At 42.9% G+C, this 106,829-nt stretch overlaps 2 protein-coding genes and 1 non-coding gene across 5 annotated transcripts; 1 reads left to right on the top strand and 2 right to left on the bottom strand.

The window, feature by feature from the left end:
• Positions 1-20,094: 20,094 nt before the first annotated feature.
• Positions 20,095-85,420, bottom strand: LOC139415073 (cyclin-dependent kinase 19-like). Of its 3 annotated transcripts, XM_071162843.1 has the most exons (14): positions 85,148-85,393; positions 69,177-69,252; positions 49,918-50,028; positions 49,571-49,711; positions 43,293-43,350; positions 38,849-38,980; positions 38,432-38,560; positions 37,048-37,191; positions 36,758-36,827; positions 36,506-36,578; positions 35,931-36,028; positions 27,560-27,638; positions 25,229-25,462; positions 20,095-23,044 (listed from the first exon to the last, which is right to left on the bottom strand). In XM_071162843.1, exons 1-14 carry the CDS (start codon positions 85,273-85,275, stop codon positions 22,928-22,930), a joined length of 1,590 nt encoding a protein of 529 aa, XP_071018944.1. In that variant the 5' UTR covers positions 85,276-85,393; the 3' UTR covers positions 20,095-22,927. The 3 variants fall into 3 exon arrangements, with proteins under 3 accessions (XP_071018944.1, XP_071018946.1, XP_071018945.1); XM_071162845.1 differs by lacking the exon at positions 38,432-38,560 and having other exon boundaries at positions 85,148-85,420; XM_071162844.1 differs by lacking the exon at positions 20,095-23,044 and having other exon boundaries at positions 24,190-25,462.
• trnaa-ugc (transfer RNA alanine (anticodon UGC)) lies at positions 60,582-60,657 on the bottom strand. Its single transcript has one exon. It is a non-coding gene; the product is annotated as a tRNA-Ala (tRNA).
• Positions 85,421-86,638: 1,218 nt separating the features above from the next.
• On the top strand, positions 86,639-106,433 carry LOC139415072 (S-adenosylmethionine decarboxylase proenzyme-like). Its single transcript, XM_071162842.1, has 9 exons — positions 86,639-86,986; positions 92,128-92,214; positions 95,296-95,422; positions 98,142-98,244; positions 98,441-98,483; positions 99,874-100,018; positions 102,659-102,751; positions 102,977-103,132; positions 103,275-106,433. The coding sequence occupies exons 1-9, from the start codon at positions 86,877-86,879 to the stop codon at positions 103,407-103,409; spliced, it is 999 nt and encodes a 332-aa protein (XP_071018943.1). The 5' UTR covers positions 86,639-86,876; the 3' UTR covers positions 103,410-106,433.
• The last annotated feature ends 396 nt before the right edge of the window (positions 106,434-106,829 follow it).

Raw genomic sequence — 106,829 nt, 5'->3', positions numbered from 1 at the left:
TCTGCGAAGGGTTCACTTCAGTGGTTATTGATCTAGTACTAAATAACTCTTATGGACATAAACATCTTGCTTTACTGTAAGTCTGTAGGTATTTCTATACTTTTTGATCCCCACCCTATTTATATAAAAACATATATTTTAGAAATTTAGCAGATGTTCTTATCCAGAGCGACTTACAAAGGCAATTAGGGTTATGTGCCTTGCTCAAGTGAACATCGGCAAATACTCAGGGATTCAAACAGGCGACCTTTCGGTTACTGGCCCAATCACCAAGCCACCAGCCGCCATTCCTCATCAGGCTTACCCTCGTGACATGATTTTATGTAGTGAGAGCATTCACACATCAAAGATGGAACAAAACTATTCAGTGTTAACATAAATTTAATGACATGCCAAACTCTCCCATAATTGAACTGGGAAGTGGTAGTGGGGATTTAACATTCCTGGTACCTGTCATGGTTAATGAGGACATATGGGAGTGAGGAGGAGGTCAATAGGGCTGTGTGGCTTATTAGGGTTCACTTTGGGCAATCAAGTGTTTAGGGGGCATCATTCACACATTGGGCTGACTGCATTGCAATCAGCGACTGCCAACTAACTGATCTACAAATCACATTGCATCATAAATAACTACTCATTATTATTTGTAGATCAGTCTGTCAGTCATAATTTACTCACGATTCATCACCGATTTCATGCTCTGGAACACAGCCCCTCACTCCTTCAGAGAAGAACATGGATGGCAGCTACAGATCGTTATTTGATCAATCTTTTGTTCCTGATCATTTTCTGCACAGCAGGAAATTCAAATCTGTAGTGTACTCAAGGTTTAAAAAGGCTTCTAAAGTTTGCAATTTCCACTTTTTTAACGTCCAACTTGATTTGCATCAACCCCTACTGTCACGGATCTCTCCGGAACTTTCATTATGCACAACTGGCCTCTATTCCCACTGATTGTATTTGTATATATGTGCCCTTTGTTCACCATGGTCTTTTCGATTATTGTTTCAATGTCCGTTGGTGCGTGAGTACCTGTGCTGTGTGTTTTGGCTTTCGTGCCATTGTGGATTGCGCAGATGATTACTTGTCTCGTCCCATGTGTTAATCATTGTGCGCTTGTGTTATTTATTCAAGGTACTCCTCGTTCTTTTGTTTGGGTTTCGACCCTGTGTTTTGTATAGTGTATGTTTGGTCTTCGTCCCCGTGCCTTTACATGGCACGCCATAATTTGGGTGTAATGAAAAACCCTATTACACATTCCTGTGCCTGTCTCCCGAATCATTCATACCAGCGTGACAGAATAATCAACCATTAAGGGAGACAGCGGGAATGGCCCGACCGACGACGCTTGACTGCTCCGTCTGGCGTCACCGCAACTTCAGCAGCTGCAACTGGCACGTCCGACGACGACGCAACTTCAGCAGCTGCAACTGGCCCGTCCGACGACGACGCAACTTCGGCAGCTGCAACTGGCCCGTCCGACGACGACGCAACTTCGGCAGCTGCAACTGGCCCGTCCGACGACGACGCAACTTCAGCAGCTGCAACTGGCCCGTCCGACGACGACGCAACTTCAGCTGCTGCAACTGGCCCGTCCTACAACGACGCAACTTCGGCAGCTGCAACTGGCCCGTCCGACGACGACACAACTTCGGCAGCTGCATCTGGCCCGTCCGACGACGACGCAACTTCAGCAGCTGCAACTGGCCCGTCCGATGACGACGCAACTTCAGCAGCTGCATCTGGCCCGTCCGACGACGACGCAACTTCGGCAGCTGCATCGGGTCCTGATTGACCCTGATTGATTCCTGTACTCGTCCGCCAGCGCAGGTGTTGTCCCCCTGCTGGTCGAGGGGGGGGGGGGGGGGGGGGGTACTGTCACGGATCTCTCCGGACGTGTGTCATTACGCACACCTGGTCCCCATTTCCCTGATTGTAATTGTATAAATGTGCCCTTTGGTTCACCATTGGGCTGTCGATTATTGTTACAATGTCCATTGGTCGTGTGAGTACCTGTGCTGTGTTGTTTTGACTTTCGTGCCACTTGTATTGTGCAGATGATTACGGGTCTCGCCCCAATGTATTTATTCAAGGTACTCCTGTCTCTTTTGTTTTGTATTACATGTTTGTTTGGTCTTCGTCCTTATGCCTTTACATGGCATGTTGTAATTTGGGTAAATAAAAAGTCCTATTACGCATTCCTGCACTTGTCTCCCGATCCCTACATGACACCTACAAAAAATGTCCATTAAATATAATCCACATAATAATTCACATTTCCTGTTAAGATCCTACATCTGTATGACAGGACTGGGGGTCACATCTATAAATCATCATAGACTGTGTCACCCTCCTCTCCTCCCAGTAGATTGTAAACACATCTATACAGGACAGGTCCTCCTGGGTGAAACTACTGTTTCCACTTTCTGGGTGCTCTATGTGCTGTTCTGTGTAAATTTAGTCTGCCCTCAGTGTTAAATTGTATGGTTGAATGTGTCTGTGAGGACGTCATAAACAGGTGTCCCATTTAATTTTTTTTACAACTGAATTGATGTGGACCGAGTCTATTGCTCTGTTGCATTAACCCACACATGGGGTAAGTGGGAAAACAGACGCTTGGTGAATCCTCTCGTGAAAAAGGACGGCACATTTGTTCTTCAGTGGACTGGGTGGAAACATATGGCGTCTCGTGTGTCTGCGTAATGCAGTGACTCACACACACTCACTCAGTCTTACACGGCACAGGCACATACACACACACACACACACACACACACACACACACACACACACACACACACACACACACACACACACACACACACACACACTGTGGCCCCTGTTATCTGCACAGACCATGACCTCCTGACTCTGGGGTCTGAGCGAGTGGAGCCAACTGAGCTGAAAGCCCTGAAGCACAGACAAAATCCTCCCTCTCAGCCCTTTCACAGAGTATTCATTTCTGTTAACAATGGCTGATACACACATCTCTAAGTCCTCACCCCCCATGTGTATGTCAAAGGGGAGGAGCAGTCCGTGAGTCAGCAAAAGATTATAAAAAATACTTTAAAAAATGTGGGAACGTTTTAAAATGTCTTTACCAGTTTAAGCAGTGACTTTGTCTCATTCTGTAAGTGCCATGCGTGGGATGCAGGTGGACACTGTACACTGCATTGGCAACTCCCAGTCAAAGACCCAGAGGGAAGGGAGTGGCCCTGGCTGTCTTCCCTGGCTGTCGCCCTGCCTCGCGTCACAGTGAAGAATGTGTCACAGAATGTTATAAGAAGCTTTACACTGTTACCAATCACTCCCTTCTCATGCACATGCTGTACTGGTTTGAAGCACACAGATTATCACAGTGACAACTTGATAGGGGGGCAGGAGGGGAAAAGTGCAACTCATGCCGAAAAATACTGTTTCTGTCCCAAAAAAATACTTTCTGTCCCAAAAAAAAGCCACACCACTACATGTGGTGGTGCTATGTGCCGTGTCGTGCTTCTTGGGAAATTAAGCTGGCCACCCACATTCCTGGCATGGAAAGAGGTCCTTTTCTCACGGTCTGAGGACAGCCTGTCATGGGTCAACAGTGGAGATTTAGATTGCAGCGGCAGCGGGTCTCCACTCATTGTTCCGCTCCAAGCAAACTTTAGGCATCCAATGTGCCAATCCAGTGTCCACTGACCTTGCAGCAGGTATAGTTGCTCTCCTACTAACAAGTGTGAAACAAGGCTTGAGGAAGAGTGTGCTTAGGGGACGGAGGGCATGTGGGTTGTGTGTGTGTGTGTGTGTGTGTCTTAAGGGGAGGCGAAGGGGGAGGTGGGGACAGGAATGTTACCCGGTCCTCTTCAGTGATCATCAACACGAGGGGGTGTAGGACGGAACATTCTAAGCACAGAGAAACTGACACCCTTGTAGCTTGCTCAGAATTATCCCTTAAGAGTTTTACAGAGCACAAACAGTACTTATAGGTATAGTGAGAATTTGCACTCCATATCAGTTTTCAGTATCTAACCAAGCAATAATACAGTATGCTTAGTAAGTGCCTGATGTTGTTATAACAATGTAATAAGATATCACCAAATATCACCAGACCACCAAAAATTCCATCCCTAACTACAACATTTTCAGACAAGATAGAACGGCCAAAGGGGGCGGTGTTGCAATCTACTGCAAAGATAGCCTGCAGAGTTCTGTCCTACCTTCCAGGTCTGTACCCAAACAATTTGAACTTCTACTTTTAAAAATCCACCACTCTAAAAACAAATCTCTCACCATTGCCGCCTGCTATAGACCACCCTCTGCCCCCAGCTGTACTCTGGACACCATATGTGAACTGATTGCCCCTCATCTATCTTCAGAGCTCGTGCTGCTAGGCGACCTAAACTGGAACATGCTTAACACCCCAGCCATCCTACAATCTAAGCTTGATGCCCTCAATCTCACACAAATGATCAATGAATCTACCAGGTACCACCCCAAAGCCGTAAACACGGGCACCCTCATAGATATCATCCTAGCCAACTTCCCCTCTAAATACACATCTGCTGTTTTCAACCAAGATCTCAGCGATCACTGCCTCATTGCCTGCATCCGTAATGGGTCAGAGGTCAAACGACCTCCACTCATCACTGTCAAACGCTCCCTGAAACACTTCAGCGAGCAGGCCTTTCTAATCGACCTGGCCGGGGTATCCAGGAAGGATATGGATCTCATCCCATCAGTAGAGGATGCCTGGTTTTTTTATTTTTATTCCTTCCTCACCATCTTAAATAAGCATGCCCCATTCAAGAAATTTAGAACCAGGAACAGATATAGCCCTTGGTTCTCTCCAGACCTGACTGCCCTTAACCAACACAAAAACATCCTATGGCGTTCTGCATTAGCATCGAACAGCCCCCGTGATATGCAACTTTTCAGGGAAGCTAGAAACCAATATACACAGGCAGTTAGAAAAGCCAAGGCTCGCTTTTTCAAGCAGAAATTTTGCTTCCTGCAACACAAACTCAAAAAAGTTCTGGGACATTGTAAAGTCCATGGAGAATAGGAACACCTCCTCCCAGCTGCTCACTGCACTGAAGATAAATCGACTATAATTGATCATTTAAATTATTATTTCAAGCATTGTTCTACGGCTGGCCATGCTTTCCACCTGACTACCCCTACCCCGGTCAACAGCACTGCACCCCCCACAGCAACTCGCCCAAGCATTCCCCATTTCTCCTTCTCCCAAATCCAGTCAGTTGATGTTCTGAAAGATCTGCAAAATCTGGACCCCTACAAATCAGCCGGGCTAGACAATCTGGACCCTTTCTTTCTCTTTGCCACCCCTATTACTAGCCTGTTCAACCTCTCTTTCGTGTCATCTGAGATTCCCAAAGATTGGAAAGCAGCTGCGGTCATCCCCCTCTTCAAAGGGGGGACACTCTTGACCCAAACTGCTTCAGACCTATATCTATCCTACCCTGCCTTTCTAAGGTCTTCGAAAGCCAAGTCAACAAACAGATTACCGACCATTTCGAATCCCACCATACCTTCTCCGCTATGCAATCTGGTTTCAGAGCTGGTCATGGGTGCACCTCAGCCACGCTCAAGGTCCTAAACGATACCTTAACCGCCATCGATAAGAAACAATACTGTGCAGCCGTATTCATTGACCTGGCCAAGGCTTTCAACTCTGTCAATCACCACATCCTCATCGGCAGACTCAATAGCCTTGGTTTCTCAAACGATTGCCTCGCCTGGTTCACCAACTACTTCTCTGATAGAGTTCAGTGTGTCAAATCGGAGGGCCTGTTGTCCGGGCCTCTGGCAGTCTCTATGGGGGTGCCACAGGGTTCAATTCTTGGACCAACTCTCTTCTCTGTATACATCAATGATGTCGCTCTTGCTGCTGGTGAGTCTCTGATCCACCTCTACGCAGACGACACCATTCTGTATACTTCTGGCCCTTCTTTGAACACTGTTAACAACCCTCCAGGTGAGCTTCAATGCCATACAACTCTCCTTCCATGGCCTCCAATTGCTCTTAAATACAAGTAAAACTAAATGCATGCTCTTCAACTGATCGCTGCTTGCACCTGCCCACCTGTCCAACATCACTACTCTGGACGGTTCTGACTTAGAATATGTGGACAACTACAAATACCTAGTTGTCTGGTTAGACTGTAAACTCTCCTTCCAGACTCACATCAAACATCTCCAATCCAAAGTTAAATCTAGAATTGGCTTCCTATTTTGCAACAAAACATCCTTCACTCATGCTGCCAAACATACGCTTGTAAAACTGACCATCCTACCGATCCTCGACTTCGGCGATGTCATTTACAAAATAGCCCCCAATACCCTACTCAATAAATTGGATGCAGTCTATCACAGTGCCATCCGTTTTGTCACCAAAGCCCCATATACTACCCACCACTGCGACCTGTACGCTCTCGTTGGCTGGCCCTCGCTTCATACTCGTCGGCAAACCCACTGGATCCAGGTCATCTACAAGAGTCTCCCCTTATCTCAGCTCGCTGGTCACCATAACAGCACCCACCTGTAGCATGCGCTCCAGCAAGTATATCTCTCAGGTCACCCCCAAAACCAATTCTTCCTTTGGCCGCCTCTCCTTCCAGTTCTCTGCTGCCAATGACTGGAACAAACTACAAAAATCTCTGAAACTGGAAACACTTATCTCCCTCACTAGCTTTAAGCACCAGCTGTCAGAGCAGCTCACAGATTACTGCACCTGTACATATTCCATCTATAATTTAGCCCAAACAACTACCTCTCCCCCTACTGTATTTATCTATTTATTTTGACCCCTTGAACCCCATTATTTCTATCTCTACTTTGCACATTCTTCCACTGCAAATCTACCATTCCAGTGTTTTACTTGCTATACTGTATTTACTTCGCCACCTTTGCCCTTATCTCACCTCATTTGCTCACATTGTATATAGACTTATTTTTCTACTATATTTTTGACTATATGTTTGTTTTACTCCATGTGTAACTCTGTGTTGTTGTATGTGTCAAACTGCTTTGCTTTATCTTGGCCAGGTCGCAATTGTAAATGAGAACTTGTTCTCAACTCGCCTACCTGGTTAAATAAAGGTGATTAAAAAAAGAAAAACGTTTTTTTTTTAAATCTATTAGAGTTTATTAATGATAATGAATTTGGGTTTTAATTCAACAGCTTTGAACTGGTTTCTAAAATCTTTGTTCTTATGTCAGCTTCAACCAACAAAACCAATAAATTGGCAGACTTTGCATGAGTTTAAATGGGTGTGAGAACATTTCTGTTGTCAAACATACCCACCAAGCAGTACAGTGCCTCTGCAAACAGCGGAGTGGAGTGGCTGAGATCCAGACTTAGATCTGCTGCGCCCCCCAACGAAGTCAGCCTGACCCTCTGTAAATCAGCCCAGCATTCCTCCCTCCCAACCTGAGGAGACTGAGGAAACACACTCACAACTACCACAGACTGTTTCTTAAGAGGGCACACACAACCAGGAACCATTATCTCTCCCCTGGGATGTTCCCCGAGGTAAGGCCCCTAGCCAAGCCCCACTTGGCTAGTATGATCTTCCCCCAAACACGGAGGGAAATGTATTCTCTCTAGGTGACCTCTCCCTTCAGATTATTCCTCAGTGGCACTTCAAGCCGTGGACTCCACATCCATAACTGATGCCCATGTGGCTCCCTTATAATACATTCTTAGAAAAAAGGTGCTATCACAGAGGGTTCTACATGGAATCCATAAAGGTTCTACCTGAAACCAAAAAGGGTTTTACATGGAACACAAAAATGGTTCTAACTGGAACCAAAAATGGTTATCTTATGGGTACAGCTGAAAAAACGTTTTGGAGGCAGTAGCCTCTCCCCTGGTGCTGACACCACAGGTGTTTACTGCCTGTCTATCTTTTGGTCTATGCCTCATATGGGCCACTGAGCCTCTATAAAAGGGGCATCAGACAGTGGATGGGAGGAATGTGACCCATGTGTCCAGGGAGTCAGTGTTAGGCTGCTGTATGGCGAGTTGACCACTGCTGTGCTACTCAGACATTTTCAGTCTCACTGGATTGAGAATCTGGGGGAAATACGCTCAGCAAGCGGGGCTGTCCCCATAAGGGTTCTTTGGCTGTTCCCAGAGGAGAACCCTTTGAAGAACCCTTTTTGGTTCCAGGTAAAACCCTTATGGGTTCCACGTAGAATCCTTTCCACAGAGGGTTCTAGCTGAAACCAAAAAGGGTTATAGTAAAGATTAAAGATTAGTAAAGATGAGTAAAAGTAAAGATACCTGGCACACTCCAAAACTCAGACATAATTTACAAACTAAGCATGCGTGTTTGTTTAGTGAGTCCGCCAGATCAGAGGTAATAGGGATGACCAGGGATGTTCTTTTGATACATGCCTGAATTGGTCCATTTTTATGTCCTGCTAAGTATTCAAAATGTAGCAAATACTTTTGAGTGTCAGGGAAAATTTATGGAGTAAAAAGTACATTATTTTCTTTAGGAATGTAGTGAAGTAAAAATGTGTCAAAAATATAAATAGTAAAGTACAGATACCCCCAAAAAACTATTTAAGTAGTACTTTAAAGTATTTTTACTTAATTACTTTACACCACTGGTTCTACCGGGAACCAAAAAGGGTCACATTATAGGCGAACTATGGAGACAGCCGAAGAACCCATTTGTGTGGGAGGGGCACCTTAAGACAGAGTGGAAATGGGATCACATCTGTGTTAATACATTCTGCGGAGAACCCTCCAGCTCATACATTTCTCTAAGTGGTAGGACAAGTAATAAGTCAGGGGCCGGGGAGTTCACTCGGGTGTACTATAAATGCAATAGGGTGCTATCTAGGACTCAGCCTCTGTCTGTTCACCATCACTGCCTGATTGATATCAGTTCTCAGCTTGCCTGCCCTGCCTGCACTGGTCCCACTGTCGAGTCTCCAGCGGCTTCCAGCCTATAAAATTATCTTAAATGTGGCACCCATTTGACACATCTCATGGAATCCCATGCAGATAAATAACACAGTGTTGATAGTGAATGTGACAGGGCTTGATTTTTAAACACAGAACTATATAAAAAGTCTCAGGAAGTTTCATGAACAAAATGTATTTTAAACCATTCACAATTACCATATCTTCCCCTTTATCTTTCCAGGTGCTTGAAAAGGTACTGTGGGCAGACTCCAGAAAGTGGAATTAAAGCTGGTGAAATTTAGAGAAAAACATATTATTGCATTTGCCCTTGCTTTGATCATAGTTAGTTTATGCACGGCTTAAGATAAGGTGTCTCAAAACACCGTCCAGTCAGAGTATTAAAAATGACCCCATAATGACAGTTTTCATCGACACCGGGCTGGATTGCAGCTGGAAAATCACGCCATACAAATATACCCACTAATGACACCATGTGGGCAAACAAGAGAACACAACTTACGTATGTTTTCTCTTCATCTGAGGTGTACTGTATCTGTATGTGAGCATGACCATAGTTGAGTATTTCAATATCCAGAAATCAAGATACTAAAAATCCAGGGAAATCTAAACCATGGGTCTTCACATTTGAGCCATGCATTCCAATTGACACAAGCATCCAAATTAACATTATTTGGCTCAAAACAATAGGCTACGCTAGATTTAAATAGCTATGCCACAGATCCTGTGGATAGGGTCCAATGACACAGAGTTATCAGACAGTGTGACACTGACACATCTCTCATACTCTAGTTGCAAAAACTCAAACTCAGGACATTGGAATAAACCAGAGACTTGCTATCTGAAGCAAAAGAGATTTTATTACAATAGAGGATATAAAATAAATATACACAACTTGTATCTAATTTAACAGTCAATTTGTACAGTGAAATTAGGACAAAGTAGCTAAAAGCCGCTTAAGAAATGTATTATTTTTATTTCTTGCTCTGTGCCATTACCTTACTTATGAAAGCTATGGAACCACAATACATTTAGGCCATGTGTCTATTTTGAACGTCTTCTGTGTGCACACACACATTTATACACACACAAAATACACCGAAAATTCTTTAGAGTTGACAGACACCCACACCTGCAAAGTACTGTTGTTTCATGCCACGGAGCCTGGGGGATGTAGTGTAGAGAACAGAACAACAGAGTGGAACACTTCATGTCTTACTAAAACTGAGAGATGAGGAGAGCTCCGTGACATAAATATGTACAAACAATTGTGTTGCCTTTTGTCTTTCTGTGAGACTTAAACGGCATGGTGAGAGTATAGCCAAACAGATATTTTCTTTCAAAACAGGAAACGCATACCATAAATGCTCTGGTTAAATGGGTAAATTGGTTTCATCTTGGAGATCAGTGAGCACTAGCCTGAATACCAGTCTGTTTGTGCTATATTTCCAACTCCTTGTCGCTCATTGTCATGCTAAACAATAAAGTTGGAATGGCACAAACAGATCTGGTACCAGGCTAAGTGAGTGTCTCTCTCCATGTACAAGAGTCCTAAAACAAACATCTCGGAAGGCATTTTGATACATCACAGGAGCACTTTGCAAATGGAGTGTCTGTCTTTCTGTACATACTGTTGAGAAGGTGACAATAAGTGCTTAAGTTCTGGATTGGAAAAGACAGAAAGACATGCAACATTGGGTATTAGTTATACTGCGTGTAAGAACTCCTAAAAATAGCTTTATCTGGCTTATAACTTTCATTACCTGCCATATCTTTAGTGTCTAAAAAAGAACAAATATACTTTTCATTTACCACAAAATATTTCCGCAATAACAGTGCATTAAAAGACAATTAACTTATCAATATGATTCAATGACAAATTATTAACATGTTCGTATGTACAGTGTTTTAGTTTCAACAATGTGTTTGGACAATATTGATTAGAGGAGAAAATGCTAAATCATTCTACGCTGTACTTTTTGCATTCATTAAATTCGAGATCGGATACATTGAACTCAAAGCTGATATTTAACTGCTTGTTGCCAAATTTTGGAAATAACACATTTAGTAAATAACACACTACATGAATTTGAAAAAATATATATATATAGAACCAAACTCAAAGAACTCAAAGAAGGCGTAGGACAAAGAGAAATAAACATAGTTCTGAAGATTCCATCATGTGATGGCAACTTCAAACATAAATACTCAGACTAAAAAAGGCACTGTCCACACATAAAAAATGCATTGTTTCAGTCCTGTAAAACTTACGAGGTGGTACAGATGTGAGAGAAAGTGCACTGGACTTAATAGACTGAGTGTAAAAAACACAAACAATCCAAGCAGCAGCGGAGGCAGATCTGATCACACTGAGCAAAAACACAGCAAAGGAAACAAGCAAAAGAGACAATTGTAGCTCTAATTCCTCCAAATGTGTCAATGCCATAGTACATCAGCAACAAGATAACATGGCAATGCACTACTTGTATCACACAGTCAGTATCTAACTAGATATGATTATTTCATATGTTTATAGAGAAGAATTCCCTTTTAAAAAACTAGGAGCTATCAAGTTGACAAGCAAGTTTGTGGTAGAATGAAAATCTTAGTGATTCAGGTTCTGTTGAACAGAGGTGCCCATCTATATCTAGACATGGATATATATATATATATATTTTTTTTTATATATATATATATATATTTATTTATATATGTATAGTTGAAGTCGTAAGTTTACATACACTTAGGTTGGAGTCATTAAAACTTGTTTTTCAACCACTCCACAAATTTCATGTTAACAAACTATAGATTTGGCAAGTCGGTTAGGACATCTACTTAGTACATGACACATGTAATTTTCCCAACAATTGTTTACAGTCAGATTATTTCACTAATAGTTCACTGCATCACAATTCCAGTGGGTCAGAAGTTTACATAAATTAAGTTGACTGTGCCTTTAAACAGCTTGGAAAATTCCAGAAAATGATGTCATGGCTTTAGAAGCTTCTGATAGGCTAATTGACATCATTTGAGTCAATTGGAGGTGTACCTGTGGATGTATTTCAAGGCCTACTTTCTAATTCAGCGCCTCTTTTCTTGGCATCATGGGAAAAATCAAAACAAATCAGCCAAGACCTCAGAAACAAAATTGTAGACCTCCACAAGTCTGATTCATCCTTGGGAGCAATTTCCAAATGCCTGAAGGTACCACGTTCATCTGTACAAACAATACTACGCAAGTATAAACACCATGGGACCACGGAGCCATCATACCGCTCAGGAAGGAGACGCATTCTGTCTCCTAGAGATGAACGTACTTTGGTGCGAGCAGTGAAAATCAATCACAGAACAACAGCAAAGGACCTTGTGAAGATGCTAGAGGTAACAGGTACAAAAGTATCTATATCCACAGTAAAAAAAGTCCTATATCGACAAAACCTGAAAGGCCGCTCAGCAAGGAAGAAGCCACGGCTCCAAAACCGCCATAAAAAATCCAGACTACGGTTTGCAACTGCACATGGGGACAATGATTGTACTTTTTGTAGAAATGTCCTCTGGTCTGATGAAACAAAAATAGAACTGTTTGGCCATAATGACCATCGTTACAAGCCGGCTTACAAGCCGAAGAACACCATACCAACCGTGAAGCATGGGGTGGCAGCATCATGTTGTGGGAGTGCTTTTCTGCAGGATGGACTGGTGCACTTCACAAAATAGATGCCATCATGAGGATGGAAAATTATGTGGATATATTGAAGTAACATCTCAAGACATCAGTCAGGAAGTTAAAGCTTGGTCACAAATGGGTCTTCCAAATGGACAATGACCCCAAGCATACTTCCAAAGTTGTGGCAAAATGGCTTAAGGACAACAAAGTCAAGGTATTGGAGTGCCCATCACAAAGCCCTGACCTCAATCCCATAGAAAGTTTGTGGGCAGAACTGAAAAAGTGTGTGCGAGCCAGGAGGCCTACAAACCTGACTCAGTTACACCAGCTCTGTCAGGAGGAATGGGCCAACATTCACCCAACTTATTGTGGGAATTTTGTGGAAGGCTACCCGAAACGTTTGACCCAAGTTAAACAATTTAAAGGCAATGCTACCAAATACTAATTGAGTGTATGTACACTTCTGACCCACTGGGAATGTGATGAAAGAAATAAAAACTGAAATAAAACATTCTCTCTACTACTATTCTGACATTTCACATTCTTAAAATAAAGTGGTGATCCTAAAACAGGGAATGTTTACTACTATTAAATGTCAGGAATTGTGAAAAACTGAGTTTAAATGTATTTGGCTAAGGTGTATGTAAACTTCCGACTTCAACTGTATACATACCCATGTCTAGATAGATAGATAGAGATATATATATATCTATCTATGTATGTATGTATGTATGTATGTATGTATGTATGTATGTATGTATGTATGTATGTATGTATGTATGTATGTATGTATGTATGTATGTATGTATGTATGTATGTATGTATGTATGTATGTATGTATGTATGTATGTATGTATGTATGTATGTATATATATATATATATATATATATATATATATATATATATATATATATATATATATATATATATATATATATATATATATATATACATACACACACACAGTGCCTTGCGAAAGTATTCGGCCCCCTTGAACTTTGCGACCTTTTGCCACATTTCAGGCTTCAAACATAAAGATATAAAACTGTATTTTTTTGTGAAGAATCAACAACAAGTGGGACACAATCATGAAGTGGAACGACATTTATTGGATATTTCAAACTTTTTTAACAAATCAAAAACTGAAAAATTGGGCGTGCAAAATTATTCAGCTCCCTTAAGTTAATACTTTGTAGCGCCACCTTTTGCTGCGATTACAGCTGTAAGTCGCTTGGGGTATGTCTATCAGTTTTGCACATCGAGAGACTGACATTTTTTCCCATTCCTCCTTGCAAAACAGCTCGAGCTAAGTGAGGTTGGATGGAGAGCATTTGTGAACAGCAGTTTTCAGTTCTTTCCACAGATTCTCGATTGGATTCAGGTCTGGACTTTGACTTGGCCATTCTAACACCTGGATATGTTTATTTTTGAACCATTCCATTGTAGATTTTGCTTTATGTTTTGGATCATTGTCTTGTTGGAAGACAAATCTCCGTCCCAGTCTCAGGTCTTTTACAGACTCCATCAGGTTTTCTTCCAGAATGGTCCTGTATTTGGCTCCATCCATCTTCCCATCAATTTTAACCATCTTCCCTGTCCCTGCTGAAGAAAAGCAGGCCCAAACCATGATGCTGCCACCACCATGTTTGACAGTGGGGATGGTGTGTTCAGCTGTGTTGCTTTTACGCCAAACATAACGTTTTGCATTGTTGCCAAAAAGTTCAATTTTGGTTTCATCTGACCAGAGCACCTTCTTCCACATGTTTGGTGTGTCTCCCAGGTGGCTTGTGGCAAACTTTAAACAACACTTTTTATGGATATCTTGAAGAAATGGCTTTCTTGCCACTCTTCCATAAAGGCCAGATTTGTGCAATATACGACTGATTGTTGTCCTATGGACAGCGTCTCCCACCTCAGCTGTAGATCTCTGCAGTTCATCCAGAGTGATCATGGGCCTCTTGGCTGCATCTCTGATCAGTCTTCTCCTTGTATGAGCTGAAAGTTTACATTTGCAGTGGTCTGATACTCCTTCCATTTCAATATTATCGCTTGCACAGTGCTCCTTGGGATGTTTAAAGCTTGGGAAATCTTTTTGTATCCAAATCCGGCTTTAAACTTATTCACAACAGTATCTCGTACCTGCCTGGTGTGTTCCTTGTTCTTCATGATGCTCTCTGCGCTTTTAACGGACCTCTGAGACTATCACAGTGCAGGTGCATTTATACGGAGACTTGATTACACACAGGTTGATTGTATTTATCATCATTAGTCATTTAGGTCAACATTGGATCATTCAGAGATCCTCACTGAACTTCTGGAGAGAGTTTGCTGCACTGAAAGTAAAGGGGCTGAATAATTTTGCACGCCCAATTTTTCAGTTTTTGATTTGTTAAAAAAGTTTGAAATATCCAATAAATGTCGTTCCACTTCATGATTGTGTCCCACTTGTTGTTGATTCTTCACAAAAAAATACAGTTTTATATCTTTATGTTTGAAGCCTGAAATGTGGCAAAAGGTCACAAAGTTCAAGGGGGCCGAATACTTTCGCAAGGCACTGTATATATATATATATACACACACACACACAGAGAATTATGTGGACACCCCTTTAAATGAGTGGATTTGGCAAATTCAGCAACACCCGCTGCTGACAGGTGTATAAAATCAAGCACACAGCCATGCAATATCCATAGACAAACATCGGCAGTAGAATGGCCTTACTGAAGAGCTCAGTGACTTTCAACATGGCACCGCCATAGGATGCCACCTACCAACAAGTCAGTTCGTCAAATTTCTGCCCGGATCAACTATAACTGCAGTTATTGAGAAGTGGAAACGTCTAGGAGAAACAACGGCTCAGCCGTGAAGTTGAGAGCTTTAAGTTCCTTGGTGTCCACATCACCAACAAACTAGAATGGTCCAAACACACCAAGACAGTCATGAAGAGGGCACGACACAAGCCTATTCCCCCTCAGGAAACTAAAAAGATTTGGCATGGGTCCTCAGATCCTCAAAAAGTTCTACAGCTGCAACATGGAGAGTATCCTCACTGGTTGCATCATTACCTGGTATGGCAACTGCTCGGACTTCCAAACACAAGGCACACCAGAGGGTAGTGCGTACGGCCCTGTACATCACTGGGGCAAAGCTGCCTGCCATCCAGGACCTCTACACCAGGCGCTGTCAGAGGCAGGCCCTAAAAATGGTCAAAGACCCCAGCAACCCCAGTCATAGAATGTTATTTCTACTACTGCATGGCAAGCGGTACCGGAGTTCCAAGTCTAGGACCAAAAAGCTTCGCAAAAGTTTTTACCCCCAAGCCATAACACTCCTGAACAAGTAATCAAATGGCTACCCAGACTATTTGCATTGTCCCGCTCCCCCCCCCCCAACCCCTCTTTTACGCTGCTGCTACTCTTTGTTTATCATATATGCATAGTCACTTTAACTATACATTCATGTACATACTACCTCAATTAGCCCGACAAACCGGTGCCCCTGCACATTGGCTACCCGGACAATCTGCATTGTGTCCCGCCACCCACCACCCGCCAACCCCTCTTTTACGCTACTGCTACTCTCTGTTTATCATATATGTATAGTCACTTTAACCATACCTACGTGAACATACTACCTCAATTAACCCGACTAACCGGTGCCTGTATATAGCCTCTCCACTGTTATTTTTCACTGTCTTTTTACTGTTGTTTTTATTTCTTTACTTAACTATTGTTCACCTAATACCTATTTTTTACTTTAAAATCGCACTGTTGGTTAGGGCCTGTAAGTAAGCATTTCACTGTTGTATTCGGCACACGTGACAAATAAACTTTGATTTGATTTGTAGTGGTAGGCCACACAAGCTCACAGAAAAGGACCGCTGAGTGCTGAAGCACATAGCACGTAAAGATAGCCTGTCCTCGGTTGCAACACTCACTACCGAGTTCCAAACTGCCTCTGGAAACAACGTCACCACAATAACTGTTCATCGGGAGCATCATGAAATGGGTTTTCATGGCCGAGCAGCCGCACACAAGCCTAAGATCACCATGTGCAATGCCAAGCATCAGCTGGAGTGGTGTAAAGCTCACTGCCATTGGACTTTGGAGCAGTGGAAACCTGTTATCTGGAGTGATGAATCACGCTTCACCAACTGGGAGTCAGACGGACAAAACTGGGTTTGGCTGATGCCAGGAGAACGCTACCTGCCCCAATGCATAGGGCCAACTGTAAAGTTTGGTGGAGGAGGAATAATGGTCTGGGGATGTTTTTCATGGTTTGGGCTAGGCCCCTTAGTTCCAGTGAAGGGAAATCTTAACGTTACAGCATACAATGACATTCTAGACGATTCTGTGCTTCCAACCTCAACCACATCAAAGACCTTAGGGATGAATTGGAACACCGACTGCGAGCCAGGCCTAATCGCCCAACATCAGTGCCCGACCTCACTAATGGTCTTGTGGCTGAATGGAAGAAGGTCCCCGCAGCAATGTTCCAACATCGAAAGGAAAGCCTTCCCAGAAGAGTGGAGGCTGTTATAGCAGCAAAGGAGGGACCAACTCCATATTAATACCCATGATTTTGGAATGAGATGATCGACAAGCATGTGTCCACATACTTTTGTTCATGTCGTGTATATACTGTATATATATATATATATATATATATATATATATATATATATATATATATATATATATATATATATATATATATATATATATATACACACACACACAGTACCATTCAGAAGTTTGGACACACCAACTCATTCAATGGGTTTTCTTTATTTTTACTGTTTTCTACATTGTAGAATAATAGTGAAGACCTCAAAACTATGAAATAACACATATGGAATCATGTAATAACCAAAAAAGTTTTTAACAAATCAAAATATATTTTAGATTCTTCAAAGTAGCCACCCTTTGCCTTGATGACAGCTTTGCACACTCTTGGCATTCTCTCAACCAGCTTCACCCTGAATGCCAACAAGTGCTCAGCATATGTAGGAACTCCTTAAAGATTGTGGGAAAAGCATTCAACATGAAGCTGGTTGAGAGAATGCCAAGAGTGTGCAAAGCTGTCATCAAGGCAAAGGTTGGCTACTTTGAAGAATCTAAAATCGAAATTATATTTTGATTTGTTTAACACTTTTTTGGTTACTATATGATTCCATGTGTTCTTTTCATAGTTTATGTCTCACTATTATTCTACAATGTAGAAAATAGTACAAATAAAGAAAACCCTTGAATTTGTAGGTGTGTCCAAATTTTTGACTGGTACTGTCTACAGTTGAAGTCGGAAGTTTACATACACTTACACTTAGGTTGGAGTCATTAAAACTCGTTTTTCAACCACTCCACACATTTCTTGTTAACAAACTGTAGTTTTGGCAAGTCGGTTAGGACATCTACTTCATGCATGACAAAAGTAATTTTTCCAAAAATTGATTGCAGACAGAATATTTCACTGTATCACAATTCCCGTGGGTCAGAGGTTTACATACACTAAGTTGACTGTGCCTTGAAACAGCTTGGAAAATTCCAGAAAATTATGTCATGGCTTTAGAAGCTTCTGATAGGCTAATTGACATCATTTGAGTCAATTGGAGGTGTACCTGTGGATGTATTTCAAGGCCTACATTCAAACTCAGTGCCTCTTTGCTTGACATCATGGAAAAATCCACATAATTTTCCTTCCTCATAATGTCATCTATTTTGGGAAGTGCACCAGTCCATCCTGCTGCAAAGCACCCCCACAACATGATGCTGCCACCCCCGTGCTTCACCGTTGGGATGGTGTTCTTCGGCTTGCAAGCCTCCCCTTTTTCCTCCAAACATAACGATGGTCATTATGGCCAAACAGTTCTATTTTTGTTTCATCAGACCAGAGGACATTTCTCCAAAAAGTACGATCTTTGTCCCCATGTGCAGTTACAAACCGTAGTCTGGCTTTTTTTATGGCGGTTTTGGAGCAGTGGCTTCTTCCTTGCTGAACAGCCTTTCAGGTTATGTCGATATAGGACTCGTTTTACTGTGGATATAGATTTTTTTGTACCTGTTTCCTGCAGCATCTTCACAAGGTCCTTTGCTGTTGTTCTGGGATTGATTTGCACTTTCGCACCAAAGTACGTTCATCTCTAGGAGACAGAATGCGTCTCCTTCCTGAGCGGTATGACGGCTGGTGGTCCCATGGTGTTTATACTTGCATACTATTGTTTGTACAGATGAACGTGGTACCTTCAGGCATTTGGAAATTGCTCCCAAGGATGGACCAGACTTGTGGAGGTCTACATTTCTGTTTCTGAGGATTTCTTTTGATTTTCCCATGATGCCAAGCAAAGAGGCACTGAATTTGAAGGTTGGCCTTGAAGCACATCCACAGGTACACCTCCAATTGACTCAAATGATGTCAATTAGCCTATCAGAAGCTTCTAAAGCCATGACATCATTTTCTGGAATTTTCCAAGCTGTTTCAAGGCACAGTCAACTTAGTGTATGTAAACTTCTGACCCACTGGAATTGTAATACAGTGAACTATAAGTGAAATAATCTGTCTGTAAACAATTGTTGGAAAAATTACTATTGTCATTCACAAAGTAGATGTCCTAACCGACTTGCCAAAACTACAGTTTGTTAACAAGAAATTTGTGGAGTGGTTGAAAAATGAGTTTTAATGACTCCAACCTAAGTGTATGTAAACTTCCAACTTCAACTGTATGATTGTATAATGTATGGGTTGTTCCACCATCTCGGTGCCATTTGAGAAGTGTAACTTGGTCCAAATTTTGGGGGGATTTCGCCTAATTTTAACATTCTGTCATAGAGAGCACATGTTCAACTTTATAAAAAATCTGTTTTCCCAACTCAAGAGGTTAAATTTAAAAACAAATTTACTATAGCAAGTGCCTATTAAGTGCCAAATAAAGTGACACGGTTGACCGTAACATGGTTGACAATTTCATCTGAAATCAGCCATGAATCCCATCGTGACAGGCGGAATGGAATCATGTTGTGAGCATGTGGAGTGGCAATTAAATGCAAGCTTCACAAAAAAATAAGAAATTGCTAAAACATTTCTAGTCTGTATATCTACGGCTAACAGGGTTGACTTTTATGCTCGACAGCTCAGTTTCCCACCACAAAACAACAGAAAATGGCCAAAAAGAGTAGAACCAGCTCACCTGATTTTACACTATGATTTGACTATTAGATGTTCAATGTTTGTTTTGAGAAGGTAATAGTTTCACCACATTAAAAATAGAATTGAGTTCACATAACAGGGTTGACCTTAAAATGAGGGATAGACGTAAATGAATAACTAATCACATGAAATAAATAATAATCTTCAGAAATGACTTTGTCAAAGCAACAAAATAACTAGGGCTTTACAATGATGGTGAAATTTGGAGAAATGTTGCGATTAAGTGGTTTGAAATCTTCCTATAAGTGACACAGGGTTAACTGAGGGACCTGTCAAAATACAGGATTTTCGCACATTAGCAAGCCTTTATTCATATAATAATCAGATTGGATTGAATTCTACATGTGGTCTATATTAAAGGGCACTTCATTTAATATAGCAGGCTTTTAAAATTCAAAATTGGTGCACAATTTCTACTTAAAATATCCCAGGGACGCAAAAGGCACTCGTGGAACAACCATATACCATCCATATAGTTTATATTTCTTTACAATCTTTCATTTAGAGTACAATTAACAATGCTGTAAGAAACAAGTGAATGCCTTCTTCAATTACGATGTTCAACATTAGATTTACGATGTGGAAATGGATATCCCAATCGTTTTTAAAAACCCTAAGAAAACTCTCACTCTCTCATAGTAAAATTTAAGCATTGCACCATTCTCTTTGATTTTGCATAGGAACTGTTTAACAGTTATTTGCCCCACGATCACTTGTTGGAGCTGCACAATGAATAATACTTTTGATACCTCGCTTGTATAGAGAGCGATAAATTGAGAAACAGTATCTAATGTATTCTCAATGCTCTTCAACTATACTTCAGATATGCGCCAATAGAATAAAAGAGAGAAAAAAGGTTCAATAGCTGCTGGTTTTGTTCCCGAGTAAACACCACTGATCTGGGAAGGCTGTTGTTAATCCACTGGGCCTGTGTGCCTGCCAGATCATACGGAACATAGAAAAGAGAAACTCAAACCCAAACCAATACAGTTACAATGTATCAGCATCAAATAGAGAGCCAGTCCGATATGGAAAACATTCTGGGCGACTGTTAGGGACTCATCTTGAACAAGGAGGGAGCAGTCCCTTTTGTTCATCTAGTGTTTTGGCATTCACCACAACACACATAAGACATACTGTACTTCAGTAACCTGGGAGTGGTGAGAAAGAAATATGGTCTGTGAGGAGAGAGAAGGAGACAGACAGACAGACAGACAGATAGACAGACAGATGATGATCAACAGCAGATCTCTCAATCCACCTGTTTGACTGAGCCAGAGATGACAGACAAATCAAACACAGAAGAACTGTGCAGTATTACTGTCAGAAGCAAACAGCATCACAGAGAGCAGTATATCAGTTGTTCAATACATGTTAGTACCTTGTATTGTTGCTGTGAATATTTTCTTACTATAGAAAACAAAATAAGAGTCTCTCTCCTTTGGCTACAAAAGGACAGTTTTGATGACCATCATTATCATCATCGTCAACATATGCCAGTTGAACACAACTTGTGTTTCTGAACATCACAAAAGGCAGTTTAAAGAATCGTAATGCAAAGTCTTGATAAAGATTGCCTTGATCCTTGTGACAAACTGAACACAATACATGTTCACCATCACTAAACAAGAGGTCCCGTTCTGTCAATAGCCACTAGATGTCAATGTTTCCACATCCCTTCCCTAGTCACAGAAGAAGCTGAAGTGGCTGTCTTATCCCATATCCATCTACAGTCTCTCTGTTTTTGGGCACACACACACACACACACAGTGCAGATCCAGTCAACTAGTTCACAGGATAAGTACTATAAGAAAACCTTTTTCTACCTGGGTTAATACCAGGGGTGTGGAGTTGAAGAGGCTGGGGTGCAAGACTTCCCATATTTGTTCCAGGTCTTTGCAGATCCGTTCAGCAGTGCAGTCCTTTGACTGAATAAGAGGAAATACAAACATGTAAAGGGCAATAATGAAACATTAAAAGCTAGAAAAATACATGGAAAATAAAAAACTATCAGGCAGTAACCGTCTCAGGAACATACACACTGTTAGCTGCACTATATGATGTCACCTTCAGTGATGTCTGTGTCCATGGATAGACCTGTCAACCCAAGGTGTCCACAACAAGCATCTCACACACACTCAAACACCTCTGGCCAGAAAGGAGAACATTCAGATTCACCGACAAATGTTTCCTTGATGGACATGACTCATAGTAAAACAGTAGCTTGGTAGTTGTTATCGGTCAGGCGACATGGGGTACCTAGAGATGCTTACATAACTTGCTGCAGACTGAAGAAAGGCTGATAAACGGTTCCTTCCAATGCAGACTTTCAGACTACAAATCTAGAAAAACAAAAGGCTTAAAATGAGAAAACAACGTTTTTTATAACAAGATTAAGATAAAATGGTGTATTTCGTAATTCCCTGCAATCACATCAGCTAAAGAGCTAACTTTCTTCTGTACAAATGTATTTCCAAGCCAAGGGGAAGATCTCAAGGGCTATTTTCCTGTTTCATCCCATCTTCTTCTATATCGAACAATATTTACAAAAACATCCACAATCAAAGTAAACAAACTCTACATAGCAAACGAGCAAAAACAAGTCTCTTGTTAAACAAATAAAAAAAGGTATTATATAGTATATATTTATATATGAACAGAGCTGCAATTCTTCCTCTTGAAGAACATGTTTTTGTAAGTGTCATGGTTCATAGTCTTTGTGTTGTGTAGTCAGTTGCACCTGACGTGTTTCCTTCTTATCTAGTATCAATCGATTTTGCCACTTGATGATAATAGAAAATCTTGTCCTACCCCTCAAGGAGGCAGGGTTTGTTTTTGGTTCCTATGTTGAGTTGACCTTCATATTGCAGTGCCCTCGGGTGAGTAAGTGTGAGGACATTGGCTGGAAGTGAGGCCAGGGTCAGTCAGTGTAGTAGGGCTGACATGAAGGCGGATAATGAGTGACTGTTGTGTTGTTGGAATTATCTGACACATAATGAGGTTTGATCAGGATGAGGAGTCAGTAATACCTTGGCCAGAGGGAGGTGAGAAGTTATGCTAAGGTTTGTTTTTGGTCGAGGGTTGGTTTGGGAGAGGCCCCTGGCCTGTTCTAAGAGCCTCAGTAGCGGTGTGGCTGGTGTGAGTACTGTGAGCTCTGCTGGGATGACGATGAGTATCCCTGGGACTGAGTGGAACCTTGGATGTTGCTTTGGTAACCAAGGCGGGAGCTGGAGTGCTGGAGAAGAGAAGAATGGAGAGGAAATAGTAAACCGTTGGCAGCTAGAGACCACATTTGTCATTCATTCTTTTTCGGTCAACACCACTGGAAAAATACCATTGTTTATTTTGACCTTGCATGGGGTTTGGAAATAAAACCTGTACAACATAAATTATTCCATAACTTTACCTTAGGACACCTTGTTGGAGGGAAATTACTTTTGTTGGCAATGTTTGCAATTGTAAATCTGGCTGAATAAGTTATAGGTCAAGAACGAGTCAAATAGAAAAGCATGATGTACACAGCCATAGATCTGTAGTACTTATCAACATACCGCCACAGCTTTCCACTCTTGTTTACTTGGCATCTAAAGATGTGGACTACTTCTCATGGATTTCTCAATGTAACAGTATAGCTTCCGTCCGTCCCCTCGCCCCTACCCGGGCTCGAATCAGGGACCCTCTGCACACATCAACAACTGACACCCACGAAGCATCGTTACCCATCGCTCCACAAAAGCCGTGGCCCTTGCAGAGCAAGGGGAACCACTACTTCAAGGTCTCAGAGCAAGTGACGTCACCGATTGAAACGCTATTAGCGCGCACCACCGCTAACAAGCTAGCCATTTCACATCGGTTACATCAACATATTAGGCAGAGACTACCGACCCAATTCCAAGCTATTTACAGTACCATGACCTACAATTCTATATCCTAAAAAGTATACTGTATATCACACAACGGAGTAAAATAAAATCAAAAGTGGCTGATGCCAAAGACCTGGGGGTCTGAATGAATTACTGATCTGGGTTAAAGGGGACTGAGCCACACATCAATAGACGTCAACAGAAGGGCTAACTAAACACCTGGCCGAGACTCACGCTAACCAACTCAGACTGGGCCCAAGGCCAAATGTCCTCTTAGAAAGGCAAGAAAAGGCAGAAGTCCCTGGTCTTTAGATGATAAACATTTATTAGGCCCCGAGGAGCTACAGCTGGACTGGGACCCAAAGGGCTTGGATGGAGGGTTGGGGGAATAGGAGAAGAACATGGCTGAAACCCCTGAAGTACGGAGACATCGGCCAAACTAATTCTAGTCGCCGCCTGTCTAGGAGTCTATCTATCTACACTCACAGGCAGAAAGGAGGAGCGAGTTGTGCACATTAGGGTACTATAGCCTTGGGGAAAGTGATCAATGAGGGGGAAAGGGCGTTGAATGTGACGCCACAGACACAGCAAGCTAGCTCTGTCTGCCCATCCAGAAAGCAAGGGGATATTAATACATCTGTTCTGCTAAGGCTTGACTTTGAAGAGTCAAGCAGCTGTCCACATGCAGCCTCAGCCCCCTGCTAAATATAGCCTAGCACCTCGTCAGTCAGTCAGTCCAGAACCCCACAGGGTCCGGGCCTAGCCAGGAGGAGACACCTCTGAACAGAACACCATTGAGATCTGGACAACAGGGAGATCACCTTCATCTTACCTTTCTCATATGTAAAACACTCTCCTTTCCTCTGTACCATGATCTCCACTCTGTCACTCTTGCTCATAGTCCCTCTCTTTCTCACTTACTCACTCTTGCTCTAACTACAGCCTTTCTCACTCTCTCTCTCTCATTTACTCACTCACTCACTCTTGCTCCAACTCTGTCTTTCTCTCTCACCCAGTGATAGGGTCTCAGTCAAAGATAGAGCAGGCGCCAAGAGGGGGAACAACAATGAGGGCAGCTTTTTTTGCTGTCACCTTTATCAACAGGCTAGTGTGAACTGGAGGAATGACATTATCATTCTGATATAACATGACCTGCAATCCTACTAGCTAGCACAATACTCCACTCTGGTCTGAGTTGAGGGGGTTGTGTCTGTTCACTAACCGAGCACAACACGTGTTTTGCATGTCCCTGACATACTCTGCTGTACGCGTCTGTACGTGTTTTAAACCTTGAGGGCTCTTTGGGGAAAAGTTCACAGCCATTAATTTTTACTCCATAGTCAAATGAATCATTAATAAAGGAACACTGTTGATGGCACACGTTCTGGGTCCTCCAAGGGCCTATTTGGATTAAGCAAATTTGAATAAGTCAACCCTAGATAGCAAACATGCCATAGGTTATAAACTGTTGGTGACTGTCATCGCCTTCCATCTCCTTTCAATTAAAAAATGGACAGTAATACTATGGATGTATGTAAGGCTGTAAAAACTCAAACCTGGTGGATCCCAGTGCCTGAGGAGGCTCCTGAGGGCCCGGTGCGAGATTTCTTGTTGGGGGGCCCCTGGTCCTGGCCGTGCTGTAGGCCTCCCCCGGAGTTGGCTCCAGTGGCCCCTGCATTGCCGTTGGTCTGGGTGGAGCTCTGCTGGTTAGAAGCCTGCTGGGTGCCACTCTGCTGCTGGGCCTGGGCCTGGGCCTGGGCTGTCGTCTGCTGGTGCTGTTGGACCTGGTTCTGATGGAGGACAAACACATTCATGTTCAGTTGAACAGATACAGAGTAACAGATGGAGACTGCAATAATATTCATTGTGCACCAACATACTAACAGTTTCCTTGGTGTACAACTTTATTGTAATCTCCGATTTTGCACCAACACACTCACAGTTTCCTATCCATACAAAACATATTCCATACATGCACATTGTAAATAAGGTCTGCTAACTCGATAAATGGTATCAAGACAACATTACTGTTCAACAACAGCCAAATGTACAAATCGCTCACTGATCAATCATGGTCACTGTTTACAGTATTTAGGAACTGGGAAGTAGGTTCCCAGTATTGCAGTGTTTGTTTGGGCCTGGTAAACAGTGGGCTGAAATTATTGAACAAGAATTACGCTCCGAGCCTTCAGGCCAGCTTATCACTTCTCAACAGCTCCACGGCCACGAGGCTGAGACACGTGAAAGTTTGGGTCAGCTAAAACAATGAGTCCCTCTCATACCCTCTGGGCCCTGGTTGGCACAGAGGCCCTGCAGCCTTCTTGACGGCTGCTCTGAGGCAACACTTGTATCAGGTGTTGCCTACTTGACAACAGCTGCCAATGTGATGCAGGGCGGGGATTCGCAGAAACCGCTCAGTGGGAAGGGGACTGGTATTTCTCTGGCTGAAGCACATGCATACACTCCCCTTCACCTCAAACACACTGATTTGGCTTGGCATAATACAAGCACCTGCTTTCTATAGGGTCTGGTATATTCACAACATGGTGTTTGATACCAGCCAGCCGACAGTACATTATCAGTAACACTATGGTCCAAGTAAAGCCTCCTGCTATCAGGGGAACAACTCCACGTTAGTGACCTTTACCTCAAGTAAGATATGAAGTTTAGTGAGAGTTTAGTGAGATAAGTCTTGAGATAAGTCTCGAGAGCTTAGTGAGATACAATTTCGAGAGCTTAGTGAGATACGCGTGGAGAGCTTAGTGAGATACGCGTGGAGAGCTTAGTGAGATACGCGTGGAGAGCTTAGTGAGATACGCGTGGAGAGCTTAGTGAGATACGCGTGGAGAGCTTAGTGAGATACGCGTGGAGAGCTTAGTGAGATACGCGTGGAGAGCTTAGTGAGATACGCGTGGAGAGCTTAGTGAGATACGCGTGGAGAGCTTAGTGAGATACGCGTGGAGAGCTTAGTGAGATACGCGTGGAGAGCTTAGTGAGATACGCATGGAGAGCTTAGTGAGCTACGCTTTCGAGAACTTAGTGAGACAGGCTTTCGAGAGCTTAGTGAAATACGCGTCAAGAGCTTAGTGAGATACGCATAGAAAAAGTGTATGACAGAGAAGGGCTGGGGTTCCCTCTCAATTCATATCTCACTCATCCACCTGTATCCCATGAACTAAAGGCAACCACCTGACACACTTCTGAGTTTTACCTTCTGATTACTCATCTTTGTTTAGCTGATGTGCTATCAGGGGACGGGCTAACTGGAGTGACGTTATCCTCCAGAGGTGATTGGACCAACCCTTCTCCTGTGTTGCTGGCTGAAGCTGCTGCTGTTGTGCAGCTTGTCCTTAATCCTTATTATCCCATGGTATGTCTTTCTCTCTTCCCTTATTTTAAAGGATTGGGGCAGTCCCACTCCTCACATATTTTCTGTTTATTGGATAGGACAGAGGTATACAGTAAAGATGGGGCAGGAATCAAATCCATGCTGCTGCAGTGGTATATGTGGTCCGGAGGCAGTGGCTCAGAACACTTCATCACCCTAGGCCACAGACTGCTCATTTTCAATGGACCCTTACCCTGCACTTTCAATAACCTTATGAAACCCCTACTGCTGGGCTGACATTCCATTACTGTTTCTATTAAGGTATTTTGGGTCTATTTATTAAGCTGTTTTGCGTCTTTTTATTAAAGTGTTTTGGGTCTAAAAATTAAGGTATTTTGGGTCTATTTTGTAAGGTGTTTTGGGTCTATTCAGACAGCACGATGACAGTTGTTAATAAAAGCATAAGGACAAAGAAGGCTCAGAATTGTGGGGGATTCTTGATGCATATCCCAGGATTACACTTTTAGTCTATAGCCCAAAGCATTTCACCTCTGTTTACCTTCTCTGTTTTCTCATCTGGCTCATCTTCGTTTAGAAACTCTCGTTTTGGGTAAGGTATCTGACATCCGGCAAATACACTACAGGAGAGAATGAGACGAGGGATACACACAATCAGAAACAGACTAGCTGGGTGCTATGCGTACAAAGACCAATTATTCTTGATATACAGTGGCTTGCGAAAGTATTCACCCCCCTGGGCATTTCCTATTTTGTTGCCGTACAACCTGGAATTAAAATAGATTTTTTGAGGGTTTGTATAACTTGATTTACACAACATGCTTTGAAGATGCAAAATAATTTTTATTGTGAAACAAACAAGAAATAAGACAAAAAACTTGAGCGTGCATAACTATTCACCCCCTCTAAGTCAATACTTTGTAGAGCCACCTTTTGCAGCAATTACAGCTGCAAGTGTCACGGCTGATTTCCTCCTCTTCGTCCGAAGAGAGGTGTAGCAGGGATCGGACCAAAATGCAGCGTGGTTCGTGTTCAACATATTTTAATGAAAAACGAAAATGTGAACACTCCACTCCACAAAATAAAAATAACAAACGTGGCAAAACCGAAACCGTCCTATCTGGTGCAGAGAACACAGAGACAGGAAACAATCACCCACAAAGTACCCACAGAATATGGCTGCCTAAATATGGTTCCCAATCAGAGACAACGATAGACAGCTGCCTCTAATTGAGAATCAATCTAGGCAACCATAGACATACAAACTACCTAGAAAGGAAACAGACCCATAAACATACAAAAAACCCTAGACCAGACAAAACACATAAATCCCCCATGTCACACCCTGACCTAACCAAAATAATAAAGAAAACAAAGATAACTAAGGACAGGGCGTGACAGCAAGTCTCTTGGGTATATCTCTATAAGCTTGGCATATCTAGCCACTGGGATTTTTGCCCATTCTTCAAGGCAAAACTACTCCAGCTCCTTCAAGTTGGATGGGTTCCGCTGGTATACAGCAATCTTTAAGTCATACCACAGAATCTCAATTTGATTGAGGTCTGGGCTTTGATTAGGCCATTCCAAGACATTTAAATGTTTCCCCTTAAACCACTCGAGTGTTGCTTTAGCAGTATGCTTAGGGTCATTGTCCTGCTGGAAGGTGAACCTCTGTCCCAGTCTCAAATCTCTGGTAGACTGAAACAGGTTTCCCTCAAGAATATCATTGTATTTAGTGCCATCCATCATTCCTTCAATTCTGACCAGTGTCCCAGTCCATGCCGATGAAAAACATCCCCACAGCACGATGCTGCCACCACCATGCTTCACTGTGAGGATGGTATTCTCAGGGTGATGAGAGGTATTGGGTTTGCGCCAGACATAGCATTTTCCTTAATGGCCAAAAAGGTCAATTTTAGTCTCATCTGACCAGAGTATCTTCTTCCATATGTTTGGGGAGTCTCCCACATGCTTTTTGGCGAACACCAAACGTGTTTGCAAATTTTTTTCTTTAAGCAATGGCTTTCTTCTGGACACTCTTCTGTAAAGCCCAGCTCCTTGGAGTGTAAGGCTTAAAGTGGTCCTATGGACAGATACTCCAATCTCTGCTGTGGAGCTTTGCAGCTCCTTCAGGGTTTGGTCTCTTTGTTGCCTCTCTGATTAATGCCCTCCTTGCCTGGTCCGTGAGTTTTGGTGGGTGGAACTCTCTTGGCAGGTTTGTTGTAGTGCCAAATTCTTTTTTTCAATTTAAAGTTTTATTAAGTTTTCTTGTTTTTCAAATCAACCAACAGAACACATTCCACATTCACAGATGTGACAGGCTTTAAAAAAATAAAAAATAAAAAAATAATAATACTTTTGAAAAAATAAAAATACAATTAAAATGAATGATAAAGTCAAATAAAAGCATTTATTTTTCTTAATCTATATATTTTCCTTGGTACATATATATACATACATACATACATACATACCCACATACGTACGTACATACATACGCACATATACATACACACACACCTACGCACACGTACTCAAAAACTAAATTAAAATAAAAACACACAAAAAAAAAAAAAACATAACCCTTGCAGCAGCACTATCAAGGTTCTTATCAGCTATTTCAAGCATTCGCTGAGACGACGGGCCAATAATTCGTTTTTAGGTTTTACAGTACCTTACACAACATGTATCTGCGCATTTCCCTAGTCACCCCGTTCACTCTGTCCAGTTTGAAATATAGTTGAATAGTGAAGACCAGAGTCTATCAAACTTGGGCTGTCTCTTGTGGAGGTCATAAGTGAGCTTTTCAAGAGGAAGAAAGTCAACAATCTGGTCAATCCACATTTTAAATGTAGGAGGGGTATTTGAGGCCCACAATAGAAGAATACATTTCTTAGCAAAGTATGTAATAGTCATAAGCAAATTTTCTCTGTCAGGATCAAGAACAAAGTCCTGCTGGGCATTAAGAAGATAGATACACGGGGTCATATCAAACTGTACCTCTAGTATTTTCTGTGCAGCAGTATGTACAGATTGCCAGAATCTAGCAATCTCCCTACAGCTCCAAAATACATGCATATAGGTTCCACTTTCAGAGGTACATCTTTTACAGTTAGGAGACATATCTGTTTTCATTCTATGGAGTCTCAAAGGAGTATAATAAAATTTGTACAAAAATTTGTAATTAGATTCTTTCATTTTTACACTGGTAGAGGAGCAGTATACCCTGTCGCAAACCTCTGCCCATAATTCATCACTGATAGTCAGACCAAGGTCCTTTTCCCAGATTATTTTCAAAGGAGTAAAGGAGGAGCTTCCTTTCTCAGAAAGGAGTCTATAGATGTAAGATATTTTGCCTTTAATGGATTGTGCTGTGACAAGAAGGGTTTCAACTTCATTCAACTGAGTTCTAAACCTCCTCTTGGAGGTAAATGAAATGACATGTCTAATTTGAAGATATTTGAAAAAATGGGATCTTGGCACATCAAATTCACTGCAGAGCTCTTGAAAGGATTTCAGTGTAGTGGTTTTCTGATGAAATAGGTCTGAAAAGGTCCTGATTCCTAGAGTATGCCAAAGATTAAAGTTGGCATCCCTCAGGGCTTTTGGCAAGTCTGGGTTGCCTACTATAGGCGAGTGAGAACATATTTGGGAGGAAATGCCCAGGTATTTCTTACAGTCCCTCCACGCTAGTAGGGTGCTGTAAATCGCAAAGGTTTTGGCTATGTTGCCCACTTCACTAAAGTTATTAATGAATATAATTGAGCTTAAGGGCAATGAACCACAGGATTGGGCTTCTATCTGAATCCACGTTGACTCTTGTCTGTTTGTGATCCATGTTAGCATGTTGCGGATTTGGGCAGACCAGTAGTACAGTTGAAGGGAGGGAAGGGCAAGACCCCCTTTAGATTCAGGTTTTGATAAAGTGGAAAACTTGATCCTAGGTTTTTTATTGCCCCATATAAATTTGGTGATGCTTTGGTTAGTTGTTTTGAAGAAGGAAACTGGGAGATAGCATGGGAGCATCTGAAATAAGTAGTTTAGTCTAGGGAGGACGTTCATACGGATTACATTAATTCTTCCTACTAAGCTAATTGGGAGGGAGATCCAGGTTTGGAGATCGTTCTTGATTCGATCCAGGAGTGGAAGATAATTTTCCTTAAAAAGGCTATTCAGATCTGGTGTTATGAAGATCCCGAGGTATTGAAACCCCTGTGTTTTCCATTGGAAAGGACAAAGTGTCTTCATAGAGCTGGTGAGTGTAATATTGAGAGGGCAGACAGTGGATTTGTTGAAATTGATCTTATAACCTGAAAACTTGCCATACTGAGCAATTGTGTCTAAAATGAGAGGGAGGGATTTCTCAGGGTTGGATATGTAGAGCAAGACATCATCCGCGTAAAGCGAAATCTTGTGCTGCAGGCCGCCTGCAGAAACACCCATAATACTTGGATTGCTCCTTATCAGCTCTGCCAGAGGCTCCGCCCCCAACAAGTAGAGCAGCGGGGACAGCGAGCACCCTTGTCTTGTGCCCCGTTCCAGAGGGAATCTGTCAGAGTTCAGTCCATTAGTAGTCACCATGGCATTTGGATGAGAGTATAGTGATTTGATCCATTTAATACAATTTGGGCCCATATTGAACTTTTCTAAGACTGAAAACAGAAAGCTCCACTCCATCCTGTCAAACGCCTTCTCAGCATCCAGTGAAGCCAGCAGGACAGGGGTCTTTTGCGCGTTTACTTGATCAATAATATCAAAAAGACGGCGAATGTTATTAGAAGAGTATCTGTCTCTAATAAATCCAGTTTGGTCCGCTTTTATTATTTTGGGAAGAAGAGTGTTTAGTCTTTTGGCGAGCAATTTGGTAATTATTTTATAGTCGAAATCCAACAAGCTTATGGGCCGGAAGGACGAGCAGGATAGGGGGTCCTTGTCCTTTTTTAGCAACACTGTAATGCGAGCTGTGTGCATTGAGTCTGGGAGAACTCCGTTTTTGCAAAAATCCTCCAGCATTGGCATGAAGATAGGGCTGAGCTGGGGCCAAAAAGCTTTGTAGAACTCTCTGGGGAATCCATCTGGGCCTGGGGACTTATTAGGTGGCATGGAGGTAATTGCCTCCAGGATCTCCTCAGGAGTGAAGGGGGAGTTGAGATCTTCCTGGTCGGTCTCTGATAGTTTAGGTAGCGAGATTCCCTCTAGGAAAGAGTGGAGCTCTGCCTCCGTGTGTTTTCTCTCAGAGGTATATAGTTTGCAGTAAAAATCATGAAAAGTTAAATTGATCTTTTTTGGGTCATATGTGACCTCGTCCTCTGCTGTTCGGATAGCCATGATTGTACGCTCTGACTGCTCCTTTTTTAATTGGTAAGCAAGCAATCTACTGGGCCTATTGCTATACTCATGGTATTTCTGTTTAGTAAAGAAAACTTTTTTTTTTTATCTCCCGAGTGTAGTCCAAATTCAGTTTGGCTTTGGCTGCTTTAAGATGACTCCAGGAAGTGCTGTCTAGGGATTGTTTATGTATTTTTTCACAGCATTCCAGCTCCCTCTCAAGATCTAGCCTGTGTGCTTCCATTGCTTTTTTCTTAGAGGAAGCATATGCAATTAGATGACCTCAGTGTGGCTTTAGCAGCGTCCCACATTGTGGCCGGAGAAACAGGAGAATCTTTATTGTCTTGTGTGTAGTTGTCTATCCATGTAGTTACCAATGTATGGAACTCGTCATTTAATAGCATGGAGGTGTTGAATTTCCAGCTCTTTGACCTAGGGATGTTTTTGCAGAGGTCAAAGCGGAGGTGGACAAAGGCGTGATCTGAAAGTGCTATGGGTCCGATTGTACATGTGGCTGAATTTATGAAACTCTTTGGGATAAAAATGTAATCTATACGGGAGTAGGTGTTATGGACATTAAAGTAGTATGTATAGTCCATAGATGAGCTATTATTCTCTCTCCAGATATCTATCAGTCCCATCTCTTTAGTAAGAGAGTTCAACATCTTTGCAGATCTAGGATTTGTGGTGGGGACTTGAGATGATTTGTCTAGGGTTGGGTTAAGGGTACAATTAAAATCTCCAGCCACCACGCCAAAGGAGACACAATGCTCATTGAACAGGGTTATGATTTTTGACATGAAGGCAGGAGTATCTGTGTTAGGGGCGTATATGTTTAATATAGTAATTGGTTGACCATATAGTGACCCAGTTATCAAAATAAATCTCCCCTCCGGATCAGATATGTTTTTGTCAATTATGAATGGAACATTTTTATGGATAAGTATGGCTGTGCCTCTATTGTTTGATTTGAAAGATGAGAAATACACCTGTCCCACCCAAGCTCTGCGAGTTTGGCATGTTCAGCATCACAGAGGTGTGTCTCTTGTAATAGCGCAATGTCTGCTTTTTCCTTTTTTAGAGCACATAGTATCTTTTTTCGTTTTATTGCATGTCCTAGACCATGGCAGTTCCATGTCAATAGATTTAAGGTACTAGTCATCGTCATCGAGCAGCAATCGAACTTTAGTGCAAGTCATCGCTGGGTAAAAGTGGATAGTAATTACAGCTGCGTTCACATAAAAGGAAAATAAATGGTGTACATAAAATAAGAATCTCTGAACACCCCAGCCGAGTTCCCAAACAACTCGACACATCCCGTTGGATCTATTACCCCCCCCCCCGCTCAGTCTCAATTCTGTGTTCCGAATAAAACAAAAACCGGGAACAGTTAGCAACGCACAACGTCCCCCTCTCCCCACCAAATAAATGCCTCATCCTCTCCACCCCGCATTGAGTAAATAACACAGTTGCCCTCGTCCAGACCACAGTAAAAGAGGGGAGAAAAATAAAAATCAATAGCCCAGCCTACATATACCTCCCCAAGGGACATAGGGAACCCCAGGTAATAATAGCAACAACAACAAAAAACAGGGAAATAAAAGTAGGCTGAAACATTAGTAGGCCTAGGTTAGGCTATACAGCCCACCCCTCTCAGTTAAAGGACAATAAATATAAATTGGACGGCTATAATGACATTTAGGCGGTGGATCTCTGGATATCGGCTATATGTCGTCTTACCTCCTTTAGTAATGGCATTAATCGCATTTAGTCATTGGTCTGTTTCTCATTGGCCAGGATTGTCTTTCAAAAAACGTTTTGCCTCTTCGGGAGTTTTGAAGTGTCGCAAGGCTCCTTGGTGAAGAATCCTGAGCTTGTTTGGGTATTTGAATCCCCTGAAGATGCCTCTGTCAATGGAGTATTTCTTCACTTCGTCAAATTCTCGGCGCTTTCGGCGTATTCCAGCTGACAGGTCCTGGTGTAAAGCGAGTTTGGTGTTTCCCACTGTGATGGTGTTGTTTTTCGCCGCCTGTAGGACTCGTTCCTTGTCGGTGAATCTCAGGAAACGTATGGTGATTGGGCGCGGTGGTTGTCCGGCTGCTGGTGGGGGCCTCAGTGCTCGGTGAGCTCTCTCGAGTTCTATGGGCCTGTCGGTGGGCAGGTGGAGCCACTCGGGAAGTTTGTCTTGCAGGTAGCGGATCAGTGGCATGTTTCCCTCTTCTTTTTCGCCCAGATTGAATAGAACACAATTATTCCTTCGCCCCCTGTTTTCCAGGTCCTCTGTTTTCTCTTCCAGATGCTCGATTTTCTTTTTAGCATATGCTATTGTTTCCATAGCATCTGTCAATAAGTTTTCCATGGATAGGATTCGCCCCTCTGCCTCAACCATAAACGCGGGGCGCCTGGACATCTTGTTGTTGATGTCAGGCAAAGCGTTTTCCAGGATTGTCACCTTGCCCCCTATCGCACTGAGCTGAGAATTAATGGCATCTAATTTAGTGTTTAGTTCTGTACGTTGGGATCTCATCTCAGAAAGGATGTCTTCGACAGAGTGCGAGGTTGGCATTCGTTGTGCCTCGTGGCGGAGCGGGTTCTCTTGCTCTTGGCGCTAGTTTTTTCTGAAGCTAGCTTCTTCTTGGAGGCTTTTTCCCTCGCTAATACTCGAGTCCGGGTAAAAATGTCACCTGTAGTGTCGCCTTTTGTAGCCGCCATGACTTTTTCTTGCTAAAGCTAAATGAGTGTGAACTTGGGGTGGAGGTAAGATTAGGAATTGGAAACTACTTGTGCGGAGCTCTTAGTTCATGCGGCCATCTCGTTCAAGGGTCACGTGATCTCCCCAGTGCCAAATTCTTTAAAAAAAAAAATATAGAATGTTTTTTTATAACCCAACCCCTCCACAACTTTGTCCCTGACCTGTTTGGAGAGCTACTTGGTCTTCATGGTGCGACTTGCTTGGTGGTGCCCCTCGCTTTGTGTTGTTGCAGACTCTGGGGCCTTTCAGAACAGGTGTAATATATACTAAGATCATGTGACAGATCATGTGACACTTAAATAAAGTCCACCTGTGTGCAATCTAACTAATTATGTGACTTCTGAAGGTAATTGGTTGCACCAGATCTTATTTAGGAGCTTCATAGCAAAGGGGATGAATACATATGCACGCACCACTTTTCCATTTTTTTGAATGTTTTGAAACAAGTTCACTTCACCAATTTGGACTATTTTGTGTATGTCCATTACATGAAATCCAAATAAAAATGAATTTATATTACAGGTTGTAATGCAACCAAATAGGAAAAATGCCAAGGGGGTGAATACTTTTGCAAGGCACTGTATCTATGTTTTTTTAAAACACACACAACCAAGCCACTCAAGATAAAAACAGGAAACTATCAAATTCAAATACCAGACTATGACTATGAAATCAAATTGGAAGTGGGCTGTTTTTAGTTCACTGAATCAACAATCTCCATTGTTAGTTTATCAGACAGATGTATCATGGTGAAGATGTAACTGTGTTAATGTGTGGAGAGGATGACTATGATCTAGACTGTGTTTGGAAAATGAAGTTTAGTTGCTCTCACTCTGAGGTTGGTAAGGGATCCTCCAGGAAATATGGGTCCTGTAGTGCCTGTTCAGACGTAATCCTTTTAGTGGGGTCCATTGTAAGGAGTTTCTGGAGCTGAAAGGTGGTTAATGAACACTGGGTTAGTGGTGCCAAGCAAACCCGATCAGCCAGCCCAGGCTTATTGGTTTTACAGCACTAATATCTAGATTGGGCCTTGTTATCTTATATTCTCCATTATAAATTTGGTGGTTCGAGCCCTGAATGCTGATTGGCTGACAGCCATGGTATTTCAGACAGTATACCACAGGTATGACAACATTTTTTACTGCTCTGTTTACATTGGTAACCAGTTTATAATATCAATAAGGCTCCTCGGGGGTTTGTGGTATATGGCCAATATACCTTCGCATTGCGTCATGAATAAGAACAACCCTGAGCCGTGGTATATTTGCCATATACCACCCCCTCGTGACTTACATTTAGCTTAAGTATAAATCACCCTATGGTGTGGTTGAGTAGATACGTTAGCATGCCCTCCATAAACTGGCACCTATGTTCAAGCATCTAATGGTTACTACAAGGTGTGCTTACCAACAGGAAAACCTTGCTGTCAGGTTTGACTTTATGCTTCTCCATGTATTTGATTAGACTGCTATTTGCATACCTGAGAATGGGTGAAACACAGCAAAGACAAAAACCGACATCTTAAAGCAGGGGAATAGTCTCAACATGCTGCCTCCTTGAGAGAACGGTTGAAACGTGATGTAAGATGTGTGTAAAAGGTTCAGGTATCTTTTGACAGCCGAGAAAGCCCAGGTATGGTCAGAATGTCAAGCCACTCACGTCGTTCTCCTGAAGTCTTTCTGAAGGGTGGGGAACTCTGGCATCTTCCTGATGTCTTCCCAATCTTTATCTGGCCAATTCAAACAGAAAAACTTCAGTCACTTTAACCCAATTCTTATACTTGGACGAAGCACATGCTGTCTTCAGAGGATAATGTAATCTACTGTACATATTGTAGCTATGACAACAAGCACATGAGAAGGTCAAGGTTGATGATGACATAGTATACGTCATGACTTTCATGACCGTGTGTGTGTGTGTGCGCGAGCATGTGTGTGTGCTGGTCAGACCTGCTGGGAAGCCCATGACACTGAATATCCTGTCCAGCTGGTCGTGGTGGAAGGGGTTGCTGGTCTTAATGTCCTCCTGGCGACAGTGGAATATGGGCTCCGATGTCAGCAGCTCCGCAAAGATGCAGCCAATCGCCCAAATGTCTGCATCGGACAGACAAGCAGTTAGCAATTACACTCAAGTGGTCTTGGTCTATACCTTTGACCTTAGCAGGGGCGAACACAAAGACATCAGCCATCAAGGGCTATCTGTCTGTGACAATGTCTTCATCCTTCACTCTGTTTGGAAACTAGCCTTTTGTACCCATTATATTATATGTCCCATTGTGGAGAAACAGAGTGAAGGATTCAAATATCTGTTAGTGAGAATGTCTTTATCCTTCCCTATGTTTCTCCACTACAGGACACAGAAAACGATGGGTACACTGTGTATTGTGAGACACAAACTAAACTCCTCTAAACTCCTTTCAACAGTCACAGGCTGTAATGGATGCCTTGGGACTTAACGTGTTCAGATCTGCTACACTGTATGTATCTGTGATGACACCTCGAAGGGCTTGTTGGGTTTGGCCTGGAGGGCTCGATTGAGTAATATATGTCATTTATACTTGACATTCCCAGGCAAGGGTTCCAGGGATTTATTTTATTTAACCTTTATTTAACCAGGCAATTCAATTAAGAACAAATGTAATTTAAGACAAAACGGGCAACACAGACAGAAGATACTGGCAAAAGTACAAATACAACAGCAAACAAACAGTAAGTGTGTGTGTGTGTGTGTGTGTGTGTGTGTGTGTGTGTGTGTGTGTGTGGGTGTGTGGGTGTGTGTGTGTGTGTGCAGGCACGCAGGCATGTGTGTGGTGTGTGTGAAATAATACAATGAATCAGTAAAACAACATGCTTCCTTACATAAGGCAAAGCAAAGAGGTAACATCGGGTGATAACTACGTCTCAACAACCTGTACTTTTAGGTTTGGAGGGAATTCCAAGACCAGGGGGCTGAGTAATCAAATGACCTTTTTCTATGCTCGGTTCAAATTTTCGTAACTCTTAGCATAAAACAAGACTGAGATCTGAGCTTGTATGCATTTTCATTTCAAGCTAGAACAGAGGATAATTAAATGGCAGTATTCCTAAAATGGCCTTATAAATAGGAATGTAAGAGTGTTGGAGCCTGCGTGTTGCTAGGGATGTCATCTAGCTAATTATACACAAGACATACCCTTCATACAGATAAAGACCACGTATCACAATGCTTGTCAGGCCCTTGCTGTCAATGACACCCACATAGTATCTGTGAATGTCCACATATACTGAGTCTGACCAGAGCTGTATATTTGAGATTTTATTCATTTAGCAGACGCTCTTATCCAGAGTGACTTACAATAGTGAGTGCATACATTTTTCGTCCTTTTTCGTACTGGTCCCCCGTGGGAATCGAAACCACAACTCCGGCGTTGCAAGCGCCATGCTGTATCAACTGAGCCACACAGGACCAAACATGGCTCTGAGGCTGGCATAGAGTAACGAGAGTAAATGCAAAAAACTGTTTAAGTAAACAATCAAGGAGCAAAGTTCTACTGGCCTGTCTGTGCTGGTCGGTTTCAATTCATTTTCCATCTAATCTCCACGCTTTGGTTACAAAATAGGAAGCATGTGTTAGGTATGAAAATCACAATAACTTCTCTGAAACGTCTTTCAACGTATGTACCTTTAGTATGAAAATAATTCAGGCTACATAATAACTTCTATGGAAGGTCTTTTGATGTATGTACCTCTTGCCTTAAGGCTAACAACTCACCGATTGCTTTGGTGTAATGTCTGGCCCCTAGCAGAAGCTCAGGGGCCCTGTACCAAAATGTCACCACAACGGGGTCAAGGTCTGCCAGGGGTTTGAGAGGAGAGTTGAAGAGTCTGGCGAAGCCCATGTCAGCTAAAACGTGGGTAAAATAGTGTGGGAAACACAACATAGTATCAACGTATATAAGATAGTGGGGGAAACACCACATAGTATCAATGTATATAAGATAGTGGGGGAAACACCACATAGTATCAACGTATATAAGATAGTGGGGGAAACACCACATAGTATCAACGTATATAAGATAGTGGGGGAAACACCACATAGTATCAACGTATATAAGATAGTGGGGGAAACACCACATAGTATCAACGTATATAAGATAGTGGGGGAAACACAACATAGTCTCAACGTATATAAGATAGTGGGGGAAACACCACATAGTATCAACGTATATAAGATAGTGGGGGAAACACAACATAGTATCAACGTATATAAGATAGTGGGGGAAACACAACATAGTATCAACGTGAATGAATGACAATGAAACACAAGGCGGCCTGAACCCAAGGCTACTATTGATATGGATTATTATTGATAGTTGTACTGCACTGTTGAGGGAGCTGGCATGTAAGCCTTTCTCTGCACCGTTCATACCTGCTGTAAACTGTGTACATGATGAATAAACTTTGACTTGATTTCAGTGAGGGAGGTAGTGCTTGGTTGTAGGAAGGATCTCAGGCTCTGTTGAGCAAACCATACAGATGTGGGATCTTAAATTGAGCCAGTTTGTCACAGCAGGAAAATAATCCTGCAGCAACAGGAAATGTGAATTATTATGTGGATGACTTTTCCTTCAGCGAGACTGAAGATTGGTCTGAAGAATTGCATGACAAGATAAGCCTCAAGACGGTCCTGCCACCCCCAAAATCTTTTAAGAGCTCAATGCTGCTGTTCCTGTCTCTCTGCGGGTCTGGACTCACACGACTTGTTCCATTTGCTTGGGCCCAAAGCACGCCAGAGACGACATCCAGGACCCCCGGAATGCATCAGCTGCATCCTGTTATCCTCCAAGATGCGGCGGGAACAATTGGTGTTATCTCTGCACTCTCAGGGCTCTTCTGGAGATGATGAAACTGACGACATTGGGGATATGGAGGACGCCATTTTCAAAGAGCCGACTCCACTGACCCAAGCTCACGGCCTCCCCTCCCCCCGGGGAGGCTAAGTGTAGCAGTGACACCGAGGAGAGGGAAGAGTTCTCCGACCTCTCCTTCGGGAAAATCGTCTCGGTCAAGTCAGAGATACTGACATGATGGTGGGCGGGCCTCTGGCTCAGCGATGCAAAGTGGCGGAACCTATAGCTCCCGCCATGCCCTCGCTGAATAGGTATGAAGGAGGCTCCTGAGATGAAGAACTAATGGCAAGGGAAGCGGCAAACTCATATTTACCCTTTACCAGAGTGGTGGGGAAGGCAAGAACCCTTCACCATGGGAGAAGACGCTGGCTGCCCACTTTATTCCAGGCTACAGCCAATGGAACGCAAAAAAGCTTTAAAACAAAGTAAAGTCTTACATTTCTAAGTGGATATTACAAACTTCCGAAGCCTTTTTAAACCTCAAATACACTACAATTTGTACAATTTGAAATGGTATGTTCTCTTGAAACAGGTTGATCAAACTAAGATCCTACATCTGTACCATGATTAATGTATAGCTTGTCAAAGCAACCATGCTTGAATTCTACTGCCTTTTCTCTCTCACAAGAGCGGGGAAATCAAAATATACAATGCTTTATGGCTGGTGTTTATGTCAATGCTGTCAGTAAGTCATCTTATGGGCCAAGTCTGCATAGCACTGGAGTCAAATCAAACCTTATTTGTCACATCCCCCGAATACAACAAGTGTAGACCTTACTGTGAAATGCTTACTTACAAGCCCTTAACCAACAGTGCCCTCTTCATGACTGTCTTGGTGTGTTTGGACCATGATAGATTGTTGGTGATGTGGACACCAGGGAACTTGAAACTCTCGACCCGCTCCACTACAGCCCGTTGTTGTTAATGGGGCCAGTTCGGCACACCTTTTCCTGTAATCCACGATCAGCTCCTTTGTCTTGCTCACATTGAGGGAGAGGTTGTTGTCCTGGCACCACACTGCCAGTGTGTTTTGTAGTCTTATGGGAAGGTCTTCTGTTTTAAGTCTTATGGGAAGGTCTTCTGTCTGTAGTCTTATGGGAAGGTCTTCTGTGTATATGCAGCACCTGAAGTGAAGTTTGGTGGTCTGGTCTGGTATGTTGGGTGTCACACTGCCATTGACACCCATGCATCCCTGAGCAGCAGTTATCATGGGGGTTCAGTGACTCTAAAACAATAACTTAGCACTAATGCTAGACTCTCAGGATTAGGGTATAAATAGAGTCCGGCCGGTACTGCTGACCTGTGACATCATCCCAGAACAGTGCCATGCTGGGGAGTGGGTTATGCAATAGCGTGATCTGTGATGTGGCCATTTTAAGGCTCTCTGCCTGGTCCTGTGTCCCTGTGTTCAGAGACCCTCTCAGAGGCTGGTTGAAGGTTAAAGCTGCAACCATTGTCAAGTAAACAACCTCATCGATCTACAGTTGAAGTCAGAAGTTTACATACACTTAGGTTGCAGTCATTACAACTTGTTTTTCAACCACTCCACAAATTTCTTGTTAACAAACTATATTTTTGGCAAGTCGGTTAGGACATCTACAAGTCATTTTTCCAACAATTGTTTACAGGCAGATTATTTCACTTATAATTTACTGTATCACAATTCCAGTGGGTCAGAAGTTTACATACACTAAGTTGACTGTGTCTTTAAACAGCTTGGAAAATTCCAGAAAATTATGTCATGGCTTTAGAAGCTTCTGATAGGCAAATTGACACAATTTGAGTCAATTGGAGGTGTACCTGTGGATGTATTTCAAGGCCTACCTTCAAACTCAGTGTCTCTTTGCTTGACATCATGGGGAAATCAAAAGAAAATCAGCCAAGACCTCAGAAACAAAATTGTAGACCTCCACATGTCTGGTTCATCCTTGGGAGCAATTTCCAAACGCCTGAAGGTACCACGTTCATCCCACATTCATCTGTACAAACAATAGTGCGCAAGTATAAACACCATGGGACCACGCAGCCGTCATACCGCTCAGGAAGGAGACGCGTTCTGTCTCCTAGAGATGAATGTACTTTGGTGCGAAAAGTGCAAATCAATCCCAGAACAACAGCAAAGGACCTTGTGAAGATGCTGGAGGAAACATATACAAAAGTATCTATATCCACAGTAAAACGAGTCACATATCGACATAACTTGAAAGGCCGCTCAGCAAGGAAGAAGCCACTGCTCCAAAACCACCATAAAAAAAGCCAGACGGTTTGTAACTCCACATGGGGACAAAGATCATACCTTTTGTAGAAATGTCCTCTGGTCTGATGAAAGAAAAATAGAACTGTTTGGCCATAATGACCATTGTTATGTTTGGAGGAAAAAAGGGGAGGCTTGCAAGCCGAAGAACACCATCCCATCCGTGAAGCACGGGGGTGGCAGCATCATGTTGTGGGGGTGCTTTGCTGCAGGAGGGACTGGTGCACTTCACAAAATAAATCAATAGATCATGAGGAAGGAAAATTATGTGGATATACTGAAGCAACATCTCAAAACATCAGTCAGGAAGTTAAAGCTTGGTCACAAATGGGTCTTCCAAATGGACAATGACACCAAGCATACTTCCAAAGTTGTGGCACAATGGCTTAAGAACAATAAAGTCAAGGTATTGGAGTAACCATCACAAAGCCCTGACCCATAGAACATTTGTGGGCAGAGCTGAAAAAGCATGTGAGAGCCAGGAGGCCTACAAACCTGACTCAGTTACACCAGCTCTGTCAGGAGGAATGGGCCAACATTCACCCAACTTATTGTGGGAAGCTTGTGGAAGGCTACCCAAAATGTTTGACCCAAGTTAAACAATTTAAAGGCAATGCTACCAAATACTAATTGAGTGTATGTAAACTTCTGACCCACTGGGAATGTGTTGAAAGAAATAAAAGCTGAAATAAATCATTCTCTCTACTATTATTCTGACATTTCACATTCTTAAAATAAAGTGGTGATCCTAACTGACCTAAGACAGGGAATTTTTGCTAGGATGAAATATCAGGAATTGTGAAAAACTGAGTTTAAATGTATTTGGCTAAGGTGTATGTAAACTTCCGACTTAAACTGTATCTGCTATAGAAATAATGGTCACATTATTAAGCTGTTTTGCTCACATTCAAGTTTCAAATGGGAATACAAATAGTATGATGTATAATCAACCTACTGACAGAGTTTTAAGCTTTAAATAACTGAATCAGCAGCCCGCTCCATCAATCATCTACAGTGTATTGACTTCAGAGTGTACATTTAGCCCATCTTACCGATTTTCACTCGCCCTCGTTCTGAGCCCTCCCCCATAACCAGAATGTTGGCTGGTTTCTAGAGGAGAGAGAGACAAACAGACAAACATTTAATCATCTTGTTCTGTGTGTGTTTCAGCCATTAGGGAAGCCTCAGAGGCTCCAATACCAAGTAAGACAACACAACATAGAAATGAGGTTACACTCACTTCACAGGTGTATCACATATTATAAACTGGGTAGTTTTGCTCCTGGATGCTGATTGGCTGAAAGCTGTGGTATTTCAGACATTCTAAATTGTGTGGTTCAAGCCTTGAATGCTGATTAGCTGAAAGCCAATACCACGGGTATGACAAAACATGTATTTTTACTACTCTAATTATGTTGGTAACCAGTTTATAATAGCAATAAGGCACCTTAGGGGTTTGCGGTATATGGCCAATATACCACCAGTATCCAAGCACTCCGTGTTGTGTCGTGCTTAAGAACATCTCTTAGTCGTTGTATATTGGCCATATACCACACCTCCTTAGGCCTTATTGCTTAAATAGACAAAAATGCCATGCATGTCCAATGTCTTTTGGAGGGAAGTTTTGGTAATATCAGTGTAACATACAAATAACAGAGGCAGAGCATGCCAAATGGAAAGTGAATTGCGCTATTGACCTACATACTGCCAAAGACAAAAAAAGAGGTCAAACTACTATAAAACTTTTGTGAAAGATTGCTCTGTCAATGATTGTACTGATCATTGATATTAAGGTCTGCCATGGTTGTGAATCATGCCTGCTCCTTTGGGACACTGATTCCAACCACGCAATAACCTCTAACTTAGTCTGTGTTTTAGGGCTTTGGGGAGGAATTATATTATGATGCCCAGTATAGTTCTGTGGTTTCCTGCATGATACCAGAACCACCTAGCCAATTCAAATCCGGACATATGGAGAAACACAGTCTGTGTTCCAAGAACTCATCTTGCAGAAAACAAATGTACATTATACAGTGCCTTGCGAAAGTATTCGGCCCCCTTGAACTTTGCGACCTTTTGCCACATTTCAGGCTTCAAACATAAAGATATAAAACTGTATTTTTTTGTGAAGAATCAACAACAAGTGGGACACAATCATGAAGTGGAACGACATTTATTGGATATTTCAAACTTTTTTAACAAATCAAAAACTGAAAAATTGGGTCGAATCCTGAATGCTGATTGGTTAAAACCGCATTCCAGCCGGTGTCTATTCCACAAGTTACCACCGGCTAAATCTATGATGTTAAAATGCCTATTTACTGTGTTCCATCTGACTGCGCAATCCACTGTCTCATCAGCCCAGCCAAGCAATTTATAATCTCGATCTCCACTCCAAATCCTTCCATTGTCTGTTAGTCCCCTGAATCTGTGTGAACCAATTCAATTTGTTCAACAAACAGGTTCCTATAGCAAACAGGGTTTGCTCTAGGGATGCCACTTATAATGATCTCTATTATTCAAACACACAACAAAACACTGCTATCGGCAAACACTATGACGACTCACATGAGCAGGGTTTCTTTTCAAGCCCAAATGACTGGCACCGGCTCCTCTTTGAAATTCTAAACTGGGCTAATGGATTAAATCCAAAGACATTCATTTTCATTGGCCCAATGTTCAAAGAGATCATATTTTCATACAGGTAAACAATAACTATGAAAATACTCTCATAAAACACAGACTGGATGAACGGGCAATTAAAAAGTAAAATGACCATGTTAATGAGGTTGTAATGTTGCTGTGTGATATATTTTTTCTGCAAAAGTTTGGATTTGATTGACTCTAACATGTGTTTAGCTTCCCAGAAAAGTTAGGAGACTTTGTGCAGTGGGTCAGGAGTGGTAAACAGATATCCCTAAGTTAGCGTTTACCAAACTCGGTCCCCGGGACCCCAAGGGTGTAGTTTTGTTTTTTGCCCTAACACTACACAGCTGATTCAAAGCTTGATAATTAGTTGGGGGTCCAGAGGACCGAGTTTGGGAAACACTGCCGTAAATCCTCCATGGACAGAAAACGCAATCCCTAAGGAGGTGCCTCTCTTTTACAAAAAAACATAACAACACTGTCTTTACATGTACTGGGAAACATACAACAGTGCCATTATTAATTCAGCAGCTTTCTCCTTGCATTTCTCTGTAGTCGTCTTTTTTCAGATTAAGTAATGACCCTGTTTTTCTCGGCGCACAGGCGTTAACCACTTTACTGTCATAACCATGTTATAGCAGTGCAGGCCTGCCACAGCCCACTGCACACAGGATATAGAGGGCACCGGGCACATATATATTCAGACAAAGGACAGTTGGTGTGGATGCTATTTTCCTAGACATTTTCTTGTTGCGGACGTGGCATGTGACTGCGGGTAGCCAGGGATTACTCCAGCTTTGAACAATATTCCATTACGTCAGAGATAAGGGCATGTCCTTAGTAATCAATCATGACAACAACCCACCATTGGCCGGCAGGTGAGAGAGTGCAACCTAGCTATATGCTGCAGCTGAAATCTGACAGCCTGGACATATTGACTTTCAGGGGGGGGAGTGGGACCTGCAATCTGGGATCTAACTCTGCTGGCTAGTGGCTGGTGTGGGTTATATAACTTAGGCAGGAGATGGGGGTGGGACTGCCTGGTTAGCTGGAGACTGAGAATGGGGAGGAGCTGCCTGGTTCACTGGAGACTGAGGATGGGAAGGTGCTGCCTGGTTCGCTGGAGACTAAGGATGGGGAGATGCTGCCTGGTTCGCTGGAGACTGAGGATGGGAAGGTGCTGCCTGGTTCGCTGGAGACTGAGGATGGGAAGGTGCTGCCTGTCTCGCTGGAGACTGAGGATGGGGAGGTGCTGCCCGACTTGCTCGAGACAGAGGATGGGTACAGTGGTGAGGGGAGGCTGGTCTCTCTGCAGCGGTGCAGTGCCCAGCTGCAGCACAAGGTAGAGTGTTGCATAATAAGACAGTAGTGTAGGGAGCCGTGTGTAGGGAGCCATGAAAGAGTGGTGGTGGGAGCCATGAAAGACGTGCTACCCATGTGGCTGTTGATAAAGCACTGAGTCGCAGGAGTAACTAGCCCCCGAGGAGATTAGGAATGCTGTTTGCATTACTCACCCTTTAGCCTAAATCTAACACACCTCCCCCAACATGACTCGGGAGAAAAATGTCCAGATGGGGTGGAATGTGGCATTTTCCATTGAGTAGCAACATCTGAGGTACACGGCTATAAAGTGGTAGACAAAGGAAGTTGACTCTTTCATATTCAGGACAATTTCACAATGGAATGGCCAACAAACTCCCTGTGCAAAACAGACTACACATACCCACGTATCCCGATTCCGAACACCACCAGCTTGAGAGTGGAATTTCCACAATAGCAGGAAGTGCTTGCTTTGAGAAAACTGCAAAACATCAACCTTTATCTGGAATCAGACACAGAGAAAGCGACAACAGAGAAATTCACCCTGGGGCAAAGAAAATAGTTATTAAGAGCCGGAAGAATTGGTGTCCAGATAAGAGAGAAAAACAACGCTAGCTACTGTGCCAGTGTGTTTTAATTCCAGCAGTTGCTAGGTATGTACTGACCATGTACAGTAGTACTGACAGAGGCCTCTGCTTAGATACAGGCATTATTGTACAACAGGAAGGCAGCGACGGCAGCATATACACTTAGTGTTGAGGTCAGACATATGACATAGGTCAGACATATGAAATCAAAAACACAAGACCATTGTCCCTTCTGTTGTATCCTGGGTGATTCATTAACCACATCTATTGACCAGGCATTAAAGACCTGCTTAATCCTATAGAATCTCTAATCAGAATTAAAGAAATACGCTATTGATGACACACTCTCAACAAGTAATACCATGTCATAAACTGCTCAGCAATCACCATCATCAACGACAATATGATCCACTATCCTCGCAAAGTTATCAATCAACTCGGATTTCACCTCCAAAATAACCCCTACAAGGGACACATATTGAACAAGGGGCCATCAATGGCATGGCAGTGCAGTAGTATGTCTTCATCCCTGCATTACTCCACCTTGGCTGTTGGGGTATAGGCCGAGTTAGTGAGGCTGAGGCCCTGACTGATAGATCCCTGTGTATTTATATAACGGGAGTTAGCGTTGGTCCTCGTCGCACCATGCTGCCATCTGGGAGAGCTGAGAGAGATTACATGAGAGGGGATGGCCCGATGAAGGCCTGATAAGAATGCTGGAGCTGTGGGACTTGCAGATTCATTCATACTCTGCATTAGTCTCCAGAGACAGGACGGAAGTCACATCAACTGACTGACTTATACTCTGAAGTGTGCCGACTCAATTAGTGTGCTGGTAGTAAACACCAAACATCTGGGCACCAATGAGTTAGAATAGAATAGATTCCCTACTACCCATTCTTCCACCCATAGACATTTGTATTTATTATCGCAGCAGATAAACTTCCTGGGGTCCATAAAAACATTAAGGCAGTAATATACATTATAATACCAAACATAAAAATACATTTAACAACAGATTTCACGATACATGAAGTGTGTTCCAGGCCCCTACTCTACTACAATACACAACCCAGGTGTAATCAAATCAAAAACAATATCTCGATATGTAACTGTATCGATTTTCCCCCTATCACTAATAATAGTATATAACAGTAGGCGTAACACTTACCAACCTGCTGCTGGAAAGATATTTTCCTGATAACACACTCATCAAAGAGGGACTGTACGTGTGTGTATAGTGTGTATGTTATGTGTGTTTGTACCTGTGTGTGTGACTCTTCGTAGTCCTCGCTGTTCCATAAGGGGTATTTTTATCCGTTTTAACACTTTGATGGGTGTGTTATCAGGAAAATATATTTACAGCAGTCTCTACTCATTGCAATCATCCCCTGTGCTTACTGCTTGAAGAATGTCAATATAATGACACAGCTGGTGTCCTCTAATAGCAGCTGACTTCCCACTGGCTGGCAGGACACAAACGATTGTCTTTCCATCAGCTAGTTGGTAAGTGTTATGCTTCTGTTATATACTATTATTAGTGATAGGGGGAAAATCGATACAGTTATATATCGGGATATTGTTTTTTACGATATATTGTACCGTTCTGACAATATCGCATCATTTTTGCGCTAGTTGGCTGTACCTGCACCAAAACTCCAGTGTTTTGGTGCAGGTATAGCTTGTTCTCCATCTTCTTTTTAAATAAGGAGCCAATTTGTTTTCAGCACTTCTATTTCCATGACTGATCAAAACTCGTTCTCGTGGCTCTCTCTTGTTCCTCTGTAGCAGACATATGGTGAGCAATACGTTTGGAACATCGAATGGCAATAAAACCACAGTATCGAATTGCAATACATATACAATTGTGAGAATCGCAATACATATCGTATTGGCATCTAAGTATTGTGATAATATCGTATCGTCAGGTCCCTGGCAATTCCCAGCCATAAGTGTTGTGTCACTGTAATATAGTGTTATAAACGTTTAATATAGTGTTATAAGTGTAATGTAGAGTTATAACAGTGTAATGTAGTGTTATAACAGTGTAAGATAGCCCTTATCATGGAATGTCCAAGTTGCACCATAATCAGTTAAGTTTGGGACAATCAGAAAATAAAAAAAAGCTTCTCAACCAAAATAAAAGCTTATTTCTAAAAGGAACTGCAGAAAGAGATAAGAGAGAGACAGAGAGTGCTCTTGTGTTGAGAGGGGCCGTGAGGAGAGGAGGTTTCTACAGCCAGATAAGAGAGAAAACAATCCTGTGACCTCGTTCCAGCTGGGCCCAGGGCTGACCTTCCGCTACAATGAGCCCAGCAGAGTCAGGTGAACAGCCTGACCTTCCAGGAAAACACTGTGGGAAAGGTATGGGGGAGAAAGTCTCACAGGGGTGCTAGAGTACAGGCTGGGTGGTGGTGGTGGTGAGGGTAGGGGGGCAGAATTGACAACACTCACCAAGCCAAGACACTTTGCTCCACAGCCAAGGGCCTTAGAATCATAATAATAAACAGTTATAGGATATAACAGCACTTGTGCCAGACAACACAGGATTCAGTTAGCTGGCAAGAGGGTTGCTTTAATGATCCTTTTTGCAGTGAACACCACTCATTGCTGCTTCTAGATATGCAAACAAGTAACTTATTTGCATGCACCCTATTGGTTGAAAGCAGTTCATATCAGTGACCAATAGGAAAAGGACAGATCAGTGGATGAGGTGTCAGTGAGCAGGTGTAGCAACATTGTAAAGGGACACTGGAACTACAGTACAATCGACTCACCAGATCCCTGTGAAGCACCCAGTTGGCATGGAGGTAATGGATCCCGTCCAGAATCTGATACAGGAGAGACTTGACCATGCCTCTCGGCAGCTGTATGGGCTTTTTATTGGCCTTAGAGGCACGGTGGAACTTGATGATGTGCTGAAAGGAGACCAGGGGGAGTGGCATTGAGAAACTGATCAAGCAAGGGAATCAAACAGCTAGTTTCCACAACATACAATACATCATGTACCATACATGGTCCTTTACAGACAGGAAAACGTCAAGAACAAAGACGAAACAACTAAAACATCCAAACAAAAACCTAAAACTGGTCTTCTGACTGGCAGTTGTGATGAAACACTTACCCAGAGGTCGTGCTCAGCATAGTCAAAGAGGAGCCACACCTTTCTGTCACTGTGAGACAGGAAGACTTTCTGCAGGGCGATCACGTTGGGGTGTTTCAGTTCTCGTAACAGCTGCAACACACAGCAAGAGCTTCCATAAATCTCCAACAGAAAAAACACCTCTTTCAATGCAATTAATTAACACCTTCCGAATTATTGAACTGGGACAAGAGTCATTCAGTTTATTTGCAGAATTCTGACACGAAGTTGGAAACAATTACACTGCATTAAATATAACCATTTTGTACATGCTGTACTGGAGGCTATGTGCCACACATCTCTCATGTCTTATCCTCACATCAACATGTCAGATAAAGATTGGCAGCATATGGAAAACGAAACTAAAAGGAAGAGTCCTCTAGGGATGGGCATTTGAAATAATTGTACTATTTGAATAATATCATGAAACATCAGGATAGTCTAAATTACATTTTTGTTTCAAAATACCACTATTAATTTGACCAATCAGAACTGCGCAAATGTACATGCCGGACAGCCGACATGTTACTTTTCTCCGGTAGTTTGGCTAACAGCAACAACAGCTAAAGAGGAGTCTGTTTTTCACCATGATAGAACTGATTCTGTTACAAAAACATGTTCTGGTGCGAGTTCTGCATTGATCTATGTCAGGTATTGTGGAAACTTCATTAGGTGAGCACAGGTAATTGCCATTTCAAGTGGGGGAAATAGCATACCGATGTCAGGGCCTTTGATGGCTAAATGCGCAGAAGTAGCTCAACGCACCGTTATAAAAACTACAGGTACATTAAAAAATGTGTTGTTTTTTAAAATCAAGAATTTTAAATGTCATGATATATCATTGTAGGTTAAAATGTCACAAGGATAATTTCATTTCATTTAGACAAAGCTTTTCCATTGTTAAAAAAGGCCTCCAAAAATGAACACTCCCTCAAGTAATCAAATATGAACCTCCATTCGGATATCTAGATATTGAATTATCCATGCCCATAATAGTTTCCTCACAAATCATGAGGGATTTCCACACTACTCTAATCACATGAAGTGGGAACTCGTGTTGTAGTTGTTGTTGTTGTCGTTATGAACTCTCCATCTCACTCCAACCCTCTGCACCAGCAGACAGATGGACCACCAGGCTATGCAGCCAGCCCAGCTGTGTTTCCATGGATTTATTACATAAGAGAGATGCTCCCACCTGCGCTGTGTGCTTTAGTTTCTTCACTGAAACCTTGTGTGTCTTACCAATGGGCCCAAAGCAGATGTTCCAACATCAGTGTGGCAGGCAACACACAGACCCTGCACAGCTGAGGCTGAGAGACACGCCACTACAGTCTGCCTTCACTATACTGTATTAACATCAATACATTATATTTCTACACACTAAGGACTCTGTATTACTGCACTAAGATAAAGACATTATACTCCCACACAATCAGCTGTTTCTCTTCATGTTCATCCTCTCCCCGCTATTTTTGTCAGCGGAGGCACAACTGAATCCATAATCAATCGAGCCCTTTAGATAGACTACGATCTCTCTGTGTGTGTGTGTGTGTGTGTGTGGCTTTGTTGGGAAAGAGCTGAAACGGGCCGTAATGAATTATTCACTCATAGTGTCACCTGACCTGAAATCCCATGGAAGAATACCTCTCTGTGAGTGTCCCTCCCTGCGATCCTGACGACACCGTACACTAAACATGCAGCCAGGGCGTTGGCTCGAGCTAGGGCACAGTTGGCTGTCATTTCAGAGTGTCCGCCGACAAGGACAGACAGGGTTACAGCCAGGGGGGAGTGGCTCTCTGCATTGACAATGTACTATATCACACGCACACAACCATGCACACACACAGCCTGTCTCCCCCTTCGGTTCTACCCGCAAGGCAGGCTAGTACTGTAGTAAGAAGCTTGAAAAGTGAGGGGGAGGGGCAGAGACAGAGCAGGGGGAATAATGCTGTGATTGTATATGCCGCAAGTTTGATTTGGGCTTTGGATGGGGGAAATGAGGGGGGGTTATTGAGGTTAGTGTTTAATAACAAGCTAATCCCTGGGCTATGACACGGCATTGTGCTAATAAGCCCTGGGTTTACAGGCAGACCACTGCCTCTGTGATGCTGGCCACACTGACTGGAATCACAGAGCCACAATGACTAGCCACCCACACCAGACCAATTCTGGTATAACTGCTTTCTCGTAGTACCCCACAACGGTCGGCGTTCAGCAGTATGCACTCTTTATAATCGGCTAAACTAACAAACAGGGATCCCGTGCAGTCACATGACTTCTACAAAAGGTATAGAGGTAATTTCGTTATGGCAAATGCAAAGATGCACAATGTATTTATCCAGGGGGAAGGTCAGACTATGTAGCTCAGTTGGTAGAGCATGGTGCTTGCAACACCAGGATAGTGAGTTTGATTCCTGGGACCACCCATATGTAAAATGTATGCATGCATGATTGTAAGTAGTTTGGATAAAAGTGTTTGCTAAATGGCATATATTATCTATTATATTATACTGTACAGTAGAGTACTGAAAATAACAGTGTTGTTGTTTCAGCTTAGCATTTCAGTATAATACTCCTTCCACATTGACACAGAATCAATGAGCTTATTGCAGTAAATCCATCACAGGGGATGGATCCTTTGTAGAATCACTCCACTCTCAAGTGAATTTGAGAGCAGAGAAGAGGAGCAAAGCCAGTGTGGTGAAACAGACTTCATGTCATCAGGACAGTCTCTGTCTGTCAGGGCATCACCTCAGTCAAACCTCACTGCCGTGATCAGGTGCCCTTAATCCACTCTCTCTCTCTGGTCCACAGGAAGCAAGATTGCAGCTGCCCTAGGGGACATTTTACTGGACTGAGTAAATAAAAACTCTGACTCAGCCATTTCATGGGATCAAGATGAGATTATATCTATGTAGATTCTGGTTTTCTGCTCCACATAACACCCAGTGTGTCAATTAACGACTGCAGCAATTACCATCAAAAGGTCACGATTTATGGACTACCGTCATTGTAAAAAATAATTTGTTCTTAAGTGACTTGCCTTGTTAAATAAAGGTTACACACAATATCTGATAGATCCATAAAACATAAAAGTATTGTGCAATCAATATTTTGTGAAAGTGCTGTACATCCCAATGTATATGTTTCCTGTATCAAATCTACTTATCAAACCTGTTTGTCTGTCAGAAACAGCCAAACATATGTCAAAAGAAAAGACATGAAAAGAAAAGACAAAAAATAATTTGGCCATGACCATTGCACAGAACCCTCATTGTGAATGTGTGGCAAGATTATAAGAACAGAGCAGTTGTTCGTGGCCTGTTCTGGGAAAAATGGGTCATGTTTTTCAACAGCTTCACAGGGAAAGCTCTGGCTGGATATGGGCCAAATGTCAGCACAGCCTCTGTTGTCAGGACAGCCAATACACCTTTAAAGAGGCCACATGAACTTGGACCCATGAGGTATCGGCTTTCAGTTCACTAACCACCCCTGGCTCATATATATAACCCAACATAACACTTGGAAACTTAAATAGCTTGCAATTCAGTCTATTTCTATGGGCATTTAAGCCTTGGCAGTCATTACCACATTATACACATTTAGGGTTTTAGATCAATGTGGGTTTTGTATTACACTCATCGAGCACGAGTCAAAACAAGTCACAAATCTGGGGATAAGAGAGTGAGAGGAACCACAAGAAAACAGTGTCTCCCTGAGTTGGGCCTGGAGAAAGCTGTCTCCAAAATGGCACACCGTTCCCTGTAGTGCACACATATTTGACCAAAGCCCTATGGGTGCCATTTGGGATGCAGCTCGGGACTGACTAACGAGCTGGCGTTCTTCATGCGGCTACAGCGCACTGGGTCGATAAATCCAGAGCAGGCAGGCTGCTGTTGTGTGTTTTGGACCGAGAACCACTACAGGTCCAAGTGAAACACTACGGCTCTGTGTGTGGAAATGTGCATGCCAAGCTTTTCCCTGAGACTGAACAAAGGCAAGGCAAGCATTCTGCTCTCTCTGCTCAGCTGCCGCCAGACATTTGCTCTTGTTATTCTGTGTTGCCCAGAACATGCTGACTCTGTTAGAAGCTGTGTCGTTGAGTAACCATGGTCTGTGGCGCAGGGAAGATTAGTGTAGCTACTAGCAGCATATTCTCTGACAGAATAGATACCCACATGCAGGTTTTATTTGGCACGTATTAGAATGCCATTGAAGAATGCATGTTGTGGTTTTATGTGTGCTATATACTGAAGCAGAGCGCAATTCAATTAGAATCTCCTTTGCTTTTATATATCATCATTAAAATAGCTTCTCTCTATTTTTTCCTTTATTAACTTCTTATGAAACAAAATTCCATTTCTAAACTGGGTGGTTAGAGCCCTGAATGCTGATTGGTTGACACACATGGTATATCAGACCCTATACCAAGGGTATGACAAAACATCTAACTACATTGGTAACCCGTTTATAATAGCAATAAGGGCTTTGAAGTGTTGCGGAATGCCTGGATACAGCCCTCATCCGCGGTATATTGGCCATATACCACACCTCCTCGGGCGTTATTGCTTAATTATACAACTGTCTTCCTTATCTATTTACAGTACTAAGGATCTTCCCCTGCATGGACACACTGTCACTAACCTAAAACATATGTCATGACAGGCCTGATGGAAACAAAAAAAAATTTGGTAACCTTTCCAAATGTCCACAAAACTAAATACACTAGGGCTCTTTTGTGACGGTAAAATGAATTATGCGAAAAATGTCGGTTTAAACGCTTTTATGCGTAAATATTTATATAATAACCATGATAGTCACTAGATGACATGTTGTGTGGTCCTCCCACTATGACTAATCGGGAAAGCATGCAATTTATTAGGTTACAGATTAAATCAATTATAATTAACTTCAAAGGGTGGTGAGAGTGCAAGGTGATGAGCTTGATGCTCATTTCCAATAAATATCGAGGGTCTTATTCTGGTGACATGATAATCGATGCTTGGCTGCTGTTTGACAAATAAAAATTAACAAATGAATTAAGTCTGGGAACTGGCTCGGCAGACAGCGCTGTTGGCTGAAGCGCACGTGCCAATACCAGTGAGTGCACACTCACAATATAACGCATATTTTGGTGAGAAAACCATCAGTAGAGTTGAAAATGCGATGTAAACCCAATTAAGTTGTATTTTTTATCCGATACATGGGTTTTTAAACACAAAAGGTATTTTATGTTCACTACATCATCGCGCACAGCCCTTTATCTGCAACAAGTCAATTTGATGGTAGCACATCTCTGGTGGGAAAATGTGCATATTGTTTTTATGCGGCTTTTAGAATATTCACATTAAAATTTGGATGGAAACCTAGCTTCTGACTGTCATTTCATCCATGGCAACCAAGTGAGAGTGCCTGCCAACCCACTCCCTCTGCAAACACAACTAAAACATGGTAATGTTTACACAGTGATCAGAATGGTCGGAAAGAATAGCTGACTTTGGCTGGTTGACAGATTGAATAGAAAATAAGTGTTGTGCAAATCACTGTTGTTTTTGTCTGAAGGACATTTACCCTGGTCCCCTTGATTGTATTTAAAGAAAAGCCATTTGGTGATAATAAACTAAAAACAGGACTTCAAGGGAAACTGCATTTTCAAAATAGTTTCAACCGCTGATGGTCAATCTAAACCTGGTAGTTTAGATTCTCAAATTAGATTGGGTGAAATGGATGCCAGAATTGAACAATAACAGTCTGTTTGGTGTTTCATTGCTAATACATTGCTCCGATTTTCTGCATGAGTCACAGACAAAATAATAAGCACCGGCAAACCTCAGGCAACACCACAGCGGTAATAGCCCACTTATGGGAAGTAGGCCTATCACCAAACACCAAATAAAAAATAAATAATTTAACCAATTCTGATATTTTGTGTTGATTTGTGCTGATCTTAACTTTTTGTGTACATAATGTTTCAGCCATCGGTTCCTATGATCGAAAATAATTTATGGACATCAGAACAGTGATCATTAACCTCAAATTTTAATGAAGATTTCGACTTCAATGAGTCAGTGGCGCTGGACATACTGCTCAAACCGGACCAGCCCTAATCCCTGACACTTAACAGAGACGACAATATAGAGGCTGAAGTGTGGGCACCCTGATGAAACTGAAACGGCAAAGAAATAAACCGCCTCTACCCTCTGTTCTATTGACGAATGTACAAACACTGGAGAACAAACTGGACAAGCTCTGTTCGAGACTATCCTATCAACGGGATCTGAATAACTGAACATGAACATTGAACATGGGCATTGATAATATACATCAACAGTTGAAGTCGTAAGTTTACATACACTTAGGTTGGAATCATTAAAACTCGTTTTTCAACCACTCCACAAATGTCTTGTTAACAAACTGTGGTTTTTGCAAGTCGGTTAGGACATCTACTTAGTGCATGACACAAGTCATTTTTCAAGAATTGTTTACAGACAGATCATTTCACTTATAATTCACTGTATCACAATTCCAGTGGGTCAGCAGTTTACATACACGAAGTAGACTGCTTTTAAACAGCTTGGGGAAAAAAAAATAATAATGTCATGGCTTTAGAAGCTTCTGATGGGCCAATTGACATCATGAGTCAATTGGAGACTACAGCTCACATTCAATACTATAGTCCCCTCCAAGCTCAGGACCCTGGGACTGAACATGGATCGTGGACTACAGGAAACAGAGGGGCGAGCACGCCCCCATCCACATCGATGGGGTTGTAGTGGAGTGGGTTCGAGAGCGGAGTTGAGTTGAGGAATTAACATGGTCCACACACACCCACACAGTTGTGAAGAGGGCACGACAACACCTCTTCCCCCTTAGGAGGCTGAAAAGATTTGGCACGGGCCCTCAGATCCTCAAAAAGTTCTACAGCTGCACCATTGAGAGCATCATGACTGGCTGCACCGCTGCTTGGTACGTCAACTTCAAGGCACCTGACTGCAACGCGCTACAGAGGGTGGTGAATACGGCCCAGTACATCATTGGGGCCGAGCTCCCTGCCATCCAGACCTATATATCAGGCAGTGTTAGAGAAAGGTCCACATTCAAAGACTCCAGCCACCCAAGCCATAGACTGCTCTCTCTGCTACCGCACGGGAAGCAGGACCAGTGCTGGAACCAACAGGACCTTGAATCGCTTCTACCCACAAGCCATAAGACTGCTAGATAAGACTGCTAGATATCAAATGGCTTCCCAGACTATCTACATTGACCCTTTTGCACTAACTCTCTTGCATTGACTCTATGCACACACACTGGATTCTTCCCACACACTCACACATACTTATACTGACACCCCAACACACACATATACTGCACACACACACATACATGTACACTGAGGACACGCACACACTCTCTCACACACACACTTTCACACTCACCACATACGCTTCAGCTACCGTCTATTATCTATCCTGTTGCCTAGTCACTTTACCTGGGTCTTCAGAAAGTATTCACACCCCTTGACTTGTTTTGGTGTGTAGGCCAGTGACAAGAAATCTACATTTAATCCATTTTAAATTCAGGCTGTAACACAATAAAATATGGAAAAAGTCAAGTGGTGTGAATACTTCCTCAAGGCACTGTATATGTGCACTGAACAAAAATATAAACGCAACATGTAACGTGTTGTTCCCATGTTTCATGAGCTGAAATAATTTTACATATGCACAAAAAGCTTATTTCTGTCAAATTTTGTGCACAAATTTTTTTACAACCCTGTTAGTGAGCATTTCTCCTTTGCCAAGATAATCCACCTGACAGGTGTGGCATATCAAGAAGCTGATTAAACAGCACGGTCATTACAAAAGTTCACCTTGTGCTGGGGACAATAAAAGGCCACTCTAAAATGTGCAGTTTTGTCACACAACACAATGCCACAGATGTCTCAAGTTTTGAGGGAGCATGCTGACTGCAAGAATGTCTACCAGAGCGGTTGCCAGATAATTTAATGTTCATTTCTACCATAAGCCGCATACAACATCATTTTAGAGAACTTGTCAGTACGTCTAACTGGCCTCACAACCGCAGAGCACGTGTAACCTCTCCAGCCCAGGACCTCTACATCCGGCTTCTTCACCTGCGCGATTGCATAACCGAAGAATTTCTGCACAAACTGTCAGAAACCTTCTCAGGGAAGCTCATCTGCGTGCTCGTCATCCTCACCAGGGTCTTGACCTGACTGCAGCTCAACATCGTAACCGACTTCAATGGGCAAATGCTCACCTTTGATGGCCACTGGCACGCTGGAGAAGTGTGCTCGTCACGGATGAATCCCGGTTTCAACTGTACCGTGCAGATGGCAGACAGCGTATGTGGCGTCGTGTGGGCGAGCGGTTTGCTGATGTCAACGTTGTGAACAGAGTGCCCCATGGTGGCGGTGGGGTTATGGTATGGTTAAGCATAAGCAATGGACAACAAACACAATTGCATTTTATCGATGGCAATTGGAATGCACAGAGATACTGTGATGAGATCCTGATGCCCATTGTTGTGCTATCCATAGCCGCCATCACCTCATGTTTCAGCATGATAATGCCACAATCAACAGCCTGATCAACTCTATGGGAAGGAGATGTGTCACGCTGTATGAGCCAAATGGTGGTCACAGCAGATACTGACTGTTTTTCTGATCCACGCCCCTACTTTTTTTTAAAGGAATCTGTGACCAACAGATGCATATATTTATTCCCAGTCATGTGAAATCCATAGATTAGGGCCTAATTAATTAATTTCAATTGACTGATTTCCTTATATGAACTGTAACTCAGTCAAATATTTGAAATTGTGGCATGTTGCATTTATATTTTAATTCAGTGTACATAGCTACCTCAATCACCTCGTACCTCTGCACATTGACTTGGTACCACTGGTGTATAGCCATGTTATTTTTACTCGTTATTGTTATTCACTGTGTATTTATTCCTCGTGTCACTATTTCTATATATATATTTTTTACTTTATCTTTAACTCAGCAATGTTGGAAAAGGACCCGTAAGTAAGCATTTTTCACTGTTAGTCTAGACTTGTTTACAAAGCATGTGACAAATTAAATTTGATTTGATAAAATAATAATAGACCTTTTATAATATATTTTCGTGGACCCCCTGCTGTACCTCCACGGCCACAGACCCATGGTTGAATACCGCTGCTCTATATAAATCAGGACAAATACAGGTACAGCAGGGGGTCTAAATAATGGATATTTATAGAAGTATTGAGTGGTAGTGCATGTTTGAAGTCGCCAACTTTATGGCGGTACATTCGGCTCAACTCCGTAGACATATCGCTGGATGGAGTTGAGTTTACTCAGCTAGTTTCCTAGTAAACCTGGTCATTATGTTCTTCTACTATCTGATCTCACACTATGTCTCCTACCCCTGGAAGCTGATAATAGCACATGATAACATTCATGTTCTCAAAGAATGCATAAATTATGGGTCTAGTCAGGTGAGGGAACCCCAGAAGGTGGACCCTAGCCCCGAAAGTCCAGGGAAGAATGCATCCAGATGGGTCTAGTCAGGTGAGGGAACCCCAGAAGGTGGACCCTAGCCCCGAAAGTCCAGGGAAGAATGCATCCAGATGGGTCTAGTCAGGTGAGGGAACCCCAGAAGGTGGACCCTAGCCCCGAAAGTCCAGGGAAGGGAACAGCTGTCAAGGAAAGGCGTCAGTCAAGGGCGCCAGAGATCAGTAGTGGAATACAGGGGAAGCCGGATGTGAGCAGTGCAACAGGAGGCTCTCACCATCAGACCAAAACACCTTGAGGGTCGCCAGCTGAAGTTAAGAGCCACAAGAAATGGATTTTGCTCAAAGTCTCTCAGACCAGCTTCGCTTAAACAGAACAATAGACTCTTTGTGTCACCAACAACCCCCCGGTCGCCCATAAACTCTAACTGTGCTAGAGTTTAACGTTTGGCATGCCACATTCACGACTGACTTGAGGGATGTTTTTCTGCCATGTGTTATTGGTTTTGTGCATTCAAATGGCTTGAGGATCTTTTTGACTTTTTCCGTGTTGGTATGTCCCTTCAGAAGTTGTGGAAAAATCATTACGTGCAAAATAGTTTAAGAACTGAATGTACTGTACCTTTTTGAAATTGATCGATCTTTCAAATTAATTTATTCAGGCTTTTACATAATGTGTTGGGTAAATGTTTCCTCACCTGTAGTCGTTTTGGGGTAATGTGTTGACATGAAACCAGATTACATGCATATTCATTGTATTGAATTAGGCAGGGCCCTGCAACTCATCTGGATCAAAGGATCCACATGTCACCATTGCACTGTGCACTGCCCAGCTGGTTGTTGAAAGAGAGCTTAAAGCAGCTGGTTGCGTAATGTATTCTAGACCAGTCAGGGAGGATTCAAGTTCAACCTCGCTCACCCCTTAAACCACGGTGACAAAGCAGACCATGTTCAGATAAAAGTCCTCACAAAGTATACTGACCTATGGAGGCCTCAGAGTGTTGTGAGCCTTCCTAAAGAACAAATGCTCACTTTCACTCAGGTCAGTTTATATTTTTTTACATTTGAGTAATGTATCTTATCCAGAGCAGCTTACAGTAAGTAGTGAGTGCATGCATTATCCGTACTGGTCCCCCGAGGGAATCGAACCCACAACCTTGGCGTTGCAAGCACCATGCTCTACCAATTGAGCCATATGTGACCTTTGTCTATGTAGTTGATGGGGTTTCTCAGTGAGTTCTCAGGCCTTTTTCGCTCACAACTTTTACTAGATACAGTAGTAGCATTGTATTAAACATATCTTTAGATGTGTCATTCTCTGTTCTCTCTCAAACTCAGTCGGGGTTGGAAGATTCTCGGAATCAGGAGGGAATAAGCAGGACGTCCGGAATCCTCCAACCAGGATTTCTGGAAAACCATGGAATTTATTGAAAGTTCCCAGAATTTTGCAACCCTAAGGCCTAGTCAAATCAAATCAAATTGTATTCATCAAATGCTTCGTAAACAACTGGTGTGGACTAACAGTGAAATGCTTACTTACGGGCCCTTCCCAACAATGAAGAGAGATAGAAAATAGAGAAATATTAGAAAAGTGAAACACGTAATAATAAAAGTAATAATAGAAACACAATGAGTAACTAACTATAACTTGTTATATACAAGGGGTATCAGTACCGAGTCCATGTGCAGAGGTATGAGGTACTGAGGTAGATATGTACAGTGCCTTCAGAAAATATTTACACCCCTTGACTTTTTCCCAAAAATATTGTGACACAAAGTGGGATCAAATGGATTTAATTGTAATTTTTTGTTAACGATTGATACAAAATACTCTAATGTCAAAGTGGAAGAAAAACATTTGTAAAACATTTATGAAAAATTAAAAACTAATATATCTTCTTTACGTAAGCATTCAACGCCCTTTGTCAATACTTGTTAGAATCATTGTTAGCAACGATTACAGCTGTGAGTCTTTCTGCCTTAGTCCCTAACAGCTTTCCACACCTGGATTGTGCAACGTTTGCCATGATTCTTTTCAAAATTATTCAAGCTCTTTTCAGGTCTTGCCATAGATTTTCAAGTAGATTTAAGTCAAAACTGTAACTCGGCAACTCAGGAACATTCACTGTCTTCTTGGTAACAACTCCAGGGTAGGTTTGGCCTTGTGTTTTAGGTTATTGTCTTGCTGAAAGGTGGATTAATCTCCCAGTGTCTGGTGGAACCAGGTTTTCCTCTAGGATTTTGGCTGTGCTTAGCTCCAATCTGTTTTTTTTTTATCCTGAAACTCCCCAGTCCTTAACGATTACAAGCATACCCATAACATCATGCAACCACCACTATGCTAGAAAATATGGAGTATGGTACTCAGTAAGGTCCATACAGAAATGGTTTTCGTGATCGGTGTGGAAGAACTTGACAGGCCTGCACAGAGCCCTGACCTCGACTCCATCAAACAGTTTGGGGATGAATTGGAGCGCAGACTAATCGCCCAATATCAGTCCCCAACATCACTAATGCTCTTGTGGCTGAATGGAAGCAAGTCCCCAGAGCAATGTTTCAACATCTAGTGGAAAGCCTTCCCAAAAGAGTGTAGGCTGTTTTACCCACATCAGGTGGTGCTCTCACGCATGGTCCAGTGTTGCTTGCCTCGAAGCGAGCATAGAAGGCATTTAGCTCATCTGGTATGCTCCTGTCTCTAGGCAGCTCGCGGCTGGGATTTCCTTTGTAATCTGTGATCATTTGCAAGCGCTGCCACATCTGACGAGGATTCGATCTTAGTTCTGTATTGATGCTTTGCCTGTTTGATGGTTCATCGGAGGACATAGTGGGATTTCTTATAAGCGTCCGAGTTAGTGTCCAATTACTTGAAAGCTGCAGCTCTAGCCTTTTAGCTCAGTGTGGATGTTACCTGTTATCCATAGATTCTTGTTGGGATATGTACTGTACATACGGTCGCTGTTGGAATGATGTCGTCGATGCACTTATTAATGAAGCCGTGACTGACTGATGTGGTATATTCCTCAATACCATCAATGTCCCGGAACATATTCCAGTCTGTGTTAGTGAAACAGTCTTGTAGCTTAGCACCGCTTCATCAGGCCACTTCCGTAATAAGCGGGTTACTGGTACTTCCTGAGTTTTTCCTTGTAAGCAGGAATCAAGAGGATAGAGTTACGGTCAGATTAGCAAAATGGAGGGTGAGGGAGCACTTTGTATGCGTCTCTGTGTTTGGAGTGACGCTGATCAAGAGTTTTTTCGCATCTAGTTCCACAGGTGACAAGCTGGTAGAAGGTAAAACGGATTTCAGTTTTCCTGCATTAAAATCACCGGCAACTAGGAGCGCTGCCTCTGGATGAGCATTTTGTTGTTTGCTTATGGCCCTATACAGAACATTGAGTGCGGTCTTAGTGCCAGCATCGTACCCCGCTGCACCTTGGTCCTCCACTCCTTCCAACAGTCGTTACATAGAGATTGAACACCAGCTGTTGTTGACAAAGAGACACACTCCGCCCCCCTTGAGCGTACCCAACACTGCCATCCTGTCCTGCCGGGGCATAGAAAAACTAGCTACAGTTGAAGTCGGAAGTTTACATACACCTTAGCCAAATACATTTCAACTCAGTTTTTCACAATTCCTGACATTTAATCCTAGTATAAATGCCCTGTTTTAGGTCAGTTAGGATCCCCCACTTTATTTTAAGAATGTGAAATGCCAGAAAAGTAGTAGAGAGAATGATATATTTCAGTTTTTATTTCTTTCATCACATTCCGAGTGGGTCAGAAGTTTACATGCACTCAATTAGTATTTGGTAGCATTGCCTTTAAATAGTTTAACTTGGGTCAAAAGTTTTGGGTTGCCTTCCAGAAGCTTCCCACAATAAGTTGGGTGATTTTTGGCCCATTCCTCCTGACAGAGCTCATGTAACTGAGTCAGGTTTGTAGGCCTCCTTACTCACACACGCTTTTTCAGTTGTGCCCACAAATTGTCTATGGGATTGAGGTCAGGGCTTTGTGATGGCCACTCCAATACCTTGTCTTTGTTGTCCTTAAGCCATTTTGCGACAACTTTGGAAGTATGCTTGGGGTCATTGTCCATTTGGAAGATCCATTTGCGACCAAGCTTTAACTTCCTGACCGATATCTTGAGATGTTGCTTGTGAAGTGCACCCATCCCTCCTGCAGAAAAAGCACCCCCACAACATGGTGCTGCCACCCCAATGCTTCACGGTTGAGATGGTGTTTTTTGGCTTGCAGGCTTCCCCCTTTTTCCTCCAAACATAACGATGGTCATTATGGCCAAACAGTTCTATTTTTGTTTCATCAGACCAGAGGACATTTCTACAAAAAGTACGATATTTGTCTCCATGTGCAATTGCAAACCGTAGTCTGGCTTTTTTATGGCGGTTTTGGAGAAGTGGCTTCTTCCTTGCTGAGCAGCCTTTCAAGTTATGTCGATATAGGACTCATTTTTACTGTGGATATAGATACTTTTGTACCTGTTTCCTCCAGCATCTTCACAATGTCCTTTGCTGTTGTTCTGCGATTGATTTGCACTGTTCGCACCAAAGTACGTTCATCTTTAGGAGACAGAACGTGTCTCCTTCCTGAGCGGTATGACCGCTGTGTGGTCCCATGGTGTTAATTCTTGTGTACTGTTGTTTGTACAGATGAATGTGGTACCTTCAGGCGTTTGGAAATGGCTTCCAAGGATGAACCAGGCTTGTAGAGGTCTGCAATTGTTTTTCTGAGGTCTTGGCTGATTTCTTTTGATTTTCCCATGATGTCAAGTAAAGAGGCACTGAGTTTGAAGGTAGGCCTTGAAATACATCCAGTCTGGGAAGCCATTTGATATCTAGCAGTCTTGTCTAGCAGTCTTATGGCTTGTGGGTAGAAGCGATTCAAGGTCCTGTTGGTTCCAGTACTGGTCCTGCTTCCCGTGCGGTAGCAGAGAGAGCAGTCTATGGCTTGGGTGGCTGGAGTCTTTGAATTTGGACCTTTCTCTAACACTGCCTGATATATAGGTCCTGGATGGCAGGGAGCTCGGCCCCAATGATGTACTGGGCCGTATTCACCACCCTCTGTAGCGCGTTGCAGTCAGGTGCCTTGAAGTTGACGTACCAAGCAGCGGTGCAGCCAGTCATGATGCTCTCAATGGTGCAGCTGTAGAACTTTTTGAGGATCTGAGGGCCCGTGCCAAATCTTTTCAGCCTCCTAAGGGGGAAGAGGTGTTGTCGTGCCCTCTTCACAACTGTGTGGGTGTGTGGGGACCATGTTAATTCCTCAACTCAACTCCGCTCTCAAACCCACTCCACTACAACCCCATCGATGTGGATGGGGGCGTGCTCGCCCCTCTGTTTCCTGTAGTCCACGATCCATGTTCAGTCCCAGGGTCCTGAGCTTGGAGGGGACTATAGTATTGAATGTGAGCTGTAGTCCATGAACAGTATTCTTACATAGATATTCATTTTGTTCAGGTGAAAATGTCAACAAAAACATATATATATATATATATATATCGCTATCAACAACAGAATAAACACATTTTGAACTACATACCTACAGTAGAAAATAAGATAATATCTTATTTCTAATGATGTGAACTTAATTTCTCAACTCCTAATTGTGAGCAAATTTCACTCATTTGAGCCAATTACACTCACTGGAATATCTGACATAGGCTTTGAAAAAGCACCGGCGAATAGGCTAGCAGTGTGGCAAGTGCCACTGGCTGCTGATAAGCTGTCTTGACTTGGACATACATCCTTGCCAACACATGGCTAACCTTTGTTTAACCAGCTAAACAGCTGCTCTTAGTGAAAATGTGTTTGGAGTTACTTTTTTAGCTAATAGTGTTATGTTATGTTAGACACTCGTCTCAACTCAACTCCGTAGAGATCTATTGACGGAGTTGAGTTTGCACAGCTACCTGAAAACACTTGTTTTCTGATGCAGAGCCATAGCTACCTGACAACACTTGTTTTCTGACGCAGAGCCATAGCTACCTGACAACACTTGTTTTCTGATGCAGAGCCATAGCTACCTGACAACACTTGTTTTCTGATACAGAGCCATAGCTACCTGAAAACACTTGTTTTCTGATACAGAGCCATAGCTACCTGAAAACACTTGTTTTCTGATGCAGAGCCATAGCTACCTGAAAACACTTGTTTTCTGATGCAGAGCCATAGCTATCTGACAACACTTGTTTTCTGATGCAGAGCCATAGCTATCTGACAAAACTTGTTTTCTGATACAGAGCCATAGCTACCTGAAAACACTTGTTTTCTGATGCAGAGCCATAGCTACCTGACAACACTTGTTTTCTGATGCAGAGCCATAGCTACCTGAAAACACTTGTTTTCTGATAAAGAACATAGCTACCTGAAAACACTTGTTTTCTGATGCAGAGCCATAGCTACCTGACAACACTTGTTTTCTGATGCAGAGCCATAGCTACCTGAAAACACTTGTTTTCTGATGCAGAGCCATAGCTATATGACAACACTTGTTTTCTGATACAGAGCCATAGCTACCTGAAAACACTTGTTTTCTGATGCAGAGCCATAGCTACCTGACAACACTTGTTTTCTGATGCAGAGCCATAGCTACCTGACAACACTTGTTTTCTGATGCAGAGCCATAGCTACCTGAAAACACTTGTTTTCTGTTACAGAGCCACTGCTTTCCTCCATTCCCCTCTGGGTGATGGCATCCACTGGGTCTGGGTCAATCCCATAGCAAGGCCAAAAAGCAATTGAAATTCATGAATTGACCTGTGGGCAATTTTACAGCAAGGTGTTAAAAGCATCAACAGCATTACAAGTTATGAAAGTCATGAGTCACCTTTCCATGAGGGGAAGCCAGCCAGTGGTGACAGAGGGCTGACTAATACAACAGTTTATAGTACAATGAATAAGAATCAGAGATCACATGAAGGAATAATTGTCCGTGGGGTCAGAACTCTGTGCTCTCTGACAGTTCAGTCTGCTGTAGCACAAACTAGAGGACAGCGCCAGGAGAGAGAGAACATCAGAGCAGTAACCGAGTCGGTTACACATGATCATAGCCCAGGATGATTGGATCCACCGTGGAGAGAGACAGGGATAGGTGTGTTGTGGAAGCAGAACAGACTAGACACGCTAGCTAGACAACCAATACTGGGCCAGATCACCAACTAAACACCCATATTTACTTTCTGTAGACAGGGCCAGACTGTAGACAGGGCCATATAGACCTCATCCAGTCATTCAGTCCATTTCTGCAGTACTGTGCAGTCAGAGCTGAGGCAGCGGTTTGTAACCAACACACACCTACACCTCTGTTCAAATTAAGACTCCTTATTTACCTTACCTCCAAATGGAGATGAAATTAACTATTCTGTTGACAGTCTATAGAGCACTAATATTGTGTCCCGCCCCACCAATAACCATTTATTCTTTAAGATTAGTCAGCCAAACAATAATATACACATTCTATCTACTTTCACAGTGGGTAGTCAATCATCATCCACTGAGTAAGTTTGGCTGTATTGTGGGTAGAAACACAGCAGGTTTGTCACCGCAACAACTAGTGTACCACAATACAACATTCTGACAATGAGTGGATCACATAGCACATTCCCAGAGAAGTTGGTAGGTGGAAAACTGACGTACATACTGTAACATTAAATAACCCAGTCAGCTCACCTGTCACAAGGACCACATTCTGACGATCTGCTGTTCCTCACAGAGAACTAGATGAATGACACACAGATATGGCTTCAGATGACACTCACCTCTCAGCACAAATAGCCTAATAACACTCTCCTACAGTATTATGTGTTAGCAATAATCCCCATGTACACTTAAAGAGTATCTGCCTTCCTGTTTTTAGATAAGGCTACACTAGCGATGAAAGTAAACCAACGCAGTATGTGTTCTTGGATTGCTTATTGCTTAACCCTTTACACTTGTACCTATATACGGGTTGAAAATGGCAGATTTGGCCATTGATAAACGCCTAAATTGGAACGTAGTGACTGTACAGTAACATGCTATACATGACATCAGCGCTCAAGCCCTGCACTTCACAGCGCTGTATAGGTTTTTTGTTGTTTGAGTGAGGGAAATGCTTTAATTTAAGAGGATTCAATGTATTTTGAAAGATGAGATGTTGAGGATCATAATACATATGCTTTGATGTCATACAAGCAAGCCAGACCACCCTTGAATCCAAATATGCTCTTCACATCTCCAAATCATAAAAGTCATGTCATATACAGTGTCAACGTTTATGATCACTATGTTGATGTACAGTTACAAGTTAACATGTCGTCATACTGGGTTGTTCTGAACACAATGAGCCTGTTTGTTTATTGTGAAGAAAATTTGCCGCAGAACATGCACCTGAATGTACGCACCTGAATGCACGCACCTGAATGCACGCACCTGAATGCACGCATGACTCCGTTCTATGTGCACCAAAATGATGATCTGTTTCTCTGAATTGCCCTGTGAAAGCCTAACACTGTAAGATTGTATTGTATAACTTAGCTAGTCATGTTGACAATAGAACAAGCTTTCAAATGATGCCCACTTGATCCAGATTGTGATTTATGATGGGCTGTTGTTGTTCCAAACAAAATAACTACCAGTGTGCTTGTCCTGGTTCCTCAATGGCACAGCTAGGAGAGCAAAAAAAGAGCACCTTATAATTGAAAAGTGCATTAAAACTGCTTAAGGAACTGTGCACACTGTGGAGAGGTGTGTGGTGACCACAAGGAGACCAGTTCGTCTTCACTCAAGTCCTTCTTTTGTCTTATCGTGCTCCTACTCCACATTTTCCAGGAATAGTCTTATCATGTAACTGAATATATATCCAGAGTATTTTCAGATTTCGTTATCAGCAAATGCGGTGAAAAGTACAGTAAATGTAAAATGCACATAAAATCACCAGTGTAATGTTTGGATTCAGTCTTGTGAACTGTTGTGTCCTCAACTTTGGTATTATAATTTCCCCATAATCTCCAAACTGTTCCCTTTAAATTGATACCATGGTTATGCATATGCTTTTCATATTTTCTATTTAAGAAACATTTCAGTTTAGCCCTATCCATATGGGCCAATTCCCACGAGTGTAAAAGGTTAACACTGGGTTAGGAATAACCTAAAGAGCACGTGAAAAATAAAAAGTGACAGCTGAGTGTAAGCAAAGAGTAGCTGGGTGGATGGCCTATTCGCAAGGTTTGTGTGTGTTTATCTATTTGCAGAGAGATCGTATTGGTTAACATATTGAAGGCCTGAACTCTATACAGCAGATATGTGGGAGCCATAAAATGTGCAGACCTTTATTGTTCTCCTACAATGTGTATCTTGCCAAGCACTTGAGTACTGGTATAGATCATGTTTACATGGCCATGGTGATGTCTCTATTGCTTATGCCTCAGCCATTAGGAACACTGCACCACACAGATACAACTCCTGGGCTATTACAATCCTGGAAGCACATCGGTGCAGGATGACACTCTACAGTCAAAGTAGAACCGTTCTTAGAACAGTTCTTAGGTCTCTACTCGTTTATATAGCATCAGCTGAGGCTAGAGCCAAGTGATGGCATGATGCAGCGACTACACATAAGACCTTATTGTAGCAGACAGAAAGCACAGTAGAAAGGAAAATAGCATTGATAGGAGAAAGGACTAAATAAAGGACAAATCAGCGCCTTTAAGCAGTATCTTAACTTACAGCGATTTCCCTGCAAGCAGACATCGATATTCCAGTGCCTTCAATTTGTTTCAGTGCATATTCCTTCTCATCTTCCCTGCAAAGAAAGAGGGGAAATAGGGGAAATATCAGCACATCACTTTATTTATTTGGCAAGTATGTAACAACACCGTAAACTCACCTTCTTGAACAACATAGAATGTTGTGCGTTTATGAGCAACAGTAAGATAGAACAGGGGATATGAAAATGATGGAGATGGACTGCTCTTGCTTGACTTGTTCTAATGGAACAAGAAGACAGTTATACCCTCTCCACAGGCATGCTCTGTTTTTGAGTGCAGCCTCTCCACAGAACAAGCATAATTATCTATCCACCCTGCATTTCGCCACCCCCCTCAATGCAAACACATGCTCTGGCTTCATCATAGCCTTCACACCGAGCTGGTCGTTGTTCCTTCTCATAACACACACAGTGCAGAATCAGAATGGATTTGAAATAGGATTTGATTTAATAAATGCAGTGTCAGGACAAATCCCAGGGCTTTTTTTCTTGACATTCTGCGGGTGTTTAGGTGCCCTTGTAAAAATCTGTTAGTAGTGGAAAAAGGCATTGAAGGCATGTAGAAATGTTAGACGTATTGTGGTGTGCACACGGACATCAGCACACTGTGAAGTAGGGAACTATGGATTATCTGAGATAAGCAGTATCCTCCTAGAAAGGGAATTTACCCCAATATTGACTCTCCAGAAAATATTATTGAGCCATTACAAACATGGCCTGTTGTATAGCTTACTTCTTACAGAAGATTTGTGAAAAGGTAAAAAAAAAAAAAGAATGAAGACCAAATATGTACAAAAAAAGCTTATTTTTTAATGAGAATCTGTGTCTGTATGTGTGTGTGTGTGTGGTACCTACATCAAACATGACATCACCAACTGGCCTACATAAGAATGGGTAATGGGCATTCAATAGCAGTGGTTTCAGGCTGGAGGTTTCAGACACTACTATCTCAAATCTGATTTTGACTGAGCCTCAACACTGTTTTAATGGATGTTTAGGTCTGTGATAAAACAGCCTTGATTGCTCATGAATATGAATTTACTGTAGCCATCTCCGCCTTCTGATTAATTAAGCAATGGACTCAAAAGACAGACAAACAGCCACTCTAACTTCTCATGCCCTATAAACATAGCACTTTATTATCATGAACAACACACAACACAGAGGACTGCCAAGTCCAAAAAGTGCTAATGCACAGACAAACACAGGAACACAATGTGAGCTGGAGGGGTAGAGGGGTACAATTGCATTTATTTGTCTTATTTTTTTACCATTTACACCAAACATATTTTTCATAATAAGCTCCACCACACAACGGGAATGGTGAATTACAGCTGTTCTGGGCATTCACATTTCATTAGTGTCCAGAGATTCCTGGAGGAGCTGGCAGGGGTCCAGAGTGAGTAGGGCTGTCTCACAGTCCAAAGGCTGCATATTGGGTTTCTCAACAAGCCTGCATGGCCCCTTCACTCATCTGGCCACAAGCCTGATTCATGTTCCCAATCACATATATGAAGATAGAGACACTCCCTCCCTGTTCTCTGTTCACAGAGCGAAAGCTTGTCTTCACACCTCATCAAAGTGCTACTTCTGCTATTTATTGCAGACAGTGGGAAAACCTTGCGGAAAAACCAACAACCCAGCCAGCCGTACTGCTTCTTAACACAGCGCGCATCCAACGTGCACCAATGTGTCGGAGGCTACACCGTGCACCTGGCAACCTTGGTTAGCGCGCACTGCACGGTCACCACCGATAAATCCATGATTATCGAAAACTTCAACAAGCATTTCTCAACGGCTGGCCATGCCTTCCGCCTGGCTACTCCAACCTCGTCCAACAGCTCCCCCCCCCCCGCAGCTACTCGCCCAAGCCTCTCCAGGTTCTCCTTTACCCAAATCCAGATAGCAGATGTTCTGAAAGAGCTGCAAAACCTGGACCCGTACAAATCAGCTGGGCTTGACAATCTGGACCCTCTATTCCTGAAACTATCCGCCGCCATTGTCGCAACCCCTATTACCAGCCTGTTCAACCTCTCTTTCATATCGTCTGAGATCCCCAAGGATTGGAAAGCTGCCGCAGTCATCCCCCTCTTCAAAGGGGGCGACACCCTGGACCCAAACTGTTACAGACCAATATCCATCCTGCCCTGCCTATCTAAGGTCTTCGAAAGCCAAGTCAACAAACAGATCACTGACCATCTTGAATCCCACCGTACCTTCTCCGCTGTGCAATCTGGTTTCCGAGCTGGTCACGGGTGTACCTCAGCCACGCTCAAGGTGCTAAACGATATCATAACCGCCATCGATAAAAGACAGTACTGTGCAGCCGTCTTCATAGACCTTGCCAAGGCTTTCGACTCTGTCAATCACCGTATTCTTATTGGCAGACTCAGTAGCCTCGGTTTTTCGGATGACTGCCTTGCCTGGTTCACCAATTACTTTGCAGACAGAGTTCAGTGTGTCAAATCGGAGGGCATGCTGTCCGGTCCTCTGGCAGTCTCTATGGGGGTGCCACAGGGTTCAATTCTCGGGCCGACTCTTTTCTCTGTATATATCAATGATGTTTCTCATGCTGCGGGCGATTCCCTGATCCACCTCTACGCAGACGACACCATTCTATATACTTCCGGCCCGTCCTTGGACACTGTGCTATCTAACCTCCAAACGAGCTTCAATGCCATACAGCACTCCTTCCGTGGCCTCCAACTGCTCTTAAACGCTAGTAAAACCAAATGCATGCTTTTCAACCGTTCGCTGCCTGCACCCGCACGCCTGACCAGCATCACCACCCTGGATGGTTCCGACCTTGAATATGTGGACATCTATAAGTACCTAGGTGTCTGGCTAGACTCTAAACTCTCCTTCCAGACCCATATCAAACATCTCCAATCGAAAATCAAATCAAGAGTCGGCTTTCTATTCCGCAACAAAGCCTCCTTCACTCACGCCGCCAAACTTACCCTAGTAAAACTGACTATCCTACCGATCCTCGACTTCGGCGATGTCATCTACAAAATTGCTTCCAACACTCTACTCAGCAAACTGGATGCAGTTTATCACAGTGCCATCCGTTTTGTCACTAAAGCACCTTATACCACCCACCACTGCGACTTGTATGCTCTAATCGGCTGGCCCTCGCTACATATTCGTCGCCAGACCCACTGGCTCCAGCTCATCTACAAGTCCATGCTAGGTAAAGCTCCGCCTTATCTCAGTTCACTGGTTACGATGGCAACACCCATCCGTAGCACGCGCTCCAGCAGGTGTATCTCACTGATCATCCCTAAAGCCAACACCTCATTTGGCCGCCTTTCGTTCCAGTTCTCTGCTGCCTGTGATTGGAACGAATTGCAAAAATCACTGAAGTTGGAGACTTTTATCTCCCTCACCAACTTCAAACATCTGCTATCTGAGCAGCTAACCGATCGCTGCAGCTGTACATAGTCTATTGGTAAATAGCCCACCCATTTTCACCTACCTCATCCCCATACTGTTTTTATTTATTTATTTTTCTGCTCTTTTGCACACCAATATCTCTACCTTTACATAACCATCTGATCATTTATCACTCCAGTGTTAATCTGCATAATTGTAATTATTTGCCTACCTTCTCATGCCTTTTGCACACAATGTATATATAGACTCCCCCTTTTTTCTACTGTGTTATTGACTTGTTAATTGTTTACTCCATGTGTAACTCTGTGTTGTCTGTTCACACTGCTATGCCTTATCTTGGCCAGGTCGCAGTTGCAAATGAGAACTTGTTCTCAACTAGCCTACCTGGTTAAATAAAGGTGAAATAAAAAAATAAAAAAAAAAACTGCGCCCGGCCCGCCACAGGAGTCGCTGGTGCGCGATGAGACAAGGACATCCCTACCGACCAAGCCCTCCCTAACCCGGACGATGCTAGGCCAATTGTGCTTCGCCCCACGGACCTCCCGGTCGCGGCCGGTTACGACAGAGCCTGGGCGCGAACCCAGGGACTCTGATGGCAGCTGGCGCCCTTAACCACTGCGCCACCCGGGAGGCTCTCACTAAAGTTATTAATGAATATAATTGAGCTTAAGGGCAATGAACCACAGGATTGGGCTTCTATCTGAATACACGTTGACTCTTGTCTGTTTGTGATCCATGTTAGCATGTTGCGGATTTGGGCAGACCAGTAGTACAATTGAAGGGAGGGAAGGGCAAGACCACCCTTAGATTCAGGTTTCGATAGAGTGGAAAACTTGATCCTAGGTTTTTTTATTGCCCCATATAAATTTGGTGATGCTTTGGTTAGTTGTTTTGAAGAAGGAAACTGGGAGATAGCATGGGAGCATCTGAAATAAGTAGTTCAATCTAGGGAGGACGTACATACGGATTACATTAATTCTTCCTACTAAGCTAATTGGGAGGGAGATCCAGGTTTGGAGATCGTTCTTGATTCGATTCAGGAGTGGAAGATAATTTTCCTTAAAAAGGCTATTCAGATCTGGTGTTATGAAGATCCCGAGGTATTGAAACCCCTGTGTTTTCCATTGGAAAGGACATAGTGTCTTCATAGAGCTGGTGAGTGTAATATTGAGAGGGCAGACAGTGGATTTGTTAAAATTGATCTTATAACCTGAAAACTTGCCATACTGAGCAATTGTGTCTAAAATGAGAGGGAGGGATTTCTCAGGGTTGGATATGTAGAGCAAGACATCATCCGCGTAAAGCGAAATCTTGTGCTGCAGGCCGCCTGCAGAAACACCCATAATACTTGGATTGCTCCTTATCAGCTCTGCCAGAGGCTCCGCCCCCAACAAGTAGAGCAGGGGGGACAGCGAGCACCCTTGTCTTGTTCCCCGTTCCAGAGGGAATCTGTCAGAGTTCAGTCCATTAGTAGTCACAATGGCATTTGGATGAGAGTATAGTGATTTGATCCATTTAATACAATTTGGGCCCATATTAAACTTTTCTAAGACTGAAAACAGAAAGCTCCACTCCATCCTGTCAAACGCCTTCTCAGCATCCAGTGAAGCCAACAGGACAGGGGTGTGGAACACCTTCTCAGCATCCAGTGAAGACAGCAGGACAGGGGTAAGGAACACCTTCTAAGCATCCAGTGAAGCCAGCAGGACAGGGGTGTGGAACACCTTCTCAGCATCCAGTGAAGCCAGCAGGACAGGGGTGTGGAACACCTTCTCAGCATCCAGTGAAGCCAGCAGGACAGGGGTGTGGAACACCTTCTCAGCATCCAGTGAAGACAGCAGGACAGGGGTAAGGAACACCTTCTCAGCATCCAGTGAAGCCAGCAGGACAGGGGTGTGGAACACCTTCTCAGCATCCAGTGAAGCCAGCAGGACAGGGGTGTGGAACACCTTCTCAGCATCCAGTGAAGACAGCAGGACAGGGGTATGGAACACCTTCTCAGCATCCAGTGAAGCCAGCAGGACAGGGGTGTGGAACACCTTCTCAGCATCCAGTGAAGCCAGCAGGACAGGGGTGTGGAACACCTTCTCAGCATCCAGTGAAGACAGCAGGACAGGGGTGTGGAACACCTTCTCAGCATCCAGTGAAGCCAGCAGGACAGGGGTGTGGAACACCTTCTCAGCATCCAGTGAAGCCAGCAGGACAGGGGTGTGGAACACCTTCTCAGCATCCAGTGAAGCCAGCAGGACAGGGGTGTGGAACACCTTCTCAGCATCCAGTGAAGCCAGCAGGACAGGGGTGTGGAACACCTTCTCAGCATCCAGTGAAGCCAGCAGGACAGGGGTGTGGAACACCTTCTCAGCATCCAGTGAAGCCAGCAGGACGGGTAAGGAACACCTTCTCAGCATCCAGTGAAGCCAACAGGACAGGGGTAAGGAACACCTTCTCAGCATCCAGTGAAGCCAGCAGGACAGGGGTGTGGAACACCTTCTCAGCATCCAGTGAAGCCAGCAGGACAGGGGTATGGAACACCTTCTCAGCATCCAGTGAAGCCAGCAGGACAGGGGTATGGAACACCTTCTCAGCATCCAGTGAAGCCAGCAGGACAGGGGTATGGAACACCTTCTCAGCATCCAGTGAAGCCAGCAGGACGGGTAAGGAACACCTTCTCAGCATCCAGTGAAGCCAACAGGACAGGGGTAAGGAACACCTTCTCAGCATCCAGTGAAGCCAGCAGGACAGGGGTGTGGAACACCTTCTCAGCATCCAGTGAAGCCAGCAGGACAGGGGTATGGAACACCTTCTCAGCATCCAGTGAAGCCAGCAGGACAGGGGTAAGGAACACCTTCTCAGCATCCAGTGAAGCCAGCAGGACAGGGGTAAGGAACACCTTCTCAGCATCCAGTGAAGCCAGCAGGACAGGGGTAAGGAACACCTTCTCAGCATCCAGTGAAGCCAGCAGGACAGGGGTGTGGAACACCTTCTCAGCATCCAGTGAAGCCAGCAGGACAGGGGTGTGGAACACCTTCTCAGCATCCAGTGAAGCCAGCAGGACAGGGGTCTTCTGTGCGTTTACTTGATCAATAATATCAAAAAGACGGTGAATGTTATCAGACGAGTATCTGTCTCTAATAAATCCAGTTTTTTTCCTCTTTTATTATTTTGTTTAGTCTTTTGGCGAGCAATTTGGTAATTATTTTATAGTTGAAATCCAACAAGCTTATGGGCCGGAAGGACGAGCAGGATAGGGGGTCCTTGTCCTTTTTTTAGCAACACTGTAATGCGAGCTGTGTGCATTGAGTCTGGGAGAACTCTGTTTTTTTAAAAATCCTCCAGCATTGGCATGAAGATAGGGCAGGAGAATCTTTATTGTCTTGTGTGTAGTTGTCTATCCATGTAGTTACCAATGTATGGAACACTTCATTTGATAGCATGGAGGTGTTGAATTTCCAGCTCTTTGACCTCGGGATGTTTTTGCAGAGGTCAAAGCGGAGGTGGACAAAGGCGTGATCTGAAAGTGCTATGGGTCCGATTGTACATGTGGCTGAATTTATGAAACTCTTTGGGATAAAAATGTAATCTATACGGGAGTAGGTGTTATGGACATTAGAGTAGTATGTATAGTCCATAGATGAGCTATTAGTCTCTCTCCATATATCTATCAGTCCCATCTCTTTAGTAAGAGAGTTCAACATCTTTGCAGATCTAGGATTTGTGGTGGGGACTTGAGATAATTTGTCTAGGGTTGGGTTGAGGGTACAATTAAAATCTCCGGCCACCACGCCAAAGGAGACACAATGCTCATTGAACAGGGTTATCATTTTTGACATGAAGGCAGGAGTATCTGTGTTAGGGTGATATGTTTAATATAGTGACCCAGTTATCAAAATAAATCTCCCCTCCGGATCAGATATGTTTTTGTCAATTATGAATGGAACATTTTTATGGATAAGTATGGCTGTGCCTCTACTGTTTGATTTGAAAGATGAGAAATACACCTGTCCCACCCAAGCTCTGCGGAGTTTGGCATGTTCAGCATCACAGAGGTGTGTCTCTTGTAATAGCGATGTCTGCTTTTTCCTTTTTTAGAGCACATAGTATCTTTTTCCGTTTTATTGCATGTCCTAGACCATGGCAGTTCCATGTCAATAGATTTAAGGTACTAGTCATCGTCATCGAACAGTAATCGAACTTTAGTGCAAGTCATCGCTGGGTAAAAATGGATAGTAATTACAGCTGCGTTCACATAAAAGGAAAATAAATGGTGTACATAAAAAAATAATCTCTGAACACCCCAGCAGAGTTCCCAAACAACTCGACATATCCCATTGGATCTATAACCCCCCCCCCTCTCAATTCTGTGTTCCGAATAAAACAAGAACCGGGAACAGTTAGCAACGCACAACGTCTCCCCCTCCCCACCAAAGAAATGCCTCATCCTCTCCACCCCGCATTGAGTAAATGACAACGTCTCCCTCTCCCCACCAAAGAAATGCCTCATCCTCTCCACCCCGCATTGAGTAAATGACAACGTCTCCCTCTCCCCACCAAAGAAATGCCTCATCCTCTCCACCCCGCATTGAGTAAATGACAACGTCTCCCTCTCCCCACCAAAGAAATGCCTCATCCTCTCCTCTCCGCCCCGCATTGAGTAAATGACAACGTCTCCCTCTCCCCACCAAATAAATGCCTCCTCCTCTCCACCCCGCATTGAGTAAATGACAACGTCTCCCTCTCCCCACCAAAGAAATGCCTCATCCTCTCCTCTCCGCCCCGCATTGAGTAAATGACAACGTCTCCCTCTCTCCACCAAAGAAATGCCTCATCCTCTCCACCCCGCATTGAGTAAATGACAACGTCTCCCTCTCTCCACCAAAGAAATGCCTCATCCTCTCCGCCCCGCATTGAGTAAATGACAACGTCTCCCTCTCCCCACCAAAGAAATGCCTCATCCTCTCCACCCCGCATTGAGTAAATGACAACGTCTCCCTCTCCCCAACAAAGAAATGCATAATCCTCTCCACCCCGCATTGAGTAAATGACAACGTCTCCCTCTCTCCACCAAAGAAATGCCTCATCCTCTCCTCTCCGCATTGAGTAAATGACAACGTCTCCCTCTCTCCACCAAAGAAATGCCTCATCCTCTCCACCCCGCATTGAGTAAATTACAACGTCTCCCTCTCTCCACCAAAGAAATGCCTCATCCTCTCCACCCTGCATTGAGTAAATGACAACGTCTCCCTCTCCCCACCAAAGAATTGCCTCATCCTCTCCACCCCGCATTGAGTAAATGACACAGTTGCCCTCGTCCAGACCACAGTAAAAGAGGGGAGAAAAATTAAATCAATAGCCCAGCCTATATATACCTCCCCCAAAGGACATAGGGAACCCCAAGTAATAATAGCAACAAAAAAACAGGGAAATAAAAGTAGGCTGAAACATTAGTAGGCCTAGGTTAGGCTATAGAGCCCATCCCTCTCAGTTAAAGGAAAATAAATGTAAATTGGACGGCTATAATGACATTTAGGGGGTGGGTCTTTGGATATCGGCTATATGTTGTCTTATCTCCTTTAGTAATGGCATTAATCGCATTTAGTCATTGGTCCGTTTCTCATTGACCAGGATTGTCTTTCAAAAAACGTTTTGCCTCTTTGGGAGTTTTGAAGTGTCGCAAGGCTCCTTGGTGAAGAATCCTGAGCTTGTTTGGGTATTTGAATCCCCTGAAGATGCCTCGGTCAATTGAGTATTGCTTCACTTCGTCAAACTCTCTGCGCTTTCGGCGTATTCCAGCTGACAGGTCCTGGTGTAAAGTGAGTTTGGCGTTTCCCACTGTGATGGTGTTGTTTTTCGCCGCCTGTAGGACTCGTTCCTTGTCGATGAATCTCAGGAAACATATGGTGATTGGGCGCAGTGGTTGTCTGGCTGCTGGTGGGGGCCTCAGTGCTCGGTGAGCTCTCTCGAGTTCTATGGGCCTGTCGGTGGACAGGTGGAGCCACTCGGGAAGTTTGTCTTGCAGGTAGCGGATCAGTGGCATGTTTCCCTTTTTCGCCCAGATTGAATAGAACACAATTATTCCTTCGCCCCCTGTTTTCCAGGTCTTCTGTTTTCTCTTCCAGATGCTCGATTTTCTTTTTAGCATATGCTATAGTTTCCATGGCATCTGTCAATAAGTTTTCCATGGATAGGATTCGCCCCTCTGCCTCGTCCAGGTGCCCCGCGTTTCTGGTTATCTTGTTGTTGATGTCAGGCAAAGTGTTTTCCAGGATTGTCACCTTGACCCCTATCGCACTGAGCTGAAAGTTAATGGCATCTAATTTGGTGTTTAGTTCTGTACGTTGGGATCTGAACTCAGAAAGGATGTCTTCGACAGAGTGCGAGGTCGGCATTCGTTGTGCCTCGGGGGGGAGCGGGTTCTCTTGCTCCTGGCTAATGGCGCTAGTTTTTTCTGAAGCTAGCTTCTTTTTGGAGGCTTTTTCCGTCGCTAATGCTCGAGTCCGGGTAAAGCAGTATGAGCAGTATGAGCAGTATGAGCAGTATGACAGTATGACAATACACAGTGCCTTCGGAAAGTATTCAGACTTTTTCCACATTTTACCTCATTTACCTCATTTACATAACTATTCAGACCCGAAATTGAGTTCAGGTGTATCCTGTGGTAAATTCAAATGATTGGACATGATTTGGAAAGGCACGCACCTGTCTATATAACGTTCCAGGAATTGTCCGTAGAGCTCCTAGACAGGATTGTGTCGAGGGACAGATCTGGGGAAGGGTACCAAAACATTTCGATAACATTGAAGGTCCCCAAGAACACAGTGGCCTCCATCATTCTTAAATGGAAGAAGTTTGGAACAACCAAGACTCTTCCTAGAAATGGCCGCCCTGCCAAACTGAGCAATCGAGGGAGAAGGGCCTTGGTCAGGGAGGTGACCAAGAACCCGATGGTCACTCTGACAGAGCTCTAGAGTTCCTCTGAGGAGATGGGAGTACCTTCCAGAAGGACAAACATCTCTGCAGCACTCCACCAATTAGGCCTTTATGGTACAGTGGCTAGACGGAAGCCACTCCTCAGTAAAAGGCACATGACAGCCCACTTGGAGTATGCCAAAAGGCACCTTAAGACTCTCAGACCATGAGAAACAAGATTCTCTGGTCTGATGAAACCAAGATTGAACTCGTTGGCCTGAATGCATGGTGGTGGCCGCATCATGCTGTGGGGGTGTTTTTCAGTGGCAGGGACTGGGAGACTAGTCAGGATCAAGGCAAAGATGAACGGAGCAAAGTACAGCGGGATCCTTGATGAAAACCTGCTTCAGAGCGCTCAGGATCTCAGACTGCGGTATGGTTCACCTTCTAATAAGATAATGACCCTAAGCACACAGCCAAGACAACGCGGGAGTGGCTTTGGGAAAAGTCTGTGAATGTCCTTGAGTGGCCTAGCCAGAGCCTGGACTTGAACCCAATCGAACATCTCTGTAGAGACCTGAAAATAGCTGGGCAGCAACGCTACCCATCCAAGGTGACAGAGCTTGAGAGGATCTGCAGAGAAGAATGGGAGTAAATGTGATATCTGTTTTTTTTTTATTATTAATAAATTTGAAAAAATTCTAAAAAAAAACATTTTTGCTTTGTCATTATGGGGTATTGTGTGTAGATTGTTAAGGGAAAAAATTATTTTATACATTTTTGAATAATACTTTCCGAAGGCACTGTATAGGCTATCTGCATGTTGACAGAGACACCAGTCGTGACACCAGTGGTACCTGGAGAAGTGGGTATACTCAAATTTAGTCAAAAACATCCCGAAAGACGAAGAAAAAGCGCCCTGTGTGAAAAATTCTATGACAAACAGTGACATACCTAAAATTATAAATCCCATATTGGTATTTCAGTCAGGCCAACCCAAGCTGTACTGTGCGAGTAGGCTAATAGTAGGCCTACTATTGAAATAGATAAGAGGCTGTCAACTGAGTCAGAAGTTCATAGCATTCTGAGTCACACTTTTTTAATAGAAAAACACTGGATGTTCTAAGTCCACAACAACACTTAAACCACATCAGGAGACCCCTTTTGAGGTCTGGGAAAATCACTTTTTATTTATTTTTGAGTGTATTTACCCTTTAATTAAACTATGCAGGCACCTGGCACTGTTGTTTCTGTAGAGCACATGAAATGGAGTTTGCAAAACAAATGGCCACAAATAATCATGATATCATATCATTCTGCCAGGTAGGCATAGACTACTTCGTAGCTAGTAAACATTTAATTGAGAAGGTTTTCGGCAAAGCCTTTGCATCAACCAGAAGACAGTTAGGCCTATCATTAGCATGGCTATATTTTTCCTCTTCCTTAAATGTTTGAAACCTGGACATTTTACTTCATATTATGAGGCATGTCTTACCTTGCTTCAAAGTAGCCTATAACCAAAATCCCACCATAGAAAGATGGAGGCAGTTATTTCATAAAGACTTCCTCATATGTGCTCCCCTGTTCTATTGGTTTTCAAATCAACTTTAATTGTCTAGCAGCCAAAGATATTATCCTAGTCATATTAGCAACCCATGATAGTTGTTGCATCTTTAGATCTCCCCTCTTTATACATTTCAAACAGATATTTCCATTTCTGCCCATTAAACCTCTTGCATGTGCAGTGTGGATATTAGAATGGAGTTTTCCCGCAAATTGCATTTTGGAACATTTGCGCATGGGCCTACCACTGTGTGCACATTGCTATCCTTAAAATGTCAAGAAATAACAGTTGATCAGCATTTTAAGCTAAACATTCTGATCTGTTCCATCAGCCAAAAAGTTTTGGGCCACTGTAAAATCGATGGAGAATAAGAGAACCTCCTCCCAGCTGCCCACTGCACTGAGGCTAGGAAACACTGTCACCCCCGATCAATCCACGATAATCGAGAATTTCAAAAAGCATTTTTATACGGCTGGCTTTGCTTTCTACCTGGCTACCCCTACCACGGCCAACGGCTCTGCACCCCCCGCAGCAACTTGCCCAAATCCGGCCCTTCTTTGGACACTGTATTGGAGGCCTTCTGTGGCCTCCAACTGCTCTTAAATGCAAGTAAAACTAAATGCATGCTTTTCAACCGATCGCTGCCCGCACCCGCCCTCCCGACTAGCATCACTAGTCTGGACGGTTCTGACTTAGAATATGTGGACTACAACTACCCAGGTGTCTGGTTAGACTGTAAACTCTCCTTCCAGACTCACATTTAAGCCAATCCAAAATTAAATCTCGAATCGGCTTCCTATTTCTCAACAAAGTCTCCTTCACTCATGCTGCTAAACAAACCCTCGTAAAACGGACTATCCTACCGATCCTTGACTTCGGCGATGTCATTTACATAATAGCCTCCAACACTCTACTCAGCAAATTGGATGTAGTCTATCACAGTGCAATCCATTTTGTCACAAAAGCGCCATATACTACCCACCACTGCAACCTGTATGCTCTTGTTGGCTGGCCCTCACTTCATATTCATCGACAAACCCACTGGCTCCAGGTCATCTATAAGTCTTTGCTAGGTAAAGCCCCGCCTTATCTCAGCTCACTGGTCACCATAGCAACATCCACCCGTAGCACTCGCTCCAGCAGGTACAGTATATTTCACTGGTCTTCCCCAAATCCAACTCCTACCTTTGGCCGCCGTTCCTTCCAGCTCTCTGCTGCCAATGACTGGAACAAATTGCAAAAATCACTGAAGCTGGAGACATATCTCCCTCACTAACTTCAGCTGTCAGAGCAGCTTACCGATCACTGCATCTACACAGCCCATCTGTAAATAGCCCATCCAACTACCTCATTCCCCAAATTGTTATTTATTTTTGCTCTTTTTGCACCCCATTATCTCTACTTGCACATCATCATCTGCACATCTATCACTCCAGTGTTAATGGTAAATTGTAATTATTTCACCACTATGGCCAATTTATTGCCTTACCTCCCTAATCTTACTACATTTGCACACACTCTACATAGAAAAATCTATTGTGTTTTTTTTCTCGTGCTATTGACTGTACGTTTGTTTATCCCATGTGTAACTAACTCTGTGTTGTTGTTGTTGTCGCTCTGCTTTGCTTTATCTTGGCCAGGCCGCAGTTGTAAATGAGAACTTGTTCTCAACTGGCCTACCTGGTTAAATAAAGGTGAAATGAAAATGTAAAATTAAAAAACGTAATTGTTATGGCGTATACCTGCACTACACTACTTTGATAAGCATTGTTGAGATTAAGAAGTGAGTATACGCAATGGCCACAAAAAAAATACGTATTCCTGCGTATACACGTATTCCTGCGTATACCCTCCACTACACCACTGAGAGACACTATCCAGGATGTTTACTACTAACTAAATAGAGAGGGCAATGCTATCAATAGCTTAGCAGCCTCCATTGTTGTAGCCTACAAATGACATGAATGAATACGAAAGCTGTGAAAAAAACCTGACTGTTTGGTCAGACTACTCGAATGACAGGTGAAGCTACCTGTACGAAGGCGCAGGAAATGCAAGGAACGGAACACCAGAAGGCCCTATGCCAGATCACCAGAAAAATCACCCTCAACTGTTTGATTGCCATTCAAATTGTGCAATCAAACTGCTGCTCATGCTTCGAGGCGATATTTATTTATAACAATGTTTCATCAGGTATCCCATATCCCAGGTGGGGGTGGAAGGTCCTATATATAAGGGCAGTACTCAGTGACATCACTTCCTGAAACAGGAGGTAAAAAATGTATAACATAGTTTCACAATATTACCCACTGGAGAAAAAGGAAACTTTCTTGGACAAAGTTCTGGAGGGTGGACAACGTGCTCAATGCAGCTTCATGTACAAATGCAACTAATTTACCCACCCCTGCACAGGACAAAGATTTAAGATCAAGGGCCTGATTACCTGCATGTCCGCCAATGTTATTTACATGTTGCAATGTCCTTGGTGGTCTGTCTTACATTGGGAAAACCCATAGAAGCCTTAAGACATGGATCAGTGAGCACCACAGCAATATTCGGACAGGTGAGACAAAAAATCTGGTTGCTGTTCCTTTTGTACAAGCTGGACATCCTATTAGTTCTCTGAGATACATTGGAATAGAAATGGTCAAGATGTCATGCAGTGGAGAGGACATTGACAGGAAACTTCTTCAAAGGGAATCTTTCTGAATCCACAGGCTCAACACACTCTCCTCTTGGCCTTAACGAGGAGTTTGACTTGAAACCGGTTTTATAGTTTCAATATGTCCAAATTGTGTTTTTTTAAATAATATTTTGTGTATGTATATTACTGTAAATATTGATCACATTTCTTATGTACGATCATATATTTTGATACATTGAATGTTTATATTGTGAAACTATGTTATATATTTTTACCTCCTGTTACAGGAAGTGATATCACTGAGAACTGGCACAATATATAGGACCTTCCAACCCCACCTGGGATATGGATGCCTGATGAAGACCTAAGGGTCGAAACATTATAAAAAAATATCACCTGGGAGCATGAGCAGCAGTGTTTTCTGTGATAATGATCTACCCTTCTTAAAACCGATATAGGCTTATATTTACACTTTCCCAGCAATTTGGGGAGACACCAGATGAGCCAGGCATATCATGAGATTGGTGCACAAATGAGAATCAAACACAGCAAATTCACTTGCTTGCTGCAAGGAGAAAAAAATAACATTTCAATGGTATTTTCAATTATCCCACATAAATGTTGGTGACATTGCAAAGTAAGTAGGTCAATTAGGAACAACAGTACAACTTAGAAAACTATTAGAAGTGTACTTGTGATATGGGTATTTTATCCATATGTTATTAGAAACCCGTAATACTACAGTAATAGCCAAAAATAAATATATTCTCTCTCTCTCTCTCTCTCTATATATATATATATATATATATATATATATATATATATATATATATATATATATATATATATATATATATATATAGAGAGAGAGAGAGAGAGAGAGAATATATATATTTTTGGCTATTACTGTAGTATTACGGGTTTCTAATAACATATATATATATATAGAGAGAGAGAGAGAATATATTTATTTTTGGCTATTACTATATATACACCTATTTGTTTTGCATTTAAGCACCAAAGGGAGTTTAGCATTACATCGAGTTCGACTATGCAAGTGCTCTTGAGAGAGCTTGGCAATAATAGGATGATTATTTTAGACTAAGCCAAGTTGAACAAGATCAGAGAATATCATTACGCCTATACATTCCTACTGGCGAAATAACTCATGTTGAAAGTAGCCTGCGCTTCCATGAACAGTGTGTCAAATAATAAACATCATCACTGTGTTGTTGAAGGGGGAGGACCGTTGAGTGAGTGTGAGTGCGTACATGAAAACAAAAACACAGACACGGGCAGCGCTCAGGGTAGTTAAAAACTATCCTCTGCTTTGTCCAACGTGAAAGGAGATATAGCCTAGTCTTGATAAGGCATTCTGCAATCAGTTTAATGAGTACACAATAACGTTATCTGAATCTTACCCGTCTTTGCGCTTAGCTTTATAAACGTGCCCGTAGGTGCCTCGACCCACTTTGCAACCTTCATATTCGAACAGATCTTCTACCTTCTCTCGTTCGGCTGCGAGCTTTGTTTTGAAGTCGTAATCCATTTGAACCCATAAATATTTCTTAATTTACAATAAAATAAAATATGAATTATAACATGCATTAATTAAATAATATGATCGTTTTATTCCCCCACCATTTCCTTGTTTGGGATTTTGGTCTGCTCCGCTTAATGTTCACTGGCTCGTTGACGTTTCTAATTGACACGCAAGGCTTTCTGGGGAGCGTAGTTTACAAAAGCATTAGCTTGCCTTATCAACATGGAAGTAAAAGGTCTGTGAAACTACACTCCGCATTTCGCGCTGCGTTACTGCACTTGCGTACTCATGAACGCGCTAAGAAAATGTGTGGATCAGTTGTAACATTTCATGTTTTGTATACAACAAATGTGTAATCCTTTTGAAGTTTGAGCGAACATGTGCAGGTCTCCAATATGTGTTTGAATAGAAAAGAGGTATATTGAAGTAGCTTCAACTGGAGGGATAGGTTGTACTATACAATCCCACCTGTGACATCTATTAGTTTTAGCCTTTTGCTTTTATACAAGAGAGGTAGGCTACATGTAGCAAATCTGCATGTAATTTGTCATCTGTAAAAAAATATGCATATGCAATCATATTACACTATTATGACATCCACCATAACTCGTTTATGAAGAACAGAAGTAGGCCTAGATACCTTTATTAATTATATTTATTACGTTTATTTGGCAGGGACAATGAACAACAAAAGCATGTCCCAGAGCACTGAGAGAACATGTGTCGCACCAGATTTAGCTAATAGCTCATTTCCATCTGTAGTCCCTAAAACGTCTAGACATCGGTGAACATCTAGACATGGAAACATTATATACAAAACAGAAAAACAGAAATACACCATACAGTTAAAAAAAACAGAGATCAGGACATATAAACTTGTTTCAACACAGAAGTCAAAACAATGCCCATAGAATCACATTGCTATTGGATAGAACATGTAATACACCTATACAAAATAAATATAAAAAACGAAATATTGTACATAGCCCAGTTAACGCACGTATTGAAATGGCACCTATGTATATACTAATGTGTCTTCTATTGCATTACAATTCAGTAGGCCCTATGGCCTTTTAAGTTAAAATCAATGAGCGCATGACTGATTGGACTTCATTTAAAAAAAATGTCTCAGTCGAGAAGGCTTTGAAGGTGCTACATGTTTTGAGAGCAGACGGGAACAGTTTACCTGAACGCAGAGTAGCGTTTATTATCAGGGAAAAATGGCATATCTGCCAATTAAATGTATTATCGTTTAAAATTGGAGATTGGCAATGTACAATTTTGTCATGCTGACAGTTGCCACTGCCAATCGCCACTTCATTAGCAAGAACCCAGCAACGTGATTCGACTAACGTGGGGGTGACGTTATAGGCTGGGTGAATAAAACCAATACGCGTCCCCTTTTCTGCGCTTTACACAGTATGGCCGGCGATATTAGCTAGCACTTGCTTTACAGTATTCTCTGTAAAAGGGAAGACGGTTAAACCAAGAAATTACACCTGGATTGCTAAAGGACTGTACTTAATAAATTATAACGATCAAACAAGGGCTAATTCAATTGAAAACGTAACCGACGTTTAATTTCTGTTGGTGTCTGTTAACTCACGATGGAAGCGAACGGTGCACACTTCTTCGAGGGAACCGAGAAGCTGTTGGAGGTGTGGTTCTCCCGGCAAGATGAGATCAAAGGAACAGGGGATCTCCGTACCATCCCAAGGTTTGTGAAGTCGAGATGTGATTAATACATTCTGCCTTTGGCTAGCTAGTTAACTAAGCTACTAACATTAGCCCCCGTGCTCCAGAAATCCGTTCACTCAAGAAGACTGGATGGCGATTCAACCCTCAACACGCGCTAGAAAGAAACATTGTAACGAGGATTTATTTATCTAGTTAACTGGGCCCGTTATTAAAGACTACGGTTCTCGTAAACCACAATCTTTCACTGACATGTCATGTGGTGGCTAATGTGATCACGCAGTGCTAGCCAGCTGGTTAGCTAAATTCAGATAACATCGTCACTCATGAATTACCATCCCCCACACTGACCACCACTAGCTTGGCATTTGCTTAGGGAACGAACGCGGTAGCCGAGTCATTCATTCATGCGGTTCAGTCAGCTGCTGACTAATGCCCGCTACTGCCATTCATTAGCTCTCCAGTAATACTAATTATCCAATGTTTAGAAACGTATTTGAATATTGCATGTACCATCAATGCAATGTTAAGTATTCCAATTTGCAAGCTAGCAAATTGTTTTGGCAAGAAAAGTGGTCAGATTGGGGTGAGTTTGACAGCGCGGGTTTTTCGCATACTGCGCATGCATTGGTGTTCGATGTATCCATGCTAGGGGTGATGATCTCAACATGTTGCCCACGGATTTGATTTGACACTAAACACGCGAAATAGCTCATTGTCTTTATGCAATCTTGTATCTTATGTAACCAGGTAGCTAGGTAAGTCTACAACGCAACTTCTGAAGTTGTTGGTGTCATTGTGTATCTTCTGGCTAGCTGTAGTAATTTTCCATTTCACTTCTCTGCGTCACGATGTGGTACTGTAGCGCCTTGTGGCGCCTATTCTCTGATATGCCGCATTGGCAATCATGGTCTCTCGCCGCTGAAGATTTACAACCTCTGCAATGCACAATGAACGAAGGCCATTAACAGACTAAAGCGATATCTACCATTATACCTGATCAGTTTGAGTTGATTGCCAACCACTTAGCTGAGAAGCCAATCTTCACTAGTGTAATTTACCCAATCGGGATCAATGCAATAATGAACTTTAAATTAAACTAACGCTTGTAGTTGCTGTTACTTGTACATACCCATGCATGGGGCCATCTAAATTGTATTTACAAAACCCTTCAAACTAGGCCTATTTGCATTGCCCTAATCAGTGGTGTAAAAATACTTCAAAGTACTACTTAAGTCGTTTTTGGGGTTCTGTACATTACTTTACTATTTATATTTGACAACTTTAAGTTCATTACCTGCCTAAAGAAAACACTACTTTTTACTCCATACATTTTCTCTGCAACCCAAAAATACTTGTTACATTTTGAATGCTTAGTAGGACAGGAAAATTGTCCAGTTAACTAACTTATGGTATCACGAAAACAACATCCTTGGTCATCCCTACTGCCTCTGACCTGGCAGACTCAGTAAACACATGCTGCTTTCGTCAGTTATGTCAGTGTTGGAATGTGCCACTCTAAATGAAGAAAAAAAAGTGCAATCTGGTTTGCTTTAATATAAGGGATTTATACTTTTGATACTGAAGTATATTCATAACCAAATACTTTTGGACGCTCACTGTATATTACTGGTTAACTTAATAGAAAATGACTCAAGTCATCTTTACTTTTAGTCAGGTATGACAATTGGGTACTTTTTCTACCACTGGCCCTAATATCTAATAAAGAACACGTGTCAACCATGTTGAATTATTTCAATGCTCTTGTTTTTAATACGATTGAGTCCTCATTTTTATTTAACCATTATTTTACTAGGTAAGGTGACCTGAACACATTCTCATTTACAGCAACAACCTGGGGAATAGTTACGTCAGGTGAATGAGCCAATTGGAAGTTGGGGATTATTAAGTAGTCATGATCAGAACCAGATTGCAAATTTAACCAGGACACTGGGCTAACACCCCTAATCTTACGATAGGTACCATGGAAGCTTTAGTGACCACTGAGCCAGGACACCTGTTTAACGTCCCATCGGAAAGACTGCTCCCAACACAGGGCAATGTGCCCAATCACTGCCTTGGGCACTTGGAATGTTATTTTTTAGACCAGAGGAAAGAGTGCCTCCTACTGACCCTCCAACACCACTTCCAGCAGCATGCTTGTGGCCTGAACCTTTGCTGCCAATCCTCAAATATTTGACTTGAATAACTTGTTGACAAGAGGCCACTTCTTTAAGGTTCCTCAAGGCGTTTGCATGCTTCCCAGTCGAAACAGCGTAGCGTTTGCATACATTAGTACTCAATTCTGTGACCGTTTTTGTTAGTTTTGGACTTGGATGAATATTTGTTTGGCTGTTTGCTGGATATTTACGGGAACTGGAACAGGCTGTTGTAAGTGTTGCTCCAGAGTATCCCATACATGCTCAATGAGTGATGTCTGAGTATGGTATGGAGGCCATGAAATAACTTTTACATTTTCAGCATCCAGGAATTGTGTACAAATCCTTGCAACATGGGGCTGTGTATTATCATGCTGAAACATGAGGTGGTGGCGGATGAAGGGCATGACAATGGGCTTCAGGACCTCATGGTATCTCTGTGCATAAAATGCAATTGTTCGTCCGTAGCTTACGCATGCCCATACCATAACCCCACCGCCACCATGGGGCACTCTGTTCACAACGTTGACACCAGCAAACCGCTTGCCCACACAATGCTGCCTGCCCGGTACAGCTGAAACCGGGATTCATCTGTGAACACATTTCTCCAGCGTGCCAGTGTCCATCGAAGGTGAGCATTTGCCCAATGAAGACGACGAGCATGCAGCTGAGCTTCTCTGACGGTTTCTGCAAAAGGTCTGTCTGTGCAAACCTGTATTTTCATCAGCTGTCCTAGTAGCTTCTCGGACGATCCCGCATGTGAGGAAGCCAGATGTGGAGTTCCTGAGCTGGCGTGATTACACGTGGTCTGCGGTTGTGAGGCCGGTTGGACGTACTGCCAAATTCTAACACAGCAGGTAGCTTATAGTAGGGAAATTAACATTTTAAATTCTCTGGCAACAGCTCTGGTGGACATTCCTACAGTCTCAGCATGCCAAATGCACACACTTGAGACATCTGTGGCATTGTGTTGTGACAACTGCACATTTTGTGGCTTTTTATTGTGCCCAGCACAAGGTGCACCTTTGTAATGATCATGCTGTTTAATCAGCTTCCTGACATGCCACACCTGTCAGGTGGATGGGTTATCTTGGCAAAGGAGAAACTCACTAACAGGGATGTGAACAAATTTGAGTGGTAAGCTTTTCTGCTATCTTATAGTCCAGCTCAAACATGGGACGAACACTTTACATGTTGCTTTTAACATTTTTTGTTCAGTGTAGTAATGGAATGGCAATTGCCATAATATAAGTCCATTCCAATACATGTGATTTCATTGAATGAGAAGGACTGATAAATGGTTATTCACCTGCCTCTGTGGCAAGGTTCATGGCTACTGTTGCCAATCCAAGGGAAAGCCAGGGTTTTCATGGTTAACATATGGTTAGGAATGACGACGGGTATTAACTTACAGCCAAGGAAGATTAACAGATCGGCGGCAGTGGATGCTGGACGCCTGCCAATGTCCAACTAAGTCCACAAGGGCATCTGATTCACAGATCTGTACCTTACACCCGCCTCTGTGCCACTGTCTTTCTCTGGGCTGAGTAGCAGCTAAAACTTTTCTTATGGTCAGCAGAAATGTTGGTGTTTTTTAACATTTCTCTTGGTATGGACGTCCGTCTGAGGATTGTTAATCAGCACGCCTGCCACTCTAATGGGGGAAGTCCACCTCATTTGACCTATATTGCGGGTTTTTAATACAAATGGTATTTCACATTTTATAAGAAAATAGTTCCCCAGATAGACTGGCCGTGTTTTGTTTTGAGAGGTGCCTATTGGCATTTATTTGCTGTGTTTTATCCTGACTTTCCATCAATACACTCTTGTCTGGGGAAACTTAACACTTCGTAACTACATTGTTCATGTCACACTCAATATGATACTTGACAGATGTTACAAGGGGTTTTTAGGGAAAGGTGTGATGCTCAAGAAACTCATTGACCCCCTGAAATAAGTCCCGGTTATGTAAAACGATCTCGCAATCATACAGTCCACAAAGTCTTGCTCAACAGGACCATGGTAACTGATTTCGTGACACGGTGGATTGATGGCTAAACCAAGGATGGGGCAACTTGATGGGGTGGAGCCCACAATCAACTCCTGGGGGGTTGCAGTGACTTGTGGGTCTGCGTAGACACATCCATACCCACACGTGCGGTCAGATCCGGCCCTGGCCTCGTATTCTAACTCAACAGTAAATTGAGACCCCGACTAGTTCTTCAAATATATTTAATTATTTTGTTTTTGGTAATTGATCTGTGGGCCTACATGGATGCATGCTGCCAGTTTCCCATTCCTGAGCTAAATTATTAACTTCTATTGACATCTGTATTTTAAACACTATTTGCAGTTGAACAGGATCTCAACCTTCTTGATTGATCTACCTATCTTTAACTGTTTTGGATGATCATAGTCATTACGAGGCCTAATCCCTACAGTTATTACCTAGAAGCGGTGGAGAAACTGGATTGTCATCTACCTGCTGTCTTGTGAGCAGGCTGTTGCTTAATAGTAGCCTGTAGTAGAGCAGGGAGCCTGTTGTGCCAGAGTGCACCTGCCTGCTGTTTGCACTGTTCCAGGGAATGCCAGGGCTCTGGACCTGTTTCAAAATCAACCTGAATATAGTACTGTAGGTTTTCTTTTCACTGTTATTAGCCTCAATCATTTGTTTATGTAAGTAAAGTGAGTTGGTTAGGCCTTTTTAAAATCTAAAGCAAGACATGAATTGTTAGACAGCCCTTATGGTTTGTTGGCTGATTAATTTCACTGTCTATTTAGTCATCAGTCACAGCAGTTAGACACCCCAAATGCCATGCCCAGAAATGTGAAATGATTAGCTTAATGTAAGATTGTTATTCAAATTGTCTGATGGCACTAGAACTACAGTCTAGCCTCTGACAGTTGCTTCTATTTTGAAAAAGCAAGTCTTGAACTATTAAATTGAGTGTGCTGCAGTGTTAAAACAAAAAACAAACATGAACAAATGCTTTTTGTCTTTCAGGTTTGAGTGGGACAAACTTCTGGAGAATGTGCACTGTTTGATCATAAGTGTGACAAAGACCGACAAGCAGGAAGCTTATATACTCAGGTGAGTAGCGACCGAATCCCTGTTCTGTTTACCACTGTCACCTTGGCTTGTCCCCATTTCAGAATAGAGAGCTGGGATTGCGTCATCTGTAATCGTCTCATTGTGAATGGCTGCATGGAAACTCTTCTCTCCCCTAGGGTGAAAGGACTGACTGAGCAGAGCTCTTTTTAGATCTCTCAGGTCTCCCTGCCTGTTCTGAAGCTCCTAATGACCTGGGTCTTATCTGAGCCCAGTTGAAAGATGGCTAAATGAGCACGCTGGCAGCGCACAAGCATATAAGGCACAAGTTGCCAATTTAGGTTCCTAGGAATCGATATCTGATGGTGAAATCTGCCCTTTGTGACACCAGTGTACTCTGACTGGTCTTTGGGGAAAGTCATTGCCAGTAAAAAGTACATGCCTGACCCTGGGTGTTAGTCTGGCTGCGGAGGCTGTTGTGAGAGGTCTCCACTCTCAGCTCCCTCTGCCGGTTAAGTCCCACCTACAACCGTCTGGTAACGAGGGGTGGGGTTGATCTGTCTAGCTGTTGCACAGACCTCGACCAGGCCGGGGCTAGCACAACGGAGTAGCGTTCTCCTTCACTCTTGAGGTTTGTTATGCGAATGGGACAGTGCTGATTCACGGGAGGACTACCTGTGACAGCTTTCTGTTTGACTGCAAGTAGACAACATTGGTGTTGTAATCCTACATATGCCCCACAAACTTCTTCCTTCTCACTAGTAGTGCTGGAAATGACCAGAGGCGACACAATATTATCACAATGCTTAGTTGGCAATACAATATGTATTGCAATTCGATACTGCAATTTTGTTGATTCGACGTTCCGAACAGATTACTCACTATACACGGAGTGTACCAAACATCAGGACCACCTTCCTAATATTGAGCTGACCTCCATAAGGCATCGTAGCTGGTCAGTCTGTCATGGAAAGCACATGTTCTTAATGTTTTGAACAATCAGGGAATACGTCTGCTGCAGAGACGATCGTTGAACTAGTGCCAAAAATAGTGATATTTTCAATGAGATACCATAGGCTATAATCGCAAAAAATATACACTGCTCAAAAAAATAAAGGGAACACTAAAGTAACACATCCTAGATCTGAATGAATTAAATATTCTTATTAAATACTTTTTTCTTTACATAGTTGAATGTGCTGACAACAATCACACAAATTTATCAATGGAAATCAAATGTATCAACTCATGGAGGTCTGGATTTGGAGTCACACTCAAAATTAAAGTGGAAAACCACACTACAGGCTGATCCAACTTTGATGTAATGTCCTTAAAACAAGTCAAAATGAGGCTCAGTAGTGTGTGTGGCCTCCACGTGCCTGTATGACCTCCCTACAACGCCTTGGCATGCTCCTGATGAGGTGGTGGATGGTCTCCTGAGGGATCTCCTCCCAGACCTGGACTAAAGCATCCGCCAACTCCTGGACAGTCTGTGGTGCAACGTGGCGTTGGTGGATGGAGCGAGACATGATGTCCCAGATGTGCTCAATTGGATTCAGGTCTGGGGAACGGGCGGGCCAGTCCATAGCATCAATGCCTTCCTCTTGCAGGAACTGCTGACACACTCCAGCCACATGAGGTCTAGCATTGTCTTGCAGTAGAAACCCAGGGCCAACTGCACCAGCATATGGTCTCACAAGGGGTCTGAGGATCTCATCTCGGTACTTAATGGCAGTCAGGCTACCTCTGGCGAGCACATGGAGGGCTGTGCGGCCCCCCAAAGAAATGCCACCCCACACCATGACTGACCCACTGCCAAACCGGTCATGCTGGAGGATGTTGCAGGCAGCAGAATGTTCTCCACGGCGTCTCCAGACTCTGTCACGTCTGTCACATGTGCTCAGTGTGAACCTGCTTTCATCTGAGAAGAGCACAGGGCGCCAGTGGCGAATTTGCCAATCTTGGTGTTCTCTGGCAAATGCCAAACGTCCTGCACGGTGTTGGGCTGTAAGCACAACCCCCACCTGTGGACGTCGGGCCCTCATACCACCCTCATGCAGTCCGTTTCTGACTGTTTGAGCAGACACATGCACATTTGTGGCCTGCTGGAGGTCATTTTGCAGGGCTCTGGCAGTGCTCCTCCTTGCATAAAGGCGGAGGTAGCGGTCCTGCTGCTGTGTTGTTTCCCTCCTACGGCCTCCTCCACGTCTCCTGATGTACTGGCCTGTCTCCTGGTAGCGCCTCCATGCTCTGGACACTACCCTGACAGACACAGCAAACCTTCTTGCCACAGCTCGCCTTGATGTGCCATCCTGGATGAGCTGCACTACCTGAGCCACTTGTGTGGGTTGGAACTGAGAAGTGGTCTGTGGTCACCACCTGCAGAACCACTCCTTTATTGGGGGTGTCTTGCTAATTGCCTATAATTTCCACCTGTTGTCTATTCCATTTGCACAACAGCATGTGAAATTTATTGTCAATCAGTGTTGCTTCCTAAGTGGACAGTTTGATTTCACAGAAGTGTGATTGACTTGGAGTTACATTGTTGTTTAAGTGTTCCCTTTATTTTTTTGAGCAGTGTATACATTCCCCCCCCCCCCCCTCCCATCAGTACTCACTAGCTATACTGTAACTAAGAGGCAGATGACTAATGATAACCCAGCTATGTTTCCTCAAGGAGTCTGTGGGCCAGAATTCTAGACGGGCTTGCCGCTGTAAACAATTTCAGGCCCATGATAACAGCAATGCACTAATGCCCTGTGGTTGGTTTTGAATTCATGCTCAAGGCAGACTGTTAAGCTGTTTGTAGCATGTGCTGCTTTAGGTTTACCCTGTGTAGAATCAATGGCCAGCACTCACCAGGGTAATGCCATGCCTGGCTGTCAGTCTGCCACGCAATGGTGTCTTAATAGTACACGCTACTTAGCTGGAAGGCATCGAACCTGAAGAACTCTACTTTTTCCTTTTGACAGTTGTACATGCATGTTGGATGTAAATTGAGCTCATGTAAAAACAAAAAAAAAACTTAGCCTTAAGGCTATTTAACTGTAACTTGTGATATGTATGTAACGTGTATAAAACTCATAATATTGCTCTTCTCCTTCTGTCCCTTTTTCCATTCAGTGAGAGTAGCATGTTTGTCTCCAAGAGACGTTTCATTTTGAAGACGTGTGGAACCACCCTCTTACTGCAAGCACTGATGCCTCTGCTGGAACTGGCCAGGGAGTACTGTGGCTTTGATGCTATCGAGGTCAGTGTGACGTGCGCTCACACATAGGGTTGGGGAGTAACTGATTACAAAAAACGAACTATTCTGAAGTTACCAGCAAAAATATTGTAATCAGATTACAGGTACTTTTGCAAAATCAATGACTTTTAAATTCAAGAAGCATGTTTGTGTAAAAATCAGCATTGGAAAAAAGGCAAATGTTTACATTTGTTCTATCTTGAGTCTGACCAAGTCAGAGACCACTATGACGACATACCAAATACGTTCGCTGGATTGCGGGAAAATAGCAGGAATTTGCACCAGCTGATGGTGAATTCACGTAGACACTTAGCTAAATGCTAACGAGTGAGAACCAACTGTATTGAGTGAAATATAATTGGAAAATGTAGTGTAGGGCTCAGAAATGCTCCATATGCACAAAGCTTTCTCAAATTTTGCGCACAAATTTGTTTACATCCCTGTTAGTGAGCATTTCTCCTTTGTCCAAGATGATCCATCTACCTGACAGGTGCATGTCAAGAGAATCAAACAGTATGATCGGGATGTATTCAGAGCCCTTGGCTTTTTCAACATTTTGTTACGTTACAGCCTTATTCTAAAATTGCTGAAATATTTTTCCCTTAGCAATCTACACACAATACCTCATAATGATAAAGCAAAAACAGGTTTTTAGAAGTTTTTGCATATTTATTTAAAAAAAAAAAACATACATTTCTTTACTGAAGTATTCAGACCCTTTGCTATGAGACTCAAAATTGAGGTCAGGTGCATCCTGTTTCCATTGATCATCCTTGATGTTTCTACATGTTTGAGTCCACCTGTGGACGCTAATAAGATCAGGGGGGGAAATGGCAACCCAGATGACTCATCCAGAGCTCTTTGACTTCTGTCAGAAAGCATTATAAAATATCTGATGGCAAACAATTAGTAGTGAATTGCATACGAGTCTTAATTAAATCACCTCATGTAAGCCGCACAAGAGACGCGGATAGATATAGAATGCTATGGCCCCACCGCCGCCTGCTTTCTCCGGTTGTGCTATTTACAAACTATGGTAAGCTTCATGTGACGGGTTAATTGAACACAATCTGCTTTCTCCTAATGTATTGCACAATTTGGCTGCAGGTATTAACTTAAAGTAGCTACAAATGGTTATTTTATTTAAACATTTCAAATAAATAGTTTACGGTATTGATGGTATTAAAAGAGATGTGGCTTTTTCAAAATTACACGGTAGGGTAGCCTAGTGGTTAGGGCGTTGGACTAGTAACCGAAAGGTTGCAAGTTCAAATCCCGAGCTGACAAGGTACAAATTTGTCGTTCTGCCCCTGAACAGGCAGTTAACCCACTGTTCCTAGGCCGTCATTGAAAATAAGAATTTGTTCTTAACTGACTTGCCTAGTTAAATAAAGGTTAAATAAATAAATAAAATACATACATTTGTGCTGACCCCATTTTAGTTGACTGGTGGATTGTCTGTTCTAGCGATACAATTATGTTTAGTTGGGCCGTTGCAAAGAATATAAATGTTTATGGAACATCTTGACTCTGTCAGTGGACTAATCCATTGCGGAGGCCGTAATGTTTGGTTACCATTTCTTAATGCATTCAATTTATTACTAGTATTTTACAGTTCTATTGAGTGCATATGTTTGCAGAGAGCACAGCCGAGGCTACACTTTGTTTTATTCCATTTACGTATTGTCAAGGTGTTTGTGTTTTGTGTGCTCCTGTCAATGTTGAGTAAGGACGCACACCTGATTAAGCATAGAAGTAGGCCTAGGCTACCTGGCCTGCACGCAAAGGTATGCTTACTTTTGGATCTGATTGAGAACCTCAGTAGTGAGTTTAAGACAAAGTACTTTTTTTTTTTTTTCATCTCAAACAGCAAGTTAACAAAGTTTTGTTTTTACATCCATTGAGAATGACAATAGTTCCTCCAATGTAGCTTATTTTGAACACCCTTTCAATTACCACTAAGTGAGGAAAAAATGCCATGATCTGATCAGGTGGAAATGTAATCAAGTAGGACTATTTTATGACTCCTCTGTCCAGGGCTCACTGGCGCTGTTAAGGAAGGGTCCAGAATATTTGATACAATGTTACAAGTTTGTTAGCACAAGCTTTGGGCTGGACCAAGTTGATACAATGTTTAACATTCCTTGCAGACAGGCCATATGCAGCCAATGTGATTTATTTGTGTTCATACCCCTTTGACTTATTCTACATTTTGCTACAGCCTGATTTTCAATCTGGATTAAATAAATGTCTCCCATCTACTCACAATATCCCATAATGATAGTGAAAACATTGTTTTAGAAATGTTTGCAGGTGTATTGAAAAGTGAAATGCAGAAATGTAAATGAAGTATTCACACCCCATTGCTATGACGTTCCAAATGTAGTTATGGGTTCGTCTAATGTCCTTTGATCTTTTTTAATTGTTTGGACAGGATTTAGAAAGATATACCTGCCTATATAAAGTCCCACGGTTGACGGTGCATGTGAGAGCATAACCTCTACCATGACGTCCAAGGAACTCTATACATCCATGCATACAAACCAAATGGAATACCATTTTATGTACATATTCATAAAACCAAAAATGTGTACACTCGTAAATGTTTTATAAACAATGTTACGCATCAAGATGTTATGTTTGTACATTATACCATCTTTGTTTGCGTTGATGTTATTGTGGACAGGATGGGTTAGTTCTAACATCTCCTTGTAACCTACAGAATTTCTTCTATTCTCGCAAGAACTTCATGAAGCCTACCCATCAGGAGTTCCCTCATCGGAACTTCCAGGAGGAAGTGGAATTTCTCAGCCAGATTTTCCCAAGTAAGTACTAATGCCCACGCTCCAAATTCAATTCCTCAACTCTAATCACTGGAGTCTAGGAAGAGTGTGTGCTAATGCATGGATGGGGCGAGTCAGGGACGCTATACAGGCTGTCTTCATATGCTGTTCTCTAAGCAGGAGGTGTTTGAGACACGGGCACATAAGATAAAGAAATGACATGATCTTCCTTCGACAGATGGAGCAGCGTACTGTATGGGACGTTTGAATTCTGATTGCTGGTAAGGTCCCCCCCACTTATGCTACTGTTTCATGATCTATGCATAGTCACTTTAACTCTACCTGCATGTTCATATTTCCTTGACTAACTGGTGCCCTTGCACATTGACTCTACTGGTATCCCCTGTATATAGCCTCCACATTGACTCTGTACTGGTATCCCCTGTATATAGCCTCCACATTGACTCTGTACTGGTATCCCCTGTATATAGCCTCCACATTGACTCTGTACTGGTATCCCCTGTATATAACCTCCACATTGACTCTGTACTGGTATCCCCTGTATATAGCCTCCACATTGACTCTGTACTGGTATCCCCTGTATATAGCCTCCACATTGACTCTGTACTGGTATCCCCTGTATATAGCCTCCACATTGACTCTGTACTGGTATCCCCTGTATATAGCCTCCACATTGACTCTGTACTGGTATCCCCTGTATATAGCCTCCACATTGACTCTGTACTGGTATCCCCTGTATATAGCCTCCACATTGACTCTGTACCGGTATCCCCTGTATATAGCCTCCACATTGACTCTGTACCGGTATCCCCTGTATATAGCCTCCACATTGACTCTGTACTGGTATCCCCTGTATATAGCCTCCACAATGACTCTCTACTGGTATCCCCTGTATATAGCCTCCACATTGACTCTGTACTGGTATCCCCTGTATATAGCCTCCACATTGACTCTGTACTGGTATCCCCTGTATATAGCCTCCACATTGACTCTGTACTGGTATCCCCTGTATATAGCCTCCACAATGACTCTGTACTGGTACCCCCTGTATATAGCCTCCACATTGACTCTGTACTGGTATCCCCTGTATATAGCCTCCACATTGACTCTGTACTGGTATCCCCTGTATATAGCCTCCACATTGACTCTGTACTGGTATCCCCTGTATATAGCCTCCACATTGACTCTGTACTGGTATCCCCTGTATATAGCCTCCACATTGACTCTGTACTGGTATCCCCTGTATATAGCCTCCACATTGACTCTGTACTGGTATCCCCTGTATATAGCCTCCACATTGACTCTGTACTGGTATCCCCTGTATATAGCCTCCACAATGACTCTGTACTGGTACCCCCTGTATATAGCCTCCACATTGGTATTTTACTGCTGCACTTTTTGTTACTTTTATTTAAATATTTTTAGGCAATTTTTTTCTTACCTGCATTTTTGATTAATGGCTTGTAAGTAAGCATTTGAATACAAGGTCTACCTACACCTGTTGTATTCGGTGCATATGACAAAATTAGATTTGAATATACTCAAGATACTGTTCCATTAATGAGACATTAATTAATAATTGCCGTTGAACTTCAACTACACTGTCCAGTGCTGCTGAATGTGGTTTTCCTTTACCTCGTTTCCCTACAGGTACCTGTTTACTCTGGATTTGCCAGAGTTCTGGGAGAATAAGCACGCAGATCAGACGCTGGAAGTTCTGATGAGTGACCTTGATCCAGCAATTATGGATCAGTTCTTCATGAAAGACGGTGTTTCTGCAAATGATGTCACTCGTGTAAGGCCCACACACTAGCAATGTTGGGTATCGTTATTTATTCTTGATTTCATGAGGGCTCACTCAGTAGGCCCCTTCAAGGGGACCTGTTCTTATGACATTGACCTATTCTGTAATGATATTCACTAGTAAGAGCACCGATATGGAAAGTATCAGTTAAATTTTTCGATACGATATTGATATATTGGTTTTATAAAAACAAGGCAACTGTACATTTTTCACTTCCACATCTCTGAAGTAGAGACGACTGCTTGTTGATTGCCCATTGGGCCAGACTTGAATTGTCTGGGAACCTACCCAAGCAGTTTGTATACAATCGGAAGCTTATCAACTGTTGCTGGCTCATCAGCAGGCAATTAAGTACAATAAGTTGACTAGGTCCCTATAAAATCAGCATTGCTGACGCAATCATGGAATCCAGACATGATCTGAATTCAATCTAAAAACATGTCTTGCTCTTAGTAGGAAACGTTAAACAGAGTTGATCAGAAAATGTATTCGTTTGCCCAAGGTAATCATAAGACACTAATAAAATGCATCAGTGATTTGTATTTTCCTTCAACTTTCTGTAATGGCACAGGAATGTCTGTCGTGCTTGCATATGTCTATACTTTGTGTAGCTGTTAACCTTGTGGCCACTTGTTTTGCAAACTCTGCAATCACATGAGTGCTATAAACATTGCTGACCAAACAAGTATCTTGCTGGTGCACTCTTTCATTACGGTAACTTTACCCAAAAATGTATCTAATTTCAGAGGTCAAGTGGTCTCACGGTGCAGTTTAAACATGGTTATGGACTTGGAATATCCCATTCTATTAAAAAAAGAAGCAATTTTCACCTGGAAAAACAAAATGGGATCACAAATTTTCTAGGGCCCTAGTTGACAGCCTGTGAGTTGTGAAAGGGGTTTTGTGCATGCAGGAACAGTAGTCTATGCTTTTAATTTTATTTTTTACATAATCATTTAGGTAAATGAGAGGAAGGCCCAAATATCACTGCCTTGCGCCTATCTATATGAAACTATCAATATCGTATTGAATTATCGCTATTGGTGCCCACCAGTAATATTTATGATAGGAACACTATCATAAACCTGACTGTTCATCAGTTGCTGTTTTGTAGTGCACTATATATACACTGCTCAAAATGTCACTTCTGTGAAATCAAACTGTCCCCTTAGGAAGCAACACTGATTGACAATAAATTTCACCTGCTGTTGTGCAAATGGAATAGACAACAGGTGGAAATTATATGCAATTAGCAAGACACCCCCAATAAAGGAGTGGTTCTGCAGGTGGGGACCACAGACCACTTCTCAGTTCCTATGCTTCCTGGCTGATGTTTTGGTCACTTTTGAATGCTGGCGGTGCTTTCACTCTAGTGGTAGCATGAGACTGAGTCTACAACTCACACGTGGCTCAGGTAGTGCAGCTCATCCAGGATGGCACATCAATGCGAGCTGTGGCAAGGTTTGCTGTGTCTGTCAGCGTAGTGTTCAGAGCATGGAGGCGCTACCAGGAGACAGGCCAGTACATCAGGAGATGTGGAGGAGGCCGTAGGAGGGCAACAACCCAGAAGCAGGACTGCTACCTCCGCCTTTGTGCAAGGAGGAGTAGGAGGAGCACTGCCAGAGCCCTGCAAAATGACCTCCAGCAGGCCACAAATGTGCATGTGTCTGCTCAAACGGTCAGAAACAGACTCCATGAGGGTGGTATGAGGGCCCGACGTCCACATGTGGGGGTTGTGCTTACAGCCCAACACCGTGCAGGACGTTTGGCATTTGCCAGAGAACACCAAGATTGGCAAATTCGCCACTGGCGCCCTGTGCTCTACATAGATGAAAGCAGGTTCACACTGAGCACGTGACAGTCTGGAGACGCCGTGGAGAACATTCTGCTGCCTGCAACATCCTACAGCATGACCGGTTTGGCGGTGGGTCAGTCATGGTGTGGGGTGACATTTCTTTGGGGGGCCGCACAGCCCTCATGTGCTCGCCAGAGGTAGCCTGACTGCCATTAAATACCGAGATGAGATCCTCAGACCCCTTGTGAGACCATATGCTGGTGCAGTTGGCCCTGGGTTCCTCCTACTGCAAGACAATGCTAGACCTCATGTGCCTGGAGTGTGTCAGCAGTTCCTGCAAGAGGAAGGCATTGATGCTATGGACTGGCCCGCCCGTTCCCCAGACCTGAATCCAATTGAGCACATCTGGGACATCATGTCTCGCTCCATCCACCAACGCCACGTTGCACCACAGACTGTCCAGGAGTTGGCGGATGCTTTAGTCCAGGTCTGGGAGGACATCCCTCAGGAGACCATCCGCCACCTCATCAGGAGCATGCCCAGGCGTTGTAGGGAGGTCATACAGGCACGTGGAGGCCACACACTACTGAGCCTCATTTTACATCAAAGTTGGATCAGCCTGTAGTGTGGTTTTCCACTTTAATTTTGAGTGTGACTCCAAATCCATGGGTTGATAAATTTGATTTCCATTGATAATTTTTGTGATTTTGTTGTCAGCACATTCAACTATGTAAAGAAAAAGCATTTAATAAGAATATTTCATTCATTCAGATCTAGGATGTTATTTTAGTGTTCCCTTTATTTTTTTGAGCATTGTATAACATTTTTTTTCCCAGATGAGTGGAATTCGTGACCTGATACCAGGTTCTGTGATTGACGCCACAATGTTCAACCCTTGTGGATACTCAATGAATGGAATGAAGACTGACGTAAGTGGATCTTGTAGACTCTCTTAACCAGAGTGACTTACAGTTAGTGCATTGAACTTAAGATGGCTGGGTGAGACAACGCATCGCAATCGTATCAAGTCCAAGTTTCCCCTCAAGTATTTATCAGCCGTCTTTTTCCCCCTGTTTTTTTTTTTTGTCTTCTGGCTCTTTATTAATTACGCCTTGGAAGTCATTTTAAAACAAATGTCTGTCTTTATCTTACAGGGAACTTACTGGACGATTCACATCACTCCAGAGCCAGAGTTCTCCTATGTCAGCTTCGAAACCAACCTCTCTCAAACATCCTACGATGATTTGGTCAGGAAAGTTGTGGACATCTTTAAGCCAGGAAAATTTGTGACTACGCTGTTTGTTAACCAGGTGTGTCCTCGTTCAAAATGGGTCTGATGTTGCTTGTGGATGTTTGACTCTGTTTTCCAGAACGTTGCACTCATAAGTCACATCTTCAGTCTTCACTGTACTTGGCATTTTCACTTAACTTCATTTTTATTTTCTCCCACAGAGCTCCAAATGTCGCAGTGTCTTTTCTTCCGCCCAGAAACTTGAGGGGTACAAGCGCCTCGACCGCCAGTTGGCCCAATTCAACGATTACAATTTTGTCTTTACCAGTTACGCCAAGAGCCACCAGCAGAGTTGAGGATTAAGAATGAAAAAGAGAAAAAAGAAACACTATACAGGGCGATGTCCCCACTGCGGCCATCTCTCTGCCCGAGCAGAGAGGCACAGTCCACTTTGCTGCCATTGTTATTCAGGATTTATTGGTTCCGACAAGGCCGCAGGCCCTACTAGTGTAGCCTCCAGTTTGAATTGTTGTACCTATAACTTAGATCTCTTGCATGAAAGCTCTCTTCTCTGTTTAGATATTCTAGCTCACTCTTGCTGTGATCTTGAAGTGCATGTAGAGGATTTAAACACTCTCTGTTTGTTGCTGGCCAGCCTTGCCTCCTTGCTGCAAGTCTCCCCCCTCATTCCCCACAGACAGGGCTTCCGCTCCCACTAGTCCAGGGCCCTGACATGCTCAGATGGGTCCACTATTTTGTGCTTACCGACAGTTGAAACACGCCTCCCCACACACTCTTCCTTCCTCAACTGATCTGCTGCTTCATCGATCTGTTGCCAGTTTGTATCCTTTTTGGTTTTGACTTTTGAGTGCACTTTAAGAACACATTGTTTTCAGCCAACTGGAGCAGGACTCCTCAATACCAAAACAGGAAATGGCAACCCTTTTTTTGTCTTCTAGAATGTTCATGACTTTGGTCTTTTATTGAGTGATTAGAAGCATGTGAGCTTTGGGCCATATAGCATAATTTGTCAATTAACGTCGGAGTCTATCTAATGAATTCCTTGTTCAATTCAAAATGCCATACTTTATTAGCTTTGCACTACTAGAGGATTGGCTAGAGGCTGACCGCTAGGTCAACATTATCTAGTTGTTCTTGGCAGTAAACTGCACTGCAGCCAAAGGAATTCCTGCTAGAATTGGGTCAGAACACCAAGTCTGCCATGCTTCTCTCCACCCTGACAATCATTTAGCTGTTGAATGTGTCCTCAAATGGAAAGGCTTTAAACTTGTCCCAGACAATAGTATGTGTTAGAGCAAATCATTTAGGATGTCCGGTTGGGTACATCACGGCATGGAATGTGTAATATATGCATTCTTATACCCAGGCTCATTCTACAGTATACTGTACCAACAAGACGGCTTTGGTGGTTAGAATTCCCTGTGGTTTTAAACTCATGTGTGCATTCGTGAAAATATTGATTTACAAACAAACATCCAAACTTAAATGGAAGAATCAGTCGCGTAAGAATGAAGGCTGTGCAAACTGTGATTCTAGAGGGCATTGTTTAGACTAGAGGAGCCAGTTAAAGTGTTTTATATCTGAATGTTAATTGCAAAGAGACCTAGTAGACCCTTTGTAGCTGTGGTGTGGGCCAGAACTGCCCTCTGCTGTCCAGCATGGTCAGCCATTGTCGTCCCGCCCACCCCGTTGATATTTTAAACTAAGGGGTAGGGACGTCCCTAGGATCCTGCATAGCACTCCCCCCTCCCCCAATATAGCAGACACTGTCATCTGGCCCCAGAACCATGCTTGACATAGGTGCTGATGGCTGCACAGTGTGGCCCTGAATGGAAATAACGAATCACACTCTGCTTAGTACAGTTGTGGCCCAGCAAAGCATTTTCTTTTTCTAAACAATGTACCCCCCCATACAGGAGTCGGTAAGCACACAATAGAGGCCCACCAATCTGAGCATGCCAGGGTGATCCCGGATCATTCCACACAACTGTTGCATAAACTGCCATTTTATAAATGTTATTGTGGGCAGGCATTTTGCAGTGAATTGGTCCAAAATGTGACTTCATTGCAGTTTTTTTGGCGTACCATCAATGCCCTTTTGTTTAGTGAGAAAAATCCTGTGGCACAGGTGACTACTAGTTCTGTATTGCTTGACAGTGTAGTGTGCTGCTGTCAGTTTCTCCTGTGTAAGTAGATCAATGTGCTTCACCTTGTTTAATCAGCTCATGTACTGGGGCATTCTGATTTATTGAGCAGGTGGGATGGGGGTTAATACATATTTGTTTAAATAACATGCATACATACAGCCACCTTACAGTGCTGAAGGCATGCCCTCCATCTGGTTAGTATACAGACAGGTTTGTAATTTGAGAGCGGATTTTGATAGGATGTTGAGGATTGTTCTCCATTGGCTGGTCAGTAATGTTCATGATGCTTCTCCTGCCAGCGAATGCAGATTGAGTTTAATTTGCAGACAGCTGGGGTGGACAGGACTTTATTTTTTTGGGACTGATTTCGGGCCTGCCTTCAGAACTCCTGGAGGTTATAACTGGCGCTGCGTTGCCCAGCTAGTTTAGAAGGCCCTTAGAACATCGGAGACATCACATGATGGTATACTGTATTTAACAGAAAATTGGGCTTTCTTTAAACTGAATGTGACAGACATAACAAGCGGACCACTAGAATGAGTACTTCAGTTCATGTAAGGACCTGGGCAAAGTTGACAATTGGAACAACTTGCCTCCAGTACATCTGTGGCTTTTGGAATGGTTTAGCATTTTTTTTATTTTCCTGAGGACCAACTTTTGCCAAAAGTCTTTATCTGAAATGTTATGACTCATGTCTGAGTGACCAGCCTCCACTGTTCTAGGAGCTGTATTGACTGGTTTAGGGAATAGACACCAGCACTGTTCACAAATAAAGGTAACTTTTGATTGCTTTTGGGTCAAGTCCTATTTGGACTTGATCTGGGTAGTCCTGTTGGTTTAACTTATTTTTTATTAAAGTCTAATTCTTTGTTTTTCTCAATACCATTTTTACAAACATTTTTGTAAGAAATGCATTTTTGCCTACTTCCAACTTTGTTTGTTTACCTTTTGTTGTAAAACAGTGTTCCAGATGTATTTGTTCTGAAGCTGAGGGGATTTTTATTTTCTAAACAAGCTAATTTCATCATGTATTTTGTTTGCCTTACCAAGGAAAAGGTCAACTCCCCTGATGTGAGAGGGTGCAATTGCAGGATGTACTGAAGGGAAAATGTTTGCTGTTGTAACTCTTTTGCTGTTCTTTGGATGGTCAAGATGTGCTAAATGTATCTGTACTCTGAGCTTGATGCTTTAATAATAAAAATATTGCTCTTTCTCCTGTGCGTTTGTTGGTCAGCATGGGGTGTTTTAGGTAAAGCATTAAGGCCAGTTTACCATGTCTTTCACTAAAACTAGGAAATTCACCCTACGTAAACGGTCAAGAAGTATCTAAACCTAATGACAATTGGTATTCCAGATGTCGGGATATTCAACTACAATTTGCCACAGGATGACTTGTTTTGAGTTTATGGGCAGGAACAATTCCAAATTTGTGGACTGCAACTTGACTTCAAGAAGCTCAAACACATACAGACTTAAAACCATTTCAAACCTTGCTTATATTTGTAAAAGGTCACATCGCTCTGTGGGAATACTTTTGGATCTGATTTCCAAAATGAAAGTCACTTGGTGTGTCAATATTTACATTAAATACATACACAAAGTCGACAC

Source organism: Oncorhynchus clarkii, chromosome 8 (assembly GCF_045791955.1).
Source record: "Oncorhynchus clarkii lewisi isolate Uvic-CL-2024 chromosome 8, UVic_Ocla_1.0, whole genome shotgun sequence".
Classification (NCBI taxonomy): Eukaryota; Metazoa; Chordata; class Actinopteri; order Salmoniformes; family Salmonidae; genus Oncorhynchus; species Oncorhynchus clarkii.
This window is presented reverse-complemented; position numbering and strand designations above follow the sequence as displayed.

Bases quoted from the DNA above. Each gene is read 5' to 3' on its own strand.
- LOC139415073 (XM_071162843.1), bottom strand. From the start codon at position 85,275: ATGGATTACGACTTCAAAACAAAGCTCGCAGCCGAACGAGAGAAGGTA. The intron at 43,351-49,570 runs GTGAGTCGATTG...TCTCTCCTCTAG, and splicing joins GGGTGCTTCACAGGGATCTG to AAACCAGCCAACATTCTGGT. The intron at 23,045-25,228 runs GTTTGAGTTTTT...TCTCTTCTCCAG, and splicing joins CAGGCACTGGGATCCACCAG to CACTCCAGCTCCCGCCTTGG.
- LOC139415072 (XM_071162842.1), top strand. From the start codon at position 86,877: ATGGAAGCGAACGGTGCACACTTCTTCGAGGGAACCGAGAAGCTGTTG. The intron at 95,423-98,141 runs GTCAGTGTGACG...TGTAACCTACAG, and splicing joins GTGGCTTTGATGCTATCGAG to AATTTCTTCTATTCTCGCAA. The intron at 98,484-99,873 runs GTAAGGTCCCCC...GTTTCCCTACAG, and splicing joins CGTTTGAATTCTGATTGCTG to GTACCTGTTTACTCTGGATT.